The sequence below is a fragment of the Prionailurus bengalensis genome, chromosome E2, assembly GCF_016509475.1.
Source record: "Prionailurus bengalensis isolate Pbe53 chromosome E2, Fcat_Pben_1.1_paternal_pri, whole genome shotgun sequence".
In the NCBI taxonomy this organism is placed as follows: Eukaryota; Metazoa; Chordata; class Mammalia; order Carnivora; family Felidae; genus Prionailurus; species Prionailurus bengalensis.
This window is the reverse complement of record NC_057352.1, coordinates 54,967,066-55,109,359: the sequence shown is the minus strand read 5'-3', so window position 1 is coordinate 55,109,359 and position 142,294 is coordinate 54,967,066. Positions and strand designations below refer to the sequence as shown.

The following is a 142,294-nucleotide window of genomic DNA, read 5'->3' as shown; positions in this document are numbered from 1 at the left end:
TTTTTCAACGTTTATTTATTTTTGGGACAGAGAGAGACAGAGCATGAACAGGGGAGGGGCAGAGAGAGAGGGAGACACAGAATCGGAAACAGGCTCCAGGCTCTGAGCCATCAGCCCAGAGCCCGACGCGGGGCTCAAACTCATGGACCGCGAGATGGTGACCTGGCTGAAGTCGGACGCTTAACCGACTGCACCACCCAGGCGCCCCTATCTATCTATTTTTTAAATGTTTATTTTTTTAGAGAGAGAGAGAGAGAGAATCCCAAACAGGCTTTTGTCAGCACAGAGCTCGACATGGGGCTCAATTTCCTGAAATGGGAGACCATAACCTGAGCTAAAATGAAGAGTCAGATGCTTAACCGACTTAGCCATCCAGGCACTCCAGTCTATTTGTTTTAAATATGAAAAGCTCTAAGATCTGGAGAAGTTGTAAGTTATTCATCTAGTCTCCACTCATTTCCTGACTGTAAATATCAAACTTAAATAAAGAAGTAAAGAACAAGGTCACATGTCAGTCTGTGACCTGTATCACATGCCCTTCCACCAAAACATCAGTAGAGCTGGGAATAAATATTTTAGGTCATGGTTTGCATTGTGCTATATTGGCTTATAACAAAACAACAATAAAAACAGAATATTGATATGAGAAGCTAGCCAAGATCTGCAGTCTGGAGTAGACCACTGTGAGCCAGTCAGCATCCCAAAGGGAGGCAAGTGGCAGACCTTACAAGCAGTTGACCGTGAGCCCAACTAGAGGTCAAGTCCTGCTACTGCCACCTAGTAGCTGCTAAAGCTAGACATGCCTTCCCCATTCCACTCCCGGGCAAGTCAATTAACTTTTCTGAGCCTCCCGTTCCTCATCTATGCAACGAAAGTAATACGTATCAGAAAGGGGTTTGGAGAGGATTAAAAACGTGATGTTTGAACAGTCCCAGGCATATAGCAAGGAAAAGGAAACTGGAGCATGACAGCCCTTGCAAGCACTGCACAGATGTGTTAGCCAATGGGCTAACAATGCCCATTTTGTAAGTGGGGTGGAAGCTCAGTGCAACAACATGGAAGTCTCCCAAACATCCCTTCACACACTCACATATACACACGCTTTAAGGTGTGTATAATAAGGAATATGTGAAGATGACAATCTGTAATAATGATGTGGAGCTTGAGGTGTTTTTCACTCCACTGTTTCTTCACTGATTCCTGCCCACGCCATAAAATTTGTGTTGACGGTGAAGTCTTTCCCTGCACTTAATTATTTTCTGTCTCCTTGGATGGGGACAGGACTTCTGTTTTTCTGGAAAGGCTTTGGTCCCAGGGCTGGCTACTTAAGCAAAGAACTGACCATGCTGGGTTTCAACTTTGCCCTTTTATTGCTCCTCCATTAGCTAACTGGTTCCCATCCAGTCTCCACCAAGGAGACACTCCCGACCCTTGGACAAGTCTTTGCTTCTCTAGGAGCTTCTGTCTGTCCCCTGCATGGGGTACCCAGGCCTCTTGGGATCGGTAAAGTAATAAAGTGGGCTCCTGGATTGCTTCCAGTATTTCTCAAAGTCAAACAGAAACTATGTGTCAGAGCTACCTGGGCCAATACCCAACGACAGTCTCCTTTGAGAATGATTCTGTTTAGACCTGGCTATGAGTCCCGACCTAGGTGACCTTGATCCTCTCTCTGTAGAAGCACGGGAGCATACTTAACGGGAATGGGGACACTCTATCTTTCCCAGGACCTCAGAGACCCAATGGCACGAGAATGCCCGCCCTGCGAAGCCACCTCTGCCGGAACCCTTCTCACTGCCCGGGCGGGTCCCCCAGGTTAGCAAAGCCGGAGCTGCTGACCTTGCACTTTCACTGCGGGAAATTGACTCCCGGGAACTAGGCCCCGCCCGTTCCCCCCCAACCCCGCCAGCGACCCGCGGCACCGGCCGGTAGGGCTCGGCCTGCTGCAGTAGGCCCCGCCCCTGACCCTCAGCCCCGACCGCAGGCCCTCCGCCCCTCTCTAGCGTCGCCCTATCCGAGGTCGCTCCCCGCCTGGAGTCCCGCCCCCGCGCGCTGCCCTACCAGGCCCCGCCCCTCCACACCCGGGCCCCGCCCCCGCCCCTCAGACCAGCCGGCTCGCTCCGGCTAGCTCCAGTCCGGGGCGCCCCCTGCCCCGCCCCGCCCCCTTCGGCCGGGGTTCCCGAGGCGTTGCACCGCGACCCCGCACCTCTGCGAACATGGCGCTACGAGCGGTGCGGAGCATGCGGTCTGCGGCCTGCAGCCTGCGCGCCGCCTCCGCGCCCGCCGCGCCCTGCCTGCCGCGGCCCTGGGGGCTGAGGGCGGGCGCCGTCCGGACGTTGCGCACGGGCTCCGCTCTGCTGTCTGGTAAGCGCGGGCGGGCACGTGGGGTGAGCCCGGCCGCTTCGGGGGAATGGGCTGGGCGCCTCCGTTCCCTCGTCAATGCTTACCTCGACTCTCCTGTGCTGACCACCCGGGTCTAGCGAGGCGACCACTGCCCACGCTTTCTACTGCTGGGATCTCCGGTTGCGTGGCCAATGCTGCCTCCCTAAGTGGCGTGGCCGACACCGCAGCCTTTGTCCTGCGGGCTGGGGAGCCAGGAGGAGGAAGCCTGGCACACACGCGCGACCGCTCGCTGCTGGAGAACCGGGCAAGCGTCGCTTGGCTCCTTCGCGACCTTAGGTTATCTTGCATATGTGTGTATCGTGGGCCCTAAAAGTGGAGACATAGTAGGCTTTAGTTTGCTATGTGGGCTACCACTGAGAACTCTGAAGTCAAATTAAAGCAAGAGCACTTAGTGAAATTAAAGCACGGGAGCTAGATTTTTACCAGCAAAAGCGAGCATATCTTTGAAGATTTGGCCATTTCCCAAAAACAGTGAGATAGTCTTTTGGACTCATACATTCTGCTCAAGTCTGTTGAATCGTGGATGTGTTGGGACAGAAATGAGGCCTCACACGGACTTGAAACTGAAATAACCAGGAGCCCTGCCCACAAATATCTTGGTTATCTCTGATACTTTATATTTTAGCGCAATTATCGCTGCAGAAAACGTTTTCTTACTGCGTGTGCAAATGCTTGAGACACTAACTGCACCTGCAAGAACTCAGGCTCCTTACTTTAGGGTGAATAGATCTGTGATGGCTGTTGTCTCATTGACTGTTTCAGAAACCTGTTTGGAACTGGAAGAATTGATAACATTGATTTATTCCAGTCTGAAACATAAAGCTGCTACTGTCTCGTTGCTAATATATTCCTTTAGTTCTGTTGGTGACACATATCAATAATTACCGATTTGCATACAAGAGGAAAGCATATTTAAGAATTGAGTTTAAAGTCTGTTTTTTTAGTTATTCACTGTTAGATCTAGTTAAATATTGTCCAGAATATCAACACCCATGATCTGGTTGAACACCAAGGTTTTTAAAACCGAGACCCAAGTTCCAATTTTGATTCTACCTCTTATTAGCTATGTGATCTGGGGCAGTCACTTAACTTCTGAGTCTCTTATTAGAAAAGTGGAAATGATAATGCCTACCACACAAAGTTGTTGGGAGGCTGAAATGAAATGTAACCTCTCTGTACAAGTAGCCTGACAAATAGTAAGTCCTTGGTAAATGTTACTTGTTATGAAATATTATAGGATCAAATAATAAAAAATAATTGGCCAATATTAATATAGGTTATCTGGCTAGGGAATTAGAAGGGACTTTTTTGGGGGGGGGGGGAGTCTCCATGCTCAATGTGTGGCTTGAACTCGTGACCCTGAGATCAAGAGTCATGCTCTACTGAGTCAGCAAGGCACCCCACATAGTGACTTTGAAAGGAAGAAAATGCAAACACATAAATTACTGAAAACACCTCATTTTGAGGCCCAAAACGATGTTTTTAAATGCTCAGTAAGAAAGTAATTATTTACCTAATTTTTCCACTTTTTCCCTTTTGGGCCAAGGGTTAAAGGAGAATTAAACCAACTCTGGTCTTTAGCCTCAACAGCTTGGTCTACTAAAATGTTTTAGGGACTTGTAAGTTAAGTGGACATTCATGCGTTTACCTTACTAATGCTGCCTCTCCTCTAAACCTGGGGTCGCTCAATTGCTAAATCGAGTGAGGGCAGCCTTACTCCTAAGATTATCTTTACAATTAGGCAAGATGGCAAGGCCCAAATCAAGACAGTTGTCTCAGAGAAGTCATATCTGTTGTCCAGCCCTTACTTTAAAAAGGTGTATTTGGATTTGAACTGCTCATAATTGGTATTGTAATCAGCCCGTTCTACAGCTGTAACAGGGAGAAGTGAGTGTTGTAGCCAAATACCTATGTAGATATTTTGTTCAAAATCTCCTTTACTTAATAAACTAAACTAAAAAGTTATTTTACTCCCTCAAGTTCTGAGTGCTGTTTGCCAAGCACGGTGTTTAGAACTGGGAATACAAGTGAAAGTGGGATAAACCATGCTTTTGCTTGCTTTGTACTTAGTCTCCTTCCTGGGGAGAACTGACAAAGGGGCTGTATGTGTAGCTCCTCAGGTGCTCTGTGCTTGTATGGTCAGGACTCAGGGAGACTGGTGCAGTGTTGTGGGAGTAAGTTGGATGGCCCCAGAATCCAAGCTTGGAGGGCTAGAGAGGCTCCTGGCAGGAAAGAGGTTCTAAACTTGAAGTAGTCCAGAAAAGGCCGTGCCGGGAGAGAGTGGCAGTCAGAGCACCAAGTATGAACTTTACATGGAGAGATCAGATTGACCTGAAGCAGTTAACTACTTGAAGTGGAATGAAGCAAAGCAAGTTCTTTTGTGACAGATTCCGACTTCTTCCAGTGAAGAATACGAAATTGAAGTTTTTTAATGATTAGGGGAAAAAAAGAAACGAGTAGTTACATTCTGCTGCATATCAGAGCTGTGAAATCAAAGCAATTTAAGTACAACTATCTTTTGGGTAAGGGGAAGAGTGAACCAGCAAGGCTTACTCTAAAACAGAATTTGAGGGAGTGAACCATTTTCCCATTAACTTCTGATGCATTATTTTTGGGAAAATGCTTGGCCTCAGAATATGATATATATATTTAAGAAGATAGCATATGCTTTAAAAAATTTTTGTTTCTTTAAATGACAGTAGCCACTTTCTTCAAGGACAAGGTTATTTCAATTAAAATGAAATCTTAAGAATTTAGTCAAGTTATATAATTTGATCCAAGTCGTTTTCATGCCTGTAAGATTCCACCTTATAACCAAGTTGCAGTGAAGCCCTCTTAGGTCAACTCTACCCAAAGAGGCATTTTTTTTTTTTTTTTTTTAGGTTAAGTCATTTATGAGCATTTATAAGTATTATAAGCATTTATGTTCCCTCACCCACATCCGTCTATAGAGGAACAGACTACATTCTGTAACACAGATCACTAATAGATAAGTATACTTTGAAATGTGCCCCCAAATCGTTTATATGTGTGATTTAGACTAATGTCGGAATAATCAAATCTCCAAAAGATGCACCAGGTGTTCACATCGAGCCACCTTCGTCTAAATGATCCTGTTGTTGAGAAGATGTTCTGTCTTCACAAGATCTGGTTTTTCCTGTGCAGTGTACTGAAAGGCAGGGTCAGAAAGTCAAACACAAATACTGGGAAAGTCTTGCCTTTAGACAGCATTGATACGAAAAGTGCTTTTTAACAAGTGGTGCCACTGCTTTTCTGAAATACTGGTCTTCTGTTTTAGTGCGTAAATTCACAGACAAACATGAATGGATAACAACAGAAAATGGTATTGGAACAGTGGGAATCAGCAATTTTGCACAGGTACTGGATTGTCTTGAAATATTTAAAACAGTCTGCGCTTGCCTAATTTGGATTGTCTCTACCTTTTAAAAATTGTTTATTCTGCCCCTTAGTATTTTGAGTTCTTTCAAGAACGTCAATCATAGGTGAAGCAAGTAAAAATGTAATTTAGTTAGGGCAGTATATAGTGTCTTAAGAGATAATTGAAAGGTTAACACTTAAAGGTAAACATACCTTATTCAGGAAAGAGATGTTTGTTCCATTTGGGGTAGTGAAGGAGAGAGTAAGAGCAAGTAAAGGTCTAGAGTGTTGACAGTGTTTTGTAGATCCTGTGGAGCATCCATGATCCATGATCCATGTGAATACACGCTCCAGAAGGAAAACCTAAATTGGCACAGATTGGACCAAGGCGGAACCCTTTATTTAGCCAATCTTTTTCTCTTAATCTCCCACTGATCCCTTATTGAGAAATTATGCAGAAGAAAATGAGAAGGCAAGTAACAGTATGAGTCCATGATTTTTCCACTGGGTCTGTGTGTAGGGTGGGGCTGAAAGGGGAAAGGGAGCACTGAGAATCAATGGCAACTGTATCTTCACTGGCATTTCTGTGTACCTACTGAGGCCCGGTACAGCAGCGTGCTGTATACAATACTGTACAAGTGTCATCTTCCCCTCCTGGAGTTTATGAGGGGAATCTCCTACATGGAAGACAACGTACAAAGCATCACAAGATGGATGGCATGAATAGTACAGGGTTGTAACTCACTGACCTGATGGGGAGCTCACTTCTTAACAAACAGAGTCAAGGTCTTCATGGAGTACAAGGCTTGAGGACTATGATTTGCAGATCAGTAGGTAGGATTTCAGCAAATACAGGAGGGGAGATGGCCTAAGCAAAACTGCAAAGGTGAAAAAGCACAAGGTGTGTTTCTTCTCGGAGGAGCTCTAGTATATGGGGGGGTGGAGGTTGTGACCAGAGTCACTGCTGCCTGTGGGCCAGTCTAACTGGTGGCCTGTTTTTTTGCAGGTCCTGAGCTAAAAATAGTTCTGCATTTTTAAAGTTGTGAGAAAAACCAAAGAATGCGGCCCCTCAAGTGTAAAATATGCCCTATCTGAATGATAGAGTATTGGTGTTTGGCTTGTTTCTATTCACCAGGAGGTTTAATTTGATTTCTTAAAGGTTATTGTTTTGTTTGTTTTAGGAAGCTTTGGGAGATGTTGTTTACTGTAGTCTGCCTGAAGTTGGGACAAAATTGAACAAGCAAGGTATTTTTCTCATCTTTGTATATGATTCATGCCTTAAGTTTTCTTTACCTTGAATAATAATTTGTTTGCACCTAGGGTCAGTTAGAGTGCTTTTTACTCAAGTAACAGAAAACTCATCTAAAAGTAGATTTAACAGTTGAGGTTTATTGTATCTCCTTCAAGAGGTCTGGAGATAGGTGGATACAGGATTGGCTTATTGGCACAGTGAAGGTTCATCAAGAACATGACTTCTTTTCCTACTGTTTTTGCCTCTTTGTGTCAGAGGTCACAAAATGGCAGCAAAATCTTCAAGCATCACTTTCTCAAATGGCCAGATCCAAAAGTAGGATGAGAAGGTAAAATCTGTTTTTCTTTAGAGGCAGTAAAGAATATCAGGAAAGAGTGGGCTCAGGAGCCAGAACCTCATTCTAAATCCTGACCCCACAATGTATCAGCTGTATAATTTTGGTGAAATTAATTTGAGTCTCATCTTTAAGTTGGGATGATAATAATAATAGCTACCTCACAGTTGTTTAAAGATTAAGGTGAAATTAAGCATAATGTTTAACATAAGATGAATGCTTGATAATGTTAGTAGAACCAGGTACATTATTTATGGGCTCTGTGACATATAGAAGACAGCCCTACAGAATTGAAGTATCTGTTTTTCTAAATATCTTTGACAGTATTGGCCATAAGTTTTTCTGCTGAAACTTTCCCCATTATTTATCTTGCTTGAACTTTTTCTGCTTCCTGGCTCTCAGTAGTCCTATCCCTCTTTTTGAAGGTCTTTGTAGGAACCTTTTCTGATATCATAATAAGACCCTTGTGATTGATAATCTTTGTCCATTTTTCTTCGTTCAATACATGAGAGCAGTTGTTATTTTCTTTTATGGTGTTTTATTTAATGTGATCCACTCTGCTGCTCTCAAGCAGGAGATCCTGTTTCCAAACATCTCTTCCCAGCAAGTGAGCAGCATGAACTTGCTTTCTGTGCTGAAAAAACTTCTATTAACATAAGTATCCCTAAACTAATGAATGCTCTCTTTAAACTTTCTGCTAAAGGTGCTTATAAAATTAATGCACAATTTACATACAGTGAAAACGCATGATGTATGTACAATTCCATGAGTTTTGACAAACACTTTATAAACCTTGCCCGTTAAAACCCTTCTCAAGACAACCTCTTCTCTGATTTATCACCATAGATTAGTGTTGTCTATTTAACTTCATTCAAAAGGAACCACAGTTTATGTCTGGCTTCTTTTGTCCAGTATCATGATTTTGAGATTTATTTATATTGTGACCTACTGTTCATATTTTGTTGAATAGTGTACCATTGTGTAACACTTTAATCTTTCCCCTGTTGATGGATGTCTGCATTATTTTCAGTTTTTGGCTGTTAGAAATAAAGCTACTAAAACTTTTTTGTATAAGTCTTTTTTGTAGATGCCTTCATTTCTCTTGGGTAAGTATATGTAGAAGTGGAATTTCTGGCTTACACGTAGTAAGTATATGTTTAACTTTGGGAAACTGGCAGTTTCTTATAAAGTGGTTGTACCATTTGACATTCTCACTAGCAGTATGAGAGTTTGTAGGCACTGCACATCTCACTGCGGTTTTAACTTATCTTTCCCTAATGACAAATTACTGAACACCCTTCCACATGCTTTTTGCCACTCACGTTTTTTTTGTTGTTGTTTAGTCTCTAGTCAAGCCTTTATCAAATTTATTTGGGTTCTATATATTCTAGATTCAAATCCTTTTTCAGGGCTATTTTTTGTGAGTATTTTGTCATATTTTGTGATTTTGCCTTTTAATTTTCTTGTGTCTTTTTTTTGAAAAGCTTTTAATTTTTAACAAGTGCAAGTTGTAATATTTATATATAGAACATTGTATCTTCTCTAAGAAATCTTTGTTTCCATAGTTCCCATCTTATACACCCTAGTGCCATGGGGGTGCTGTGGGACATTTTAAATTTTTGACCTCTTTTGGACCCCACATAACTGATAGCTCAATGGAATTAACAGTTCCAATATGAGATCTCACTGTGTTACCTTGGGTAATGTGTCTTTGAAGCAAATACTGCATGAAAATAAGCAAGGATCATCAAATAAGGCAGTGGTTGTGTTCAGGCTGATTCTGTGGTGGCGAACTTGTATAGCATGCAGCAGCCACATATCACTAAATAGTTGTAGTTAAAAATGAAAAGTAAGTTACTCAGATACTTAGGGCACTGGGAGCCGAGAAAGTTTGAGCAACTCTGGCATGTATCAAGTTTGCAAAGGTACTCTCCGTGTGTTTTTTTTCTTGAAACTTCACAATAGTTTTTGCTTTCATTTTCAGGCCTTATTAAGTTCACTGTTTTTATAGTTTTGTAGATTCCCTTGGATCTTCTATGTAAACAATGTAATCTGTAAATAGTTTTATTTCTTATTTTTAATCTTCAGGCATTTTATTTCTTCCCCTTGCCTTATTGCACTAGACCAAGCCCTCAGTGTAATGTTGAATAGAAGTGGTAAGGTAGACATCATTGCCTTGGCCTTGTTCCTAATCTTGGGAGAATGCATTGAAGACTGCATCATTAGGCATGATAGTTTGCTGTGGGGTTTCTGATGGATGCCCATTATTAGATGAGGAGGTTCCTTTCTATCCAGTTTGCTGAGAGTTTTTATCATTTATGGATGTTGAATTTTGTCAAATTTGTTTTATCCATCTATTCACGTGATCATAGGGGTTTCTCCTTTATTCTGTTAATGTGATTAATAAGATTTGTTATTTTAGAAAGAGGGAGCACGAAAGCAGGGGAGAGGGTCAGAGGGAGGGAGAGAGAATCTTAAGTGGGCTCCATGTTCAACCTGGACCCAGATGCAGGGCTTGATCCCAAGACCCTGAGTCAGAATCAGATGTTCAACTGACTAAGCCACTTTGGCACCCCAAGATTGATTTATTTTTAAGTGTTTAATTAGCCTTGCCTTCCTGGTAGACATGATGCAAAAATTGTCTTTTAAAAATATACTACTGGGGGCGCCTGGGTGGCGCAGTCGGTTAAGCGTCCGGCTTCAGCCAGGTCACGATCTTGCGGTCCGTGAGTTCGAGCCCCGCGTCAGGCTCTGGGCTGATGGCTCAGAGCCTGGAGGCTGTTTCCAATTCTGTGTCTCCCTCTCTCTCTGCCCCTCCCCCATTCATGCTCTGTCTCTCTCTGTCCCAAAAATAAATAAACGTTAAAAAAAAAAAATTTAAAAATATACTACTGGATTTGATTTGCTAATTAATAATTTTCATATTAATGTTCATGAGAGATACTGGTCTCTTATAATGGCTTTGTCAAATTTTGGAATTAGTTATATTGTTTGGACTAAGTTTGGAAATGTTCTCACCACGTATCTTTTTTTTAAAGAATTTGCAAGATTGGTATTATTCTTTCAATGATAGAATTAACCAGTGAACTGTGAGTCAGATGATTTCATTGTCGGAAGGTTTTTGACATGTAATGTAATTTCTTTAACAGGTATAAAGGTATTCAGGGGCGTCTGAGTAGCTCAGTCAGTTAAGCTTCCACTTCAGCTCAGGTCATCATCTCACGGTGTGAGTGGGTGGCTAGTGGTTCGAGCCCCACATCGGGCTCTGTGCTGACAGCTCAGAGCCTGGATGGAGCCTACTTCTGTGACTCCCTCTCTCTCTCTGTCCCTCCCCCACTTGTGTTCTCTGCCTCTCTCTCTCAAAACAATAAACATTAAAAAAAAATAGATATAAGGCTATTCATATTTTCTACATTGTCTTACTTTGGTTTTATTATGTTTTGGGGGGAGTTTTTCCATTTCCTGTTGTGAAATTCAGTGTAAAAATGCTCATTTTTCATTTGTTATCCTTTTCTATCTGCAGGATCTACAGTTAAGAACCCCTGTTTTGTTCCTTCATATTTGTAGTAATTTGTGTTTTTTTTTCCCTTGATCATTCTTGGTAGCTATTTATCAACTGTATTAATCTTGAAAGAAGCAAATTTTCATGGTTAATTTTCTCTATAGTCCGTTTCATGCTGCTATCTTTGTTTTCTTCCTTCAACTTAGATTTAATTTGCTCTAATTTTTCTGACTTCTTACTAAGTATTTTCTACCCATATGGTAAAATGCTGTCTCCCTCGTGGTGGATAGCAGCTAAAATAGAAGTTTAATTCTTCTGGCCTCAGCTGGGACACTTGGGAGTCTGCCTCGTGCATGCATGGCTGAGGGATAGTTCAGAGACCTGGGCAGAGTTTATACACAGGCTTTTTGGTGCTCCCTTTTAGTTTCTCTCTTTTGGATTTCCCACCTCGCTTTCCAGTAGCTCTGGTGGCCTCAAACACTTGTCTTCTGATTCCTTAACGCCAATTAAGACTGAGATTTTCTTTCAGAATTTTGGCTGCCCCACATAGCACAGATTGGTGCCTCTCTTCAGGCTAAAAGCTGTTGGAAAAAAATCAGTATTCTTTCTTTCAAGTGTTGTCTACTTTCCGTAAATTAACTGCTTTTGTTCGTGTTTTTCTAGTATCTTTAGAACCCAGGTCATTTGTTTTAAGATGTTCTTTGTTTGGGGCGCCTGGGTGGCGCAGTCGGTTGAGCGTCCGACTTCAGCCAGGTCACGATCTCGCGGTCCGTGAGTTCGAGCCCCGCGTCGGGCTCTGGGCTGATGGCTCGGAGCCTGGAGCCTGTTTCTGATTCTGTGTCTCCCTCTCTCTCTGCCCCTCCCCCGTTCATGCTCTGTCTCTCTCTGTCCCAAAAATAAATAAACATTGAAAAAAAAAATTTAAAAAAAAAAAAAAAAGAAAAGAAAGATGTTCTTTGTAAATGAAACCCAAAGATATTAATTAGTTTCCAGCGCTATTAGCTATAACCCACAAATATGGGCATGTTGTATTCTTATCATTCACTTTCGATCACTTGATGTTGTCCCACACGTGACTGAGGCTGTTTTTTCAGTGCTTTAAAAATTTGTCAAAAGACTAAAATAACCAATCTAATTGGTTAATTTCAGATGCTCTTTCTTCACATTCCCTGACCCTTCTGTTACTGCCATCCAGTGAATTTTATTTTAGATATTATACTTTCCAGTTCTAGAATGTTCATTTAGATTCCATTTCTTTATAGGTGTTCCCTCATGATGAACATAAGATGAACTTTTAAAAGATCTGAACATGTTTATAACATAACATTTATAATAGCTACTTTTAGGCTCTCTGCTTATTCCAGTATGTGGGTCTATGGGTCATTTTGGGATCTGTTGACTTTTTCTCTTCACCATGGCTCTCTTCTTAAGGATCTCAACCCTCAATTTCCAGCCACCTTGGCAGGCCCACATTCTGTCCTCTGATCCCTCAAGCAATTAAGACTGGTTTTCTGTTTGTGTTCTAGTTACACTGTGCACTTTGAGGCAACGCTGTCGGCACAAATTATGCAAATCAGGATCACACCCAGTTTGGGCCCCCTTTAAGGACTGACTCCTCTTTTAGTCGCTCTACAGAGCCTTCATATCATTGTTTTATGTTTTGTTCAGAGTTTATAATTGTTATGTGCAGGAAGGCTGGTCTGATAAGATACTTCACCATTATTGGAATCTCCTAAAATTTTCTTTTCAGAGCTACAGTAAATTGAAAGAAAATTTTTACTGAACTTATTAAATACATTGGTATTCAGATACATCACCATTTGTTGTCACTCTGTCTAAAACAGATAGATCCACTTTACTGAGGATATTTATACCCTTCTCACAGCTGACAGGAGTATGACAAAAATCTGTGGTTTTATTTTGTTTTAGAGAGAGAGCTGGGGGGAGGGGTAGAGGGAGAGAGAGAATCTTAAGCAGGCTCCACACTCAGCTTGGAGCCCAATGCGGGGCTCAGTCCTACCCTGGGATCATGACTTGAGCCAGAACCAATAGACCCTCAACCGGCTGAGCCGCCTAGGCACCCCTATGGTTTTATTTTTAATTAAAGAATATTTAGGGGCACCTGGGTGGCGCAGTCGGTTAAGCATCCGACTTCAGCCAGGTCACGATCTCATGGTCCGTGAGTTCGAGCCCCGCGTCAGGCTCTGGGCTGATGGCTCAGAGCCTGGAGCCTGTTTCCTATTCTGTGTCTCCCTCTCTCTCTGCCCCTCCCCCGTTCATGCTTTGTCTCCCTCTGTCCCAAAAATAAAATAAAAAAACGTTGAAAAAAAAATTTAAAAAAAAAAAGATATTTAGAATGTTTTATCATGCCTGTATTAAAGGTGACTACTCCATATTTTATATGTTCAGGTTACTGACTTGTGATATTTGATATTTTCTTTAATTTTCTCAATTTAGAGGAGTTTGGTGCTTTGGAAAGTGTGAAAGCTGCTAGTGAACTCTATTCTCCTCTATCAGGAGAAGTAACTGAAATTAATGAAGCTCTTGCAGAAAATCCAGGACTTGTCAACAAATCTTGTTATGAAGATGGTAAGTTGTTGCTAGAACTTTTTCAAAGGATTATTGCTACAGTTAACATTTAACCTAGATTCATAAAGCAAGCTTCAGCTGATTTTAACTTCATCTTTTTGCACTTTTTGATAGTAAATAGGGATGTTTTGCTTTAAAAAAGGGAAAACAGATTAGCTCAGTATTGAAGCTTATGTTTAAGATCTCTGTCATTGAAAGCACTGCCTTATTTTCGAGTTCTTGGTATCACCGTTGGGACTCTTTATTTTCCTCTTCAGACACAAAGTACCAGTCACCCTGTGTGGTGTGGGTGGCGGCAGAGGAACACCCACTGTGCCAGGTGCCAGTTTTCTCATACGGTCATCTTCCCAGTAACCTGGGGAAGTATGGGGGGCAGCAATTTTCTCCATTTTGTACGTGAATTGAGGCTCCAAAGGTTTTATCTATTAAGTTCGCACAGCTAATAAATGGCAAAACCAGGATTAGTTGCAGTTCTCTGTTGCCTGTCACCTGCCCCCTCTAACTCAACTACTGCTTTCTGCTGCCATTCACCTCAGCAGTTAGGGTGTTTCTTCTGGGAGAGAAAGCTGTCCCTGGTCTGCGTATCTGGATCCCTCAATGTTAGTTGTTGATGGTTATGACAACTTAAAGTTTTTGTTTTTCGCTTTTCATTTAAAAAATGTTAATTCTGGTACTGTTAATATATCGTGTTATATATTATTTTCATGTGTACAATATAGCGATTCAGCAATTCTATACATTACTCAGTGCTTATCATGATAAATGTACTCCTTAATGCCCGGCTCCCAGTTCACCCATTCCCCCACCTACCTCCCCTCTGCTAACCATCAGTTCTCTATAGTTAAGAGGCTGTTTCTTGGTTTGCCTCTGTGTTTTTCCTTTGTTTGTTTGTTTGTTTTTCTTAAATTCCATGCTAATGAAGTCATACGGTATTTGTCTTTCTCTGACTTATTTCAGTTAGCGTTATACTCTCTATCTCCATCCATGTTGTTGCAAATGGCAATTTTTTTTTTTTTTTAACAGCTGAGTAATAATCCATTTTATCTATACCACAAGTTTGTCCGTTCATCTATCAGTGGACACTTGGGCTGCCTCCATAATTGGCTACTGTAAATAATGCTGCAGGAAACCTAGGGGAGTGCATGTATGCTTTCAAATTCGTGTTTTCATATTTGGATAAATACCCAGTAGTGTGATTTACTGAATCATAGGGTAGTTCTGTTTTTAATTTTTTGAGGAACCTCCATAGTGTATTCCACAGTGGCTGCATGAGTTCGCATTCCCACCAGCAGTGCATGAGGGTTTCTTTTTCTCCATATCCTTGCCAACACTTGCTGTTCCTTGTGTTTTTGATTTTAGCCATTCTGACAGGTGTGAAGTTGAGTCCTTAATCCATTATGGTAGAAACTATTCCAGCTTTAATACTTTTCAGTTGTGATATGCAAAGATATTAACTGAATTGTTAAGGCTAAAATATAACTCTCCTTGAACAAATAATGAGTGATTTATGTCAAGAATACTAAGTTTTGAGGCACTCAGAAATTTTTACATTTTGAACACATTTGACTTTGACACTTTAAAAAGATAGTTTGGAATATGATAACTGTTTTTTGGTTGCAGGTTGGCTGATCAAGATAACACTCAGTAATCCTTCAGAACTGGATGAATTGATGAGTGAAGAAGCATATGAGAAATACATAAAATCTATTGAGGAGTAAAAATGGAACCCCTAAATAAACTAGTATGAAACAACTTAATCTAGCATAGTTGTCTTAAATTAATGGTGCACAGAGGATTTAAAATGGCAACTTTTAGCAATACCAGTGCAAAAAGAAACTACTTGCAACAATGTTAATGAAAGAAAACACCCCTTAAGTTTCTAACCATTGCCTATGAACACAATGTGTATATTTTTTGCAACACCCTATGATTTTTAGGCTAGGCTCCAGTTATAATATTCAGAATCCTGAAATTATCTGTGGTTAGAAATTAGTTATAAAAACTATGTAATTCCAGGATAACAATGTCCTCTTAAACCTTTGGCAATTTTCACTTGCTTACATCTATCCCTGGATTGGGGTCAAAATACTTAAATGATCTGTCCATTGGAAATAAATGGCAGTGGAGAAAGGTCTGTTAGTTGTATAGTGTCAGATAAAGAACAATATTATCTTAATTTTGTAATATACTGTGCTTGCTGGTGCTATTTTTATATGGTGAAGCAACAGCCTTGCAGGAAGATAAATAGTTTAATAAAACATTCAACTTCATTAATCATGTATTTTGTTTTGTTGTTACTATTTCATTTAGTGACTGCTAATATTTGTGAAAATGCTAATTTTAACTTATGGAAAGTTATTTAAGGAACTTATTTATTTTTATATGTATCTTTTTTTTAAGCTTATTTATGTATTTTGAGAGAGTGTGTGAGTATGCATGTAAGCAGGGGAGGGTCAGAGAGAGGGGGACAGAGAATGCTGGCAGGCTCTGTCCTGTCAGCACAGAGCCCAACATGGGGCTGGAACCCACAAACTGAGAGATCAAGATGCTTAACTGAGCTACCCAGGTGCCCCTTGTAAAGGAAATATAGGGGCACCTGGGTGGCTCATTCTGTTGGGTGTCTAATTTCGGCTCAGAGCGTGATCCCACTGTTGGTGAGTTGGAGTCTCACATTAGGCTTTGTGCTGACAGGGCAGATCCGGCTTGGGATTCTCTCTCTCTGCCCTTCTTGTGCCCTCTCTTTTTCTCTCAAGATAAGTAAATACACTTAAACACTAAATAAAAAATAAAAGGCAACTTAAGCCATAACAATGAAGAGTTCCAGGAAAATGTTTTCTTTTAGTCACAAATAAAAAAGACCTAATTGCCTGATAGTATTAAGTACCATTTTTTGGTTATCTTTAACATAATCAAAAGGAAAGCACTGACTTATTTTGTTTTTATCCTGCTAAGTTAGAAGAGAGAAAAGGAAAACAAGGAAAGGTAAAAGTTTGATCAACATAGCACATAGCATCCTTAAGTAAGTAAACCACATTCAGGTTTCCATTTTAAGTAATGGGAACAGCAGTAGACATACTGAAACTTTACGAGCTCCGACACTGACTTAGTGAATATTCTTTGCAGCTTAAGCAAGTTTATAGTACCCAGTGATAATTTTAGGTTGCTAATATAAGTACACACAGCGAGAGCAAACACCTCTATCATTTTTCCCAGTTGGTGCAGGAAAAGGGAGGTATTCAAATACTACCACCTTCTGATGGTGAATAAACAGCAAAGGTGAAAACCTAAAGGAAATAGGTAAATCTTCCCTGCTCCTCAGTAGAAAGAAACCATCCTTTAATGGCCATGGCACTGCTGAGCTGTATCTCTGCACCTTTATCAAGAAAGTACCCAAAGTATCTTGGATGACTGTCTCCCTGTATGTATAATTGTTAGTTTTTAATTATTAAAAATTAATTTGACTCTCTGCTTAGGAAATAAGGATTGAGTAAATGAGTAATAATTACATAGATTTACTCTTTTGTTTTGAAGATATTCTCATACATTACCTGTGATGATCAAAATAATAGCCAGAGCTAAGAAGGACAGACCCGTAACTACCACCATTTCACAAAAAAAAAGGTGGTGGAGAGGATAAGACACATAAAGAGCTGGGAAGTCGTTTAAGATTTTCACCTTTTCTGGTTCATTCTTCAGTTCTTTAGTTCATGTTACTACAAAGATACTTAAATTGGAATCGGGGTGGTGGGGAGGGAAGGTCAATGTGCTAAAGGAGGGGGGAAGCAAGGAAAAATGGCAGCCCTAGAGTGAAAGTACATCAGTGAATGTAATCTCAAAGAGATGGGCAGTTTATTCTCTGTCCTGTCCTTTCCCAAAGACACACACTTGCCTTATTAGGCTCACTCTAAGTCTTCTCCAAGAGGAGAACATTATGGCAACTTACTCTTGCTATTTAGAATGCAGAACCATTTTGACCCTTGTTTCTATTACAATGCTGCCAGAAATAACAGGCATCGAATGGCCCTCCATAGAGTAAATCAACAGAATTTAACTTTTCTGATCTCCTATTCCTTTTGAATGGTTTTGGTCTTAATAGGGCAGTTTAATAAAAAGTTTTGAATAATGCTTGCTGATAATTAAAACTCAAGAAATGGAACAGGTTACCCAAGAAGTATTAAAAATTTTGTTTTTATCACCTCAAAAATTTTATTATCGCCTCTCAGAGTTTAAAGAAGTTGAAGTGTTAAGTTTTAAGAAAGAAACTGCTAGAGGGCTCTCTGTATAGGTGTGCCAGTATGAAAATGAGGCAGGTATTTCAGATAAGCTCTCAGCAAATCAGAATTCCTGAATTTTTCCAATTTTTCTGGGGCTAAAATACCAGCCCTGTTCACCTTCAGTTTTAAAAATTATGCTAATTGTAACTGTCTTCATTACTGCTTAGCAATCACTGTATTGTTTCAGACCCAGTCACACATCTGCCTTCCTCAGAGGGCCCTCACTTTACACCCAGATTAAATTTTCTTCCCTGCAAATGGCTTTCCTACTCACCACCTACCCCCATCAGTGTTTTCCCTTTCTCTGTTGTTTTTTTCCCTTTTAAATGGACTATTTTTCAGAGCAGATTTAGGTTCGCAGCAAAATTAAATAGAAAATACAGTTTTCAAAGATGTCCTGCCCCTCCATCTTTCTGTTTTTGAAACCTTCCTTTGCTGACCCCGGGATCTTACTCTACTAGAGTTTGTGATATCTTGGTTCAGTCTATATTGGCTTTTTGTAAGCATGACTAGCTAAACACACTTTTTCCTTAATGTCTCTACTGAGTCACCCTATCAGGTTTTTATCTGCTAAACTTCAACAGTGATTACTGCTAGCCTATTTCAAATGGGGATGCAGGCACTGTTGTGAAGGAAATCAGTTACCAGATCTTCCAACTTCCACGTGTTTATGAGAATGTGCTTACAGTCAAGTTTAATTAAGAGTGGGGCACCTGGGCGGCTCAGTCATTGGGCATCTGACTCCGAATCAGGTCATGATCTCATGGTTCATGAGTTTGAGCCCTGCATCAGGTTCTGTGCTGACAGCTCAGAGCCTGGAGCCTGCTTCAGATGCTGTGTCCCTCTCTAGCTCTGCGCCTCCCTCGCTCATGCGCTTTTCTCCCTCTCTCTCTCTCTCTCTCTCTCTCAAGGAAGGATAAATAAAACGTTAAAAATTAAAAAAAAAAAGTCATTTACTAAAATACTTAGTTTAAATGTTTGGTATACTTCCCAGAAACAGAAAGTAGCTTTAATGATGGGGTAACAAATCCTTCTGCTAGTCAGGTGATTTCAAATTTTGTTCAAAAGAAGTGAAGACCTAACCAAACTGTCAGCTGATCATTACATTTTTTTTGTTGGTGAATAATTATGTGATTTCTGTGTGTAAAGGAGTTAAAAAAAACTTTGGGGGAAACTGCTATAACAAAACCTCTTTCATATGCATCTTCAACGTTTATTTATTTTGGGGACAGAGAGAGACAGAGCATGAACGGGGGAGGGGCAGAGAGAGAGGGAGACACAGAATCGGAAACAGGCTCCAGGCTCTGAGCCATCAGCCCAGAGCCGGACGCGGGGCTCGAACTCACAGACCGCGAGATCGTGACCTGGCTGAAGTCGGACGCTTAACTGACTGCGCCACCCAGGCGCCCCTCATATGCATCTTCAAATGAACAAGGTATCTCAGGTTACATATATTTAAAAAGGGGGGGGGGGGATGTGGCCACTTGGGTGGCTCAGTCGGTTGAGCGTCCAACTTCAGCTCAGGTCATGGTCTCATGGTTTATGGGTTCGAGCCCCAGGTCGGACTCAGTGCTGACAGCTCAGAGCCTGGAGCTTCCTTTGGATTCTGTGTCTCCGTCTCTCTCTGCCTCTCCTCCCGTGCAGTTCTGCCTCTCTCTCTCAAAAATAAACATTAAAAAATTAAATAAAATTGGGGTTGAATCTCATTCTAGCAGTATGTGATATTTATGCACAGATACATGAATTGGGACTAGGGGAGGAACAGCCCCACCCATTTCATTCTGATACACTTCTGATACTGATAAATTTAGTATTTATCAACACGTAATACATTCCTACTGTCTGTCAGATGAGTAGGAATGGAGATAATTCTCAATCCGGAAAAACAAGGAACTGTTTCAGCCTTACGGTCTTATGAAAAAATTTAAGTTTGATCTTCAAATTATTCTTTTATTGAACAGGAAAATGACAAGACTACTCAATAAATCTTTGACCATAAATGTCAGAATAAAGTTCTGTGTAGTAAGAATAAAAATACAAATATGAATAAATGGAAAAAGGAAGAATTTACATCTTTTAATTCGTTTATATTTTTATGTATTGGTGGGTATCAAACTCATTAAATTTACATTTCTTTCAATACTTTTCAAAAAGTGGTGTAACTTTTTAATGTTTATTTTTGACAGCGAGCATGAGCGGGGGAGGGGGAGAGAGAAAGTGACAGGATCCAAGCAAACGCCACACCCCACACCGTCAAGTGCAGAGCCTGATACGGGGCTCAAACTCACCAATACCATTACCTGAGCCACCCAGGTGCCTCTGAAGTTTTGTACAATTGTTTTAGGCATACCATTTACTTCCAAGTTGTGATATACAACAAGATCCAAATATGCACATTGTAGGTAAAGAAATGATATCCAAAAAAGTCATATCTATAAAAGTATTTGTTGTAACATCCTAGAGCAATGTTACACAAGTCTTTCCATAGGCTCCCTAGACTTTCTAATACGGTATGTTCGGTGCAAAAGCAGTAATACAAAGCCATCTCTCCAAATGCCTCTTAATCACAGTGCTGTGAAAGACATTCTAATGCATTTATACAAGACAAACATTCACACTTGAAAAAACTAGAAAGCAGACGGGCTTTGGAATCAGACTTGAGCTGAGTCCAGGCACAGGTTCCCAGCCTTGGCTGCGCCTTGCGGTGCCCAAAAGTAACAGGACCAAAGGGAGAGGAGGAGGGGGTGGCTAGCCTTCCACTGTTCCAGTTCCTCATCTGACTTCGGGATGTGAGCACGGCCATTTCCCTTCGTTCGTTTACAAGATGCCCATGCCCGCCTCACAGCGCTGTACCGCGACAAGTTCAACGGGTGCTACCCTCGTGCCGCCGGTGGATTCAAACTAGCAACTACCCGTTGAGCAACTGGGGGCCAGAAAGTTAAGGATGAGGAGATTCCACTAGAAACTTGGCCCGCATCACCCTCCCGCAGTCGTTCTCCTGGAGAAGGGGCGGTCTGGGGACAGCTAGCAAAGCCGGGAACCTAAAGAGTGGAGGCCACGGCTGCTGCTGAGCATCCGACAACGCGCAGGACAGCCCCCGCCTCCCCCCAGCACCATCCCGCCCAGGCCAGCAGTGCGCGCCTGTGAGTGGAGGCCGGTCCTCGTTACTAACTCCAGCGTCCGGCGGGCGTGAAGCCGCTGCGTCTACTTCCCTGACTCGCGCTCGGGCTCACACCTTACCTCAAACGCCGCCTCGGGCGCCCACCTCGGGCCAGAGATCCTCTCTCCCGTGGAAGGTGCGCAGCCGCGCAGAGCCTGCCGGGAGCACGTGCCCAGGGCCGTCAGCCAGCAGCGCCTCCCGCGCTCAGCTTTGTTACGCCAGCGGGCTTGGCGTCACTTCCGCCACAGACCCCGCGGGCCCCGCCCACCGCCCCGCTCCGCCCCCAGCGCGTCCGTAACCCGGGGCAACTGTCGCCCTCGCCCGCTGCGGGGGTACTTGGTTGTCCCGGAGCCTTCCATCCTGTGGGCCCCACAGAAGGGTGTGAGCGGCCGCGGCCGCTTCCCCGCCTCCCGGCCAAGGCCCCGGACCACTGCACGGGCGGCGGAGCGAGAGGCCCTGCCCAGTTCGAAAGGAAGCTGCGCACCGAGGCCGGGAGGCAAAAGGGGGAGGTAGTGTGGGCCGGGGGAGGGGCTGGAATAAATAAGAGTGGGAGGGGCCCAGGGGGGCGGTGAGTATGTGGGTGGGGCGGTGGGAGGAGCCGCAGAGAGGGCGGAGCTCTGTGGGGGAGGGGCAAAGGGAGGAAGGGGAGGGGCTCGTGGGCAAGGGGGGACGTTTTGCTGGAGAGGACAACCCTTGAAAGAAGAGTAGGCATCTTTTGTGACACGGTAGGAGCTGCTGGATGCTGGAGGAAGAGAAGGAGCTACCTAAGGAACAAAGAAGGATCTTGGAAGAAGGGAAGGAGACTGGGGGAAGGGAAGGGGCTATTCTAGTAAAGAGAAGAGTCCGCTGTGAAACGCCTAGGCTTTAGGAGCTACAGGTGGATTGCGTGTATTTGATGACTTGTGCTTTCGTGTAGACTTGTAAACTGGGTGATACCCAGAAGACAGGCGTTGCTTTACTCTTTTATCCCCGGAGTTAGGCATCTAATAGGCACTGAGTGAGTGAATGGGTGGAAAGGGCGGAAAGCTGGGAGACTGGGACTGCAGTAAAAAAAGGTCTGATTTGGAGGGATGATTCCCCTAGGAATCATTCTATGCATCATCAAAGCTGCTGTGCTCTGTGGACACATAATAAGTATAAGGCACAGATAATTAACATGGAGAGATAAGATTTATACTCTTGAAAACGTGAACAAATTGTGCAAGCGGTGCATGTGCTTCGCTTTGAGGCAAAGATTCAACTCCCCGCCAAGTTGTGTTCTAAAACTGTAAATTAGATTGAAGTCTTCAAATCATTTTCCTTTAGAAACTTTATTACCAGTGATCAGCATGCCCAAGCCAATCTTCAAGACTTATTGAACCACTTCATATGCCTGAAGCTTAGCTCTGTTTTAAGAAACTTCACTTCTACCATGCCTCACAGTGTTTCTATTCATTGATTTTTTCTTTCGATACATTGTTAAGGATCCACAGAACATCCATTCAGAATTCCAGCCGAGGCTGCCAGGAAACCATCTTTCTCTCCTGGCTGAAATTCTGACATAGATTGAAAATTCCTTTAAACCTGAAACTTCCAGGAAGATGGAGGTGGGGAGTAGGGCATGGTTGTAGAGCCAAGGTGGTGGCAAGGAGTTTTGAGAGATTATAGCTTGCTTTTGACTTAACCCCCCCCCCCCCTCCCCGGGGCTTTTCACCTCCTCTCCTGGCCCATCAACATTCTCCTCACCGTTAATTGCCTGGGAATGTGTCAGCCAGGTGTAGGAATCTAGAGTAAGGATTTGGAGTCTCTTTATATAAGCCATGGCAAATAGGTGGCGCACATGCTACCTCTCTTTATTCCCTGGCTGACATCGTTAATCAATCACAGACCTCTTTCCTCCAGCGTCCAAGTCTTAACATCCTTCTCAACACAACCTTCCAGTTGTATTGGAACTGTATGGAACTGACAATCATCCCTAACATAGACAATACATTTTTTAAAAATTAATGTTTATTTTTGAGAGAGACAGAGGGTGAGCAGGGGAGAGGAAGAGAGAGAGGGAGACACAGAATCCAAAGCAGGTTCCAGGCTGAGCTGTTGGCACAGAGCCTGACTTGGGACTCACACTCATGGACTGCCAGATCATGACCTGAGCCGAAGTCAGGCACTTAACCAACCGAGCCACCCAGGCACCCCTAAATATTTTAAAAATAAATAGACATCAATGTAAATGTAAATTCCTATAATGCCTGGTAAAATTCCTTTTTTTAAGAAATGGGTGCACCTGGGTGGCTCAGTCGGTGAAGTGTCCAAGTCTTGATTTTGGCTCAGGTCATGATCTCACGGACATGAGATCGAACCCTGCATTGGGCTCCAGGCTCAGCATGGAGCCTGTTTGGGATTCTCTCTCTCCCACTCCCTCTGCCTCTCATCTGCCACCCCTCGTCACGCTCAGGCACGCGCTCTCCCTCTCTCTATAAATAAATAACCTAAAAGAAAAAAGATTGCCTAAATTGATAGATCAAGAATGCTGTAGATGAGATTTATACATGTAGGCCAGATAATTGTATAGCGAGGTGAATTTACAGCTGGTTGGTACTTAATAAACGTCCAAGTACAAGGCATATCCACATGGCATTGTCCTTTACCTTCTCCTCACCAACATTATATCAGTGACTTAAATGAAGAGGACGTATGCCCCTCAAATTAATAGAGTGTTAAAGTGCAAAGGAATGGCCAAACTGTGGGGTGTCACAGTCAGATTCACTGTTATCTAAGCAGGTTGGATTGGTGGTCCAACATGGAGAAAATTTTAGAAGGATCAGATCCATTTAGAGGTCTATATCTAGCAAAAAAAAAAAAAAAAAGAAAAGAAAAAGAAAACAATTCAAAAAGAAAATTAACAGCATGTATGTGGAGTGAAGAAGACAGGGATTATTAACAATTCATGTGGGGAAAAAAAATGTAGAAGTTATAGTTGACCCCAAGCTCAGTGTTAATCAAGGTTGTGATATAGCTTAAAAAAAATGCAGCAATCTTTGTTCAATTAGTAGGTGTAGATTTTAGAGCAAAGAGAGTCAGATTTCAAACTAGACATTTCTCGCCAGACCACATTTGAAATATTTTTCAAATACTCATTTGAAAGGTACTATATTTCCTCATTTCCAGGTACTATATTTTAAAGACATTGACAGGCAATTGGGCGTTCTTAAGATGAGGGAATTTGAGATTCCCATCTGAAGAAATAATAGCTGTCTTCAGTTATTTTCAGGATTATCAGATGTTGCTTTTGGGAGCAACACCAGGAACTGAGAGGCATAATTTTCAGGCTTGCAGATGTCTTGTTTTGAGAACATTCTAATCTTTAGAGCTACCAGTGGAATGAAAAAAGATGCTTTTAAAGTAATGAACTCTCAGTTATAGGAATGTAAAGCTCCATGGAAGTGAGGAAAGTGGAATAGCATGACCTATTGATTTACCTCACATCTGTAAACTAGCCATAATTTTACTCTCAGAAAATATGACTATTACATCCATGCAAATCTTTACATTTCAACGTCAAAGTAAGAGTGCATACAATTTGTTTTTTTTTTTTTAATTTTTTTTTTCAACGTTTATTTATTTTGGGGACAGAGAGAGACAGAGCATGAACGGGGGAGGGGCAGAGAGAGAGGGAGACACAGAATCGGAAACAGGCTCCAGGCTCTGAGCCATCAGCCCAGAGCCCGACGCGGGGCTCGAACTCCCGGACCGCGAGATCGTGACCTGGCTGAAGTCGGCCGCTTAACCGACTGCGCCACCCAGGCGCCCCTTAGAGTGCATACAATTTGTAAGAAATCACATATCCACTCTTTTAGCTGATCTTTAATTGCTTCTTGTACGTTTCTTTTCTTTTTTAAAAAAATTTTTTTGATGTGTATTTAATTTTGAGAGAGAGAGAAGAGAGACAGAGTGTAGCAGGGGAAGGGCAGAGAGAGAGGGAGACGCAGAATTCGAAGCAGGCTCCAGGCTCCGAGCTGTCATCACAGAGCCCAATGCAGGGCTCGAACTCACAAACCATGAGATCATGATGTGAGCCGAAGTTGGATGCTTAACCAACTGAGCCACCCAGGCACCCCGCCTCTTGTACATTTCTATTTGTTATCTCTTACATGAGCCGGAAGACAAGAATGGGCAATACAACTTGAAGGCACGATTATTGGAGAAAAATTTAACACTAAGACTGTTCTCTCCACTAACTGACTTTTTTTTTGTCTAATTAGAAAAGACCACCAACATTCTGTTTTAGTAGTGGGGCATCCTGACCCAGCTTGAACATCCGTGTCTCAGAGGAGCATCGCAATCTGGTATGCAGTAATCTGACCATTTGACTAAGGATACTGTGGTTACTGACTTCAGAGATGATTCTTCGCTTTTGGTCACAAGGAGCCAATATTGTTCCCATGATCCTCTATGAAAGGAGTCACGTACTCACAAAATGCGGTATTTATAACAAACATGTAAAGTGCTTACAACAACGCCTGGTGCGTAAAAAGAGCTCTGTGACCGCTTATTTTTATTATTTAATATTACCGTCACCTGGGTTTCTTTTGGCACTTTGGAATATGATGTGACTGGCACTTCTGGTACCTTCACTGGGTCCGACTTCCACTGACTCCAGAACAGGGCCTTCCCCGAGACCGCCTCTTTGGCCCCCGCTGTTCCTTTGTCTCGATATAGACATACTTAGAGATAATCTTGTCCTCCTCTCAGATTTCACAGTTGCTCATGACCTCCAACAAATAGTCGGAGGAGCTGGAGATGGTTAACCTGAGAGAAAGAAGAGTACTTGCAGCCTTTTCACAGGGCTGTTGGAAAGCTGAGGCATCGGGCAGCCTTCGGATCGATGACTCTTCAGCCTTTTGTAGCCACACACGGCTTTGTGACACTGATGCGGGCCCCTTCCTGGAAGAGTGCTTGAGCATTTTCAGAGGTGTCCTAGACCTCGTGAAGCCCACCCATGGCTGGGAAGGCTTTCCCTCACAGAGCCGTGCTCTGGAGCACAAAATGAGGACGCCAAGTGGAGGATATTGAGGGGGCAGGGCAACCAGTGCTGGTTCCCTATAAGGAAGATCTTCCTCAGAGCCCTGCTGCGTTGTACGGTCGCCCAGGGTGGTTTTTACGATAGCGATGGCCAGACTTGGCCCAGACCAATTAGAATCAGGATCTCTGTGGGCAGGATGTGGGCCTGATGATTCCAAGGTGCTGCCAACTTTGAGAACCAGTAAATTAGAGCTCTTTGCCATTGAACAGACTTTCTAAGTAGTGAGCACCTTGCCAGCAGAGATACTTCAAGCCAGAACTTTTTTTTCTTATTGATTTGAACATTCTAACGATACTTAATGTCTCCTGAACAATATCTCTCTTCTCTATTCACCTCACGTGTACAGTTATCGTTTAAATACGTGGCTTTGCTTTGGAGTCTGCTTTTTTCCTTCCGAACTGCATACTTGTTAAGTCCTTTGGGTTGTGCGGCATAAATGTATTTGTAATTCAGAAGAGAACAGGACCGAGTCCGGAGCTTCTTTGGCCTAAGCCGTGCCTGAAGTGGAATTTTACAAGATAAAAGGACCGGGCCGGTTTGCACACTCTGGCCCTTAATCATGCTTCTGTTTCTTTCTTTTTTTTTTTTTTTTAATCTTTTCTAAATTTTTTTTTAATGTTTATTTATTTTGGGGACAGAGAGAGACAGAGCATGAACGGGGGAGGGGCAGAGAGAGAGGGAGACACAGAATCGGAAACAGGCTCCAGGCTCTGAGCCATCAGCCCAGAGCCCAACGCGGGGCTCGAACTGACGGACCGCGAGATCGTGACCTGGCTGAGGTCGGACGCTTAACCGACTGCGCCACCCAGGCGCCCCCATGCTTCTGTTTCTAAAGAGAATAGCACTCCTGGTTTTCAGTCACTTCTTTTTCCCTTTTTTTCTCCCCCTTCAGATTTCACTCATTTCCTCTGATGTCTCACTAGAAAAGATTCGGATGTCCAAAGATATCTGACCTTCCATAGGTAAATGGAATTTTATTAGCATCAAAATGCCCCTTTAAGCCTATATGAAAAAGCCAAAATGGTAATTAAACAGATATCGTTATGCGAAGTTACCTCAACAGAAAATGTTACAAGTGGGCTTCTGGCGGGGATCGCGTCAGGGTGAGAGAAAGCAGCATGTGTCATCCCAGTGGCCTCTGTGTCATTATAAGCAAGGAAAGCTCAAGAAGGCGCTGGCTGTCCCTCAGCATTCAGCTGGACCATTGGAGGTCCCCAGGCTCTGAGATTCATCTCTGCCGCTTGCGGGGTCCCCAGGAGGAGCATCTGTCTGTAGGAAGGTAGTATAAGCACACCCATCTTCTAGATGAGCAAACAGACCCAGAAAGGTAATTGGCCCAAGGTCGTGCAGCTAGCAATAAGATTGGAACCCTGGCTGTTTGGCAACCAGATCTGTGCTCCTGATCAGGACGATGACTTTCCTATCTCTTTGACTGGATTATCAATGCCAAGTTCCGTTTTTCAACCTGAGAAAACATCGGTTAAGGATAGACAGCATCACCCTCAGCATCACTGCCACCGCTGCCGTTACCACCACGTGGGGTACTAGTGTGCACAGGGGCTGCCATGCCATGGCATCACCACAGACTGAGCAGCTTGAATGACAGAAATGCACTGCCTCACAGTCCCAGAAGTCCAAAATCAAGGTATCGACGGAGTTGGTTCCTTCCGAGGGCCGTGAGGGAAGGATCTGCTCCGGGACCCCCTCCGTGGCTTTCAGTCTTCAACCTGGGCCTCCTCACATGGCCTCCCTCTCTGCGTGTCTGTGTCCAGATCACCCTTTTTGTGAGAACACCAATCATCCAGGGTAGATTAGGGTAGATTAGTGAGCAGACTGACTTAGTCTAGACCACATGCTGCCTAGCCTCTGCCTGGTGTCCAGAGTTGCCAGAAAGGGAAAGAAGAGGCTGGGCTGCACGCGTGCTCAACACATTTCCCATGGTGTTAGCACAGTAGCATCTGGACTGTTTTGAAGTGGAGGGTAGGGGTGCTTGACCCTATATTCCTTGCTGTGCTCTATGCCATGATCCGGGATAGAGACTGAGCTGACATCTCCCTGTCTGCTTTTCCTCGATCCCAACTTTGGTCTTTAATTAAACCCATCAGCCTTTCAAATTGGCCATATCTTTTATAATATCGATAGCTGGCAATGGATGCTTTTGTAATATTTCTTCTCGGTCTCTTCGTGAACGTGTCTTGACGTTATTTCACACGAATTGTCGAGTTGATCTTTAAGAAACCAGTATTAAAAACTAAGTTCAGCCCTCATTTCACGCTGCAGGAAGAAGATGTTAAAAACCTTCAGCAACTATCACGGTGATGGATCTCTGTCAGGAAAATGCGGCTGAGTTAGAAAATGGTGAAAACGATGAGACTCAAGGCCCAGAAAAAACGGAATTAACCTATACGTGCTCAGATGAAAGAAGCGAGAAGAATCACGTTTGCTGTCTTCTCCACATCAGCGACATTACGCTTGAACAAGATGAAAAAGCCCGTGACTTCGTCATCGGAACTGGATGGGAAGAAGCCGTGAGTATCTTCTTCAGTGAGGTGTCTCACACGCCTGTGTTTTGGTGCAGGCCTTTCACTTTTTTCAAAAATAGTTATTACCCAAAAAATCGATAAATGATCAAGACAGGAAGTTTAGGAATAGAGGTACAATATAAATAATGATAATAGCGGCACCTTTATTGGGTGTTTGTGGCCAGTTAGTACTGGCCAGCACAGGACTCAGTGCTTTACACACATCAGTTCATTCAGCCTCTCAACAGCCCTATGAGGCAGGTATTATTGAGGCCTTAATTTTGGGACAAGGACAGTGAGGCACCCAAAATGTGAAAGAGTGTGCCGGTGGCCAAGGCAGGGCTCGAATCCAGCTCTTCTGGGCTCCAGACCCCAAGCCCTTAACTGCTGGGCTAAGCTCCCCAAGAGACAAGAGATTTCTGTCCTAGTGGTTCCACTCAGAACTCCGTGGGTTTATTCTTAAACTATTCTTAGAATCAATACTAGAATCCTAAATTTAGAACTGTAAGGATGTCACATTGGAAAACATTAGGATGTCCAAAGATATCTGACCTTCCACAGGTAAACGGAACTTTATTAGCATCAAGTTCAGTGATTCCTAGGTGATGCTTGGCAATGTCCCACAACTAGGGATGAGGGGAAGGGGGTGCTACTGGCATCTACTGGGCTGAGGCCAGGCATGCTGCATATCCTGTAGTGCCCAGGACAGCCCCTGCCACAGGGAATGGCCCGGCTCTGTGTTCGTTCAGGAGTGCCATCACAGAATACCACACACTGGGGAGCTCACGCAACAGACATTTCTTTGTCACACTTATGGACGGTGGGCATCCAGGATCCGGGTGCCAGCATGGCTGGGTTCTGGGCAGGGTGCCTCTTCCCGGTTTTGTGCTCACATGGCCCTCCTTGGTGGTGCAAGCAGAGAGGGACCCTTTATCGCCTCTTCGTCTTATAAGGGCACTAATCCCATGATGAGGGCCCCACCGTCTTGACTTCATCAACCCTAGTTACTTCCCAAAGGCCCCACCTCCAAATTCCATCACTTTGGGGACTCGGGCTTCAACACAGGAATTTGGGGAAACACAATCATGCAATCCATAACACGCCCTAAACGTCAGAAGTGCTGAGGTTGAGAGACCCTGATCTAATTATGACTATGGAAATGGAGGCCAAGACACGGCAGAGCAACTCCCCCAGCCCACTTGGCGGTTGATGGAGCCGTGTCTGCAGGACCCTTGTCTTGTGCTCTCTCTGCGGCACCACCCACCCCTGCCTTGCTCCCGCCAGATCAGTCAGTGTTACAGACAGTTCTACCTGAGGATCTGACTTTCCAAGTTTAGAAGGTTCTGTTCACCACTGGAAAGTAACGACTTTGCAATGTGTACATATCCAAAGGCTGTTCAGAATTCAAGAATCTTCTTGAAAGAAATGCACGTGCCCCGTGCTCAGAGTATGTTTGCCACTCACGGTCTGTCGAGGATGATCGAGCCACACCATCTCCTTCTGCTTAACCCCCTGCTGCCCTTCACTCTCTCCGGCCACCCAGCCCTGCCCGGCTCCTTGGGCGGCCTTATCTCAGCAGGTGTGACAGAGACCTGTCCTGCACTGGCTTGTGGCCCCTTGGTACTTCCTGTGCTGGTGCCGGGGGCCTGGCTGCCAGCACATGAATGAGGATGGAGAGCACTCTGCTGGCGGTGATTTATGAGCGGTTCCTGTGTGTAGAACCAAGGGATCTCACAGCATGGGGTGCCTCGGGACTGTTCACTTCTGGCCCAAACCGGCCCAACACAAGGGGCCTTTCCTGTCACTATGTTGGTCTCTCCCTATTGGAGCCCTGGGGGCACCCACACCACTTGGGAGCTCTGTGGGGACTCCGGAGGGAGGCACAGTCACCTTGCAATTGCAGCTTGGCTCTTGATCCTGGCAGGAATCTGGACCTTTGTGCCAACATTTAGCCTACTTGTGACAGCCTACCTGTGAAGATCAAAAGAGCCAGGTGTCATTGACCCCCATCTCTGGACTTGGATCCCCTGTCAGGCCACCTGAACACCCTGGAGATACAAATGCTTTGTACCAGCCTCAACCCTAGGCTCACATGGGGTGCTTTTTTAAAACCCCCTGCCCAAGTCCATCTTTTGAGTATGGGCTTAGTGTGTTGGGGTGAAGCTCAGGGATCTGGAGTTTATGCAGCAGCTCTGGTGACTTAGGGTCAAGGAGGTGGAGGACATTTGCTGACTCATCAGGCACACCTGTTTAGTAGATGAGACAGAACATCTGTAAACATCCGTAGAAAGATTAAAGTTCCAGATTACTCTGGGATTGTGACCTGAGCCAAAACCAAGAATTGGATGCTTAACTGACTGAGCCACCCAGGTGCCCCATAAATACAAACAGTTCTGATTTTAAGCGCTCTGGCTTTATTTTAATGTGCATCTGAAAAAGTATACAGCCAGCACATCAAGATGCCCATGTATGGTATTTTTGCCTAGTATTTTAGTATTCAACCCTATTGCTAGGGTTTCAGATTAACAAATACTCCTACAAATGCTATTACCAATACTATCACTTAGTATGAGGCTAAAATAGAGTGAAAATTTTTAAAAGATGCTGAGTCAGTTTTAAGAAAAATATCAGGTCAAATAGGATGGCCCAAATAGGGATGTGTCCAGAGCTGGGGCAGCTAGATTTGAGCAGCTCGGCCGGGAGTAACATGCTGCTGTATTTGCAGGTACAAGGCTGGGGAAGGACATCTCCAACGGCCTGCATCTGGTCCAGGAAGAAGCTTAAAAAGGCGAGGGTGAGAGAAAGTGCCAGCAGCTGCTTACTCTGTGTCAGTCTCTCCCAAGGGAGTTCTGAGGCCGGGCCTCAGCCGGAGGTGGGGAAGTTGGGGTCCGTGGGTCTGGAGAAGGCTCAAGGCAGCCCCTCCCAGACTCAGGGGACCCGCCGAGGCCCCACCACTGCCTCCAGGGAGATTAGCAAGATCTGCTTTCCCACTTCCAGTCAGGGAGAGAAAAAAAGTCTGCAAATAAAGGAGTTTATTTGGTGCAAGGAAGACTGGGCCACCCCTGAGGCTATTAGGGGCAAGGGCCCGGGCCAAGATCCCTCCATCTCAGACTCCTTGACTTCCAGGGCCCTTTTAGTCCTACCTCCCCTGAAGGCTTCACCCCCATACGGCTTGGATGTTCTGGGTAAGAAGAGTAAGAACTTTTTCTTGCAGCCAGAAGAGAAGGTGCTGAGTGTGGAAAAGGATGAGTGTGTGGCTTGTGCGTGTGGACTGAAAAGGGTTGACGGGAAAGGTGAAAAGAGACCTGTTGAGCTGGCCAAGCACCCTAAGGTCACTGACACATCGCCTTTCCCTCCCCGGGCGGCCCCCGCACCCCTGCTGGCGGATCACGAGAGGGGCTGCCTGCACTGGTCCTTCCTGCCTGAGAAACACCTGGTGTGCCCTCCCAATCCCGGCAACGTGCGCTGTCTGGCCACCGTGCGGCTTTTGCAGCAACAGGGGGCGCAAAACTACAAAGCCAAATTCAAAGCCAGGGAGCCAAGACCTGCCGTGAACACCCCAAAGCTCGTTCTCACGGAGGCCAAGCAGGAAAACAGGCCCAAAACGTTGGAGACCAAAGTGTTCCCGAAAACTCTCTTGCCCTCCCTCACAGTGAGCAGAGTTGTTATTCCTGTCTCCACTCACAGACTCCTCTGAGTTGCCACAATAGAATTCCCTGGGAATGACCACTGTTTGAAGTTCATTCATCCTCTCCCTGTCTCTCTCTCCCGCCCCGTCCCGTCCTTCTTTTCTGCCGTACTCTTTGCTCCCACCCTCCCTTCCCCTGTCCTTTTTTTGGTAGTAGAACCAAAAAGCGAGGAAATTGAACCTCACTGTATGGGTTCTGATTTATTCTCAAAGCTCCCATATGTATGTGTCACCTGCTTCTGCTGCCTAGCCACTTCCAACATGCAAACGGGTAATGCCATTCTTGCCTCTGCCTGCCTCGTCTCTCTACTCCCCGCTGGAAGCCACGCGGATGGCGGGGACTCTGAAGGGCCGTCCCTCAGTGATGCCCATGTCAGCCCTGAGCCAACTGGCAGGGGCTCTCTCCTCCCCACCCCAATGCCTTAAGCTTAGCGTAAGGGCTTGTTTAGACCAAATTATTTCCTGATCTCTTGGACCAGGCAGATACCGATTTGTTGCTTCATTTTCTCTTGCAACAAAGATCTGGAACATTGCTTTAATAGATAACTCCAGCCTATGTCCAAATGAATATCCTCGTGTCCAAGGTGTCCTAACCTTATATCCATGGATCTACCATATCCACGACATGCTGCGTGTGCCAGGGTTTCATATACTTATAGCCTCATGCTAGTCTCCACGTCTGGAAAAGTTCTAGCCACGTGAGGTCTATAAAGTCCATCTTGGGAAGCGGGTTAAGAATAATTTTTGTTTAAATGTTGCTGTGATTATTATTGCCACCCTTCAAGCTTCCCCCAGCCTTACCTTCGTCTAGTATTTGGGAACTGTACAACTCCAGACAGACACGGAATAGGGATGTTCCTTTCTCCCTTCCCCTGTCCTCCTTCCCTCATTTTACCCCAATGCATATTTTCCAAAGTTGTATATAAATTAAACATTTGTAAATGAGTTATATTTTAAGTGCCAAGTGACCACGCTATGTAGAGAAATGCTCTGAAAAACCATTTTGTAATGTGAGTAACCACTTAGCTGCTCTGTAATTACGTAGTTTGCATTTGCTTAAGATAGGTTGTACTTGGAACTCTGGACTTCCTGTCCCCCCACATGATGGGTAGACAGAACATATGACTGTGTTTGTAAACATCTGCTTTGGTCTTCGTAATGTCTCTAGTTTAGGTGTTTTTTTCTTTTTCTGTTTCGTGGTTTTTGCAGAACACTGGAAATGCAGAAATGGTTGTAGTACAGCGGTCATTAAAAGGTGTATTTTGCCTACAGAGATTGGACGCTTCTTTATACTTTAGAGGCAGTTTTTAGGTCCTGCCCACCCCTTCCCTGAGTGAAGAAACCATCTGGATTCTGCCCCCAGGAAGCCACTCTGGTTTCCCACTGTGTCTGGACCGTGGCGGTGTTGGACCCGATGCTGCGTGAGGGCCCTCCGGCTCTGGCCCCCGCCCACCTAAGTCAGTGGCTCTGCAACCCCCCTCTTTTAAAGAGCAGGATGAGGACTAAGCTCAGTACACGTAAAACAGGCGAGAGCGTCTCGGGAGGGAAGCCTCTACCAGCGCAGGTGAGGGACAGAGCCTCGCCCAGTCAGCCCAGAGGTGTTTACATTTTGAGATCTCGAGGCAGTCTGAAAACACTGATCTAAGTTAAAACAGAATATTTTTTTCCTGAGAAAAATTCTTTTGCTGAGATAAGGGTTATAAATTCTATAGATTTGGGGGTAAACATAATAATTTAAAATTAAGAGGAGGGCAGGTCTCAACAAAGGAAGGGCCCAAATTCAACGATTTGTAGTATCCTTCCTTTTAAGCAAATAATTAGTTTGGCCAACAAAATATTGACTAGGAGACTCCTCTGTGAATAGATAGGCACGTTTCAAATTTGGCATCTCTTTAGGTAATTTTTCAATTAACCTGATTAAACTCCTCTGGGACCTTATTTGCATTAGCCTGGGCTCAGCTTGTTTTCTGTGGAGAAAAATCACTCCAGGTTTTGCCTGTTTCCATTCAGATTAAATCAGGACATCCAGACTGGTCTTTGATGTCCAAGTCTAATGCTTGTTTATTTTTGAGAGAGACAGAGCGTGAGCAGGGGAGGGGCAGAGAGAGGGAGATACAGAATCCAAAGCAGGCTCCAGCCTCCCAGCTGTCAGCACAGAGCCCGACGGGGGGCTCGAATCCACAAACTGCGAGATCATGACCTGAGCCCAAGTCGGATGCTCAACTGACTGAGCCACCCAGGCGCCCCCATGTCCAAGTCTAGATAAAGGCTAAATGTTTAATAGAATGCAGTCCCGATTAGGGTCCTAGGTCACCAACAAAACTTTCAGGGGGAAATCCCACCATTTAAGGGAGTTAAGCATGTTAACGTGGGCTCAGTTGGGTTTTGGATCCTCTAGTCTTCTCTAAACCAAGCACAGAGCCGGGCTGTGTTTCATTTCTTGTTGTATTGGTTTGGGATGTGTCATTAACAAGACTTTCCAAACTCCTATTTTTCTCGAAACCTTATAAATCACCAGATGGAACTGTGGCAGCACCTGACCCAGGGCTCCTGCAGGGCCCGAGGTCACCTTCTGGATGAGGCCAGGCTGAGGCCTGGGGGTGCTGCTGAGGGTCTGGGTGAGGCAAGGGAGGGGCTTGGCGGGGTGGGAGACCTGGGCAGACAGATGTCCTGACAGAGAGATGAGGGGGTGGCACTTTTGAAGGGCGAAGGGAAGACTTCAAATCAGAAGGTCTGGCTACGTTTGGGCAAGCATGCGGGACTTTGGCTCCTCAGGGAGACTTACCCTCATTTTTAGCTTTATTCTATTTATCCTTTGTATTATTGTGAAATTTACCCGTACTTCAAGCACCATGTTATGAAACTATTTGAACCCAGAATCACATTGGTTTTCACTCTCCCTCCCTCCAAGTTCAAGAGCTTCAGGACCCAGAGAGACCACAGAAGCCCAGCGTCTCTCTCCGTGGGTACCCCCAGCTGGCTAAGAAGGCCAAGCTGCATAACTGGAGGGCTCACATCTGGGGCTCTTTGGGGTCCAGTTCTTGTGCCATCTTGGTGCTGCATTTGGGGGGTACTGAGAAACAAGGTGGGGAATAAACTGAGGGGCTCCTATGGCTGTGACCAAGGGCATATCAGGACTATCCCTGGTACCACAGGGAACACTCTCCCACCGTCTGCCAGGCTCATGGGACCCTGGGGCCAGGAGACCCTCAGTGCCAAGCTCTTGCCGTCCAGACTACTCGGCCCGGAGTTCTCTTAGCCACACAGCGCCAGAATCCCCTTGAATTTACAAGGCACTGTTCTAAGAGTTCTAAGCCCCTTCTGGGTATCCGCCTCTTTATCCTGAGCAAATGCACGGGTGTCAAGGATCATTTTCCCCCACAACCCAAGGAGAAACCAATCAACAGAGTGTGTTCAGTCAGGTCAATTCCCAGGTGTGGAATAGCTGGAGCCCTGGGTGGAAAATACCACATGAGGCAGGAAGAAGGGCTGGAGAATGCCATTCCTTCCTGTAAGCTGGAAACAATTTCAGACACAGGACGTGGTGAAGATGAAGAGGTAATGTACGTAAAACGCCAAAAGAGATTCGTGATTTTTCTGAATGTATTGATCAAATCAAATATAAATAAGTGGATCATTTCCCTTTAATGAATGACTGTCCTCTTAAAATTGCAGAGGGGTGCGTGGGTGGCTCAGGTGGTTAAGTGTTCGACTCTCGAGTTTGGCTCAGGTCATGATCTCACAGTTTGTGGGTTCGAGCCCTGCCCTGCATTGGGCTCTGTGCTGACAGCACAGAGCCTGCTTGAGATTCTCTCTATCCTGCTCTCTCTCTCAAAATAAATAAACTTAAAAAAAAAAATTAATGCCATTGTTCAGAATTCCTTACGTATAAGCAGTACTCCTAACATCCACTGCTCATGCTAAATCAGTGTGAATATTAAGAGGCTGCCAATACCGTGGATACCACTCCTTACTAGCCCCCGGCAAAACGTGGCACGTATATGTGAAAATAGTTCTTGTTCCTGATTTAGCTCAACCTACAGACATTTCTTCCCTGTGTATCTTTTCATAAGCAGAGAAACTGTTTGATTTTAAAACAATTTAAAACTTGAAAACATACTATAAGCCAGTCTATTTTCAGCACTACAGGACTATTACCAATTTTGTTTTAACGTGCATGGGTTCTGAAGAAAACTAGAAATCAGACATTTAATTTGCGATAAACACCACTAGTTCTGATACTGTTCATGACTCTGGAGGCTGTTTCTGTGCCTATTCACCCAACCCTCATGACTGATTTCTGTAATGTAACTTCCAGAAAATGGAATGTCAGAGAGCTACTTATTACGGTAGTTATTTAGAGATCACCAGGAAGGGAAGGATAAAAAGCTGTAAGCAAAAGCAGGAAGAAGATTCCAAGCTTGGAACAAGGTCTTAGTGACATTATACCATGCTAATAAGCTCAGGCCTTTATGCAAAAAAAAATAAAATAAAAAAATAAAAATAAAAATTAAAATAAAATAAAATAAAAAACCAAAACAAAAAAACCTTTGTTCACATTGAAATGACATGTATAGCTTTGAGAATGACAAAGTCACGAAGGAGATACATTTTCCTTTCAAAGATTTTCATTTTTTCAAATATTTGACCATTTCACGATAAACTAAAAAAGAGTATCACTTATTCTGTTTCGTTGTTTCTTTTTTGTAGCATCCTGACCTATAATATTAACCTGCTTTACAATCAAGTATCAAAAGTTAGTGGAAGGGGCCTTGGCAAAGTTTCTCCTATGCCAACCATCACTACTCTGTGGACTTCAAACAAAGTTACAAATGTGTGTATTTTGTTATTAGTAAGGCAATATAAAACAGAGGTTTTTTTCCTCAGGCTTGTTGAAACAAATGAATGACTATTGGTACTCTTCCAGTTCAAGTACTATAGACAATGCTTTTATTTACTCACATGGTTTGGACATTTGCTCCTTTCAAACGTGCACGTTTCTAAGTGCAGTGCAGGCGCTTGGGTGTCTCAGTCGGTTAAGGGACTGACTTGATTACGGCTCAGGTCACGATCTCATTTTTCATGAGCGTGAGCCCCACGTTGGCCTCTGTGCTGACAGTGTGGAGCCTGCTTGGAATTCCCTCTGCCCCTTCCCTGCTCGTGCTCTCTCAAAATAGTAGTGTTAGTTCGAGAACACTCATAAACTGGGAATCCCCTTCATCTTTAGCCTGCCTCTCCTAATACGTAAGCTAATACCTCAGGGTGTCTGTTGACAGTGTTCATACAACGGAAAGACCTCTTTGGATTTAAACGCTGCAAAACAAGGGTATTTAGTTGACTACCTTCTTGGCCATAAGAACATTACACTAGCCAACATCTTGCTGAAGAAACTAGAGGGAAATTCCTGTCATCTGACAGTCTTTTAGACGTTGGGAGTATGAAACCAAAAGACCGATCTGCTTTCCTAGCGACGGATCTGGTGACACTATAACGCACTTCCAATGGGAACACACACACACGTATATTGTGAAATGTAAGGAAACTAAAACTGCATAAACACTTGAGACTTCTTCATCCCTAAATCCCCAAAGGTACAAGTTCCTCCTCCTCTTTTCTTTGAAAGCCTTTGGAAGACCAGTGTGAGAAGCACTGCTTTAAATATACCGGACAGTAAAGGCTCCTTGGAGTCAATAGTAGATGGCAGGTTTTGGTGAGGTTTGGACTGGAATTAAGATAAACCACCTAAAACTGAGGACATAAAGGGTTACACGAAAGTATCACCCTGTCACTTGCCACTATTAATAAAACAATTCAACTTCACAACTAGACTGACATGCTTACATTTTCCTCTGATCAAAAGTAGCCTCAAGCCTTACTCAGCATCTTTCAGGTAAGTCCACAAAATTTTTCTATTTTCATTTCCCCTTTAGATCAAGGAATCAGAAACCTACTGATCTGGCTTTTCACAAATCAGTGACTAAGCAAAGAACCACTCATGTTGTAACCCTCTCGTTTTTGCTCTTAAGCTAGCATTACATTATTTACAAAGATAAAAGGGACCCCCATTATAAAATGGCCATGACTTGGGGGCACCTGGCTGGCTCAGTTGCTCGAGCGTCCCACTTCAGCTCAGGTCATGGTCTCGTGGTTTGTGAATTCAAGCCCCACGTCGGGCTTTCTGCTGTCAGCAAAGAGCCCGCTTCGGATCCTCTGTCCCCGCCCCCCACCCCTCCCTCATTTGCACACTCTCAAAAACAAACATTTAAAAAAAGTAAATAAAATAGTCACGAATTGGCAAATGCATGAGTTGGGGGTAATTCCCTTCAAAATTCTCCAACAAATGAAATCCTAAGGTATATAGCTTTTCTCAAATAAAAACTCTACATCATAATAGAAAGTTTGGTAATGGAGTGTCTACGAGGAAAATTAGTATATTGTCGTTAACAAAGGTAAAACAGTAATGAACATAACTAGGCACAACCATTTGATCCTGTGACTATCGGAAGCTAAGGGGTCTGTGAAATGTCAAGACAACAAAATAGGTCACATTATGAGTATGTCAAAGAATTCACACAAAAAAAGGTAGAATTCTCACTTCTCTTTAATCACAGGATTTCATTTTTTACGAATAATCATAGGACAATTCAGGTAACTAAGGTTTGGGAGGGAAACAGTTCTTACTTTACATGAAGAACTACGACATGCTCCAATTTTCTGTAAGTAACTCTACTGGCTGAATTAACAAACATTTCCACACAGACAAAAAAAAAAAAAAAAAAAAAAAAAACACATTTTTTTTTAAAGCCAAAGATCACTGCATTTGTATTTACAAAAAGCCATAAACGAACATGCATTTCTCCCTGACTAGGAGAACTTAAATAAATGTTTGAACATTAAGGCAGTGACAGTTCTAAAACATAATGAAATTCTAAGTTAAGGCTTTATGTCTGTTTTGAAACCCATATTCATAGGCCACTGTGACCACAGCAAACTTTCATCTATCAGGTTAGGTTCATCCGTCCTGGATAAGTTATTGATTCACTACCAACTATTCTATGGGATAGGAATTAATACTAATATCATCCATTTAATGAGTTATTAGTCTACTCCTTAGGTTTTATTTTGAGGGTTTAGTCTTCAGCAGCATAAGCATGTGCCACAGAAGGAACTTTTTTTTTTTTTTTAAATAAACTTAGAAAACTTAGGGGCTGCACCAATTTTTCCTTGACTGAAAGTTGGCCAACAACCAAGAATTCCTGATTTCCTGAAGAGAAAACCTCCAGAGCATATCTGGCCATGCTCCCATCTAAAAACGTGGATGTTCTTGATTACTGAAGTAGTTGGTCTTCAAATTCTTTGCAGACTGGTATTGCTGTCTAAATAAAGCAACAAAATGTGGAATCCCATAGTGCGGGTGGATCTGTTCTGTACTTCTTATCCTCAAGGCACAAATACTACCCTTGCTGGGCCAATGTCTTTCCTTACTCCAGGAAAAGATGAGAGGTGGATGAAGATTCACTTGAGAATAACTGATTGCACTCTTGCCCTATTCAAGCTTACACAAAGTACGGAGATTTAGGGGGGAATGGCCTCTTCGCTCTCCATTATTGTTTTTCTTAACATTTAGACACAACTCAGATCCAGCCTGTGGGTCCACTTTGAGAAGCAGCTCTGGAGCCCCCGCCTCGCCTACTGGGGAGAGCAGCAGGGGTGTTCACAGGGCACACTCCAGGATGAGCTAACTGGGCACGATTCCACAACGCGGCGTTTCTGCGGCTGGGATGACGGACGGTCACTTCGACCAGAAGGATCACTATTTACACTGAGGGCTGGCCACTACTCCTTGAAGCAGTAATTGTACAGAAACGCATCTTGTGAGGCAAGTACAGTACACTTACGTTGGGATCACTCCTAGTTCGTGTGGAGGAAGAATAAGCATTGGTTACCTGAAGACGGTCTCAAAAGCTAAAGCTGGCTGTAGTTTTCCTTTGTCTCCAAGTCAGAAAAAAAGGGAGAGGTCAGAGGAAGCTGCAGGCGGCAGGAGCCCCACGCCATCTAAGCACTCGTGCCCAAATCTGCTGCGTGGCGTCCGAGTTCTTTAGATTTACTCTCAGGAAACAGGAATTTCTCTCCAACACCGTCAGATATTTTAGGTGCAATTTAAGTCAAGCGAGTCACATTTCAACTGAAATGTTTTGCAGATTTGAAAAGTCTGTACCCTAGTACCTGGTAAGCTTGGCTTCAGCTAAGTGCTAGATGGGTTTTACAGGTGTGAGACACTCTTGTTCTTTTAAGATGGGACAACTAACTGTGAGAGGGCAAATGGAGGCAACATAGAAACAATCATTTTTAGATCAACATCTTACGCTTTATAATACACTCACATTTATACACAAATTTCATGTTTACAAGTACAAAAGGCAAAGAACCTCCAAGGACCCAAGTAAACGCATCAGGAACTACATTCAACGGCGTTAACACTGTCGTCCTACCCTCCATTCGCTGAACCCGGAAGGAAACTGTAAAGGCCAACCCGCGCACAGACTTCACGTTTAGAAGTTGGAGACCGTGTGTGGTTCTGCACACGTCTGGGTTTCTACAGAGCTGAACTGAGATTCCATTGTGTTCCAGGCCAAATCGGCCAGAAGAAAGTCGTCCATTGCGGTTTGCGTTTCGTTGCTGGTGAAGAACAAACTGCCCAGGGTCTCAAAGCCAGAATTCATGGTCTGTGTTTCTGTGCTGTTCAACTGAACTTTACTCTCTACGGCAGGTATGCTTTTAGCAGCGGACATTCCTTCGGTTTGGGTCTCTGTGTCAGACGAATCCGTACTCATGGAAAAGCTGGAGTGTTTCAGAATACTTCCCAGAGGCAGATGGGGGCCACTGTCTAAGAAGAAGTTTAGGTCTGTCTGTGTCTGCGTGTCAAACATTTCAAGGCCTAAGAAGTTCGAATTTCCCCTACAGCTATAGGACTGGGCAGAGGTGTCCGCAAGGAAGAAGTCAGTTTGGGTCTCTATGTCCAGAGATTCCAAGACTGGCTCAGTGGTCATGGTGTTAAGCTCACTCTCTTCAGTTTGAGTTTGGATATTTGAGGCGGAAAAGAACTCCTCGATATCAAAATCGATTGCGGGATTCTGGGCTGGGCCAGATGGGAGCTGGGTGTCCGGTCCAGTATTCGGGTCAGACAAAAGACTACGATTGTCCAGTGTCTGACCAGGCAGGTTACTTGACAAGATGTTTTCTAAATCACTTAATAAATCCATAGTCTGGGTCTGATTGTCCGTCATGTTCTGTGAAGGAAGCATACTGTGCTGTGCGCCGAAGTTTATAATCGGTGCAGATTTCTCAATATCTTGATTTAAAGTCTTAGGGTGGTTCTGAGGTAACAAACCATGAGTGACAGTCCCTGCTACTAGGCTGCTGCTTATGATATTGTCTGTGGAAACACCGTAGGACGAATGGACGCTCTCAAAAATGTCTCCACACATTACAGCTTGGTCCATCTGGACTCGGCCGTCTGTCAGACTCTGCATCCCGCTGGTCTGGGTTTCTCTGGAGATCCCACCTGGCTGGTAACAGGCATCTGCGAACGTGTCAGTCTGAGCGGCTATGGAAGAGGTTACCTTAGAACCGGGTAAGAATGTCTGAGTGTGAACACTAATGGGAAGGGAGACTTGGGAACCAAACGTCAAATCCGTTTGAGAACAGGAAGATACGGAGGAATCAGGGCCGGCCCACTGGGAGGAAGGTATGAAGTGCTGTGTGGCGTAAGACAGGTCCGTCTGCACGTTGATTGAAGAAATGCCATTCTTCTGACATGTGTTTCCCAGTTCTTGTAAAGGATTAGACAGGCTCTTACCCAAGTTCACCTGAACACCTGTACTAACTGGCTCCAGAGCAACAGGATTCACAATTTTTGAAAGAGGGAGACTCTCCTTGAGACAGCCAGCCTCTGAATCTAGGCCGAGGATCAGGGTTCCGACCGACAAGGGCAGTATGTGCACAGCGCCCGGGGCGGAACCCTGATGATCCACGCCCAACACCACGGGCTGGGCCGAGGAGTCGGCTGTAGGCACAAAGACAGGCGTGGGAGAAAACTGCAGAACAGGAAGTTTCACCAGAGCCACTCGGGGCTTGGGTAAAAGCAACTTCTGAGGGCATCTTGGAGGTGTCGTAAGAGTCTGCTTTCCGGCATTAGAGTTGCAAGAGTCTTCAAGAGTAGTGACTAGTTTTATTTCTGAAGTTTCTAGTTCTTGAGGGTCTGGTCTTGGAGCTGGCTGACTGCTCAGTGACTCAGTGGTCTTACCGGACAGCTTCTGGCTGTGCAGGCAGTTTTCCATTTTCCTTTTCTTACTGGGTGGGTCCCTGAAAGCAATGACAGAGTGAAAAGAGAAAAATGAGCGTAAGCTGCAGCGGTCTTCAACCCGGGGGCCGTCTCCTCAGCTGCTCACAAACACCGCTCCCCACACCCACGGCAGAGGCCAGACTTCACCCGGTGAAGAGGAGACCGCCCTCCGCGACTCTCTGAGAACTCGGCCTGCCGTGGTGGCGGGCAGAGAAACACGTGAGTAGGGAAGGAGAAAGCGCATCCTTTTTTGGGTACACGTCCAAGTACTAGAACTCAGCTTAGCTTAGCTCTGGAAGCATAAGGAAGCGAACAGATTATATAATGCAACCTTTACTGTTCCTAAAGTAGGAAGCTATTACTCCAAATATAAAGTTGACCTTTAAAATGAGGTACAGTTTTATGGTAAAACTGAACTCAACAATCTAACATCCCTCTGATAGAAATGCTGGAAGTTGGTATTTTTAACCGGGAAGGAATAAGGAAGAACCGGGTTAGGCGGATGCGGATCCTTTCCTAGTCCTGCCGAAAAGCTCTGCTTTCCCGAAAGTTCCCTTCGTCCACATCACGTCTTGTCTCCGTCCTTCCGCCTCTCTGCCCGCGACAGCGGCTCTCCGGAAGTTTCACCTGAAACTCTTCCCACAGCCACTGACTTGTGGACCGGCACTTCTTCCCCTTTACCTGTGCTCTGCAGGGATCTCGTGGCCAGTTCGGTAGATGTGGGACTGTAAGGCGGTCCTGCTGGCATAGGGACAGCCGCACGTGCACTGGAAGGTCTTGCCACAATCCTCGGCGTGCCTTTTCAAGTCCCACTCGGTGCCGTACGAGTTGCTGCACTTACTACACTTATGCTTCTTTTCGGCGTGCATTTTCATAAAGTGCTGGGGAGAACACAGAGGGGGGAGAGTGGGCAACCGCAAGCGCTCAAACATTTCAGACGCGACCCGCACGCCCGAATTAGCGCTGACCTCACAGGACAGATCGCAGCCGGTCTGCGCCAGGAGAACAGAGAAGCGGGAAGGCTGCGGTCTGTCACGCGCCTCTTCTCCTAGTCACTCCTGCTCTGGGAAAAGTGGGAGACAGTTGGGCAGAAACTTCCTGGGACCACCGTTTAGGGGTTCCAGACGAGTGTCGCAGGCGGTGGGGGGGGGGGGGGTGGTCCGCCACGCGTTCCTCGGGACCCTCCAGCAGACGCTGGGGGAAGGCTCGCAACCGCCAGGCTCTGCCAGTCCTAAGGCCCCTCTGTCCCCACTCGCCGGGCCCCCTCCCGAAGGTGGCTGCTGCTGGAACTCTCTGCCTGACCTCCGCAGCTACGTCTCCCTCAGGAGACCATTTCCTACGTGCCTTTGTGCCTCTGGCCTCAGAGGCACCCGGGGGGGTCACACGAGACAGCTGGACACACATTTCTCATTTGCTGAGGAAGCAGTCTTCTGGTCTCTCCTCCAAACCCACTCCCGGACATCTTCCCCTCCACAACAAGCTACGTCTCCTCCACTCGCGGTACCCCCACTCACGCCTCCCCCGCCAGGGAGACTCTTGGGCGGCCGGCTATCCCCACAAGCAGCTCTCTCCCAGAGTTCTCCAGTTACATTTGGAAAGAGATTGGATTGCACGCTAGGTTTACGTCACCTGCGCCTCGTCCTCAGAGAAGTACACTTAAGACAAGTAAAATACCTGTTTTACGAGAGAAAATTGAGAAAATGGTCTGTCAGGGCCTCTGGGGCATCCTTCAATTGGACAACAGTAGAATTTCGGTACGGTTTTCAAATCTTTTCTTATTGTTGGATTTACTATGCCATCCTGCAAAAGAAAAAGTTACTTTGAGCGCTTATTTTCAAAAAAATCCGATAGAACTGGCTGGGAGCAGAGACAAAAAATGACTTTTTCTTGGGGATCTTTTAAGGGTTAATAACGCTCTAAATTGGATCGTGGTGCTCGTGGCACAACCACGTGAATCTACTAAGTAACTAGATTATTCACTTAAAATAAGTAAACGGTGAAGAAACCGTAGCTCAATAAATCTGTTAAATTTTTTCCTTAAGTTTATTTATTTTGGGAGAGAAAGAGAGAGAATCGCAAGCAGGCTCCGAGCTGTCAGTACTAAGCCTAATGTATAGCTCGATCCCATGAACAGAACCGTGAGATCGTGACCTGAGCTGAAATCAAGATTTGGATGCTTAACCTACTGAACCACCCAGCTGCCCCTGTTAAAAATTTTGAAAACAAAAAAACCTATGTTGTTTAAAAATCTTCTATCCGTTCCTTTAGAACTCTTCCTTCTAAACTCAAAATCTCTCTCCTTAAAGCCAGGCTCTCTGTTCGTAAGTGTATATTCACCGTTTCTGAGGCTCAAGATTTTGGTATCATCCCTAATTCTTCCCTTCCCTTTCATCCCACCCTCAATTAGTGGGAGCCCCCGAAAAAACCTCCTTTGATTGTGGTCTAGGCCTTCCCAACAGCATCCTGACTTTCTCTGGTCATCACGCTGCCCCCTGAAGTAGCTGAAGATTGCTGACACAACTTTCTATACAACAGCTTGAACACAGGCACTGTACTATGTGTGAAATTTAATAACCATTTTAATCATCTGTACTATTAGAGCTTTTGTTACTGCATCAGGCACTGTTCTAAGCACTTTATATACATCATGTCGTCTTAATAATCCTTTGTTATAAGGTACGTGATTAACTTTTTGGCTGGGAGTTTAAAATAACTGGTGACTTAATTTAAATTGAAGCGTTCTGTCTCGCTCTGCCCTTGATGAGCCCACATACCGCAGGTTTAAGGTACCCATGACCTCCAGTGTAATTCCTGTCTGGCCCTAAAGGAAGGGGATGGTGGTGGCAGTGGCGGGGGTAGGGGGTGGGGAAGGACCTCTCTATAGGTCACTGGAAACAACAGGACTCACGGGTACAAGAGCACCTGGCTCTGGGGGTCCCAAAGAGATCAGGTCGGGCCACTTGCCGCTAACAAAATCCACAGGCAGAGAGCCAAGTGGTGGAGAAACCAGAAAGGGATTTATTTCAGTGAGGCCAGAACTGGGAAGACAGTGGACTAGTGTCTCAAAGACTGTCTCCAAAGTGCTGAAAATACTTCCAGGTTTATGTAAGGAAAATGTGAGACAAAGGTACGTGCAGGTGGGCAGTGAAGGTCAGGTTGATCACTGTCCTAGGGTCAGTCATGTGGGGGTCTTACTGGTGTGAAGGCGGTCCCTGTTGCTAGGGTCTTGGGATGCTATGCCTGCTGGGTCTTGTGCCCGGGTGAAGAGATAAGCTGGAAAGAAGAACTTAGTCACTTAAAAACTACAGACTGAGGTCAAAGTGGACGTGGTCGAAGTCCTCATTCACTTGGGCCTCACATGCTGCTGCAGCACACAGATACTCTGCTTATCTAGTGTTCTGATGAGAAAGGACTCATACTTGTGGAACATGTCCACTTCCTTCTCTCCCATCCACATTTCGGGAGAAGGGAGGAATGAATAACCATGTGGCTAAGACTCCTCTTTGCCTTCCCAGTGGATCCCAAGAGGAGCACGTTGATCTTGTTGAGTCTGTGTCCACTCATTTAGAGGAGAAAAGAAGCTATTTTTGTTTTATTTATCAATAACATAATTTATCTTTCCATATTAAATTCAATTCGTTCTCCATGTCCACACTGGTCCATCCTTTTATAACCCTACTGTACTGTCTAGACATTCATATGCATTTGGGTTAAATGGTCCCTTAAATAGTTTTCCTTTGTTTTCTAATTTGGTAGCAGATTTGATATTCCAAAAACTTGTTTGTATCTATCACCTGTAGGTGTGTTATACCTTCAATCTCCAATTACAGATGTATCTTTTTCTGTTCCCTTTTCATACACCACCCTACTCAGACTCATATTATTCTCACTTCCAACTGCACTTTCTATGAAGGCCCAATTTGTCCTATATCCCCCTGGCTCCCTTCAGGCAGAATGCAATGGTAGAAAAAGCCATTTGGCATTGAAAGCCCCGTATATCATTTTTACCAGCAATTAGGGGCGTGGCCTTGGACAGGGGATTTAACCTCTCTGAACCAGTTTACTCATTTTTAAGACAGACACTATAGTTAACTCTCAGGATTATCTTGTACTAGATTAGCATAAAGCCTAGGCCAGATCACATTCTCAATAAGTAACACTCCCTTGTTCTGTTTACCACCCAGATCTAGGGACCTATTTCTTGTTTGAATTCCAAGATAGTAACTAACTTAAGCTATCTTAAATACCATCCTTTTCTTCTAGAGTTCCTGTCTCCCTAACTAAATTGCTCTCTTTTTTTATAGTTTATTTTTTGAGAGACAGCAGGGGAGGGGCAGAGAGAGAGAGGGAGAGAGAGAATCCCAAGCAGGCTCCACAATGTAAACGCAGAGCCTGACTTGGGGCTCGAACTCAACAACTGTGAGATTGTGACCTGAGCAGGGATTAAGAGTCAGACGCTTAACAGACCACGTGACCCAGGCGCCCCTCCCCAACTAAATTTCTTAAGGGCAGAAACTATTTTGTACACCACCTCCTACTGCCTTAATGCTTAAAGAAGAGAGCAAGTGCATGCTAAATGCAGAGCATTTTTAGAAAGGCAGTCCAGGTTGGGACAGGTTTTCAACCCTGGGGGGCCTCTGAAAAATCACGAGATTCAAAAAAATATTTCTGCCTGGTTCCAACTCCAGGTATTCTTCTATAATTAGTTTGGGGTGCAGATTAGGGATCTATCTATCTACCTAATATTTTACTTCATTCATTCATTCATTCATTCATTCATTCATTCATTCATTCATTTATGAGACAGAGACTGTGTGCTCGCAAGTGGGGGCGGGGAAGGGGGAGGGAGGAAAAGAGAGAATTGAGCAGGCTCTGTGAGGAGCATGGAGCCTGATGTGGGGCTCGATCCTACAACCTTGGGATCATGACCTGAGCTGAAATCAAGAGTCGGACGCTCAACCGACTGAGCCACGCAGGCACCCAGGGATCCATATTTGGTTTTTAAATCTTCCCATATGATCCCAAAGTGCAACCCAGCTTAAGAACCCCGGGAGCCGTGGTTAAACCCACAGGTTCTGGAATATTGACTGCCATGGTTTGAATTCTCTACCTTGTCACTTTCCTGTGACCTTGAGAAAATGAAGGTTTCCTTATCTGTAAAGTAGGCATAATAGGGTTTAGAACAGTGCTTATCACATGATCAATTAGTTATTATTGCAGAGTTCTTTGCTGTGGAGAGTTTTGTTTCTTCTTTCGGTTTTTGCCAACTTAATGCCAATGACCTAATCTAAACCAGTACTTTACATTAAATATTGTACCTGTGAAAGTATGACTGAAAGGCTCTTTTGTTAGAACACTGGCATCTGGCAGCTTTAATGACAACTGATGTCATGTCTCATCACCAAACTCATCCCATTCACCAATTCATCTAGTGTTTTGTTTTGTGTTTTTAACGGAATACTTTCAATTAACTTATATTTTTTCCATCTAGTGTTATCAGCAAAAGAAAACGAAATGTGGGGAGAATATTAGGAAGACTCAAAAATCCTTCATTCATCCGACCATCATCGAATTCCTCTTAGTGATATGCCAGGAAGATGGTCCCTTCCTATGCTCCGGCTGTCCAACGTTCCACAAAACTGCCTGCAGGGTCACTACAAAATTCATGCTCACTTCTAATCCATACTCAATTCTGCTTAGCAATCCTTTTATTATCCCTTTTCAAACTCCCAATCATGTTCTCATATTCCTGTTCACTTTTTAAAAAATTAATGAACTTATTTTTTAGACAAGATTCAGGTTCACAGCAAAATGGAGTAGAAAGCACCACGAGTTTTCAGCTACCCCTACCTCCCCAAACACGTACAGCCTGTTCCACTATTAACTATTATTCCCCCATCAGAGTGGTACATTTATCACAATCAGTGAACCTACAATGACCTATTATTATTATTACCTAAAATCCAGAGTTTATATTAGAATTCATTCTTGCTGTTGTATATTCTACGGCTTTTGACAAATGTGTAATGACATGTATCCACTGTTACATTCTCACAGAGTATTTTCACTGCCCTAAAAATCCTCTGTGCTACACTTATTGATAACTCTCTCCCCACTTTTAAAATTTATTATTTTTTTTATTATTTTTTTTTTTAACGTTTTTTTTAAATTTATTTTTGAGACAGAGAGAGACAGAGCATGAACGGGGGAGGGGCAGAGAGAGAGGGAGACACAGAATCGGAAGCAGGCTCCAGGCTCTGAGCCATCAGCCCAGAGCCTGACGCGGGGCTCGAACTCACTGACCGCGAGATCGTGACCTGGCTGAAGTCGGACGCTTAACCGACTGCGCCACCCAGGCGCCCCTCGCGGTGTGCACTTTTATCATTGACCTCCCAACTAACTTCTAGAACCTCAATCTCTTTTTCATTCACAGTTTGCCAGATTCATTTTTCTACACTATAGCTCTGATTATGTCATTACCTCACTCTGACATTTCTAGTGACACCCAAATCTTTCCGAGTCCGAATTTCTCTCACATGAGACATTCAAAGTCCCTTACTATATAGCTTTGCATTGCCTCTCTCTTCTGTCATTTACCTCTTTCTGCTTTTTACCCATCTTATCCAGTGCGGCTACTTAAAATGTTCCAAACTTTTCAAGGGGAGGAATGTTTTTGTATGTTGTGTTGCATGTGAGAATGCTCTGAACGGAGTAAACGGTCCAGAAAAACCTGGAGCGTTATACGGACTCTGTTCAAGAGGCCATCTAAGCCAAATCTGTATCATGCACCAGGATGAAACACTACAGAGAGCCGCACCAGGATACCTGCAACCCCCAATGCCTTTTTACAGGCCCAGCAACAACGTGATACTGTTCACTTTCCTGCTCTCTGAGGGCCAATCCCTCAACCCTCCCCATCGCCACCTCTCCACCCAGCTCCTGGGCTTTCTTCCCATTCCAGCCCGAGACAGAAAGCCCGAAGGGTAGGAAGGCTGAGATGAGAATGGGGAAGATGAGAAATGGTGATGGCACAATACCACGTGAACTGCAGTGACAAAGTGACGTTTTGTTCTGGCATTCTCTATATATGTTCAAGAACAAAATTCACCAGACTCTTTGTGATTTATCTTTTTTGTGTTCTTCCTTTTTTGGGTGAATGTTACATACAAAGTATTTGAAAGCAAAAAAAAAAAATTTTTGAAAAATGTTAATGAAACACTTTACGTAAAGAATTTGAAAAAAGAAAAACTTTGAGATGAAACAATCAAAAAATAAGATGGAAAAAAGTAAACAAACAAAAGAAATGAAAAGGAGGAGGAAGGAAACACTTTAAGGAGAAAGGATAAAAGGAAAGGACTGTAAAAATAGTGGCAAAAATTGGGAAAAAGAGGCAAAAGTATTCTAGCACCTCACTGCCTTCAAAGAAAGCATCCAAGGAAACAGTTTGCTCTCTTGTCCTCCTATTGTAAACTTAAAATTGCAAGTCTTTGTACAGTATAGTCTATAGAGCAACTTGGAACCTTTCCTTCCCTTTGCTTTAAAAAAAAAAAAACAAAAAAACAAAACAAAGCAAAAAAAACCCTTCCTGACAAATCATTCAAAGCAAATCTTGCACTGAACATAATACAAAATCCTTGAAGCCATGCTTTAAAAATACAAATGCTGCTGGGTAAGAATATCTTCAAGGGCCCTCCTGTCCCCTTCACTGCTTTCAAACACAAGGAATAAAAGAATCTCTAACAATTGAGAAATGCCCATTTACTACTCTTCCTTTCCCTCAAAGCCCCAGCTTTCATTTCCCAAGGATAACCCTGTATGCAAGGCTGGACAGGGTATTTCCAATTTCTTCCAGCAGATGGAATATAGACATAGGTCATAAGAACCCACATAACACCAAAAAGCAGCACGTCCTTACATCAATCCCCATCCTTCCCCATCACCCTTCAGAAGCGCTCGTTAATTATTTACACTAAGAAGGGAGTTATTTGGTTGGGTGCAGGGTATCTTGTGAAGAAATTCTAAAAGAAAATAAGAACCATACAGCAACAGATGGGGAAGGGAATAAAAGATTATCAAAACCTAGAAAAAAAACACTGAGAAAGAACTAGAATTATGCAAGTAGCTGTAACCAAGAGAATGTGAAGGAAACTTTCCACGGACTATTATGCAAACCCACCAAGCGGATACACTCAGACCACCTTTAGGGCGGAAAGTAGGCACACCCACTTGACGGACACTGGAGTCTCTCCAAATGGCTTTCAAAACCACAGGGATCTCCCAGTCAGCTCACGTCCCCGGGCCTCCCCTCCTCCCTCCCTCCTCCCAATACTCTGACAAGTGTCAAGAGTGATGTTTGAACTGAAGAGCCTTCTTCTACTCAGGGTGCAGAGCAAGGGTGAGATTCACCACACTGGGGCTGGGGCACCCTCGTACAGATGCGGCTGTTCTGTCCTACAGGTTGCCTTCGTGAGAGAACGAACCCCTTTCCCCCAGTACAGCAGATGCTCGGGGGTTGCTGGGTGCTATGGTTAGAAAGGCGGAACAAGGCAGCAGAGTGAGTCTCTTTGATGAGGGGGCGGGGCGGGGAGAGATGGTTCTGGGTGAGATTTCCTTAATTCCTGCTGAAACAGGTGTCCCGCGTGACCTATGAAGGAAACTCAGCAGAGACCATTCTTCCCTTCAACATTTCGAGTTTGGAAAGGGATCTTGAGTTCACCGTGCTGTCTTCAGACAAGAGCCATCCGGAAAATGCCTTGAAAGTGGGAGAATGACCTCACGCAGCAGAAGCAGCAAGGGAAGATACGGCTGCTTTGACAGATGCAAGTAGAGATGTGACTATCAAAATCTGTATGTGCCTCAAACATACTCCTTAAGCCTGTTATATTTTGTATTTTGTACGTTGTGTCATACGTCACATGTGTGTTGGTATGTTTTGTGTATGTACTGGTATCTTCAGAATTCCTAAACGTCACGTGTTTTAGAAACATCATTAGAAATAAACCTGTTATATGCTATCAAACTAGTCCTGGAGAGTAAACGCTCTCTATGCTTCACCAAGTCTAGAGGAGTAGAGAGCTGCAGACAGCAATTCCAGAGAAAAGAACAATAAAACTGTTGACAAGTGCTTGTTAGAGTGATATTCAGGCCAACGCGGGAGGGTCCTGGTCGGACCGGTGGCTTCTCTTGTACTCCAGACGTAATGCGACTCGGCTGTCCATCGCTGAGGACATGACTCTAACGGCGGGTGACGGCTGTCCTATACGAGCTCAGGGAACCAAGCTGGCGCAGAATTCCTAGCAACACACAGTCCACCCACTGAAGTGAAAATACGAAGACAAGGAAGGATTTCGGTAAAATTTCGTGCGAAACAGAAAACACAGGACTGAGGACCCCTCCCAAAGGCCACTGAAGAGTCACTACACTGGGGTCCTGGAAGAAACCCCAAACTATTCTGAGGGCCTGCAGGGTCCGCCCACTTTTCCTGACGGGGCTCCCCCATCTTCCCAGGAAAACGATGGTGCTAGACGGGGATTGCCTCTCCTGGGCCAAACGTCTGCCCGACTAGGGACTACAGCCTCAAACCCGCTGCTCATTCAATTCTCATCAGAGGCCCGACTCTAAGGAAGTTTCCAAGGACGATGCACCTGAAGGACAGCCAGGGACGTGCAACACGCCAGGTAACTCAAACTTACTCCCGAGTGAATCCAGACCATCAAAAGCTACATATTCACCAAACTTTGCTTTGAGTGTCATGCTGTGTAACTATCTCGCCGTTGGCCTGGAACGAAGCGAGCGAGAGGTGGTGGGAAGAAACTTCCTACTGTAGTGACTGAGAAATTATAACTTGAAAGGCCTAGGGTGCGGCCGGACATCTGGATTTTCCGTAAATTTTCCGCAGACGTGCACTAAAGGTTAAAAGGCACTGCCCCATTTTACAGACGGTGGAGGCGATGTTCAGACTACTGTCACGGTGACTTACGGGTCCCCTCTTAAGGAAGATCTGCGGGGAGACATTTCCCTTAGGTCTCGGTGCAGAGCCAACCCGACTCTACCAATACCGTGAAACTCGTAACTGGCGGTGCCTCGAGGCAAATCTGCAGCTCCCTCCTCAACACCGGGCAGAACCCGAAGGCCCGAGGGAGGCACTGTGGGTGTGGTGGAAAGAACTCGGGCTTTCGAAGCAGAGACGGGGTTTAAACCCCAGCTCTCGTCCGGCTGCGCAACCTGTTTCTCATCAAGAGGCTGGGGATGACGGTCCGGGCCTCACGAAGTTGCGGGGAACCACGGAGGTGCAGGGGTCCAGTGGCCGGGCCGCCAAGCCCGAGGCCGGCAGTCCCGGCACGTCCGAGCCCGGCAGCGGAGCCACATGACACAGTGTTTTCCGACTGCGCGTTCCTGCGTGCTAGCTCCCACTCTGCCCCGCCGGGACTCCCTGGCCGGTTTGGCCCGTTCCGGGGCTGGATGCCCGCCGGCCGGGCTGCGCACACGCGCGCGCGCACACACACACACACACACACACACACATACCCCGCCGGCCGGGCTGCGCACACACGCGCGCGCGCGCGCGCACACACACACACACACCGCAATCCCCGCCGCCGGCCGCGCCGCCCTGCGCGCCCGAGCCCCCGAGCGCCAGGCCCTGGGAGGCGTCGTTCCGCGGCGGGCTCACCTGCAGGCGGTGGCTCTTGACCAGGTGCATGTTGAGCGCCGGGCTGTTGGGCAGGATCTTGCCGCAGCCGCGCACGGTGCACAGGATGTTGGTCCGCACGGCCCGGGACAGCTCGCTCACCGACGGCTGGATCAGCTCCCGGGCCGGAGGCGCCGGACCCGCGGGCTGCTGCCTCGCCGCCGCGGGTCGCGGCCGGCTGCCCTTCAGTCGCCCGGGAGGCCCCCACGGGCCCGAGGCGGCGGCGGCGGCTCCCCTCTCGGCCGTCGGGACGGTCGGGGCGCCCGAGGCCAGAGCCGCGGACCCCGCCGCCGCCGCCGCCTCAGAGGCCGCCATGGCTGCCGCACGGCAGAAGGGCCTCGCCAGCAGGCCCCGCCTCCCGCCGCAGCCACTTCCGGCAGGGGGCGGGGCCTCCAGCCTCATTAGCATCCGGCGGGGCCGCGACGGCCGCGGCGCCCCCTGCGGGCGGTGGAGGGCGCGTCGGCTGACGCGGGAGGGTTACAAAATTTCACCGGGGTCCCTTGCGAACGCATCGAAGGGGTTGGTCCCACTGACTGGTTCTTCACCTTCCCAAGAAACTTAACCTTGGGCAATAATTGTATGGAAGACAAATCAGTATAGTACGTTCAGGAACTTTATTTCCCAAAGATAGTATGTTAATTACATCTATTGTCTGTTGAGGACTTACCATGCGCTAGTCATTTTGTATCTCATTTTGTCCTCGCAATAGGTGTAGCGGGTATGTACTATAAGCTTTCCCCCAATTTCCAGAGAAGTAACTAGCCACAGGTCACATTATACAAATTAATTGCTAATAACTGAGTTAATCATTTTAAGAGAGGGTGGATTTATATGCCTGTATCTTAAGCGCTGAAATTTGATTACTATTTGGGAAACAGTATAGTTCAGGGCAGGATTCCAAAACCTAAGTACCTAGAAGGGCTAGCTGGACCACATAAATGAACACACATGAGACCAGGTGTAAATAGAAGAGAGGAATGAGGACTGCAGAGACATGGAAAAAAACATCCTTTGTTTAAAGGGGGCAGCTGCCACTCATGTGTGGTATCACTAGATGTATTTTTCAATGTTGTTATGTGACAACTTCCAATTTATATACCAGCTGCTGTGCTAGCTTTCTATTGCTACAGGTACAAATTGCCACAATTTTAGTGGCTTAAAACGGCACAGATTTGTTATTTTATAGTTCTGTACGTCAGAAGTCTGACATGAGTATGAGGCTAAGCTCGAGGTGTGGCCAGGGCTGCATTTCTCCTGGAGGCTCTACGGAAGAATGCGTTTCCTTGCCTTGTCCGGCTTCTCAGAGTCAGTAATGGTGAGTTGAGTCTTTATCACATCACGGACTTCTCCCTCTGCTCTCTCCTGTTCCTCTTCCACTTTTGAGGACCTTTGTGATTACAGTAGGTCCATTTAGGAAATCCAGACTAATCTCCCCTTTGCAAAGTCCCTTTGCCTTGTAAGGTGATATATATTTACAGATTCCAGGAATTAGGATGTGGACATCTTTGAGGGGAGGGCATTATTTTGCCCATCACAGAAGCTAATTCTGATTTTAAAAGTACTGTGGGACCAAAAAAAAAAAACAAAAACCCCGCATCTATGTGTGTGGGATAGCATCCACAGGCTATTGTTTCTTTTGGCATGGGGTCTCAGAGTCCAATTGCCTCGGGTTATTGTGGGTACAGCCACTTACTAGCCTAAGAGCTGGTATTCACTTCAGTAGAATTAGATTGGTAATTCTGCCTGCCATATAGGATTGTTATGAAAATAAGATAATGCATATAAAATACTTAGCAGCGACCTAGTAAATATTCCATAAACGTTAGCTATTGAATTTTGCAGACTCTACCTAAAGCAAAATAAATTCCTTTGGCTGTAGCGGTCCTTGGGTCTGCATTTACTGCTCCATCTGTTCCTAAGACTGCATTTGAATGCAGTATGTGTCTCTGGATCGTCAAGTACATAACAGAAGTTCCAGTCCAAGACAGTGACATAAGAAGAAATTGAACTCACCTCCTCCATGGAATTCGCCAAATTATACCTAAAGAATAATTCCTCCTGAAGAAGAACAGAGGGCAGACTGAACACCAAGTACACAAAAGATAGAGTTCCATGTATTCTCATTTCCTTAAGCAGGTGCCTGTGTCTGGGAGGGCTACAGGATGAGCCTCAAGTGATTCCACTGTAGGGTGGATAATACGATTAGTGTCTTTCTCATTCAGCCTCCATTTGCACATCACTGCCAAGCACCAGGGAGGGCTGTGAGCCTGTGAGAAACCATCCTGGGGAGACTGCAGGGCCTCTGTGCAGACCCGACAGAGGCATTCAGGCACGGAGCAGAAGCTCCTCCCACATGTGTGCACATAGGGACAGATGCTCTACACCATGACTATAGTCTACATGGAAATCAGTATTATTGAGCCCCAACAGACTCAGTGCCTCACTCTGAGATTACTGAAGTGTCCATGCCACTTGTAAATTAAATCTAAAAACATATTTTTTCACGTACCTATAATCTATAGACAATACCATTAAATTATAAAGCACTGTTTAGCCCTTCTCTGATTGTATTTACATTTTTGTATACTGAGCCTGTTTTTGATTTTCATCAAAAGTAACTGATGTACCAGTTTTTATTTTTTTAAGTGTTTATTTTAAGAGAGAGAGAAAGAGAGCAAGCGGGGGAGGGGCAGAGAGCGAGGGGAAGAATCCCAAACGGGCTCTTTACTGTCGGTGCAGAGGCTGATGCAGGGCTCGATCTCACGAACCGTGAGATTATGACCTGAGCTGAAACCAAGAGTTGGATGCCTAACCCACTGAGCCACCCAGGCGCCCCTGATGTACCAGTTTTTGAATATCTTCATTCACAAATGGTGTTTTATTCTCTGCTCGGACCACTGGCTAACATCGCTCCAATTTTTCAACCTTGTAACAGATGGAGGCACTCCTTTCTTGTTACATGTCAGTTTTATCTCTACCTTTATTCAGTCCTTGCTTTTTGTTTGCTTTCCCATTTGCCCAGACTGCCTCACCTTTTAATTTTATCGTAACTGTAATAAATGTCTTTATACCCCAAATCCTTTGTGGAACACAACAGGGAGTAGAGTTTGAAATGTTATTAAGAAAGGACATGCTATATTGTGATGATCACCGAAGAATTTCCATCAGAAGTGACGTGCCAGTTTTTAAATCTTTATTCACAAATCAGTATAGTATGGTGAGTCTGAATGCCATATGTAGGATAAAACAGACTATGAAAAGTATACTTACACAGGAACTATTATATTACTGAATCATCTGATATTGTACTCCCTGCAATAACTTAATAGACCCAACTGTACCCTTTGAAGGGACCAATTTTATGATTTTCCTAGAAAGTTTTGAGTTGAGGATAGTTTCTTGCTATTTCTTTCCATGATCCAAGGCTTCAGACAAAATCATTGGAAACAGCAATTAGAACTCAGTCTCTCCAGGATCGAGGAGAGACAGGAGTGAGAGAAAGGACACCTAGTCACTTTTTAAAGGCCCACAGTTGCTATGCTTTGCAGGATATGGGGGAACGGGGTGCACACTGGAGGAGGAAAGAATCAGTCCCAACAAGCATATTGAACATTTCTGGACTGTCAATATTAAGAATGAATTTCTAAAACACAAGTTCATACACAGAAGCTGCCCAGCTAGCTGTTAACTGAAATGCATATGCAATATATTCAAGGAAAAAGTGTGCTTACAAAACCACAGACATCCTATTTGTCTCTAATTTTAAAATAGTTCATTCCCTTATTGGGTATGCAAGTGAGCAACGGAGAAAGTGGTGCGTCTGCAATACCTGAAATTAAAAAAACAAAACAAAAAAAGTCAGTTTAAAAATGGCCAAGATTAGAGGGTGGGTGGATCATGGACCCCCGTGACGTACAGAAGGAGAATATACGCAAAATAGGGCACGCGGGGATAGCAGATGGGAGCCAGGAGGAAGCTCAGAGGTAATTAGCCAGCAGAGAGAGAGGATCAGATATAGTGTGTTGTGAGTTCTTCCCGCCTGTAAGATGAGCTGACTACTTACCAGCTGGTGCTAAGGATTTCAATGCTTCCAGAAGATGCGGGCTAGAGAACTTTATTAGGCACCGGAGGGGCTCTTTTCTCTCAGCCAAGATGCCTCCATGGAAGTCACTTTTGAATTTCGTTTCAAGCTGTCAACAAATTTATTTATAAATAACTACTAAATATATCAGCTGTAATGGCAAACTGTAATTAAATCAGGTGATGTGTTTCATTAATTCTTGTCCTCAAGAAATACAGGGATTGACGGGGGCGGGAGCCATTTAATTTGCTCACTGCAAACGTAGAGGGCAACCCGTGTGTCAAAAGGCATCATCCACAAAATGCCATGTATGCACAGTGCCCGCACACAGGAGACCTTGGAGGTCAATTCTACCCCCAGGTGATCTTCACCTGAGTATTTAGTTTGCATTCTTACTGGCAAATTAGCACTATCTTTTGAAATCTGTCATTTCGATGTAAAAATGTCATGTCTTTCGAGTCACTACCATGGTTGGTTTTTACCTGATTATGGAAGATTTCAAAAATACACAAAAGTAAGGAGCACAGGCAATGAGTCCCCATGTGCACGTCACCCGGCTGAAACCATTATCAGTTCATGGCTAGTCTTCTCCCAGCCCACCTCCTGTTCCATACTGACCACTGCCACGGGACTATTCTGCAGTAAACCCCAGACACGATGGTATTCCATCTGTAAACATTCAGTACCTAGAAAAGACCTAAGAAGGACTCTTTTTTAATTTTTTTTTTAATGTTTATTTATTTTTTAGAGAGACATTGTGTGAGCAGGGGAGGGGCAGAGAGAGAGGGAGACACAGGATCCAAAGCAGGCTCCAGGCTCTGAGCCATCATCACAGAGCCTGACATGGGGCTCGAACCCACAAACAGTGAGATCATGACCTCAGATGAAGTCGGTTGCTTAACTGACTGAACCACCCAGTCGCTGGTCTTTTTTTTAATATTTTTTTATTTTTTAGAGAGAAAGCATAAGTAGTAGAGAGGGGCAGAGGGAGAGGGAGAGAGAATCTTAAGCAGGTTCCACGCTCAGCGCAGAGCCCAACATGGGGCTCGATCCCACAACCCTGGGATCATGACCTGAGCCGAAATCAAGAGGTGGAGGCTCGGGGCGCCTGGGTGGCTCAGTCGGTTAAGCATCCGACTTCAGCTCAGGTCACGATCTCGCGGTTCGTGAGTTTGAGCCCCGCATCGGGCTTTGGGCTGATGGCTCAGAGCCTGGAGCCTGCTTCGGATTCTGTGTCTCCCTCTCTCTCTGCCCCTCCCCCATTCATGCTCTGTCTCTCTCTGTCCCAAAAATAAATAAACGTTAAAAAAAAAAAAAAAAAAAAAAAAAAAAAAAAAGAGGTGGAGGCTCAACCAACTGAGCCACCGAGGAGGCGCTCCAGAAGGACTCCTTTTAAAACCTTCACCTCCGTAACAGTATCAGACCTAGAAAAATTAGTAACAATCTAACAATCCTTTAATATCAAATATCCACTGGCTGCTTCAATAGGTACTGGAGTCTTAGATTCTAATTTCAAAATTCTTTTCCTTAAAGTGCCTCTTAAAATTTACAGGCAGTATTTTGAAATGTTTAGAGGGTGAGTATTGTCTGCAACTAACTCAAATGGTTCAGAAGAAATCCAGAAAAAGAAGGAAAGGAAATGTGCAAAATGTTAACAATGGGTGAACTGAAGCAAAGGGAAAATGGATGTTCATTGCAATGTCCTTGCAAGTGTTCTGAAGGTTTGACGTTTTTCAAAATAGAAAAGGTAGGGAAAATTAATAGCAGGCATGAATCGACGTGCACTCTGACTTACAGAACAGAGCGATTCTAAATTGTAGCCATGGGGGGATTTGCAGATTCTTACTTATTCTCAGTGGTTCTCTTTAGTAGGCAGAGTCAGCCAGAGAGCTTGTAAGAACAGATGGCTGGGTCCCACCTCCAGAGTCCCTGATCCAGTAGGACCACGGTGCAGTGGGCCCGATAATCTGCATTTCTTACCCGTTCTCAAGGGATGCTGATACAGTGGCTCCAGAGACCACACTATGAACCAGTATCCTAGACTATGAGTTGTTCAAAGGAACGGGGTTAAAACTGTCTTGTAGGGAGCCCAACTTGAAAGATATCAACTTTTCCCACTAAAAACAAATCAAAGAAAACAGGTGTTGGGCCTGGGTGAGCAGATCAATGGCGGATTTAAAGCACTGCCAGTAACTGTAGGGGGTGCAGAGCAGAAAGAATTTACTAGAGGGGAGGAGGGTGTTATGAGTAGGAGTGCCAGTATTAGATTGGGGCAATCGTGATACAAACCTTGAATTTTTCTAATGGTGGCAATGGGCTTGCCCCCAACCTGGCCTTCCTGGTGGGCAGTGGCACAGTGCTGGAATGAGCTAGGTTTATAGTATTGACTAGGCTACTTACTGGTTTCTCTCCGGTGATGCCAACTGGTCTAGGTATGTCACGACTTCTTTATTCACTCTTTTATTCAATGAATATTTATGAGCACCGACTACAGGCAAGTGTGGACGGGCTAGAAAGGGGATAGCTCACAACTTTTTTCCCCTCAAAAATACAGATCACAGCTGGTTACACAAAACTAAATGAGTACCTAAGATGAAATCAAAAGGCAAATTCAGAATTTCTAGAAGTCTCCTTCGCTAACATGGGAACTTATTACATACGATCAAGATGTCTATTTTAACTCTTCAATTTATCACACAGAATACAAAGTGATAGTGACGCTACTTATCATGGTGAGCACAGAATCAGGCACCATGACCATACATCTGACACTGGCCTAACCTTGTGGGTCGACACCACTTCAGTAAGAAAAAACAGAAGTTAAAAAAAGAAAACAGTGATAAAGGAAAAGAAAGTTTCTTATTATCGTTTTCCACCTAATTTTTTTTTCTTTTACAAACATATGGGTAACTCATAGTTCATGTTTATAGCAATGTCCCACCTTATATTGTGCAAATTCTAGTCTTGGTTGAGGATAGTCTCCAAAAGTTTCTTGAGTCACTCTCTGGACTCTCTCTTTTTCGATTCTGTTTTCATGAATGATCCTTGAATCCACTATACATGGAAGATTTCAAAAGAAAACAGACATTAGAAATATCTTTCATCCATAAAGTATCCTCCTTTCCTTCCTAACTTTTCAACTGGCTTGTGTCATTTAAAGATAACATTTACTGGGGTGCCTGGGTGGCTCAGTCCGTTAAGCGTCCGACTTCGGCTCAGGTCATGATCTCACAGTCTGTGGGTGGAGCCCCACGTTGGGCTCTGTGCTGACAGCTCGGAGCCTGGAGCCTGCTTCGGCTTCTGGGTCTCCCTCTCTCTCTGCCCCTCCCCTGCTCATGTGTGCATGCTCTCTCTCTCAAAATAAATAAACTTAAAAGAAAGTTTACTGTTTGTTCTCTTGATTGCAATAATTCCTTACTATAGGAAAATCTGAAAGCACATGCTGGTAAATAAAATAAAAATCCCCAATAATTCTACCAATGAAGGAAAAGCATTGTTAATGTTTTAATATATTTTGTCTAGCTCACCCCTCACTTCTTAAAATTATTTATTTATTTATTTATTTATTTATTTATTTATTTATTTATTTATCTATCTCGAGAGAGGGCGCAAATAAGTGAGGGGCAGAGAGAGGGAGAGAGAGAATCCCACAAGGGGCAGAGAGAGAGACAGAGAGAGAGAGAAGCGAGGCTCACCCAAAGTGGGGCTTGAACACACAAATCGAGATCATGAAGTCAGATGCTTAACTGACTAAGCCACCCAGGCACCCTTAGCCCCCTTTTTAGGAAATAAAAAGATATGTATTTTTAACTGGGATTATAAAATACAGAGTTTTGTATCCTGCTTTCTTTACTTAACATGACATCAACAGCGGTTCCTACGCCATCGGAAAGTCATAAATGTATTTAAATCATAATTGCTGTACTATCTCATTTTATCGCCAAATCATTGCTGAGAGACAGGAAAATGTTCATTTCCATAAATGTAGGCTGTACCCCTCCACTCTTCAGTAGTTGTTTACTCTGCTGTCCTGGGTTTTCCACGGACAGACTCGCGCCACCTGTGAGGAGCGACACAGTCACAACTGAGTATTCCAGAAGCAGTTTATCCAGCGCATTCTGAGCTGGGGCTCCAGACTCAGACAGACTTGGATTTCGTCTCTGGCTTCGGCAATTCCTAGCTGTGTTAACTTTGCCTGGCAAGTGGCTAAACCCATCTGAAACCCAGCTGCCCGATGAAGAGATTGTTTGGGCACTGCTGTGAAGATGAAGGAAATGATACCTGTAAACATCTTTGTGTGGTTCCTGGCACTAAAGAAATGCTTGACTATTAGTTAATTTTTGTTTTTAGTGTTACTACTTGCCATTCTAGTAAATTCTAGAAAGAACCTACAGGAGCTTGGTTTCCCCCTTTCAGCAGAAAGTTAATTTGCAATTTTTCGGAAAGCAGTAAATAGTTTTGAATCAGGCTCCTAGTGATTAAATGTTTTACCGAGTGATAGAACTCTAAAAAGGAATGATGAGCTTCCAAATTTCAGTTTTATCTTAAAACACACATACTGTGCATGTCCAGCTCAAGGGTTTCTTGTAGAGGCATAGTGGAGTTGTGAGTTTCAAACTTCTAAAAAAGAAAGAAAGAAAGAAAGAAAACTGAATCTTTTCCTAATGTGAACATCTTGAAATATAAATAATAAATGGCTTTAGGACACAGGTACTAAATGTATTTGCAATGTGATGTTTCTGCTTGATAGCTACGCCTTCATCACCACAAAACACCTGCTGACATTCCTTTTAGAAAAACCACTTTCCTCCTGGAAGCCAATCTCTCATTCCCGACTCATGCTGCAGCAACTGTTTTTGTGTTTGACAATGTGAATTTTCCTAGGAATGAATACAACTGTCATAGAACAGGTGGAAGGGTGGTGGGTAAGGGGGGGGGAGTTTGCTATGGGAGAAAATCATTAACTTAATGTTAGGTTTTTTTTTTTTTTCTTTAAAGAGTGGCTTGCAGAGAGCCATCACTTTTTTCTATTTAGAACAGATGAAAATACGTAAGTGTGACATATCTAAGGGCTCAGAGATATACAGAGAGCATTAACAATCCACTTACAGGGGTCTAAACATATGGGCCCGCAGTTGCCATGCAGAGCGAAAAAGAACCCTGAGTCTGTGCAAAAGGCCAGATCTACTTTTATCATTAGAGGAAACAATGCATTCAAATAATCTTAAGAAATAAATAAATTGGGGGGCTTAATAAACCGACGCTTTCTCCTTTCCTTGTAACCCCTCTATTACCTGCTTGACTGATGGGACAAAAATTAATTCTGCTTCTGTCTTGCATAATGGAGTAATAGAATTTAGCTTCAAAAGACAGTGTCAAGTTACTGTAAAGATAAAATAACTTCTAACTGGAAGAGCTCATTTGGAAGCTGGGCTCTCTCACGTAAGCTCTAATGACTGATGAGCAGTATAAAACACAATGCAATTATAACAAGATGATAGTGGGGGACCGTTGTTTCCTTTCATGTTGACTGAGAGCTTTCTCTGCTTCAGTAATATCGGAAGTGATCTCCTTCTGTTGGAGGTGGACTTTCCCACCTGCCCAGATGCTTCTAACTCAAGTGTGAAAGAGAAAATGGAGACGCACACAACTTCACAGAGTCACTGATGGGCTCACCTGATTATACTGTTTGAAAACAATAGCCTTCAGAGAGTCCAGATACCGGCTTCTGAGGTCCATTTTCACAATCTTATGGTGATTGCTAGCAACTGTCAGTGCCTGGAAGTGAAAATTAGCAAGACCATGAGGCTTACCGTGTTTATCCCGATATTTATAATATCTATGGTATTTGATTGAATTTTTGCACTAAGCACACGTTACTTCTTCCTTTTCTTATATGTAAGGTAACCATTTATTTATTTCCCAAGCAAGGAAATGACTGATGATGAAAGGTGGCAATAATAATACTTTAGAAGGCAGAATCCAAGACTCTGAGTTCGACACTGAGGTTATATCCTACATATTTTGTGATTTACTTTACAATAAGGTAATTACATGAAAATATAATTTTATGACTGTTGGTGATACAAAATAACCACAGAATTCACTCCTTCAGTGGCCGTTTTCCAGTGATTTCAGTATCACATGTCCCTTTTTAACTTAGAGAGAGAGAGAGAGAGAGAGCATGCATGCGTGAGCAGGGGAAAGGGGCAGAGAAGAGAGAGAGAGAGAGAGAGAGAGAGAGAGAGAGAGAGAATCCCAAGCAGGCTTCACACTTGGTGCAGAGCCTGACGTGCATCTCGATGCCACAACCCTGGGATCATGACCTGAGCTGAAATTAAGAGTTGGACGCTCAACTGACTGTGCCACCCAGGCATCCCTCCGTTCCCCGTATTAGCAATTAAAATTCAGCATCCATTCAGAAACCAAAATGGCACCGTGCAAACAGTGGAATCTAGCACCGCATGCCAAGGGACCCAGAAGGGTTCCTGCCCACTTATATACTGGGTAACAGGCAGACAAATCATGGTATAGGCTGTCCCTTATTAGACCTACCTTTTGCAAGTATTTTCTATCACTCTGTGGCCTATATTCTAATTCTTTTGATGTTGTCTTTTGCACAGCTGAAGTTTTAATTTTAATGAAGTTCAGCTTATCAATTATTATATATTTTTCTATAATGGATTGTGCCTTTGGTGTTACATCATTGCCACACCCAAGGCTATAGACGTTTTCTCCTATGTTACCTTCTAGGAGTTTTTTTTTTTTTACATTTTTTTTTTAACGTTTATTTATTTTTGAGACAGAGAGAGACACAGCATGAACAGGGAGGGGGCAGAGAGAGAGGGAGACACAGAATCAGAAGCAGGCCCCATGCTCTGAGCCATCAGCCCAGAGCCCGACGCGGGGCTCAAACTCACGGACCGTGAGATCATGACCTGAGCTGAAGTCAGACGCTTAACTGACTGAGCCACCCAGGCGCCCCTTTTAGTTTTTTTTTTAATGTTTGTTTATTTTTGAGAGAGAGAGAGAGAGAGAGAGAGAGAGAGAGATACAGAATTTGAAACAGACTCCAGGCTCTGAGCTGTCAGCACAGAGACTAAACACAGGGCTCGAACTCAAAGCTTGGAGATCATGACCTGAGCTGAAGTTGGACGCCCAACCTACTGAGCCACCCAGGTGCCCCACCTTCTAGGAGTTTCTGTAGTTTTAGATTTCTATAGTTTCTATAGTCTTAGATTTACTCCTATGATCCATTTTTGAGTTTATTTTTTGTAAAGGGCACAAAGCCTACACAATCTTCTTTTTTTCCTTGTGGATGTCCAGTTGCTTTACCCTCATTTGTTTCTAGTTTTTTCTTTTCAACATTTTATTTAAATTCTAGTTGGTTAACATACCATGTAGTATTCGTTTCAGGGGCAGAATTCAGGGGTTCATCACTTACATATAACACCCAGTGCTCATCACAAGTGCCCTCCTTCATACCCATCACCCATTTAGCCCATCCCCTACCCACTTCCCCCCATCAACCTGGAGTTTGTTCTCTATACTTAAGAATCTCTCATGGGGGCGCCTGGGTGGCTCAGTCGGTTGAGCGGCCGACTTCGGCTCAGGTCATGATCTCGCGGTCCGTGAGTTCAAGCCCCGCGTCGGGCTCTGTGCTGACAGCTCAGAGCCTGGAGCCCGTTTCGGATTCTGTGTCTCCCTCTCTCTGACCCTCCCCCATTCATGCTCTGTCTCTCTTTGTCTCAAAAATAAATAAACATTAAAAAAAAATTAAAAAAAAAAAAAAAGAATCTCTCATGGTTTGTTTCCCTTTCTCTTTTTCCCCCCTTTCATATGTTCATCTGTTTTGTTTCTCAAACTCCACAGATGAGTGAAATCACATGATATTTGTCTTTCTCTGACTGATTTATTTCACTTAGCATAATATACTCTAGCTCCATCCACACTGATGCAAATGACAAGATTCCATTCTTTGGATGGCTGAATAATATTCCATTGTATGTAGACACCACTTCTTCTGTATCCATTCATCAGTTGATGGACGTTTGGGCTCTTTCCATACTTTTTGGTTATTGTACACAATGCTGCTATAAACATCAGGGTGCATGTGCTCCTTCAAATCTGTATTTTTGTATCCTTTGGATAAATACCTAGTAGCACAATTGCTGAATCAAAGGGCAGTTCTATTTTTAGTTTTTAAGGAACCTCCCTACTGTTTTCCAGAGTGGCTGTACCAGTTTGCATTCCCACCAACAGGGCAAGAGGGTTCCCCTTTCTCCGCATCCTCGCCAACACCTATTGTTTCTTGCGTTGTTAATGTTAGCCATTCTGACAGGTGTGAGGTGGTATCTCATTGTGGTTTTGATTTGTATTTCCCCCGATGATAAGTGATGGTGAGCATCTTTTCACCTGTCTGTTAGCCATCTGGATGTCTTGTTTAGAAAAGTCTCTATTCATGTCTTCTGCCCATCTTTAACTGGATTATTTGTTTTCTGGGTGGTAAGTTTCATAAGTTCTTTAAAGGTTTTAGACACCAACACTTTATCGGATATGTCATCTGCAAATGTCTCCTCCCCTTCCGTAGGCTGCCTTTTAGTTCTGTTGATTGTTTCCTTCGCTGAAGCGCATATTTCTTCTAGACTGAAAGACAACAAGAGAGCTCCAAACCAATACTTGTGTTACGCTCCCACTTGTAGAACACTTTCTGCTCCTTATTTTAGGAAATCAAGGATTACATGTGGCATTTTATATAAAACGCTTATGAGCAGTTTAAACCTACATAGACCTCGGAGATAAGGGTAATAAAGATACTAAAGCTTATACTGATTGGTTCCATACCTGACTCAGAAGGGGTGTATTGCTCTTCAGGTGGCAGAAGGAAGTGAAGGCGTAGGGAGTCTGGGAATAATACACCACATAAACCGGTTTGTACTGGTTGGGCTTTCTGTACTGTGTTCCCCAGGCGATTCGAATCCATACTGCATTCTCCTCAGCGTCTCTGAAGCTGACCGTCACCTTAATAAAAAGAAGACTTAAGTTTCCTAATTAAAATCTGTGGCACCAGGGGGCCTGGCTGGCTCGGTCGGTAGAGCATGTGACTCTTGATCTTGGGGCTGTGAGTTCAAGCCTCACATTGGGCATAGAGATTACTTAAAAAAAAAAAAAGTCACATTAAAAAAAAAAAATCCATAGCACCAACAACTGGTGCTCCTTAGGGGTGAAGGATGTCTGTGTAACCTTGTACACAGGCTGAGATCTGGCAGAGTCTGTAGTTTTCAGTACAGTGTTCTGGGAATCTTTGGGAAAAGGTTTTGTGGTTGTTTGGAATTATGCATTTATGCCTTGCAAAGTCTTTTGGAAAGAAAACAAATTTTATTAAAAAAAAATATTTGTTTTTGAGAGAGAGAGAGAGGGTGAACAGGGGAGGGGCTGAGAGAGAGGGAGACAGAGGATCCAAAGTGGGCTCTGTGCTGACAGCAGAGAGCCCGATGTGGGGCTTGAACTCACGGGCCATGAGACCATGGCCTGAGCCAAAGTTGGACGCTTAACTGACCTGGCCACCCAGGCACCCCAGAAGGAAAACAAATTTTAAACCCTACAATCAGGTTATCACAATTTTTCAACAATTTCTTGGGCTTGTCCTGAAAAGCTGTTCACTGACCTGTAAGAGTTTATGAAATAAGGCAAGCTTACAAATGGCATACCTGATTTATAAACAAGACTTTTTGACATCAAGCACAGACCTAGCGTGCACTATAAAGTTTAATGGTAAGATTTCTCTGGAGTAATGGGCTCAAATATATTAATCCAAATGTTCTTACGCATTTAGCTCAGATGCTAATGATTACTCTAAAGTTACGTGGCAAGAATATAGAAAATTCTACTTGGTTTCCATTTCATGGATATAATACAGATCTTTCTAAACTTTTAAATGTAATTGCCAGTTGGGTTAGAACTTAATGGCCTCCTCCTAGACTCTTAACTGCCCCCCAATTCAGCTTCCCCTTGGAAGTCAGACCCTGGACAGGAGGCAACCGATGCAGATGCATTTGGCTTGCCCACGTCTCCTTACTTCCTCCCTCTTGGATCCCTAGAGAAAGCAGGTGGTAAGAAGGCAGTTACTCCGACTCCGCCCACTCTTCATCTGGCTGCTTTCCCACATTCCCTCCGTATATGAAACAAAGAGCCCTCCCCAGGTTGGGGTGTGGAGTGTGCGGGGCTGTCTGACCTGCCCGAGTGAGGAGCCACAGCGCTTGGCCCTGACAGGCGCCCAGTGGGCCTCTGCTGGCTTGTGTCACATTATAAAAGCGAAGCCTGTAAAATCAAGATTGAAGGCACTACATGGAGGGCTCACCTTTACCAGAGAGAGAATATCGGTTGCACTCAACATATTCAGGTAACCTCTCTACCCTACAATGAGGATAATGTAAGCAAGGGCTTTTGGAGAAGCTTAAAAGAGGTCTGTGTCCTTCCTAAATTGGATGTGTGGTTGGGCACACATGTATGCTTTCCTGGAGAGGGGTGCGGTATCATTTACCAAAATTTTCACAAGAGTCTATGATCCAAAAAAAGGTTAAAAATCAATGGGCTAAGATGTTCTATCTCACATTGTTCTAGTAAAGATGATATTCAGATACCTGAAGAGGTAAGGCCCAGATGCAGACCTTTACTATTTTCCCAAGAAACTACCTTAATAGATATCATCCTTCAATAGCAAGGATAAAGCACGCTTCACCGAGGATAGCTCAGATTAATACTGTTCAAGCTGAACTAGGAGATGAGTCCAGCCAAGTGTCCTAAGTGGTTTGGCTAACCTGGGATGGTACTGCTGGCCAGGGGTACCCTGGCCGTAAACTGGTCATAACTGGCTACTGAACATTGCAGAAAAAAGTTTAGCATGGGAAACAAATGAAGCTTACAACACACAGAATTGCTACGTACTTAACTATGTTAACATATTTAGTACAGATGACCATTATTGTACTACATGATATTTAGGTAAAAAAAGGAAAGTAAATGTGCCACCCTTTTACAATTGAAACATATTTTTTAGTTTGTCTCTTTTTCATAAGTCTTCTTTTTAATTTTTTAAATGTTTATTATTTTTGAGAGAGAGAGAGACAGAGCACAAGCGGGGGAAGAGCAGAGAGAGAGGGAGACACAAGAATCTGAAGCAGGCTCTAGGCTCTGAGCTGTCAGCACAGAGACCGTCGTGGGGCTTGAACCCATGAATCGTGAGATCATGACCTGAGTTGAAGTTGGATGCTTAACCAAATGAGCCACCTAGGTGCCACTCTTTATAAGTTTCCTAAGAACAATGTATTTTGAATAGTTTTACCCGGTAAGACATACGATTAATGACTCTGCCTCTCTCTCCGTGTCTCTCTCCCTGGCATACAGAGACCATACCCTCAAAGGCTCTGGATCAGATCCCCTGTAGCACAGTCTCCATCCATTACCCCCCAAGTTAGGCTCCCAGCTCCCTCTCGTACCAGCTTCTCTACCCCATTGGTTCAAGGGCAAGAGTTCGTAACCTGAAGGCCCTGATCAGAATCAGCATGTCTACAAACTAACTGAACTTTGGCATTTCCTTCAATCGTGAAGGTAGGCAACGAAACGGTAGAACGTTAGGAACTATTACTCTGTTGTCTGGACAAATCCCAAATATTTTCTCACCCCATTATAGCATTGCACATGCCTCAAAAATATTATTTATGCCATCACTACTTTGAAACTAGTTGTTTTTAGACCTACTATGAGATTATTTACTGTGTTATTAAAGAAGCACATGAGTACTCCAGCACGACTTCGTATTTTAATACCTTAATAATGGTATTTTCATGTATTTGGTTTTCCTTGTAATTCTCTATATTACAGCATTTAAAAACGACTTTCAAGGGGCACCTGGGTAGCTCAGTCAGTTAAGCATCCAACTTCGGCTCAGGTCATGGTCTCACAGTTTGTGGGTTTGAGCTCCACGTCGGGCTCTGTGCTGACAGCTCAGAGTCTGGAGCCTGTTTCAGATTCTGTGTCTCCCTCTCTCTCTGCCCCTCCCCCACTCACGCTCTGTCTCCCTCCGTCTCAAAAATAAATAAACATTAAAAAAAAATTTAAAAAAACGACTTTCAAGAAGTGGCCTATAAGCTTCACTAACAGCAAAAGGGGTCCTTGGCACAGAAAGGTTAAGACACCTCCTGTAGAGCAGCAGGCAAGTTACTATTCAGTCCTGGGCACCAGGAGACTCTACTTGGCATGACATCACCATCAGCAGCCTTTTGGAAAGTGGGGTTATCCAGCTGCTAGTTAAGTCAGGAGGAAGACAGTGAAGTCGGCTGGGAGTCCTCGGGTAGTTGAGAAATGGGGTTGGCACACGTGGTCCAGCTCAGGGCAGGGGAACATGGGAGACAGAGAAGACACCAGGGTGTTGGGCATTTGCCAGCCTTTTGGGCAGGAAGATCTGACCAGTAAAAATCTCCTTTGTTTACCCAGCCTTTCCCACTAGTCTGCCTGAAATTCATTCAGGAGGGAAAAGCTTTTGGAATGCAGAAGTGATGGAAGAGAAGAAATCTAATAACTGAGGGGTGTTTGGGTGGCTCAGCTGGTTAAGCATCCAACTTTGGCTCAGGTCATGATCTCATGGTTCATGAGCTCAAGCCCTGTGCCAGGCTCTGTGCTGAGAGTGCGGAGCTTGGGATTCTCTCTCTCTGCCCCTCCCTTTATTTTGAGAGAGAGAGAGAGAGAGAGAAAGAGAGAGAGCAAGCACAAAGTCCGATGCAGTGCTCAAACTCATGAAACTGTGAGGTTATGACCTGAGCTGAAATCAAGAGTCAGACGTCACCCGCCTAAGCCACCGAGGTGTCCCTAAATATTTTTAAAACTACAGCTATTAAAGGAATGAGGAGGTGGATAAGGAGGTGGCAAAGCCTGTGCCCAGTCCATTCATGCTGTCAGAGGGGAGCAGGACAGTTGGTTTCCTCTGAGGGAGACTATGGGTCCGGAGGAAGGCTGACAATTAAAGCAGGAAGTAGGAGGCATATGGTGACAGGAGCACAGGACAGAGGACCGCCTGCCAGGGGGATCAGGGACACTCCCTGAGGGGGCCAGAAGGATACGGAAGAGTGAGCTGTGCAAAGGCCGGAAGGATAGGGAAGAGCGAGCTGTGCAAAGGCCAGGTGGGGGAGGTCGTTCCAAGGAGAGGGAACAGCCTATGGCGAGCTCAAGGGCTTGAAGAAGACTGGTTCGGTTTGGGTGGAGTGTAGACTACAGGTGGTGACACCTGACAGGCAGGCAGGGGATCCAGGAGGGCACGAGGAGAAACACATCAGGAGTACGGACCCTAAGAGTGTGAATGAATCTGAAGAAGCCAACGATTATAAGCAGTGGAAAAGGCTAAATTAGTCAACAAATGGTGTTCAGACAACTGATTAGCTTCTGACAGGGAAACGACAAAGGACTCTGTCACCACCTCCCCCATCTCTCGCCGTAGCCGAAACTAACCAGGGGAGGGCTGAGTGCAGAACCTTGTGGTGATGCTCCAGTGAAGAGCAGGAGGAAAGGAAAGAGGGTGGTCACGAAGAGCAGTTTAGGATGGGCTGACGACAACCGGGAGAAGACAAGAGATTCAGGATCAAGAGGGTTTGGCTGTTCTCTGACACGTGACCTTCCCGAGCACAAGAAATGGATGCTGTGCATCTGGAACGTGGAAGGTGGAGGTGTGAGACCCTGCCAGTGTAGATGTGAAGAGTATGACCTCGAAGCCAGCTGCCCGCGTTTAAATCATGGCTCTGCCGCTCTGCCCCTGTGGGACCCACCTTGCTTCGTCAGGAGGGTGCAGTGAGTTAGTGAGTGGCAAGGACTCAGCGCAAGGCCCGACACACAGAGGTGTTGGCAATCGGCGTTACTGCTGAAAGAGAACAGGCCATGGGATTTTGTGATATCACTGGTGCCCCTGAACAGGGAGGTTCTCAAACTTGACTGGGCATTAGCAAGCACCTGGAGGGCTTTGGCCCACCCTTACAGCGTCTGAGGGAGCCCAGGTATTTGCATGTCGATGTTCCCAGGTGATGTTGATGATCACACTGTGAGAACTGCTGCCTTTAAAATTCAGATTCAATATGGCGGCAAGAGCACTGGCCAGAATGGAAAGGGCCTAAGCATGAAGCCGGTAAGGATGCATTACCCTTTTTTTTTTTTTTAAATTTTTTTTAATGTTTATTTATTTTTGAGAGAGACAGAGACAGAATGCAAGTGGGCTAGGGGCAGAGAGGGAGACACAGAATCCGAAGCAGGCTCCAAGTTCTGAGCCATCAGCACAGAGCCTGATGCAGGGCTCGAACCCACGAGCTGTGAGATCATGACCTGAGCTGAAGTCGGACGCTTAACTGACTGAGCCACCCAGGTGGCCCTGCATTACCCTTTCAAATGGTCTTTTGGGGGAGGTTTATGAAGGGGGCCACTAAATACCACCCTTCTTCCCTGTCCTTCTGGATCAACTGAGAATAAGGCAAAAGAGTTGGCAGGTGAGGCCAACACATATGTACCAAGAAATGGGGACTGGCTCATATCCACAGGCAGGCGGCCCTCCAGATAACAAAATCCAGTCCAGCAGACCTAACCACATAAGTGGTGGCATAACCACTCTGGGAAGCCTCCACTGGTAGGGGCAGAGCTGGCCCTGGACAAACAGATCAGAATGGGTGTCCCTGTGGGCACCTGCTCTCACTCAGGTTAAGTTGGCGCTCCTTCCAGAGAAAGGTGAAGGGGATGGTGGAGGGACGCCGGTGCCATTGGGCCTATGGGACCCCCTCCCTGTGAAGGACACATCGGGGGCAAGAAATAAATATTTCCTCCCAAGAGTGTTGTGATAGAAAGAACAGAGCTTGAGGACGAGCATGGAGAATGGATGTTGTTCCACCAAGACCGGAGCAAGCTTATAAGAAGTAGAGTGGGAAGCGGTAGAGAAGTGATTACAAATGGGATGGAGAACAGAGAACAAGGCAGGTGGGCCCTCTGAGGATGCGGGGGTAGGGGGGGATTCAAACGTCACACAGAAGGGTCTCCGTAAGAAAAGAAATGAGGGAAGATGCTCAGTGACGAGGGTGTGCATACAAGTATGGCAGACGTCACAAAGCGTGAGCTGAAGAGACATAAAGACCACGTCGTGGAGTCTGCATATGAAGAGGGAACACCACTCTTCTGGAGCGGGCAGCCAGAGCACGGGGACAGTGATAGGTCCTGTCTTTCCATGCAAGCAGGACTGAGGCAGATTGAGGTGGGAAGAGAATGAAGTAAGGGAGGCTGTTAAAAACACGACTGCCTCAGCCTACGAGAAGATACTTGGTGGTACCTGTGGACAGTGGAGGGGAGCTGAAGATTCTACGGGTGCTCCAGAGTAACACCGACCGATACCGTAGCCACTGGCCTGAAATTCACTACAGTTACATGAGATTAACGTAGTAGTTTCTCAGTCATGCTGGCCACATTGCAACTGCTCCATAGCCACATGTGGTTACTAGCCCGTGTACCAGTGGCGTGGACACAGAACATTTCCATCACTCCAGATAGTTCTGGTGCATGATGCTCCTCTTGAGAAAGAAGCAATTGGCCTCAAATTGACAGGTAAGGGGTAGGAAAAGTTTCTATAAGGAAGTAGGATTTATCTCTGATCTGGCCTAGAATAGTATGGGATATTACTAATTAAAATTAATTAAAATTCTTACAAATACAAAAAACAAACACAAACCAAGGTAGTAGCAAATTTTAACTGCACAGATGCCTTGAAACTGAATTTCGTGGAGATTCAGATAAATTTTATTCTTACATTTTTTAATGCTCTCCGAAGAATTTTCTCAAATGAACTTTTGAATCGTTCCATATCAAAAAGGTCAACGTCTTCACCTGTCAAGGTCAAAAGAAAGTAAAGACAAATCAATAAAGACAAATGTTCAAGAAAGACATGTGCAAGGACTCTGAAGCTAAGTATTTTGTGTAACGTCAAAGAGGGACACTGATCTAATCATACCAATGCTGCCGGTACCTTGGATACAGTGTCACTGAATATACTTCTCATTTTTCCCACAAAAGAGTAATTTTGAAATTACTCATTGTGAAAGAAGAGACATTTAAAAAAAATTTTTTTTTGTTTATTTATTTATGTGAGAGATAGAGTAAGAGAAAGAGAGAGAGAGAGAGAGCACCTGCAGGGCAGTAGCAGAGAGAGGGAGAGAGAGAGAGCCCTAAGCAGACCCCACACTGTCAGCACAGAGCCTGACTTGGGGCTCAATCCCACGAACCATGAGATCATGACCTGAGCTGAAAGCAAGAGTCAGACACTTAACCAACTGAGCCACCGAGGTGCCCCCAAAAGAAGAGACATTTCAGAGGAACATATTAGTATTCCTTTTAAAAATGCCAAAATATAAAATATAAATTTCAGTTTAAAATGGAAAACACCGGGGTGCCTGGCTGGCCTAGTTGGAAAAGCATGTGACTCTTGATCTTGGGGGTTGTGAGTTCGAGTCCCGCGTTGGGTGTAGAGATTACTAAAAATAAAATAAAGTTAAATTAAAAAAAAATGGAAAACATTACCTGGTTCTTTACTCATTTGGAAAACATCCCAAACTTTCTGGTGCTGATGAAATTGAGTATCTGAGAGAGGGGGGAAGAGCTTATTACTATCACATCACAGAACTCTCAAGTAACGTGCTTATACATACCTATTTTAAATATGTATTTAATGTAATATGATGCCAGAGAAAATAATAGTAACTTATCAACTAGGTCATACACATTTTTATTCAAATATAAATTTTACGTGGATTAAATTTCCCCCAGACAACTAAAACAAATCATAAAGCATTACTCAATATAGTAGAGGTTTCGCATCTACTCTTACTTAGACCATTTCTTCTATTCCCACACGGGTCTCCTCCATGGAACCCCTCACTCAGCCAGCAGAACAGGGATGCTGTGCTCCTCACGACTGGTGTTCGCACTGGCTGTTCCCTTTGTCGGGAGCCCTCTTCTCCGAGCTCGAGGTGCCCTTCATTCTGGTCTCTACTGGGAGGCCACCTATGCACAGCAGCCTGCCCAGATCCCCTGCCCAAAGCACCCGCCCACTGCGCCCTGTTTTCCTCCATAGCACTTACAGCTACCCGGGAGCTCACTCTGCTAGGACTGAGCTACCAGCCAAGTCCAGTCCGCTTTAACCCTTGCATTTCCTGCCCCCGCTCTCCTCTCCATCCCCCCACCCCCCCATCTCACTCAGGCTATATCCCTGTCTCGCTTGGCTGCTCCAACAGGCTGCTGTTGGGTCTCTCCCGTCCTCCCTCGTCCCTGTCTCTGCACTGAGAGTTTTGAAAAAACAAGAACCTGATTCTTTTCTTGCTCATAATCTTTGGAGGGCTTGGGTTTATTCTTAGAATAAAGAGTGCAATCCTTCGAGGGGCTTCTGAGTCTCTGAATTATCCCCCTACCTATGCCTCATTTGTTTTGACCCCCTCCTGCAGCACCGGACTCCCATCTCCCGCCTTCTCTCTGCTCCCCTACTTACCCTCCTGCTCCAAGACCTTCTGGTGCTGTGCCCTTTGCTCTCCTGCTCCTTTATGTCCCCTTTCCCCTTTGCCTAGTTAATGCCACTCATCCTTTGTGGCTCTCAGCTCACGTCTTCAAGGAAGTCTTTCCTAAACCCTTGGTGTGGCCGACCCCCCTCTGGTCTCACAGACCCCCTGCCTTTTCTCCTTCCCAGCACTTGCGACAGTCTGTGAGAATGCATTTGTGTCACTCGGTGACCTGTTTCCCCCCCGAGACTGGGGCCTCTTAAGAGAGTATGAATCAACCTGTTGGACCCAGCAGTGCCTAGCATACAGCCCACTGCGTGGTAGTAGTCAAAGAACATGTGAACAAATGCGTGAGAAAGGGGAACTATGTGGATCTACCCTTTACGGTCTAGACATCATCCAGTCACTGAAAATGAGACACACTCAACCAGAGGCAGATGCGCTAAATGAATTCAGCTATTTTGTAGTTGGAGTGGAATATAAAGATGAATGTTGTTATGCCCCAGGTCACAGGAGGCAGTTAGTATCAACTGATAATGATTAATTAGTAAATACCAGGTTTTTTTTTAAAGAATTTTTTTGTTTTTTAATGTTTACTCTTTATTTATTTTATTATTTTTTTTTTAATGTTTATTTATTTTTGAGAGAGAGAGAGACAGAGTACGAGCGGGGCAGGAGCAGAGAGGGAGACACAGAATCTGCAGCAGCCCCCGACTCTGAGTTGTCAGCACAGAGCCCAGTGTGGGGCTCGAACCTACTGCCCCAACTGTAAGATCATGAGCTGAGCCCAAGTCAGAAGCTTAACCGACTGAGCCACTCAGGCACCCCCTTGTTTACTATTTATTTTTGAGAGACAGAGTGTGAGCATGGGAGGGGCAGAGAGAGAGGGAGACACAGAATCTGAGCTGTCGGCACAGAGCCTGATGTGGGGCTCGAGTTCATGAACTGCGAGATCACGGCCTGAGCCGAAGTCAGACACTCAGCCGACTGAGCCACCCAGGCGCCCCATACCAGACTTTGTTTTAAGAACATGACATGGACTCATTTCATCCTCACTGTCACCTTATGCGACATCATCATCATTACAGAGGTTTGTCCAATGATAATACCAAGGCAGGGAGATGTCAAGGGCCTCCGCCAGGACTCACAGGGAGACAATGACAGAGCCATGAACCGAACCCGAGAAATCTGGCCCTGGAGCCCGTGTTCTTAGACTCCACAGTCTGTTGCCTCCTGATGAGGGAAGTAAACATCTTAAAGAAGAAAATACAGAGAAGAAACCTAGGGTATGAAGGGGGGAAAAAAAAAGAAATGGAAGGGGAGGAGAGGTAACAAGTCACACCGTAATAGGAACAAATTCTCGGAAATTTATTTTCAATTTCTGTTAAAGATACAGAGCCTAACAAACGTGCTTAGTGTGTGCCAGTGACCGTGCTAAAAGAGCTTTTCAAGCATTATCTTATTGAACCCTCCCAACGACCCTGTGAAGTAGGTACTATTGTTTCCCCATTTTTCTTGGGAGGAGTCTAGGCCTAGCAAAGCCATGTGACCGGGTGAAGGACTGGAGACTGGTAAGTGACAGAGGAGGGACTGAAACCAGGTCCACCTGACTGACATCCAGAACTGCCTCTCTGACAAAAGGGGATGGGGTAAGTGTGAATACAAATCACCGACACTCACAAATGATGTCTAAAAGGGCTGCGTCACGGAGACTTGCACGCTTACTCTGAAAGAGAAGATAAAATACTGAGTGAACGTGGGGTATAGTTGGGTTCGGCTACACTTACGGCACATTTTAGAGTTGCTTAGAACGAGTGTCACCCATCTCTGCTCTCCTGCCAAGTAGCAGATACACCCGACTCCTGTCTCGGTAAAGGCACTCTCCACTCCTCCCCCCACAATCTACTCCTCATTCATCACTTTCAACTTCCTGTTTTGTTTTTTAATCAGCTGTATCCCTCTAAACTTCCTCTACATCAGGGTTTCCCAACTGGGCATTACTGACATTCAGAGGCGGATAATTCTATGTGTGGAGGGCTGTCCCAGCGTGTTAAGGAACATTCTGGCCTCTGCCCAGCATGAGCCAGTAGTATTCCCACAGGTTTGACAAGCAAAAATGTCTCCAGACACTGCAGGCAAAGTTGTCCTGGTTGAGAACCAATGCCCTACACACATCCATTGACATCATGCATATTATATATCGTTTTTTGATGTTGTACATAAAGATCGAGTTTATCTTATTTAATGGCTGAAGAATATTTTGTTATGTGGACGTAACATTATTCTCCTATGTGCAACTATTTCCAATTTTTTATTTTTTAAACAAGGCTACTTAACATCTTATTTATGTATAAATACTTACATGTTTGTACCCAAGTATATGAGTATCGATTATAATACTTATACCTCTTTTTTTTTTTTTAATTTTTTAATGTTTATTTCTGGGAGAGAGAGAGAGAGCGAGCTGGGGACGGGCAGAGAGAGAGCGAGACACAGAATCCGGAGTAGGCTACAGGCTCTGAGATGTCAGCATAGCTGACGCAAGGTTTGAACCCATAAACTGCAAGATTATGACCTGAGCCAAAGTCGGTCGCTTCACTGACTGAGCCACCCAGGTGCCCCACCTCCTTGTTTTTTGTTAATTTTTCCATATAAATCTCCCACAGTCGAATTGCTGGGTCATATAGCATATCTATTTAAAAGTGAGTGAGGGGAGAATGTACAGGAATAGGGGTGTTCTTTATACTTATGCTTGCAACTTTTCTGAAAATCTGAAATTGTTTTAAAACGAAAAGTTAATCAATATACATGAAAGAGGGGGGTCTCTTCCCATACAACTTTACCAACACATCTGAGTATTAGCCTTTTCATCTTTAGGTGCAAAATCTAATAGGTAAAAAAAGAATACTTCTCATTATTTTAACTTGTATGGATTGTATTTTCCCCCATGGTGGTCACTTTCTTACTGATACGTAGGCATTCTTTGGAAGTTGAAAAAGCCAATCAAAAATTAGCTTCTTCCTCACTGTAGTAGTAGGTAGCCCACATCCTTTCACAGCTTAGCAGCTGCACTAAATTTCTTTTAGACTCAAAAAAGGAAGTGAGGCGCCTGGGTGGCTCAGTGAGTTAAGTGTCTGACTCTTGATTTCGGCTCAGGTCATGATCTCAGTTTCTGAGATCGAGCCCTGCTCTGGGTTCCATGCTGACAGAAGGAAGCCTGCCTGGGATTCTCTCTCTTCCCCTCCTCCACTCATACCCTCTCAAGATAAATAAACACTGAAAAAAGAAAGAAAACCTTTGGAGCGCCCGGGTGGCTCAGTCGGTTGAGCATCTGACTCAGGTCATGATCTCACGGTTTGTTGAGTTTGAGCCCCATACTGGGCTCACTGCTGTCAGTGCAGAGCCCACTTCAGACCCTACATCCCTCTCTCTCTCTCTCTGCACCTCCCCTGCTCATGCTTGCTCTCTCTCTCTCTCTCTCTCTCAAAAATAAACATTAAAAAAAAAACTTATTAAAAAAAATCTTATTAAAAGAAAAAACCAAAGGGGTTGCATGATGCTTAAGGTTCATCATCTTGAACACTGTTATCACCTCACAGAGCAGAACCAAGTCCTGAACGAGAGATTCCTTTCTCTGCCGGAAGTTTACTGTCTGCAGTTGATTTTCAGGCAAAAATCCCAGGCTTTGAGGATTGTCATCATTTCAGTCATTGGGATTTTCAAGATGGTCCTCTTGATAAACTCGGCAACAGTTTCATCCATTTCTTTGGCACTTCAATAAAAACAAAAACAGCACAGCAAAGTATTAATCAAATATCAAAGGTTAACTTAATGGAATTTTTCAGCATGTTTTTAGCCAGGATTTTGATTTGTAGGTCAAACACCCAAACGTTTACCTTTTTTTTCAGGCATTCTGCAAAGTGTTTCAAAAGGAGGATTTGATTCTTCTCTCCTTAAGCCACATATTTAAATGGCTTTGGAGGTTTTAAAAATTAGTGCTCCCTCTCCTTGACAGGCTAGAGTGTTTTAATCTTTTGATGGGAATGACAGGTAAATCATTCACTCATTTACTCATTCACGTAACAAAATCTGAGCACCCATGTGTGCCAGGCACTTCTGCAGGCATGGGGGAGAGATACACCTTTAACCAAAAAGACAAAAATCCCAGGGCGCCTGAGTGACTCAGTTGGTTAAACAATGGACTTTGGCTTAGGTCATGATCTCACAGTTTGTGAGTCTGAGCCCTGTATTGGGCTCTCTGCTGTTAGCATAGAGCCTGTTTCAGATCATCCACCCCCCCCCCCCCGCTCCCCCTCTGCTCCTACCCTGCTCATTCTCTAATAAATAAATAAAAACTTAAAAAAAAAAAAGACAAAACCCTGCTAGTGTGAGCATCCATTCTAGTGGGGAGAGAGAAGCAACAAGAAAATCATAAACTGTGTTAAAAGTGGTAAGTGCTGCAGAGAGAACAGAGCAGTTAGGAAACGAACCATAGTTAAAGTGGAGCAGGCTGGGAACAAGTTGGGGTGGTGGGGATGGAATGAGGAGGCCTCATACAGGTGACAGTTGAGCCCGTACTTGGAAGAAAGAGTGAGCCATGTGGCTGGCTGGTGAAAGAACTTGCTGGGCAAAGGGTACAGCAAGTGCAAAAGCCCTGGGGCTTTCAAGGAACAGTGAAGGATGTGAAGGATGCCTCTAGTGAGGCCACAGTGTAGACAGTAAGGAGGCACAGAGGAGGTAATAAGGTCAGAGAATACGGAGGGCCCAGGGGTCACTGCCATGATGATGGCTTCTACTCTGACAGACACTGGCTGCTGGAAGATCCTGAGAAGAGGTGGGATATGCTCCTGTTTAGGTTTTCTACCAGAATCAATCTGGCTACTGTCTTGGAGGGGGTGGAGGGCGGAAGCAGGAAGCCAGGTAGGAGGCTGCTGCAATGCAGATAGGAGATGATGGTGGACTGAGGGGGAGCGTTGGGAAGAGGTCAGATTCTGGATCTGCTTTTAAGAAAGAGCCCACGGGATTTCCTGATGGACTCGATGTGGGGTTATGAGAGAAAGAGGGACCAGAAGTGACACCGATGTTTGTATCAGGCAGCTGAAAGGACAGAACTGCTATCCCCTGAGTTGGGGAAGACTAGAGGTGTGGGCAGAGGCAAACTCAAGAATTCCATTTCGAACATGTACGTTTGAAGGTTGTTAGCCTCCAAGAGGAGATGCTGATAAACAGTAGGATGCAGGAGTCCAGAGGACACAGTAAGAGACAGAGGTGAAGAGGGCTGCAGTCTCTTTCTCATTTAAGGGATTACCAGCTAACATAGTGTTATTACCTCACTTTCCCTGCCTGCTGCCTGACAGGGAGAGTCTTCAACCATCCCAAAGGTCTTGAGCCCCAAATCTGGCATGGCTCCCTCAGCAACAGACAAGGGCAATGATCTTCAGGAGCATCTCTTAGTGGCTGTCTTACAGCTGTGGCACTGGGAAGGGGCGTTCTGAGCCCTTTCATTACCTTCCTCAGGGCAGAAGCTGTGGGCCAAGGGTGGCAGCTGATCTCAACTGTTACCTCATCTGGGGGCACAGATGGGCATCTTCCCCCTGCCCCCCATTTTAAAATATGGTACACAGGCGTGCCTGGGTGGCTCAATCAGTTAAGCAATGAACTCTTGCTTTTGGCTCAGGTCATGGTCTCGCCTTTTGTGAGTTTGAGCCCCACGTCGAGCCCTGCGCTGGCAGCTCGGAGCCTGCTTTGGATTCTCTCTTTCTCTCCCTCTCTCTCTGCCCTTCCCCAACATGCGTGCGGGCACGTTCTCTCTCAAAAGAAATAAACTAAAAAAAAAAAAAAAAAAAAATATATATATATATATATATATATATATGGCACATCAAAAGCAAGCATGGTTTCTCAACAAAGATGAAGCAAGGTGTCTGCCTATCTGACAAGAAAGAGCATCGAGACCTTGGTATCCAAATTTAAGAAAAGGGGCAGAAGTCAGTCTGTCTATCTCATCTACTTCCACCACGCCTAGGAGATTAGCAAAAGGACAAAGAGAGAAGTATCCCCCTATAGGAATCCAGGCTGTGACTCAATGCTACCACTTGAGTGTTTAACATCGCATACAATCTATTACCATTGCCCATTTCCAAAAAGATACTGACAGTCGACATGATTTTAAGAAGATACTGAAAACAACACTTCCAGGAAAAAAAAAAAAGGTGGGGAACTATTAGGACTTTAGAAAGAGAAAAATAATAGAGAGCAGAACAGAATCAAGATCATGAAAATGGACTCTGATTTGTTTTCTTATCCAGATACAGGACCAACCTACCTTAATGTCAACACTAAAATCCTCACCATGGTCTATAAGGCCCTGGGTTTGCTTCTTGCCTCCCTCCCCATCATCTATCACTCTCTCTCTCTCTCTCTCTCTCTCTCTCTCTCTCTGGCTTTCTGAACTCCAGCTACATTGGTGTTTAGTTCCTCTAGTACAGAAGGATACTTCCAGAGAAGGCTCATTGTACCTGCAGTTACCCCTGCCTAGAACATTCAGGTTCATCATGCACATTATTCACCGGGTAACTCTTGAATTTAGGTCTCAGCTCAGATGGCTTCTACTGAGAGAGGCTTATTCTGCCCACCCATTTTTTTTTTTTTTAATTTGTTTATTTTGAGAGAGAGATGAACAGAGTGAGCAGGGCAGGGGCAGAATTCCAAAGAGGCTCCAAGCCGTCAGCGCAGAGCCCACTCAGGGCTCGAGCCCACAAACCCTGAGATCATGACCTGAACTGAAAGCAAGGGTTGCACATTTAACCAACTGAGCCACCCAGGCACCCCTGACCACCCATTCTAAAGGTATCTCCCCACCTTCCATTGCTTACTGTCTTCACAAAACTAAAATGATCTTGCCTATTGATTACTGTCTTAAAATATTGAGCCACTCGAGTAGGAACTATGTTTGCCTTATTCATGGCTATATCCCTAAATGATAAATACATGTGGAATGAAATATTAGATATTCTCCGTAAGCAGTGTGTGAGGAGATACCCTGGGAAGAAATAGGGTCCAACAGTCACTGATATATCAAACCAACCTCTCCCACTGAAAACACTGGCGCGGGGCGGGGGGAGGGGGAAAGGGAGGGGGTAGGCTTGTAAAAATGCATTCCCAGGGCTCCATCAATTTGAACTGGGGGGAGAGGGGTGGGGGTGGAGTCGGGCACCCAGCTGCGCGAGAGCTTGCACTTTTAGAATGCTTCAGAAGATTCTTCATTTTGGGTTAAGTTTGCAAAATGCCATTCTACAGACTTCTGGTAGAGAGCATTCAGTCTCACCAATAAAGCTGGTAAACCCTTGACAAACTCCTGATTCCCTGTGACTAATTTCTTTTTACTTCTAGTTCTTAGCAGCACAGTGCCTGGCGCATATATATGTATGTGTATATATATATATATATATATATATATATATAAATATACACATACATATATATATACACACATATATATACATACACACACACGCACACACATACATACATATACATACATATATATAGCAGCTCCTCAAGACATTTGTTGAATGAATGCATGACAAGAGCCCTTTTAGGTAACTTTTCTGTAGATCTACATGGAAGGGCTGCCACTGGAGCATTAGGAAAAATACGACAGGCGCACGGACGGAAAAAAAAACGGATGCCAAGGCTGACTTAAAAAAAAACCCAAAACACCCGACTCCCAGCACACCAGCAACCCAAGGGTCGGACAGCGAAATAACCCGCCACGTGACAACTGGCGGAGGCTCCGGAACTTACGTACATCCCAGTAAGGCCCCGCCCCACTGCGGGCGGAGGTGACGTCACGGATAGTATCACCGCCCTCTCATCCCGGCCTCAACTGTAGTCCCCCACTTCTTGCCCGAGGCCCAGCGCCAATCCCGCACCTTGAGACGTGTGGCAGACGTGAAAAAGTCGCCCCACAAGCCTGAGATGTGGCTTTCTCGAGGCTCCCGCCACACTCAAGGTCCCGATTCCACGCCGCGCGCGGACCTCTTACAGTCGGTCATCTCCAGCAGTGTCTCTTCTCGGCAGCCGTTCCCGCCCGCTGCTCCTTCAAAGCCACCAATTGCAGTTCGCGTCGCCCTTCAGCCCCGCCCACCCCGGAGCGCTATCTTTGGATTGTACCCTAGGCACAGGGAGCTGCGTCGGGGAGCGGCAGAAGTGAAACTCGCCAAGTCCCCGCATCACTCTTGTTGGTAGAGACCATTAGTTAAACGCAGTTAACCTCAGCCACGAAATCTGGCTTGTTGGCTCGGTTTGCTGTTTTTAGGCCCGGCCGTGCCTCAGTGCACTCGCTCTCCCTCCCCCCAGCGCCCGCAAGTGGGCCCGTCCAGGCCGGGTGGCGCATGCGCCTCAGAGGCCGGGAGCAGCGGGGGGCTGGCCGCGCCGAGCCGGGTCAGCTGTGGAGGGCGCTGGGGACTTCGCTACCCGGAGCTGCTGCGACTCCGACGCCCAGGCCGCCGGCCTTTGGATGGGGAGTCTTCGCTGGTGACTGTCACTTCAGTCCTCCCTGTGTGGCTTCGAGTCGGGTGAGTCTCAGGAGTCCCGGTCGTTCCGAGGAGCGCTCTCTTCCTGGCCGCGGTGTCCTGGGAGGCCGCGGGACACCCACCTGTCCCTCCTCTCGTGCCCTGCTCGCGCGCGCCCCGCCGTGTCCCTTCCTGCCCCTGTCGGAGGTTGGGACCTTGAAGGTCAGGTCCCTGGTCCTCAGGGCGGCCGTGGCTCGCCCTGCTTCGAGGCAGACCACCGCGCGGGGGGCTTTGCCGTTGTAGCTGGAGGCGCGTCCGGGGCCCTCCGCCCGCAGGCAGTTGCCGAGGTAGTTTAGAGAATGCTTTGGTCTAGACCTTTCTCTCTTCGCTGCAGTCTGTCTCGCCACTCGCGAGCCTAGTGACCTGGGCGGGGGATGGGGTGGGCTCCTCCCCTCCTTGAGCCTTGGCTTCCACGCTTGTAAAACGGGTACAACCCATCGCATCGATGGTCGGAAGGGAAGCCATTCACAGCGTTTGACACTAGGAGCGGTGAGCGCTCAATGAATCGCATGATTATTATTATCATCTCGGAGTTAGAGATTGCATGTAGCTGCACCTGTCAGCTGCAGTGAAAGTTGCCACCAGTCTGTCTTGCGAAGCGAGAATCCATGGAGATCCCCATCAGTAACACTTTGCAAGGAAGGTAGACATTCGGGTCCCTTTTATTGGAATTAAAAGTTACCGTGTTTGTAGGTTCACGCAAGGTGCTTAATGAAGAGTCTTAAGTAAACCCGCGTTCTGGAAACTTTCATTTAAAACTTTAACTGCATGAAAGAGGTTGGCGCTGGCGAAGGAATTCTGTTGTGACACCCTTGTGTCTCCTTTCCTGTACATACAGGCTTCTGCACGTGTTTAGTTTATTTAAAATGAGCCTCACTCATTTCCATTCTTTTGTTGTTGTTGTTGTTAACTATGTTGAGGTGTGAACCAATTTTCAGTTCTACAATAATCCTGAATTCAACATTTGGCAAGCACTGATCAGGCATTTACTATGTGCATTTACAAGAACGGTCCCTCACTAGCGTGTGCGTTCTTTGAGGTATATGGACTGATTCTTTTTTCTCTGAAATTCAGGTGATTTGGCAGAATGCCCAGCACCTGCTGAGTACTGTTGTTTGTTCAGGGAGAGTTGCAGCTTCCATTCCTTAGGAAACTATGTGGTGGAACTTGAGAGCCTTAGGGATCTTTCCCCCAGGCAGCCCAGGGGTTCCTTTCGGTAGCAGTGGGGCATGGTCTGTGTTTGGGAGCACTAGTCACTCAATAGCAGATGTTTAGATTTGGTCCCTTTGCAACTGTGATAAGTAGAAGACTCTAGGGTAGGCGGTACCCTGCTGCGTCTGCTACTTCTCCTGAATATGGTGCATAGTTTGAAATAGTTGCAGAAATACTAATTTAACTAATTCCAGGGCTTTCTGAAAGTAGGCCTTAAAAAAAATGCATGTTTTAGAAAGCATTGTGTATTAAGTTTACAGTGTTTCCTGGAGAACAGATTTTCAAACTCTAAACAAGGGACTTTTCTGGATTTGTTTTACTTTTTTTTTTTTTTGATGTTTATTTTTGAGAGAGAGTGCGAGCAGGGGAGGGGCAGAGAGAGAGGGAGACACAGAATCCGAAGCAGGCTCCAGGCTCGGAGCTGTCAGCACCAGAGCCCGATGTGGGGCTTGAACGCACGAACCGTGAGATCATGCCCTGAGCCGAAGTCGGACGCTTAACCGACTGAGCCACTCAGGCTCCCCTGTTTTTTGTTTTAAAAAGACATTAGAAATTGCAACTGTAGAGTACATTTCTTTCTGGTGCAGCCACAAAACAGCAAAATCTTTGGAAAGAAAACACAAGTGACATTAAAATAGGGGGTTTCCTCCTCGTGATTATAGATTTGCTGAGGTGTTATTAAAATGCTTACTCCTTTTTCTTTACTAGAGGTCGTGTATTGCTTACTTCTTGGCTTATTTTTTAAAACTGTGCCACCTGGTGGTTGAAATCTATCGTGGAATACTCATTAGGAAAATTTTACCTCTGTCTTGGTAGAATCAGATGAATAAGACTGTAATCGTTATGTCTTTAGTGAGAGTACCATACTGCTTCTGTCCTCCCAGCGTACCCCCAAGTAAAGGTTAAAATTGCTCTGCAGGGGCCAATCACCCAGTTATTGTCACAACTGAACATTTTAAAGAGTTTCAGCATCTGCTTTAGTATAAACGTTTGCATTCTAGAGGCAGAGGGTGGAGTTGGGGAGGGAAGCCCTTTAACTGTGACAAGTTAACCTGGTGTTTTCTAAATGCCAGTGTAAAAGTGGGACTGAAGTTTTGTGTCTAAATCATAACAGTGTGAATGGAATTTATTCCTCTTTCTTTTTTTTTTTTTTTTTAAATTTTTTTTTTCAACGTTTATTTATTTTTGGGACAGAGAGAGACAGAGCATGAACGGGGGAGGGGCAGAGAGAGAGGGAGACACAGAATCGGAAACAGGCTCCAGGCTCCGAGCCATCAGCTCAGAGCCTGACGCGGGGCTCGAACTCACGGACCGCGAGATCGTGACCTGGCTGAAGTCGGACGCTTAACCAACTGCGCCACCCAGGCGCCCCTATTCCTCTTTCTTAGTGCACACAGACACATGTGAAGTCTTAATCACAAATGTTCCCTTCACCTTTGTTTCATCAATGCTGCTGATGTTCATAATTATTTTGGCATTACCCTTTTGAAATTTTTTTGTATTTTCCTAGTGGTGATGAGTTTTTTATCCATTGCGAATTTCATTTCTGAAAATAGGTTAAAATCGTTTAGTTGTGAACTTCGATTTGAGAAGAAAGTGAAGGATGCAGTGCAGGAATACACTCTGTGACATCCTTAATTGATGTAGCCAGTCTCTTTGGGGTACATTAAGACAGGTAACCGAGAACTTCCCATTGCAGCTTCCTTCATTGTTGGACAGCTCCAGGAAGATGACGTCTTCCACTCTTTGGTTTCCAGACCTGTCCTCAGAAATACCTTGGAAACACCATTGCAGATTCAGTTCAGCCTTTCCCGTCATGTGATGAGCATTTCACATATACAAATGCAAATGTCACACTCACTGCTTACCATTTCAGATACTCCCACATGTGTTATTTTAAACCTCATGACCCCTCAGAGATATAGGTCCAGAGCTAATACCATTTTATGGAAGAAGAGACTTAGGTCAGATTAAGTAACCAAAGTGTTATAACCTATGGACAGATAAGTCCACAACTTTTGCCTTCAGATCCATCGTTTCTCCTGCTTAACCAGGTTGTTCCTTTTATCTGTCACCTCTGATGGGGGCTTCCCTAAATTGGTAAATATTCCCAGTTTCATTAATAGCTTCTTACGGATCCTGAGAAGAAGAGTTTAAGAGTAGAGGCAAAGCCGTCTTCATCCTGAGCAGTCTCTCCAGGAACATTCACATTGTCAATATTCTGGACTTGGCTGCTCAGGACGACTACAGTATTGTTCTTTTTCTTGAGGTAGACTGACCCTCTGTTTCTAGGAATGCGGGATAATGTTACATGGTCTTCTTTGGAACCTGCAATTAGTGCTTGTTGGACTTGTAGCCAACCAGAGGCTCTTTGGGAAATGGTTTTTTCTATCTGAATGTATTTCACCCACAAACTGCTGGGAAGTTTTCTGTTTCGAACATGGGAATAATTTGTCCTGGTTTAGAGATTGCACTGGGTAGTAGTAACTCTGCCACTTGCTATGTGACCTGGGACTTATTTTTGATGTGAACATGTGAGTAATGCATACTTGAAGTACAAAAAGGCAATTTCTTACGGTTCCAATGAATTTACAGTTATTGGAAGGATTAGAAGACTTGTGCCCAGTGTGTGGTAAGTGTTCAAAAATTATTTTCTACACTAATAATGTAGATACAGTCATGGCCTTGAAGGAATGTTAAAAGTAAGAATATGGAATATACATTTAGTTTTCTTCAGCTCATAAATTACTTTGAGTTATAGTAATGTTTATTAGAATAGGCTTTTATTTTTTATTTTTCTAAATGTTTGTTGTCGAGAGAGAGAGCGAGAGCGAGAACACAAATGGGGGAGGGGCAGAGAGAGAGGAAGACACAAAATCCGAAGCAGGCTCTAGGCTCCGAGTGGGTCAGCCCAGAGCCTATCATGGGACTTGAACTCGCCAACCACGAGATAATGACCTGAGCCTCAGTCTGATGCTCACCTGCCACCCACATGCCCCAGAATAGGCTTTTAAAGATAAGATGACTGCTGGAAGATATCAGCACTCACAGCAAGTGTTGTGGGAACAGTGGCATTGTTTTATAGCTGTGCGTGTGGCAGTGTACCCGTGTAAGCACCAACGGGACGCGCAGCCAACTGGGCGCTGGAAGAGAGTGTGGGTACAGGGTGGACAGAGGGAAAGAAGAAGAGGGTACCTCATTGAAAAGGTGGGGTGGAGGAAAGGGGGGGGAATGACTGGTAAAGCAAGGAATTTGTTAGATAAGGGATTAGGTAGGTCAGTGTTTAGAGCTGTAGATTGAGAAGTAGTAGTTTAGTTTTTTACCAAGAAGAATAGGAAAAGGAAACTATATGAAACCATTCTCTTCTTTGACATAGTTACATAGGATACTAAGTAGAGAGGAAGTTATCTTATTGGTACCCTGGCTGGGTCTACAGCGCATAAACTTTTGTAACAGAGGGAGGAAAAATATACATCGTGGTATGTATGCATTTGTACTTATATACAATGTGGGCGTATTTATCTCAGCTGCAAAGTGTCTTCTAAAGTATTTAATGGGCCAAAGAGGTCATTTCAGTACATCATAAGCTTGTTTCCAAATTGTAAAAGCACAAATCTGAGGACTTGGTTGATAGAGGTGAAAATGTTTTGTCACATTTACAAAATAAAAAGACAGTTTCTAAGTGACTTAATAGTACATTAGATGACTTAAATTTCTAGACCGTATGAGGCCTCATTTTTCTGAGGGAAAAGATTATGTCATTAAGAAGACTTCGTAGTCAGCGGCAGGCAAACAAAACTTGAACTTGGCTGCATTTCCAAATGTGTTTCAGAGACTCAAGGACTTAGTTGGGCATAGCGGCCTGGTTTGGAATTCTCAGCTGTGGTTTGCGGGGGGTGTGTGTGTGTGTGTGTTCATGTGTAGTCAGTCACTCAGTGGAACAGTGATCCACTGGTCTTTTTGGAAATGGAGTTCTGAAATAGTAGGGATACTGTAATGCTCTGGAATTCTTTGTTTAGACATTTGTAAGGACTTGTTGAGAGTGGCAAGTAGATAGGCAGTTTGAAATTCTCAAACGTTTTTGTATTAGCTCTGTGAAGATATAATTTACATTTCATAAAATTCACCCACCATGAGTTCAGTGATTTTGGTAAACTGCTATTGTGCAGCCACTGCCACAATCCTGTTTTAAAATGCTTTCGTCGCGCAGATGTGTTCCTTTGTGGCCAGTGACAAATAATCCTCTCACTTTCAGGTGTAGGCAAACCATCGGCTTTTTTTCTCTACCATTTTGCCTTTTCTACACATTGCATATAAATGGAATCATATATAGTCTTTTGAATCTGGCTTCTTTCATTCAGCTTGGTGCTTTGAGGTTCATCCACGTTGGCGCCTGTGTCCGTGCATTCCTTTTAATTGCTAAATAGTGTTCCATTGTCTAGGCATACCGCATTTATTTATCCAGTTGGCAGGTTATTGGACATTTGCATTGTTTCCAGTATTGGCTATGATGAATAATGCTGTCAAAATTAGCATACATGTCTTTGTGTGGTTTTATGTTTTCATTTCTTTTGGGTATATTCTGAGGAGTGCGGTTCCCGTGGTCAGGGGTCATTTGGTAAGTATGTGTTTAACTCCTTAAGACACTGCCAAATTAAGTGTGTCCTATTTTACATTTTCATTAGCAATGCATGAGGTCTGTTTTCTCTGCATCCTAACCATTGCTTGGTATTGTCTGACTTTTTGATTATAGCTATTCGGGTGGAAATGAGTGGTATCTCATTGTGGTTTTAGTTTGAATTCCCTGTGACTAATGGTGTTCAGCCTTTTTTTTTTTTTTAATGTGCTTAATTAACCATTCTCGTACCATCTTCTGTGAAGTATTCAAATCTTTTGCCCATTTTGGGGGTCCATTTTAAACGTTGGGTTGGTTTGTAAGCATTCTTTATATGTTCTAGGTAGCAAGTCCTTTTTCAAACATGATTTGCAAATATTTTCCCCTAGTCTCCAGCTTGTAGGATATTTATTTTTTAGAGCAGTTTTAGGGTCACAGCAAAATTGAGCAGAACGTACAGAGAGACCCCATGTGCTCCCTGCCCCACACATGCACAACCTCCCCCGTGATCAGCATCCCCCGCTAGAGTTGTGTGTTTTTACAACTGAACCTACATTGACACATCATCGTCACCCAAAGTGTGGCTTATCCTTTTTTTAAAATTTATTATATACATCATGAAATGCTCACCACGAGAAGCATATTACAGTATTATTGACCGCATTCCCTGTGCTCTACTTTCCATGCCTGTGTCTTTTCATTTTCTTAATGGTATATTTTTGAAGTGAGAAAGTTTTAAGTTTGATAAGATTTTACCAATTTTTTCTTTTACGAATTGTGCTGTTGACCTAAGAACTCTTTGTCCTGCCTAAGGTCATTATTTTAGGTTGTCTTTCTTGAAACCTTTGAGAAGATTAAAGCAATCATTGGTTCTTTCTTTTGGTAATCTTTTCCAAGTTAAAAAGAATAGGTTACAAAAAAGAGTAGGTAAATAGTGCTACATAACTATAGCAAACACTTCAAAATAATGCTTTTCCTTTGACCTTGGCTGCTAATTTTCTCCTTTGTGAATGAACCAATTAAATTTAATTTCTGGGATTTCAGCATCTTGCTTTCATTGTAATAATTGCGTTTTATGGACAGATCTGCTAAACTGAAAAACTTTTTTCACATCTGCTTTTTGTTTCTCTTCATTGTTTAGTTAGATTTTCTCAGCCAGATGTTAGGAAGAAAACAGTCCATGTTAATTCACACTAATGTGAGACTGATGGGGCTTTAACCCTCTGAGAGGAGTGTACATTTTAAAAGGATTAATAAACCAGTTCTCTTGTTTTGTAGAATTTCATCTGAACAAAATGAGTTGTAATCAATTTCAGGAATGTGGGGAAAATAATTGAAATCAGGCTTATTAAGAGAGGCTGGCCGTTTCTGCTAGAGCACTTCTTTCCAGTGTTGGGCCTCTTTAGAAACTGCAGGTTCTCTGAACACCTGATAACTTGCTGAATCTGTTAAACTGCTGGATAAGGAAGCTGAGGCTCAAGGTTAATAATTTGCCTAAGGTGAGCATTCCTTTCTGATAAAGCTCACTGCAGGTTTTTACTGAAGTAGCTTTAGGTCGCATTAACAAGTACAGTCACACATATTCAAGACACTCTTGTATCCACAGGTCGCTCTGCTGCGCTCCATCCCTTCTCCTAAAGATGCATCCTGACTTATCTCCACACTTGCACACTGAAGAATGCAACGTCTTGATTAACTTGCTTAAGGAATGTCACAAAAATGTAAGAGTTCAGAAAAATGACCATAAAGCAAAGATGAAACTTAGGTACAACACAGTGATGTGAAATGTTACCTCCACTGATGGAAGGGGAATGATAATATGGCGGATCTTAGCTTACTAAAGATTAGTAATTGATGCTTGTGATTTTTCAGATACCGTTTCCATTCGTGATTACTAAAAATTAAGCATGGTAGTTTGTTAGGGAACTTTTGAAATGATATGTAACAGTCAGAACCCATGTTCTTTCAATAAAATACTTTCCTTTTTTTTAATTACAGGATGTTAGAACAATTACGTTAATCTGACTCTTCTGATCATAATGCAATTATTGTAAGAATTTTCTAAGATTTTCCTTGATGTCCATCATTCTGTGTTTAAAGGAGATTGAATTTTTTTTAATAATTAGATATTAGCTAGGTTTAAATTGTGATTGGCCTAATTTGGCAGGTTTACTTACTTGTTAGTGGAATGGAAGTAAAATTCCATGGTTAAAACCAAAATGGAAAGGAAACCCATTTTTGGAATATATTCACTTAAGCCAATATTTTTATGGATGTCAGCTATTAAGCTTTTTTCATATAATTGATGCATGAGACAGTTATAAGGAGCATTTGTGGTTTTCTTTAACTTTGCATGATGCGTTTTCCTCATGATATTCATAAACTGTAGATATATAAAATTATAATATCAGTATGTATCATTTAAATGAGTAAAATTTAAAGGCTAACAGGTAGTAAGTACTACCTCTGATCTGTGAAGTTAGATATTTTTTGTTCAAAGAACGTTGCGGGTGACAATATACTTGAGACAGACTTTTTTCAGCATACATGTAGATCCAGAATTGATATCATAAGTCTTTATTTAACGTTATCTTAACGTTATTTATACGTTATACGTTATTTTATTTGTACGTTATTTTAATGATATTTAACGTTATTTTGTGGGTGTGCAGTCGCGTCCCATTTGGTTTTAGAGTGTGTTTCCCTGATGACTGATTTTGAGCATCTTTTCATGTGCCTGTTGACCATTCATACAGTCTTTTGCCTATAGTTTATTTTTTTTTAATTTAAAAAATTTACTTATTTAATTATTATTATTTTCTTTGCCCATATTTTAAAATTGGGTTGTTTGCTTTATTGAGTTTTAAGAATTTGTTTTCATTTGACATTCAAGACCCTGTCTTGACAATTGAAGACATTGACGAGCGTGTGGTGAGTATGTTCTCAGTCTGTGGCATCCTTTTTCACTTTCTGAAGGTTGTGCTTCAAAGAGCAGTTTCTAAGTTTGATGAAGTCTAATTGCCAGTTTTTTCTTTCAGTGTTTGTGAGGGGTTTTGTTTTTGTTTTGTTTTTTTGTTTGTTTGTTTGCATTCTAAGGATCTTTGTGTGTTTCCTGCTCACAAAGATTTTCTCCTTTTTTTCTTCCAAAGGTTTCAGGCTTTTAGCTGTGACATTTAGGTTTGTGACCCATTTCAAGTTAATATTTGTGTCTGGTATGAGGTAGGAGTCAGTGTTTTCCTTTCTCTACGGGGATTGTTTTTCCCGCACTATCTGTTGCAGACACCAGCCTTTCCGTCCTAAATTAACTTGCTGCCTTTGTCAAAAATCTGTTGACCACACATGACTGGGTCTATTTCTGGGCTCTAGTCCGTTCCGCCGATTTATGTGTCTGTTCTGAACACCAGTTAATTCCAGTGTTCTCCTCGTGGGGCCAACCGGGTCCCCTGACGGGTTTGTCCTCTTCTCTACCCTCGCTCGCTTTCCACACCGAGTCAGGAGTGACTGTTCAAACTACGTTCGGGCATCGCTCCGCTCTACCGGCTCCCTTTGCTGTGGTACACGATCTCACTTTCTTCCTTCGTGTTCTTTCAGGACCTTCATGAACATGGCCCCTACTTAGCCTTGGGTTTCACACCCTCCGGCACTCTTTTTTTCCCCTCGCTCCCCAGCGACCTTTGCTGCAGTTGTGTGGAGCACACATTTCTCTCTTCTGAGGCTTTGGGCTTGCTCTGTCCTTGGCTTATCTTGGAGCCCTCCTCACGATCTCCTCTTCCCCGCATGCTATACCAGGTTTCATCTTCCTCCAGGTTTTATTCTCTGTAATCTGTCCTTGCCTCTTCATTTCCTCCTTTCCTGGCCTAGATTCTCTTGGTGTTGTCACTCTGTCCTCTGGTAACACCGTACGTAGTCCATTTCCTACTTCAAGGTACTTCTCACACGTTTTGGTCTCAGGACTCGTATACACTCTTAAAAATTCTTGAGGACCCCAAGTAACTTTTGTGCGTGTGGACTCTAGCTACCGATATTTACTGAAGTAGAAATTAAAACTGAGAAATTTAAAAAAATGTAAATGTATATAAAAATACAATAATAAATCCAGTACATGTTAACATAGTAATTTTTCACAAAAAAAGATCTTATTTTCTGAAGCAAAAGACAGAGTCAAAAGAATGACACTGCTTTTGGGGAGCCTGGGTGGCTCAGTTGGTTAAGCTTCTGACTTCAGCTCAGGTCATGATCACGGTTCGTGGGTTTGAGCCCTGCGTCAGGCTCTGTGCTGTCATGGCAGGGCCTGCTTTGGATCCACTGTCCGCCCTCCTCTCTGCTCCTCCCCTGCTTGCGTGCGCGTGTGCACTTTCTCTCTCTCTCTTAAAAATAAATAAACATTAAAAAACAGAAGAATGACATTGTTTTTGCATTTTTGCAATTCTCCTTGGTATCTGGCTTAATAGAATATAGCTGGAGTCTCCTATCTGCCTCATGTCCTGTCTTTGGTGATGTTGTCCTCTGAGCAGCCTCTGGAAAGTTCTACTGTAGCCTTGTGAGAGAATGACAATGAACAAAACAAAAAAGATCTTTGATTATCAGGAGAATAGTTTTTATCTTATACACCCCCTGGAGAGCTCCGGGGAACTCGTGGGTGCCCCTGGACTGCACTTGGAGAACAACTGTTTTATAACAGTCACTGTGTTCGTTGACTCACTCTGTTCTGTGACCGTGTTCTGTGAGAGTAGGGCCCAGGTCCAGCTTCCTCACTACTGTATCCCTAGTCCTTGTCTTCGAGATATCGATTGATCGCCCATTTATTCAATCACTGGCCCAGGTTGGTTTTCTGGAAACAGACGTCACACACTGGAGGCCTTTGCTCTGTGTGTGCACGAGAACTGCAGTCCTTGGGCGTTCCTTTTACCAAGGCCAGCGGGACACTTTGGGTTTGTTTTGCACATAATGTCACAAGAGTGTATTTCTTTGGGCTTAAATATCGGGGTGAAAGCGAAAAAAAAGTAGCTGCTGTCCTTGATTTAAACATAAGATGTATGTGTATGGGGCGATAGGAATCACTGTGAACTAAACTGTGAAATACTGCCTTGCATTCTAAACATTAATCCTTTCTTTTGTTTCTGCCTCACCAGAAAGTGTGTGAAAATGCATTGTTCCCGTTCACCTGTGGTCAGAGAAATAGTTTAGGAAAAATACACAAGAAATACTTCTTCTGAAAAGGTCATTAGGCAACCAGTAGGAGATGTCAGTTTACCTTAAATGCTTGCCAGAAAAACCAACCCATTCATTGACTGGACCAGAAGAGGACATTTAAAGTGGCGATGAAGCAGGGGGAAAGGAGTAGTGAGGGGCATAGCTTATAAATTATGTGTTGTCTGTTTCCATGAAAGCCTTAATTGGAAAGAAAAGGAGCAGGTGCCTATTATCATAACTACAAGTTCAAGTTCAGCATTTATGGCATGTCGTTTTAGGCCATCACCATGCTGTCCTGGGCACCCTTAAAAATCATGATGTGCAAACGCACTAATTATGGCCCTACTGAAAATTCGTGTTCTTGACCTCAGCCTTCATCGTGATCTGCTTTGGAGCATTTGTACTTTTTGCCATGATCATTGTCGTAGGCCTTGAAACCACTGGGAGATTTTTATTTTTGCTTTTCAAAGAAAGCAGACTTTGAACTTCAGACATAGATTTTTCTGATATTGTGGATTAGTGGCTTATTTATGTGGTCCATATAGACCGTTTAATAATAGTGTTACGTGTTTCTGATGTATTTTGATGACATTTTGAATGGAGGCCAATGAGAAAATAGTGTTGGCACTCAGCATATATTAGGTAATTCTTCAGTGGGACAGAGTGTTTGCTATTGAAGGAAGTTACGGGTCATGTTAATATGGCCACAGTGCACTTTGACATCACTCCCCGTAGTAGATGATGGATTGTGCTGTGATGTTAACATGCCCTTAAAGACAGAGGTACTTGAAAACAGAATTGTTTACACTCTGTCATTGTGAGGTTTTGGCAGTTTAATAGGCTTCCCTTTTAGTAAGGAAAAGTCTTTTGGTTTTTCATTTCTACCTACAGAGCTTTTATCTCTCCTTTAGGATGGCCAGGATAAGTCCATTTATTTGTACACCTCATACCTGTGACTTACCTATTTGCTTATTAACAATGTGCTGACACGTTAAACCCATTTCTGTAGGAATAAGTATTTAAATTCTGTGTGCTAGAGACCTTAGCATGTTGTGGGATGAAATATTTTACCCCTTTTCTTCCTTTTAGCACAGCATTCTGAAATTTTTTGGTCATTGCAATGATCTTGATCGGGAGATGAGAAAATGCTTGAAGAATGAGGTAAGAAAAGTGTTAAAGAATAAAAATGGTTGAACAGTAGAACAGAACATTTTTGAACAATATTTTACAATATTGCCATTATTAATTTTTATTCTGAATTTTAGTATAACAGAGAGAATTGACTTTAGACGTACATCCTCCCCTAAAACCAAGAGGAGAATTAAAAGCCTTTTCTGGGGACAGTTAGAACATTGCTAAGATTTTTTTTTTTTGTTTTTTGTTTTTTGTTTTTTGCATGCACGTAAATGAAAACAACTTCCTTACTGTAATCATTGTAACTCTCCTGTATGAATTGCAAGGTTTGGGAAGTTGAATTTGTTTAGCAGAAAGACTTCTGACAGTCAGCTATTACCTGTAGTGGGTAACAGATACTCTTCGGGCCTGTTCCCTCATAGAACATGGCGGGAGCCAGACATGGTCTCCTCACAGGTTTAAAATTGTGAATTTCTTTATAACCATGGCATGTACAAGCCATAGGGATCTAGTTTGACTTGATTGGAAACACTCATTTCCTAAACTCGGTGTTAGGCCATGACATGGACTTGGACATATAGTAGGGTGCTTTTGAAATCTTTGAAAAGACATGTATTTTTTAATTTTTTAAAAATGTTTATTTATTTTTGAGAGAGAAACAGAGCACGAGCAGGGGAGGGGCAGAGAGAGAGTGAGACACAGAATCTGAAGCAGGCTCCAAGCTCCGGGCTGTCAGCACAGAGCCCGACATGGGGCTCGAACTCACGAACCGTGAGATCATGACCTGAGCCAAAATCCGGCGCTTAACCGACTGAGCCACCCAGGTGCCTCGAAAAGAAATTTAATTCCCTTTCTTTTCACACATGAGTTGTGTTATGTCCAAAACCTTAAAAAATCTATAACTATTAAAACCTGCCTTCCAGTTTTTTTGCATTTTCCATATTTTTGAACTTATTTTCCTATTTGCCTCATGGTGAAAGGTATTAGTTATAATATTTGAAGCTGTCCAGCATCTATATTTTTGTTTTTTGTAGTTTCCAATCCGAGGCTTTGGGGGTTTTTTGGTTTTGTTTGTTTTTTCTCTTCCTAGAGTCCCTTTCTAGTGTCTTTACTGTTTGAAGAACTTTCTGGAGTTCTCACTTCAGGGTCATCATTTTCTTTGCACAAACATGTACATGTATAAGTGTTTTAAATTGATTTTTCGAGAGTTTTTCTTCACTGGTAAAGCTAGTTTATATGAAAGCTGAACCAAGGGCTTTGTTTGGTTTTTATAAGGATTATGGGAAAATGAAGCCCACGCGGTGGTGTTCATTGCAGCGATTTATTTCTCACATGCTTTCTGTTGTGTCTGTTCGCCTTTTCCCCTAAATTTAGATTTTTTTTTCTTCTTATGGTTCAATAATTTTTGCCATTGGTGTGGTGATTAGATCTTTATATGAAATTTTCTTCCCAGGCGGTCCTGAGACGTTAGTGACCGTTTGGTAGGATGTTGTAGATATTTTTCTTACTTTGTTTTCATATAAATTTTAGATTTTCTCCCTTGACTTATTTTCTAAGTCCTCTCTGTGGTTTTTATGTTGCTTCATTACCTGATTTATGGATGTTTTTCTGTCTGTACTTTCATGCTTCAGTCCTCTGAACCTGTGCTCATTTATTTCCTCTCTGCCTTTGATGCTTTCTGGTTTACCATTTACTGCTCTCACGTGCTCCTCTACCATTTCCTTCGTGTGCCATTTGAGTACTTTATTCCTTGAAGCTTTTAACTAGAAGGACCTGGCCAGTTTCCCTTTGCCTCTCTTTGCCACTGTGTTACTGCCCACCCCCCCCCCCCCATTCCCCATTTTATTGAAAGAATCACTAATACTACTTTTGCAGCATCCTTTTTGTCCCTCTTAATTGTTCAGTTTGGTTTAGTTTTTGGTTAACTGAGCTTCCATTCTATCTACATTGTTCAGTGAAGTTTTGTGAATAACATCACATGCATATATTTTTCTTTTCCTTCTTTTATTCAGAGGCCATCTGGACTCCCTTTGGGCATATCTTAACATATATTTTAACATAGAGTATAATTTGCTCTTTAACCTGTTTTTTTGGGGCCACCTACACAGTATTCTGAAGATTTACCCTTAAAACCCTTCTCCCAACCTGATTGCTGGTGGGCAGTCCAGCATATGTGATTAAAGATAGATATCAAATATTTTTCTCCCAGTATGTATCTCTGCATGTTCTAGAATAGTGCCTTTAAAAAAAAAAAAAACCAAAACTTGTTAAAGCAATGAAATGCCCTTTTCCCCCGAAAAATCTTTAGAAGAAAATTAATGTATGACAGATAAAAGGAATGATTTTGGTTAAAGGGACCTGGTGTTTCATCTATAATTTGAAGTGGTCCTTTGATGGGGAAGAAAAAAAATTTCGGAAACTATCATTCCAGAAGCTATGTTATAACTCTTCAATCAAAACTTTAGATCCAGAAAACTTCTTAAAGATCATCTAGCCTAGCTCCCTGTATTTGAGGTTACAGGACCCGAAGATGTACTGATCATGAACCTCCACACCATTGTCTCAGGGGTCAGAGGCGGGGGATCCAGTCAGGTCTCTAGTTAGCTCTCTATCACTGATTTCATTTCTGTGGCCTCTTCCCATATTTCTGGCTCCTAAAAGATTTTGATGTCTAGCTGTTCACAATACTTAGTTTTTTCAACTTGAATTTACTTTTATATTTTTCCCCTTTTTCATAGGGACCCTTCATTCACCTTTAAAATAATGTCTGTATTGGTGTGTATAAACCTGTACATATATCCATGTAAAAACACTTATATTCAAGTTTCTCTGCTTTAAATGAGTGCATTGTCTAAGTGCCAGGCTGTGTATTTCCTGTTATTTAATAACCTACTGATCAGAATACTAGGCTGAAAACCTCCAGGTGAAAACTGCATTTAGATCCAACTAATTACAGAAATGTAGGATTTGGGGAGAATCCGTTTGATGACTCTTTATAATGAAAAATATCCTGGGAAGTTTAGCTGACTAGAAGTTTCCACGTGAACTAATAGGATAATATGGTTGCCAAGAGCCATTTACTCTTGATAATATTTATAGAAATAACATGTCTAGGTCCTAAGAACTAGTAGGTCCACTGTAGCGACATCTATCAGACTGTGTGGAGCTCTGTATTTAATTCTGGTTGTGATATTTTTTATCAGGAATATTGATATTAAAGCGCTTTATCAAAGGTGCTTGGTAGCTATTAGAAGGCAGAAGCCATGTTCTGTGAACCTCTATGGAAGCCAGGAATGTTCAGCCTAAAAAAGAGGTAGTAAGTGGGTCATCTGTAACCAGATATTTGCCACATTATAGCAGGCAAGAAGAAATAGGCAGTAGGAGAATTTACGTGGAAACACTGGTTCAACAGTGGCCAACAGCGAAATAGGTTACCTCTCAAGGTAGTGAGCTCCTCATAACTATAAGTGTTCAAGCAGAGGTTAGATGCGTGTGATCGTGAGTTCCTAAAGAACAGGGACCATACTCACTCATCTTAAATATTTCCTGAATTCATATTTTGGGAAGAAATTTATTCAGTAAATATTTGTGCATCTATTAGGATGTAGGTGCTGTACTGTGTTTGCAATTTCAGATTCAGTGAAATAAAAGACAAATAAGAATTTTATCAGCAGAAACAACTTATTTTGCAAATATTTAAAAATATCTAACTCAGCTGATATATAAATGGTAATATAATCTGCTGTCTCTTTTCTCCCCTTTCCTTTTATTTTCCAGTACATGGAAAAGAGGACCAAGAGCAGGGAGCATGGCAATGCGATGAGAAAAAGACTTTTTAATCCCGCAGAGGAATCTGAAAAATAAATTGCAGGCATACCTCGTGTTATTGTGCTTCATTTTATTGAGCTTCGCAGCTAGTGCATTTTTTTCAAATTGAAGGTTGGTGGCAACCTCGCGTCGAGTGAGTCTATTGGTGCCATTTTTCCAACAGCATTTCTCACCTCGTGTTTCTGTATTGCATTTTGGTAATTCTTACAATATTTCAAACTTTATAATCACTATTATAATTCTTATGCTGGTCTGTGATGTTACTATTGTCATTGTTTCGGGGTATCACGAAGCGTGTCCACAGAAGACAGTGAACTTCATCAGCGTTGTGTGTGTTCTGACTGCTCACCTACCAGCCCTTCCCTCGTCTCCCCTTGTCCTCGGGCCTCCCTGTTCCCTGAGACTCAGCAGTTTTGAAATTAGGCCAGTTAGGAACCCTACGCTGGCCTCTAAGGGTGCAAGTGACAGGAAGAGTCCCTAGTCTCTCACTTTAAGTCAAAAGCTAGAAGTGATTACGCTCAGGGAGAAGGGCATGTTGAAAGCGGAGATAGGCCGGAGCCAGGCCTCTTGCGTCATTTAGCCAAGCTGTGAGTGCAAAGGGAAAGTTCCCGAAGGAGATCAAAAGGGCTCCTCCAGCGGACACGCAAATGCGAAGAGAGTGAGAGGCCTTACTGCTGATGTGGAGAAGGTTTCAGCGGTCTGGATAGAAGAGCAAACATTCTCTTAAGCCAAAGCCTAATCCAGAGCAAAGTGCTAACTCTCTCCAGTTCCATGGAGGCTGAGAGGCGAAGAAGCTGCACAAGAAAAGCTTGAAATTGGCCGATATTGGTTCGTGAGGCACAAAGGAAAGAGACTGTCGTCCTAACCTCAAAGTCCAAGGTGAAGCGGCAGGCGCTGTGGCAGAAGCTCCAGCCACGTGGAGGCAAGGCCCTTCACCAGCAAAAAGACTGACTTGCGGAAAGCTCAGGTGATATGGTTAGCACCTTATAAACAATAAAGTATTTTTTAATGAAGGCGTGTACACTGATTTTTAGACGTAATGCTATTGTATACTCACCAGACTACAGGGTAGTGTAAACATAACTTTTACATGTGCTGGGAAGCCAGCAAAGTCATTTGACTCATTTTACTGTGGTATTTGCTTTCTTGTGGTCTGGAACGAAATCTTTAAGATCTCTGAGGTTTGCCTGTATACTTCCACTAGGTGCCTTAGCTGAGAGAAGACCTAAAACCTCTTGGTGGATAACTGAAAGAATCTTACCTCATTTGGTCTCCAGAATCCTTTGGACAGAAAGTGACTCATGAGAAATCAAGCCATGGAGAAATATGGAAACCCCGATTCTGAGTATTTTGTTAGGCAGAGAGCCTTAGGTACTCTCTCCCTTCTGCCAACACACCTGACTTGTAACATGTACCCTCCCTTTGCCAACAATCAGTTAACATTTGCGTAACTTATCTCCTTCAATAAAATAATTGACTTGAATCATATGGTCTCTGTTCTCTTAGACTTTCTTGCAATTAGGGCAAAATGGTCCCATTAGACTCTCCTTTTTGACAATGTACTGATTTTGGAGCTTAAACATTGAAGACACAAGCTAGGGCAAACAGAGTTTGGGGGAGTCTCAGCTGTATTAACTATATGAAAATGGCCCAACTTTATTGTTTCCAGATTCATTTCTAGTGGTCACCCCTACCCCCCTACCCCCCCCCCCCCCCCCCCCCCCCACCAGGGCTCTTTCTGCCAGGTGTTTCTGAAACTGGTGACAGTCTAGAAGTCAGCAGCTTCCAGCCACAGCCGCAGCAGGGTCTTGATCTTCTTGTCAGTTGAGATGTTGACAGATTGTGAGCTGTGTGCACCTTCTAGTGAAGTCTGTGTATATGTCCAGAGTGAGGCCTTGTTGTTAGTAGTGTTCAATAAGTGCTTTTCTCATCATAAGAGGTGTTCAAGGGGCTGGACATTCACTGAGCAAGGTGGTTACAGAGAGTAGCAGGCATTTGCTGGAGAGACGGAGAAAGAAGTAGAATTAATTCTGAGGGCCTTTCTGAGACTGAGATTTACGAATATTTATTCAGCCCCTTCCTCCTTGTCAGTCACAACAGGTGCAGAAATGAGACATCTTGCCTTTAGATGCTTGTAGTAAACGCATGAGTTGACTATTACAGTAGCATAGTAGTGTCATGATGAGGTGGGTGTCATAGAAAACATAGAAAGGGCATCCATACCCAGCCTTCAAGGAGAAGGAGCCATTCCAAGAAAGCCACTTAGCAAGGTAATCTTTGACAAATGGAGTAAAAATGGAATGCATTCTAGGGAACTTCAAATTGTTTAACATGACTGGAGTATGAGAGCTGTTGGTGGAGGAAGATAAAAGATGTCTTTGAATTCAGTTGGAGTTTTTTTCTTTTTTTTTAAACGAATGAATTTATTATTATTATTTTTTTTTTAATTATTATTCTGAGAGAGGAAGCAAGTGTGAGCTGGGGAGATGGGCAGAGGGAGGGAGAGAATCTCAAGCAGGCTACATGCTCCTTACAGAGTCCGAAGCGGGGCTCAGTTCCACAACCCTGGGATCATGACCTGAGCTGAAATCAAGAGTCAGACGCTCAGCTGACTGAGCCAGCCAGGCGCCCCTGGAAATTTTTCTTCAATGCTCTTGTGACCAGTTGCAGATTTTAATATGGTGATTAGGGATTTATGGAGGGGCCTTAGTTGGAAAGGCGATGTGTTTCGATTTGCATTTTAGTAAGATCTTTCTGGTTACGGTTTAGGAGATAGATTGGAGAAAGAAGGTTATACCCAGGGAGTCCCGTTCGATTTTTGTCCTAATTTGGGTGGTAAGTGAAGGCCTGAAATAGCAAAGAGGCTTGGAAATTCAGACGAATGGCTGGATTTGAGGGCAGTTTGAACACAGATTCAGCATGGCTGACGAGGAGGTCTTGGGCGTTTGAGTCTGCATGCTGCTGGGGCCCTGCCCCGAGTGGGAGTGGGAGGGGGGGTAGCAGAGGTGTGGGGGAGAGTGCTGGGTTCGAGGTGTGTGCGGAAGGCCCTGGGCGGAGATGGCTCTTCGGCTTCTGAGGACGCAGGTCCGGAGCGTAGTAGTTGTCTGGATGACGACGGAATTGGGAGACAACAGCTTGTGTGTGGCCGCTGGCAGCCTGTGGGCCAGAGGTGCTAGCACGCCGCCTGAGGTGCTTTATAGATGAAACTTCGGGGTCACTTGAGTTTTTAAAATTATGTAAATACTACATTTCGGTGGAACACCGAGACAATCTAAGTTTGATAGATTTCACACCCTGATGTCCCTTGGCTCCAATAATTGACAGTTGGGTGTGTCTTCTGTGCATTTGCGTGACTATTTCAGGACAAGAAAAGGAGCCCCATATGTGGAGAAGGAGCAGGTGTAGGGAGAGAAGGCAAACCGTAGAGAATGGTGCCACTCCACAACCGTAGAGATGGGCAGGAAGGGTCCAGAGGACGGAGTGTCACTGGATTAAATAAGGGCTGAGCCGGAGGACACAAGTAATTGGACGGGCTTGGCTCTGATGGAAAGGACAATGTGAGGTCGAGAGGGGGACTCGCAAAATCGAAAGGAAATGGTGAGTGACACTTGGGAAAGGGTTGTCTCCTGAAAAGAATGCCAGAAAGGAGGGAGGTGTTGATCTGTGGAGTGACATCTTTGAGGATGCAGAAGTGAGTGAGATTCAGGGCCCATGCCGACAGGGATACTGTTTTGTTTTGGTTTTTTTTCCCCCCAGAAAACTAACTCGAAACCGAAAATGAAGCACCATAGGAAATGGAAAGTATTCCTTTCAGAGAGCAATAAGTAACCTGTTTGTATGGGATGTGCTGCTGTCACCCGGGCTCTGTTTCTGCTCTCCGGGGACCCACATCTCAGGCACACTAACATGGTTCTCCGAAACTAGTCGTGTCTGGTAAATGTTTAAAAACCCTGGAAAAGGGAAATAAAAGGCACTAACTTGTAGCGTTTGCTATTTTCTGTGGTGTCCATCCTGCCACGGCAGATTTCAGCCTGCCAAGCCGATGTCCCCGTCCCTGACGGTGGAGCTGGGAAGAGGTGCTCACAGCAGGCTCCCCGAGCTGGGACCAGCTGACTCCGGCCCCCTGTGGCGCACCGCTGCTGGGCAGAGAGAATGCAAAGAATCCTCACTGATGGCCCACCGATGGTCACCTCTCCCACTTGAAAGTACCTGTCCCCCAAAATGTACGCTAACGCAAGACCCTTGTGCCCTCTGTGACGGAGCGCCTGTAGTCCAGGGCTGCTGGAGTTCACAGGGTCTACAGTCACCGTGTGCCAGGTGGATCAGGGAGGAAATGGGACCTGCCTGTGCCTTGATGGCTGGATTTGTGCCCCAGCACCGGGCCGTCTGCTTCTCTTTCTGTTGCGACACCACCACCTTCTGGTTTGGGACATGTCGCCAGTTGCCTGCTATTCCCAGCCCTCTGCGGATCCGAGTGAAATCTCAGTTTTCTCTCTCCTTTGTGGAGCAAGTGCACTTTCCTCGTGGGGGTTTCTGGTTTATTTTTTAATTTTTTATTATTTCTTTAATTTTAAATTTTTTTACTGCCACTTGTAGTAGGAGCCTGAGAGGCTGGAGGGAGAGGGGGTGGGAAGGAGCAGACGTCCTACGTCCTCTTGCATTTATCAGGCACCTGGCACCTCATTGTGTGCTGGTACTACAGTGCTGAACGAGCTGGACACGGTCCAAGTGAGGGCAGGGCGCGCGTCACAAAGGACCACCTGAGTCCTGCTGAGGAATCTGGGTTTCCTTTCCAGGGCGGTGGGAAGACACTGTAGGGCTATGCAGGATACGGAGTGAAGTGATAGATGAACTTAGTGTGGATTTCTAGCGGCTTTGGGTCCTAAAGGACGGTCTCTCCAAGTTGAAGAGCTCAGGCCAAGGTGTTCCTGAGAAATCTAATTTTGGAGACTGCCCTGAGCCCTGATTCTCTGTTCTTGACAAATTTATTAACGTTTTACTGCAAGAAACACTGCACAGTTGTACTTAAGAGTGAGGATAGAAAGTTGAACTTTTTCTGACCCTGCACAAATGGGGTTTAAAACCACTTTAATCTCCATGGAGTTTTTGGCTTAAAGCACCAAGTTCATTTCCTGAGAGTGTTTGGGGTAAATCTATAAAGGTGATGTCATTGGCCTGCCAGGTGGACACACCAGAGATCTTTCTGTGCTTAGCAAAAGAACAAGTCCCCAAGTCCCAGGTGAGGTGGCTTTGCCACCACAGTCAGATGAAAATTGGTGCCCTTTATGTGCTCTTATATCCGGGGGTTCAGATCTGCCAAACGCTGCCCCCTGCACGGTGAGGTTCCTGGAGGAGAAAGTCCATAGTGGAGAGTGCAAGGGGAGGCCAGAGGAAGCCTTGTTACCAGCCTGCTGACTCGGTGGCATTCCAGGTGGAGCAGGTGGCCTAGGCTGGAAGCCTGGGGGGCAGTCTCCTTCCTCCGAGCGCATCTCGGCCCTCACAGCCAGCTGGTCATCTGGGAAGACGGGACGTTGAAAACGAGACTGATGATAGAGAGGCGGGGCGGGGGATCGAGCTGGCTGAGCTGCTCTCGCTTGCAGAAACCTGTGGAAGACACCCGCTCAGTGTGAATCACCTCTGACAGCATGAGGGACACACACACGTGTGTCACCTTTGTTAAGCTAGCCAACCTTGCCGTTCTCTTTGTAAAGGAAACCTCTCAGGTTCACAGAAAACTGTACATACTACATGAACACCCTCGTACCCACTATCCAGCTTTACTAATTAAAATTTTTTTTAACTTTTATTAATTTTAATGTTTCACTGTGTTTCAGGTCTTTTTTTTTTTTTTTTGATAAATAACATGTTACAGATGTGGGTGAAGCCTTCTGTGTGTCTCACCCCAATCCCATTCTCCTTCCTTTATCAAAGGTGACTATAGACTGCTCTGATATATTTCATTCCCATGTATGTTTTTATACTTGTGATATAATGTAAGTACACATGAACTGTATGATTTTGCATGTCTAAATATTTTGTTGAGAAGTTGTCATGATGTGTATAGCCTTCTGTAGCTCACTTTTTTCACAATTATGTTGCTAAATGAAACTCTTCTTTATTCACTTTAACTGCTGTGTAATATTCCATTGTATGTACCACAGTTTATGCATTTTCCTGTTGATGGTCACTTTAGACACTGGATTTTTGTTGCTTTTAAAATGCTTTAGTTAGCATTCTTACATGTCTTGTGCAGTCTGCGAGAGTGTCTCTTGAGTATAAACCTTGGATTTTGTTGAGCTGTAAGGATACATCTTCAACTGTGCTAGAAGTTTCTAAATTATACTGTAAATAGTTGCAGACATATATGAATACATCTCACTGATATTAAGTTGTTTAAATCTATAAACATGGTATACATCTCTCCATTTTTTTCTGGTCTTCTATGTTTCTAAATACATTTTTTATGATTTTTAGTTTTTTTTTAAGTTCATTTATTTTTGAGAGAGAGGCACACACATAGAGCATGAGCAGGGGAAGGGCAGAGAGACACAGAATCCAAAGCAGGCTCCAGGCTCTGAGCTGTCAGCACAGAGCCCATTGTGGGGCTTGAGCCCATGAACTGTGAGATCATGATCTGAGCTGAAGTCGGGAGCTTAACCCACTGAGCCACCCAGTCGTGCCCCCCCCCACCCCCCGCCAGCTTTTTAAATGATTTTTAAATGACAACCTTACGTGTCTTTTGCTAGATTTGTTCTTAAGTGGTACTTTAAAAATTGCATATTCTATTTTATTATTATGGGTATAATGCAGTTGCTTTCTTTATATTGATTTTATATCTAGAAAGTCTGCTGAATTTTAATTCTAATAGTTTATAGATTATTTAGGTATTTCTATGTAGACAGTCATGTCACTTGTGAATGTATTAACAGTATTGCTTCTTCCTTTCTAATGCTTACACTTTTTTGAAAAAAAAATTGCACTTAGGCATCTAGTACAGTGTTTAATAGCAGCATCAGACTAGTTTTGTTACTGACATTAAATCCGAACATTTCACTGGTTAGTGACGTGTTTGCGGTACGTTTCTTTTTTTTTTTTTAAAGATTTTTTTTTTTTAATGTTTTTATTTATTTTTGAGACAGAGAGAGACAGAGCATGAGCAGGGGAGGGGCAGAGAGAGAGAGAGGGAGACAGAATCCGAAGCAGTCTCCAGGCTCTGAGCTGTCAGCCCAGAGCCCGACGCGGGGCTCGAACTCACGCACCCAGGCGCCCCTGCAGTATGTTTCTTGAAGACACCATTGCGTGGTTAAGGAAGTCCCTGTCTGTGGTTGATGAACTTGCTCAGCGTCAGTTACGTATGCTTCCCCATACTGCTTCATCTGGAAAGCCAAGTCCCACATTTTCTCAGATTCTCTTACAGTTAGGCTTTACTGAATTGGTATCCATTAAGCAGTGAGACTTGAATCTGAAATGGACTTCAGCTGGGGAGAGGCAGGATGTCAGGTATTCGATTTGCTGGTGTGGATCATGGCGGACAGGGAGTAGCTATAGGACCAGCAATTTTTGCTGCAGTTGCCCCCCCCCATTCCCTCCCCCCCTTTTTTTTTTGCCAGGCTGCTACTGCTGCTGCTTTTTAAATGTACTTATTTATTTTTTTGAGAGAGACAACAAAAGCACGAGCTGGGGAGACTCAGGGAGAAGAGAGAGAGAATACCTCTACACCCTTGAGAGCTCTGGTATTTGCCTCTGCTTAGGTACCCCAGAGGGATTACGGAGTCAGAGCCACCTTTTGTGCTAAGTTTGTTGTTTAGGAATTCCTAGACCACTTGAGTAATGAGGTGAGGGAAGAAAACTCATGGTTATGAATTCTGGGTGAAAAAACTTTTTTCTTCTTGGAGCTCACGGTGTCAGGCTTTGGTCTCCCTATGGTAGTTACGTTTTCTTAGAGGGGTGCCTTTTGGGGGCTGGCACCACGTGGGATTCTTACCTCCGCACCACTCCTCCTACAGACCCAGTGTTCTCCATCTTTTTCCGGCCTATGTATGAAAACCTGTTTCTAGGTTTACGGGGCTGGTCTAGGATACTGCGCGTCTGTTGATGCATTTACCTGTTTGGCTTACAGTTTTCTGTTTCAGCCTCCATAGATTTTCTGTGCTTTCCTGTAAGGTCAGCTATGCCTCACACATTTCATTTGAGATGTGTTCTTTAGTATTTTCCAGTACTTTTTATCGGGAAAGCTTTCGGATGATAGAATCAGCTGCATTACCAGGAGCAGGTGTCCCGTGCATAAGATTTTAGCCCACAGAGACGTTGCTCACAAGGAATGGTTGTACTTTGAACAGTTAGAGGACTCATTCCTAGAGGATGAGTGGGTATGAAAGGAGCTGGGAGGATGTGGGGAGGCAGAAAGGGCAGAGAGGGAACATTCTCGTTTCACTAGGCCTTCATCTACATCTCGACTCCGGCTGTTCAAACTGTGGTCCGTGGACCAGCAGTGTCAGCATCACTTGGCAGCTTGTTCGAGATACAGAGTCTCGGGCCCTACCCCTCACCTACTGACTGAGCACCTGCATTTTAATAAACTCCCCAGGAGATAAGTATATTAAAAATTTGATTTAGACTATCTCTGATGTGACTACCTTCCATAAAATGACTACTTTTTTTTGTTTTGTTTTAAATGACTACATCTTTGAGGTTAAAGACCTTCCTCCACTCTCCTTGGCCACTTCTCTAGCTTAGTTCTTTTTCTCCAGTTAATTTTTAAGCACTTTTCTGAAATGGCTTTTGTACTGAAGTTTTTGAGAACAGTTCCTATTGGTGATATATTATATTGAGGGAGTGTTAATTTGACATGTTGTCATATTGACTGTGACAGCAAAATCTTACTTAACTCGAGAGCAAAACAGTTATGAAATTCTCAGGGCATTTGCTTTCTACTGTGCTCTGCCGGGTGGGGAGCTGAGTAGTTGAAGCATTCTGTATGGAGTGATTTAGACCTGGCTAAACTGGAGTGTTTGCTCTGTACCCAGAACATTCGTAATTCCCAGCATCCCCAAGAGCCAAGGGTTCCCTTTTGTCTACATCCTCCCAACACTTATTATCTTGTCTTTTTGATGAGTCATCCTCAAGAGTGTGGGGTGATATCTCATTGTGGTTTTGATTTGCATTTCTCCTATGATTAGTGATGTTGAGCATCTTTTAATGTACCTTTTGACCATTTATATGTCTTCTCTGGAGAAATGTCTAGGTCCTTGGCTCGTTTTTTAATCTTTTTGTTTGTTTTTTGGTTTATTTTGTTTTTTTGTTTTGTTTTTGCTTTTGAGTTGTATAAATTCCTTATATATTTTGGAGAGTAACCCTTTATCAGATATATATGGTTTGCAAATATTTTTTCCCATTCTGTAGATTGCCTTTTCATTTTGTTGTTTGTTTCTTTTGTTGTGCAGAATCTTATTAGTTCGATGTAGTCCCACTTGTTTATTTTTGCTTTTGTTGCTTGTGCTTTTAGTGTCCTAGGCAAAAAAGTGTTGCCCAGATCACTCACTGTCAAGGAGCTTTTTCCTAATTTAGTTTTCTAGGAGTTTTATAGTTTTCAGGTCTTATGTTTAAGTGTTTAATCCATTTCGAGTCCAGTTTTGAGGGTGGTGTAAAAATAAGAGACTCAAGAAACATAACCAAATGTGATATATATGAATCTTGCTCAGATTCTGATGGGAACAAACTAACTGCAAAAAAAAAGACATTTTGGGGAGCAGTTGGAGAAATTTAAGTATGATTGGGTTTCACATGATAAGAGATTACTGTAATTTTGTTAAGTGTGATAATGGATTGTGATTATGTTGAAAAGGTGTCTTTATCAGTTAAAGATGCATTCAAAGTTTTTGAAGTATTCACAGGGTAACTGATAGATGCCTGGGCTTTACTTTAAAATACGAGCGACAGGGGCGCCTGGGTGGCGCAGTCGGTTAAGCGTCCCACTTCAGCCAGGTCACGATCTCGCGGTCCGTGAGTTTGAGCCCCGCATCAGGCTCTGGGCTCATGGCTCAGAGCCTGGAGCCTGTTTCCGATTCTGTGTCTCCCTCTCCCTCTGCCCCTCCCCCGTTCATGCTCTGTCTCTCTCTGTCCCAAAAATAAATAAACGTTGAAAAAAATAAAAAAAAATAAAATAAAATAAAATAAAATAAAATAAAATAAAATAAAATATGAGCAAACAAAGTGAGTGTAGGGGGATTAGATGAAACAAGACTGGCCATGAGTATATAACTGTTGAAAATAAAAGGTCGATCATAGGGGTTTATTATATTTTTCTCTCTTCCTTAATGAATGTTTGAAATTTCCATAATAAAAAAAAATTTTTAAAGAGTCTTAGACTCTTAAGAGTCAAGAAGTAATTTCCTCTAGAAATATAACGTGTCATCAATATGTACTTTTCTGAGAAAAGGACTCAGTACCATTGGTTCTTCTTTTCCTAGATAACATTTATTTTTATTTTTGTGGACTCTGTTGGGTTCTGGGTTTTCCTGCTAAAGACAGAGGGAAGCCTTAAAAAAACAAACAAAAAAACAGGTGTTGACAACAGAAACACAGAGTGGAATTAGGAATATGTTCAAAATATGAGATAAGTATATATTTATCCATGTAGAAGCCTATTCATAACTATTTTCAAGAATTTTTTTCTCCTAAGGTCTTATTTTCCATGACAAATTCCTATAAATCCACAATGTCTCTTTCAGGCTTTGTTGAGAGTCAGAGTATTGCCGTGGGAAGGAGCTTAGAATAGGACAAACCTGTATTCAGATCCCAGCTCTGTCGCTGTCGAGCTGTAATGATGGAGAGCAAATTTACTTAACCTTCCTGAACCTCGGTTTCTTCAGCTGTGAAATGAGACTAATTCTAGCACCTACTTCATAGAGTTGTGGTTTAATTGACAACATTTCAGGTGTGGTGAGGTTTAAATTATATTCTTGGAACACTGTGAGTGTCCACAGATTCCGTGTGTGTGTGTGTGTGTGTTTGTGTGTTACAAAAACCTCCAGAACATGGCCACATGGGCACAAATGCCTGTTGTCTGCCCTGAAAACCCTGTCTCACTTGTGGCCCATAGCTTCTGTCAGTATGAGGAACTCACTTCTCTGAAGTTGGTGTGTGCAACAATCCTCTATTTCTGGAGTTGACTACTCAGAAGTGCACTTCCAAGTACTTACTGTACTTCCTAACCTTGGTTTGCAAGCATAACTCGTTCCAGAAACGTGCTTGCAATCCACAGCACTTGTATACCAAAGTAAATTTCAAGAACCGTTGGCTCAGTTGTGATCATGTGACGTTCGGTGTCACGTACTACTCATGTTGCAAGACGTCGCCCGTTTATCAGGTTAAAATTTACTAGAAGTGTTTGCTCGTCTTGCGGAACACTCACAGAACAAGTGACTCACAATCCAAGGTTTTACGGTACTTGACTCATTTCCCCCTTGGACTTGACTTGTCTTCTTCTACCTGGGGAGGAGAGTGAGATGTGAAAACCAAGCATAGGCATTATTTGATTGCTTGAGGAAGACCCTCCTTAGGTATCACGGGTGAGCTACACAGGTGAGTGGGCCCCCGCCTGTGCTCTCAAGAAGGCCTAGGACCCATCTCCACGTCTTAGGGGAAGAAGGAAGATGAGATGGTACGCAAGGCAAGTTTAGAGTCAGGATTTTTCGCTGGAATGTTGGCTTCTTTGTGTATCTTTGGCAAGCCGTCTCTCATTAATCTCTTTGAATCTCAGTTTTCTCAGTATTGAAAGGAGGTCTCTGCTTCCCCAGTTGTATGGATCAAAGGAGACCAGGGCATTGCTTTTGAACTATGAAGGGCCGTGCAAGTATTCATTGGTGTTGTCTAGAGACACTGTGTCATACTTCTGTTGGTATCCCAAGAGGCATCCAAAGAAATTAGGAGCAGCTCCCGAATGGCCTCTAGACTCCTGGGACATTAGCTGGGTCTTGGGAGGGTCTGACACAGTCTACCCCCTTTGTCTTATTCTTGGCCTCCCAATGCTGCTCTTGGGCTTGGACAAGGAAGCTGCCTGAGGTGCGGTCCTTGCCATATATTGCAGTGCCCCTCAAAGGAGACAAGAAAGCCCTTCTCAGTGAGGAGAGGGTGTGAGGGGGTCACAATTCCTGGTGTCACTCTGCACCTTCATAGAAGTCCTTATGGGACTCCCCAAGGCAGGCCAGCCAGTGTACTAGGTGTTGGAAATGCAAGAGGAACAAACAGACCTGGTGTTTTTAAGTTTGGTGAGAAGTTGGCAGGGCCTTCCGTGTGCCTGGTCTAGCACTGTCCAGTCCAGTAAACTTCCTCTAAATGATGGAAATGTTTGCCTGTCCTGTGTAATTCAGCAGCCACTAGCCACATGTGTGTGTAGGGATCATGGAATGTGGCTTGTGTGCCTGAGGGACTGGATGTTAAATTTCATTTCATTTTAATGAATTTAAATTTAAATAGCTACAGTGGCTAGTGGCTGCCATATTGGACGATATTGGACAGTGCTGGAAACATTCTGAGAAGGTTCAAAGGGCACCCCCCCCCCCCCCCCGAGCAGGCCAAAGGTGCGACTTCTCTTCTTTGAAGGGAGCTGTGACACTCAGAAACCTGGTCCTGGCTTCACCTCCCATTCTGTGTGGATTTACCACAGCACTTGGCCTCTTCTCTGCTTACATTCCTAGTCTGTAAGATGGGACAGAGGGAGGACTGGGTTAGGTTTTTGCCAGTGTTAAATTTTGACTCTGTTATGATTTGCTTTTTATTTTTCTAGTATATTATTATCCTGTGGCCACTGTAACAAAATGCCACAGACATAGTGGCTTAAAACAACAGAAATTTATTCTCTCCCTTTGGAAGGCCAGAATTCCAAAATTGGTTCCATTGAGCTGAAATCATGGTGTTGGCAGGACTGTGTTCCCACCTGAAGCTCTTGGGGAAAACCCATTCCTTGCCTCTATAAGCTTCTGGTGGCTGCTGGCATTCTTTGGCTGGTGGCTCCGTCACTCCAATTTCTGCCGCAGTGGCCACATGGCTTTCTCCTCTTCTGTTTGATTTCCCTCTGCCTCCTCCTTAGAAGGATTCTTGTGATGGCATTTAGGGCCCACCAGATAATCCAGGATAATCTTCCCATCTTGATATCCTTAATCATTCACAAAGACCCCTTTTCCAAATAATGTAACATTTATAGGTCTCAGGTATTGGGACCTGATCTCTTTGGGGGCCATTATTCAGCCTACTCCACATAGTAATAGTTAACGATAGTGGGTTTGCTTTAAATCTGTGTAGTTGGATGTGTGAGAGTTGCTGCCTGCCCACATACTCTCCCAGGGAGAATTTTCTCAGCTTTCTGTATAGGGACTTGAGTTTGATTAAAGAAATATATATAGCCTTCCCTGCTGCTACCTTGATCTGTTTATGCCAGAGCGTCTTCACGAAAAGATCAGTCAACGTATGAATATGCCCCAACTCATGCACCACCACTATTGAGACATCTCCCACATCATAGCCAGTCCCTAAAAGGTGTGGAAGGGGACACTGACTGGGATTTGAGTCAGGAAGATCTAAACTATTGCCTGTGAACGAGAGGAGAGAGCATATTTGTTGGATCAGCTGGGTAAGTGATGTTTCTCTAGTAGCATACTCATAAATTTGAAAATATAAAGGATTGGCCCTGACACAGCCCAAGAACAGCTTGTTACTCTGATTTGGAATGTCATGTTTGAGTGTTACTTAATCAGATCTGAGAGCCGCGGTTGGGGAAGTAGGCTTTGTAAATATTGCTCTGAAGCTTTCACATTTCAACAGAAAACAGATGCCAAATGTTTTCATTATTATCAGTGTTCAAAGTTATTGGAATAAAGCACAAATCCACTCCTTCGTACAGCAAAATGCCAGCAATGGGACCCAGTGGAGAGAAGGTGGAGGATGGGGGAAGAGAAATGTAAAGGTTGAATGAGGAATAAGTTGGCTCGAAGACCTTCTTTTTGTTTTTCTTTTTTCCAAAAGAGGCCCAATAGTGAAATATTTATCACCAGAGGGATATAGAAACACAATTATAATTTAATGTGAATCGCAGCACTGTTGGTCAACCAGGGAACAAAAGGACTTGGAGGCAGAATAAAATTACTTCATCTACGTCTTTTAAGAACAGGATGTTCTGTTGGTCTGCTCATGTCCTTGGGTTAAATGGCTGAGTGTCTATTTTATTCCGCAAGGCAGTCAGTGGCTTTATTACTGGATATTTGGGGTTGCTTTTCAAAGAATTAGTAATGATAATGTGTGTTTTCAGTGCCAGGCACTGTGCTTCCTTCTTTACTGACACTGTATCACTTAACCCTCATGTTACCCTATAAGGGTAGGTATCGTCGTTCCCATTCTATGGATGAGGGGACCGAGGCTTGGAGAAGTTCGGCAACTTACCCAGCTACTGGGCGTCACAACTGAGGATGGAACCCTTGCCTTCTGATCTAGAGCCCAGTGCTTAGTCAGGCTCTCTCCTTTCAGTAGGACGGGCTTGCGAACTCCCTTCACTTGCTCCTGAAGGCCCAGGAGCAATTGCTTTGGCAAATTTTGCTTTGCGATTTTCATTCATGGTCACTGTCATATGGTGGTGGGGTTGGGGGGAAATTGTTGTGCATAAGGTTTTGGCTGCTTTGTCATTCATGGTCACTGTCATATGGTGGTGGGGTTGGGGGGAAATTGTTGTGCATAAGGTTTTGGCTGCTTTGTAATGTCAGAACACTTACGCTTTTTTTTTTTTTTTCCTATGACTGTATCTCTTTAACGCCCTCATATTTCTAAATGGGAGAAGTGACAGGATTCCAGGTGATAGCTTTCCAGGGACAGAGAACACAATCTTCCCCACATCTGAAGATTATTTCACGCACTTCCTGGCAGAGAGGATATTTCCCCTTTAGATTCCTAGTCTGTTTCTGACTGATGAGTTAGCACTCTGGTTTCCAGTGTGTACTTGGAGCAGGCACTTGGGTTCTGTGAGCTGGTGCTACAGCATACTGGAGTCCCGAATTCTTTCGCTCGGCAAGCATTTATGGAGCCCCCACTCTGTGCCGGACTCCCCTGGGGACACGCTTGTGAACATGACAGGCCTCGCCCTCAGCCTCCCAGAGCCCACGGCAATTTCAGTGGGGGCAGTATTGGCATTTTAGGCTAGACAGTTCCTCACCGTGCGGGTCTGACCTATTCATTGTGGGCATTGTTGGCCGTGACCACTAACTAAATTCCCAAGCAGGGAGACGGCTAAAAATGCCACCACGCATTTTCCATGTGCCTCCAGAGGGCGCTGCTGCCCCTGGTTGAGAACCACTGCAGGGAAGCTGGATTTGGAACAAAAAGTTTGGATGCGGTCCCCACTGTCTTGGGTGTGGTGCACGCTTGCCTTTTTCTAGGAATTTGGCCCATACTAAATTAGGACAGTAGAAGGAGGTATTTGAAAAAGCACAGAGAAAACCAAGTGCATTTATGAGCTCAGCAATTGATGTGTTCATATGCTCCCCACCAAGGTGGGACCAGGAAGGCTGCTTTTCTTCCCTTTTCTTTATCCCTTCTTTCCTGCTCACCCACCCATTTCTCAACCCCCATCGCCATTAAGGGGTGAACGAGATGGACCTGAACAACTGAACCCGAGCCAGAGGCTGAGGAAGATGCCGGCCAGGTGTCTAGTGTGGGGTTAGGTACCCAGAGCACCGGGGGGTACGGAGAGAAGGGAGGCAGAGTCCTGACTGACAGGCAACTTGAGGCCAAAGGTAGAGACATCTTTTCTCCACACTCTGGATCCCATGTGTGTGCTGATTCAGTTAATAGCAAGATTTTCCCAGTAACCGGACCATGCCTACCTTCCCTTCCTACTGTTAACAGCATACTGAAGGATTTATGCGGAGAAGAATGAGGCTGGGAACCTGCCCTAAAAACACTGAGCATCGGCCCCATCTCTTTGGCATGAAGTCTACCAAGTGCTAAGCATTGTCGGGGGTCTGCGAGTGAATGAGGTAACCACAGTGGTTGTCCGAGTGGAATTTGGAGACCGGTGAGAATGACAGACCATTTAAAGAAGATTTACACGACTAACAGATTTTAAAGTTGGGTCCGGCATGTGTTGGCAAGGGTGTGGAGGGGCAGAATCCTCATTTGCAGCCAATGGGATATAATTTGGTACAGCTTCTATTGAGAACAGCCAAAGTTAAAGATACACGTACCTGATAACTCGATGATGTTCCTTCTGTCACGTGCTCCAAAGAAACCCTCCTAGGACTGCACAGAGGCATGTGCTGAGAATGTTCACGGCGGCTTTCTTTGTAGTAAAGAAAAAAGTGTCAACCTAAATGTTCACAGACAGGAGGATTAATGAATCCATTCATTGGAATGCATCCATGAAAATGTGTGAAGTAGAACTTCATATATTCTGTGTGGACGTGTCTCACAAATCGGTGTTGGGACAATAAAAGCAAGTTGCAGAATAGTACATACACATCCCATTTATATTAAGTTTAAAGACACACAAGAGAATGAAACCGGCTTTGGCATACAGACATACAGTAAGAATAGATGAATAGTAAGAATGAAATACGTGGCACTGATAAGCTCCAAGTTTAAAATAGCAGGTAACTAAGGAGGATGAAGGGATGTAATTGTGCAGGGGAATGCAGATGCCCTCAACCATGGATGTATTTTATATTTTAAGGTGGATGGGATGGTTGGCACATTGGGATTGTTGCACTGTTGTTTATATACAATATCTGCCCATCAGCTCATTCAATCCTTGCCCTTCCGGACAGACCTCCATTTTGTTTAAGTAACTACTCTCCATTTGAATGCATTCTGGGGAGGCCGTGGGGAAACCAAACCTACCTCAACAAGTTCAGGGTGTAGGGCCTCATTAGTTTGGGGATGACGCATCATTCTTATCAGCAATTGGTTCAAAAGAGGGCATGTGTTTTGCTGAAGTCTTCTGGGAAGTACCTTCTCTAAGGAGAGAGCTACAGAAAGCGTCTGTCTCTGTCTTTGTCTCTCATTCTCTGACTCTCTTCCTGGACCTAAAGGAGGAAGCATGTCGCCCTGCTTACCTGTGACAGCCTTCCTCCAGCAGTGAGAGGAACAGCTTTAAAAAGTCACCAATGCTGTAAATGGCAGGGTGGAGAGATGACTACATCTGCCGACTTTACCAGCCGGGCACTGAAGTCCATCCCAGGTTTGCTGGTCCAGAATGTGACCAGTAAGTGTTCTTGAGGTTAAGCCACTTTGGTTTGGGTTTTCCATCGTCTTGTGGCTGAAAGTATTCTGACTGCACCACCTAGGTTGCTGCAGAAGCACGCAGCAATCACTTCCTAATCAGCAGGAAAATTAACTGTTTCTTAATTTTTCAGTTTTAAGTTTTTTCTCCTATTTTGACTTAAATGTTTGTAGCCTGCTCTGATGGTTGGCCATCAGCACTGGCAAGAAGTAGCCACTGAAGAAATCCACAAACAAGAAGGAAACCAACTATTACTGGAAAAGATCTTGCAAAGTCCAGGGTGGTTAATGTGTCAAATTGCCTTTTAATGTGAACATGTGTATTAGTTTCGTGTGTCCGCTGTAGCATATTACTACAAACTAGGGGTCTTAAAACAACAAAAATTTATTCTCCCACAGTTCTGGAGCCCAGAGATCTGAAATCAAGGTGTGGGTGGGGCCGTGCTCCCCCTGAAGGCTCTAGAGGGGATTCTTTTCCTTGACCCTTCCAGCTTCTCATGGCCATTGGTATTGCTTCAATCTCAAACTCCGTCTTCCTGTGGTCTCCTCCTGGGGTTTCTGTGTCTCTCCTCTTTAGCATCCTATATGGACACTTGTCACTGGATTTAGGGCCACCTGGATGCCCAGGGTGATCTCATCTCAAAATCTTTAATTTCACCTACAAAGACCAGTTTCCCAAATAAAGTCACACTCAGAGGTTTTGGGGGTTAGAATATATATATATATATATATATATATATATATATATATATATTTTTTTTTTTTTTCCATTCAACCCACTACAACGTAGTCACTCTTTGTTGTGATTCTGTAGTGCAAAGAGATAATGTGGTTCTGTTTTCAACCTAAAAAGTCATTCCCGATTCATAAAAATAGGAATAAATAGATCAGTATTCACTGATTCTCTATAGGAAGCATTCAGTTTTCTCTTACCCAAGTTGGATAACTGCTTAGTTAACAATTGAGAGGTTTTTGTTTTGTTTTGTTTTGTTTTGTTTTGTTTTTGTTTTTAAGATTTTAACACAGGAGGGGTGCCTACCTGGCTAGGTTGGTGGAGCATGCAACTCTTGATCTTGGGGTTGTGAGTTTGATCCCCAGGTTCAGTGTAAAGATTACTTAAAAATAAAAAAAAATCTTCATGTGCCTTGGTGGCTCAGTCGGCTGAGCCTTCCTCTTGATTTCGGCTCAGGTCATCACCCCAGGATCGTGGTATCGAGCCCCACATCGGGCTCCACACTCATTGTGGAGCCTGCTTAAGATTTTGTCTCTCTCCCTTTGCCCCTTCCCCTACTTGAACGTGCATGCACACTCTCTCTCTCTCAAAAAATCAATTAAAATTAAACAGTAAAAAAAGATTTTAACAGAGGAAATGAAACTGTGTGATGTAAATATTGGAAAACATTTTCTTGACCACGTAAGTTCCTGGATCCTTGAGAGAGAGGTGTTCAGCCTCAGATATGTCCCGGGACAAACGTGGACAAAGAGGCCAAGCACCAAATAAGGGTTTGCCAGAAAAGGAAAGTATGAATGAAATTAGCAGAGAACAGATCGGTGTGAGAAGGGAAAAACCAGTCACGTTATGAGGCCATTTTATCTCCTCTGAGAGATGGTGGATAGATCCCAGAAAAAACAGCTGTGCATGCTGGAAAGGAAAGAAAAGACACTGGACTTGGAATCAGACCGATTCATGTTCTGATGTGTTTCTATATGTTCCCTGAATCTGTTTTATCTCCCCTAAACTTTAGGAAAATTGCACTTCCTGACGCAAGTTTATTTCATATAAAATGGCAATGGCAATGGTAATGCATACCTCAGGTTTATATGGATAAACTGAGTGAACCTTGTCCATGAGAGGGCCCCATTCATGTCTGTTGAATGAGACTCCGAACTAGAAATTTCTTCGGTGAGTGGCTCGTTGGGAAAACTTACGGTTCGTGTGTGTTTTTACAATTCTTCAGGTTCATCAGTTTCTGTAAGGTTTCAGTTAGAACTAGAAAGGCCAAGATAAACACACTATACTTCAGTTTGTAGCCACCACGGAGTAGCTCTAGGGATTAGCCCTCTCACCACAAACAACTAGACCTGATGAACTGTGTGGGGCAACTTTGCCAGCAAGACTGATCACTGAGAGGTGGGAATCTTGAATTGAGTCCTGTCATCATTCAGCTCCCTGCTTGGGGACAGTATTCTTACTGTGGCATGAAGAACTGGAATTTGGGCAGAACGCAATGGTCCCACTGACTGAAGGAGGCATAGATCAGAGTTTGGGGCAACTGAAGAGACTAGAATCCATGGGACAGGAGGGGGCTCCATTTCTCAACCTTGGTTCGATTGCCATTTTGGACAAGAGAGTTCTTTGTTGTGGGGGGACTGTCCTGTGCATTGTAGGATATTTGGCATCCTGACCTCCACCTACCAGATCCAGTAGTGCTGCACCACGAACTTGTGACGGGCAAAAATGTCTCCAGACGTTGTCAAGTGTCCCCTCTGGGCAGAATCACCCCAGTTGAGAACCACTGCCCTAAGGTAAAACCTCATTTTTACCTCCCCTAAGGCAACCCCCAAAACAAAGTCATGATAAGATTTGCAGTAGAAGCAGAGTTTGCCACACTCTTGGTTAAGTCCTCCCAAGCTGGTGGAGCTTGGGAAACACCGCGTTCCACAGATCCGCACTAAGAAATCATAAAACGGAACCTGCGCCCGTTCAAGATGACTCACTGGTAGCTGAGCTGCGGAAGCAATACCTCTGAGGAGAAGATGACAAAATCCAGATATGCAGACAGTCATACATACCCTATTACATATTTATCACAGTGCCTAGTGTTCAATCAAGAGACACTAGAGATACAAGCAAACAGAAAAACATGATGTTTAGTCAAGAAAAACCAATAACAACTAAACCCAAGGTGGCCCAGATATTGGACCTAGAAGAATGAAAGCTTTAGTCTATGGCCATACCACCCCGGACGCGCCCAGTATCGTCTGATCTCGGAAGCTAAGCAGCGTCAGGCCTGGATAGTACTTGGATGGGAGAAACATGAAAGCTTTAAGGCAGCTGTTATAAACGCATTCAGAGAATTAAAGGAGTAAAGAAGTAATCTCTGCAAACAAATGAAGACCACAGAAAAGAACAAATGGAGGTGCTATAAATGAAAGTAAAAACTGAAATGAATAGGGGTGTCTGGATGGCTCAGTCGGTTGAGTGTCTGACTCTTGATTTTAGCTCAGGTCATGATCTCCCAGTTTGTGAGTTCAAGCCCTGCGTCAGGCTCTGCACTGACAGAGTGGAGCCTGCTTGGGATTCTCTCTCTTTTTCTCTCTCTCTGCCCTTCCCTTGCTCTCTCTCCAAAAAAAAAAAAAAAAAAAAAAAAAACCAAACACCAAACAAACAAAAAAAACAACTTAAAAAAAGCCCTGAAATAAATAACAGCCGACTTTAGTAGCAGATTTGAGATAGCAGAAGACAAGATCCGGGAACTTGAAGGCAGATGAGTAATAATGACCTAGTCTGAAGAACAAAGAGGGAAAAGATTTTAAAAAGTGAACTGAGCCTCAGGGAATTGGGAGACAATATCAAATCATCTTTTCTAGGTGTAATTAGAGTCCCAGAACCAGAAAGAGGCTGAGAGAACTCACCTGCAGCAGACCTGAACTGCAAGAAATGCTAAGGGGTGTCATTCAGGCACAAGGGAAATGATACTGAAATATACAGACCAATCTCGGACCACGTCGTGGTGAAGCCACAACAAAAAGTTTTATGGTCAAGGCAAAAATATTCCCAAGCTTCTCATGCAGTTCCCCAATAATATTCAAGGGACTCAAAGTCACAGTCCACAGCGACACGCCCCTAAATCCTTTCAGTGGTTTTAAAATATGTCCACAAATTCTTCTACGTTTCCCCCCTACCCCTGTTCAGAAAATGGAGGCCAGTTCCCTTCCCCAAGAGTGTGGGCTGGACTTCGTGACTCACTGCTAGTGAACAGATAAGGAGAAGGGACCCTGGGGGATTTCCAAAGCTGGGTCACAAAAGGCCTTGCAGCTTCCCCCTGTTCCCTCGCCTGGATCACTCGCTCTGGGGAAGCCAGCTGCCACATTGGGAAGACACCCCACAGCCCTCTGGAGAGCCCTGCCCTGAGGGGCGGAGGCCTCCTGCCATGGCCGCCGTCAGGGGGTCTTCCAGCCAGCTGGTCTTGAGGTGGCGTCCTCCCTGCGTGACATGGTAACTGCACCCACACGGGAGGCCTTGAGCCAGAATGCCGGTCTCCCAAGTTCCTGGCCCACAGAGACTGCGAGATGATACGTCTTTATTGCTGTGAGCTGCCACCTTTGGGGATAACTGGTTATACAGCAGTCGATACCTAATTCATTCTCTTCCCTTGGTGTATCTCCGTTACCCCCTCTCTCACACTATCCAAACAGCTCCAGAGTCTCTCCTCCTGTTTCTTATTTTCCTCTCTTCGAAACCATCATAGATACCCTCACTGTTCAGGCCTGCTTCTCTGTCTGTCTCTCGTTTATTATTTGCTTGTTTTTGTTCTGTTTAGCCTTTTCCACTGCAAATCCCTCTTCCCATTTCTCTCATTTTTCTCCCACCAATGAGCCAGATGTCCCCAGTAAGACCCCAAAGTGGAGGGGAGCGTGGGAGAAGGGGCAGAAGGGGGAAATGGTACTGATGTAGCCCCAGCTTTTCTTTTTAATTTTTTTTTTTTTTTTTTTTAAATTTTTTTTTTTTCAACATTTATTTATTTTTGGGACAGAGAGAGACAGAGCATGAACGGGGGAGGGGCAGAGAGAGAAGGAGACACAGAATCGGAAACAGGCTCCAGGCTCTGAGCCATCAGCCCAGAGCCTGACGCGGGGCTCGAACTCACGGACCGCGAGATCGTGACCTGGCTGAAGTCGGACGCTTAACCGACTGCGCCACCCAGGCGCCCCTTTTTTAATTTTTTTTAATGTTTATTTACTTTTGAGAGAGAGAGAGAGAGAGAGAGAGAGAGTGTGTGTGAGCAGGAGAGGGTCACACAGAGAGAGAGAGGGAGACACAGAATCTGAAGCGGGCTCCAGGCTCTGAGCTATCAGCACAGAGCCCGATGCGGGGCTCGAGCTCACGAACACTGAGATCAGACCTGAGCTGAAGTCAGACGCTTAACTGACTGAGCCACCCAGGTGCCCCAGCCCCAGCTTTTCTTGAATAGGAGACGGAGAAAGGCTGCAAATACACATACGTCAATCATTTTTGTCCCTATTACATTAGTATTTCTAATTGAAATCTGTTATTCGCCTGCTGTATGTCAGGTACAATGCTAGGAGTTTTAGATGTATGTATTTTATCCCCAAAGCATCCCAGTGAGGTAGATGTTGTTATTATCCCATTTTCTTTCAAGGAGAAAACTGAGGCACAAAGAAATTACTCACCCACAGTCACAGAGCTGTCATGCAACAGGGCCAGGGTTCAAAGATCTGTGTAACTCAGAAGCCTACGGCTGAAGTCTTTGTACACGTGACACCAAACTGGGCTCAAATCGGCTTAAACTCATGGTTAGTTTCCACAAAACCCACAGCTGACTGTCTCACACACTCAGTGTGAACTGAGACCTTTTAAGCCCATATTACCTAGTCTCCTTGGGCCAGAAAGGAATCCAGGATTTCCACCTCATACTGAACTCATGGTGGCCTTTGTTTTTCTTCAGCCCCAGATGGGATCTGAGCTGAAACTTCCTGGAATGTCTAAGTTGGGGCAAAACACACACACACACACACACACACACACACACACACACCCCAAGGAAAAAGTTTTCCTGACCACTCTCTTTCCATTTGTCAGTCATCAGGGTAGGTGGCAGGACCATTTACCCCACAGGATTGAAATGACACCCTCTTGGTGCATCACCCAACATGCAAACCTTCCTCAACACCATGAGGCTTGGCCTTGGAAAGTAACTGCCTCTGTTCTTCTTGTTCTTTTAGGCTTCAAGAAAGGCACATGTCTTTAAAAAATTGCTCATTTTTATAATTAAGAAAGCATAATAACACAACAGAAAACAGATGGAGAAATTACTCAAAACCCAAGGCCCTGAGATAATGATTATTCTTATGACACACTCATCAGGCATGCTGTTGGGCCACTGTATTCTGGTGTTGTGTGAGTTCTGTCTTTGGGATCCAGATGTTGAAAGCTTTAGCTCTCAGGACTTGGTGTTTTTGCCACTGAAAGCTGGCCTTTCTGCAGCTGGGACTCTGTCCTTGTTCAGTGTGTGTTGTCTTCCCAGCAGCCCTGCTGGAGGGCCCCCTCCGATGAAAGGTAGATTTGTCATATGTTCTGTTGTTCCAGCCCATGCTTATTTCCTGCTGTAGTTGATTATGTTATTGTTTGCAACCATCTTCTTCCTCCCTGTGAGGGTTTTATATATCCACACTCTTTGCCACATGACTTTCAGGAGTGATTCCAGTGAGTGGAATACATTTCTTCCAGAAGTTATTCCAGTAGGTGGAATATGTTGTCAGGCTTGGCCATGTGACTTGCTTTGGCCAGTGTGATGTGAGGGGGTGTCATTTTTCTGCCATGTCAGAGCAGAAGCTTTCAGAGATACCGCATCGTTTGGCTTGGCCCCTTGCCTTCCTGCTTTCTGCAGCATGATGGCCATGTCCCGGATGGTGGCTGCTCCTTCAGCCTCACCGCTGGTGTGAGAAGACACGTGGAGCAGAGTGGGGCACCGATATAGCCGAGCTGCAAACTTGAGTGCAACGAATAAAGCTTATTGTTGGAAGCCACTGAGATTTTTGGAGGTTTTTTGGGTTTTTTTGTTTGTCTGTTTGTTTTTTTGCTACAGCAAAATACTAATACATTGGTTCTGTAGGTAAGCTAGGAAGTGTTTCCATCTTCTGAGGCAAACTTTCTCCATGGGAGGCATCTCAACTACTTCCAGCTCCCTCTCCAGACTGAGGCATGACATCACTCTGCTTTTACTGATGGGATGCACTTTTATCGTGTTGATGCAAAGTGACATAACATGGTGGTTGGGTTGGAGCCCTGTGTCCTCTCTTCCTCTCTGCACCCGCCTCTGTGTGACCTCGGCCAGTCTGCTGAACCACTTTTGTTCCTTATTTGTCTCATCTCGGCAAAAAGGATAGAACCTACCTTAAAGCTCTGATGTGAAGAATAAATGCAATGAAAGGTAGCCATGAAGTTTGCTGTTACCCCCTTCCTGTTGACTGACTCTTTCTGTCCAGGCTGTTATGAGAGGAATTCACAGAATGCAAACAAGACCTTCTAGAACCTGGACCTCCAGCTGCTGGGGCTCCTGCGGCCCATCTCTCATCTTTTCTGGTTTCTGATTAACTTTATTCTTTTCTCTGGAAGATTAGTTTTCCCCAAGACCCAAAAGGCAAAGGGCCTTCCCTACTATCTCCATTTACAAAGCCCCTGGAAAATGGCCTGGACCTGGGTCATATTTCTATCCCTAAATCAACCTCTCTGTCCAAAGGATGTCCCAGGGGGATGTTCTTGGGTTCACATTCCCTGTGGCTTGGGGTAAAGGCAGGGGTCCACTGCTAGAAGCATGTCGCAGGGGGATCTAGACGGTAGCGCCACAACCAGAGTGACCCCAAAGACCAATGTGCGATTACCAGAACCTGGATATGCTTTGTAGTAGTTGTTGGTAGGATGGTCTTGGAAGTCAGGCAGCCATGGACGTTTTTTAACCTGTATAAACCTTGATCCCATATAAAACGGGGGTATAGTAATTTCTGTCTCACAGGTTTGTTAGGATTAGATGAGATAACATAGGCAAGTGCTGGGAACACAAGCTCAACGGATCCTAGTTCTTGCTCCCCAAATCTTGCTCTACTTGCATCTGAGCTGCCTCAGATAACACAGCCCCCTCCCCCAGTAGCCCCGTTTCTTGCTTTGTAGTGAGAAACAGCTCTCGAGTGGAGCCAAGGGCCCCCATCAGTGGCTTCACTGCATTCTCTCCCTGGACGCAAGCCACATGGGAAGCTGATTATTAGAGGATGGTGTCCTGAGAAACAGACTGGAATGTACAAAGGAATTTGGTGGTTTTAAGAAGAGTTTCTTAGAGTGCCTGGAACACTCTTCACTTGCTACATTAGCAATTCTTAATCTACACGGTGTAATGAACCCCCACGACTATCTGATTGAGACCATGGACATTGTTCTGTGGAAGATGTACAATTGTACATACAATTTCAAGAGGCTGCAAAAGTCCAGGAAGCCCAGACACGGGACCCCAGTTTCAGAGCCCCTGCACTAGATGGTAAATCTTGCCAAGGAAACTCTGATACCCGTTGGCCTGTATGGCGCTTGGATGGGCATGGCCACATCTTCCTCCCCAACCCCACCTTGTCCACGTATGCATGTCTCACCAACCCTCCTCTGCTAGATGTTTTCAATATCAGGTAACTTAGAGTCTAGGCACAACATATGTTGTGTTTGTTCAGTAGGTTGCAGTCAAGTCTTGCCAGCCACAGGACCATTCTGTCTCTTCAGGTTGATCCCAGACTTCTGTTTTGTGGATTTTGATGTTTTTCTCTCAAGGGGTATTCTTATTTTCACTGTTCTTTAGGGATATCAGGATTCTTGTTTGCAATAGGTGGAGAATCCACGTTTAAAATGGCTCAGGCAAAAAGAGGGCATGGCTTACACAACCAAAAAGTTCAAGAGTCATGTCTGATTTCAGGCACAGATGCATCTAGGGGCTCGAATGCCACCAAGGGAACTTGGTCTCATGGGCAAACTCTCTTCTTTTGGCTCCATTCCCAAGCAGTGTTTTCCTCGTAGCAACAGCACGGCTGCCCGTGGTTCCAGGCTTAACGTCTTAGTCACTCTCAGAAACGTAAACCAGCTTCCCGCAATCTGCCTGGGAAGAAAGCAAACGCGAGACTATCTCCTTTCCCCATCTCCAACCCAAATGTACTCATTCACTCATCCTACTCTGTTTGAGTTGATGTGGTCCTTAGAGGGGAAAGTTTGAGACATGACTTCTAGGATAAAGGCAATGCCAGAGTAGAAATGGTGTAAAAGCAAAAAAAAAAAAAAAAAAAGCAAAGAATGTCCTGAACTCTGTGGAAACTTTCATGTGGGTCGAGGAAGGTACCTGGGGAGGGATGTTGAGAGATGACAAGAAAGGGGATAGAGTGGCCAGGGATTCAAGACCTTGTTTACCATGATAAGGAGACTGGGCTCTACAGAGAGGCAAAGGGCGGAGTGTCAAAGAGTTCCCAGCTCCCGACACAACCATGTGGAACCTTTCAGAAAGACTGCCCTGACTGCAGCGTGGAAGATGAGTTAGGAGTAGAAAGGCCCGACGTAGGGAACATCTTCTCGGAGAAGCTATTGCCATCTTCCTGGAGAGAAAGGTTGAAGTCCTGAACTGAGGCAGATGAAGGAAGAATGGGGTTCCAAGCTTTTAGGGGCAGAATTGATAGATGCAGAAACCAGATGAATGGGGGATGAGAAAGGAACGGTCTAGGATAATTCCCCCTGGGAAGCTGGAAGGGTGGTAGTGACCTGCACTGAGGTAGGGAACTTGGGAGAGGAGCAGGCTTAGGGGTGAGGGGAGATGATGAGGTCACTCTTAAACCTGGTAATGGCCTCGGGACATAAGGTTGCAGCTGTCCAGATGTTAGCTGAGTTCCTGCATCCCGAGCTCTGGATGGGCACACACGAGGCTTATGGGCTGTGGGTGGTGGTGATGGTAGCATTGATAACCTAGGTAGGGCATCACCACCAGAAAGAAAATGCCCCTGTTGTCTTGTTTTACTGTTTAAAAAAAGTTTTTTTTTTAATGTTTATGTTATGTTTTTTAAATGTTTAAATGTTTTAAATGTTTTTGAGAGAGCGCGCGCACACACACACACACACACACACACACACACACACACACACGAGAGGGGGAGGGGCAGAAAGGGAGACACAGAATCGGAAGCAGGCTCCAGGCTCTGGGCTGTCAGCACAGAGCCCGACGCGGGGCTCAAACCCCCAAACCGTGAGATCATGACCTGAACTGAAGTCGGATGCTTCACCCACTGAGCCACCCAGGTGCCCCTGTTTTACTGTTTTTATTGGTGTTTTCTTCTGTCCTTGTATGGGCCCTGCATGATTCCAAGTCCTGGGGGAGGGAGAGTCCAGTTGGCCAAGCTGGCTCACAGGCTCACTCCTTGGTTTGGGGAGCGCAGGAGACTTTGATTTTCATCTACGCAAAATGGCTCAGTGCAGGTGGGGCAATTTCCCCCGGAAGAAATCAAGATATTAACCATAAAAAAGGGAGGAATGGGTGCCATGTGACCCCCAAAGGACAAATGTCCACTGCTTATTTCACCCGATTTTCCCCCTGGTGGTTGCTGCTGAGAGGCAAAGAGAGTTATTTCACCCTCCATCTGCCTCATAGCAATTGCTTTTTAAGTGTTTATTATTATTTTTTATATCAGTGACCCAAAACATAATTCTTTAGGTAGTGGGCTTAGGGCCAAAGTATTTCATAGGAAATATTTCAGAAAGGACGCATTGCATCAAGCACTTAGTTACTTAATGTCTCACAGCATAAGTAACTATGATGACATAAATCACCCCTGATCAGGAGTGGACAGAGGTGGCTGGCGCCTGAAGCCATCAATCGTGCCCCCTACAAAGCATCTTCCCAATGAGTGGATAAGCTAACATTTTATACTGAGCACAGGGCAGGGGCCCGCTGCCACTCCAGGCACCATGACCCCCGTCTTTCTACTTACTCCTCACCCTGCCTCTGGGATGTAAATGGCATCTTCTGCCCTAAATACAAGAGAGATGAGACTCTGAGGGATCTAGTGACTTGCCCAAGGACAAGGGGTGGGAAGTGGCAGGGCTGAGTTGACAACTTGAGCCCGTCCCAGCCTGCAAGTTCTGGGCAGGTGCTGGCATGTCGTCTGGAGCAGGAGGAAGCGTGCGCGATCGCCACGTGGGACTCCCTGCAGCCTGGAGTGGGGACATCAGCTGGAAAGGCGAGGCTCTAGTCCTAGTCCTCTCCCAGGGAGAAGGGCGCCTGCTCTCAGGCCAGAGGTCCCACCGGACGACTCGGGTTCAATAGACGAGCCGGCTGACCTCTTCCAAGAAGCCTGGCCCCAGGGTCTGCTCGGGGATTCCTCTCCACCCCCGCTTTCCGGGGAACGCCGGCGCCGTTGAATCTGACAGCTCTGGGCGCAGAGGAAGAGGCAGAGGCTGTCCGGGTTGGCCTCCTCCCGAGCTGTGCGCGTCTCCGAGGCTCCAGGCTGTTTTAGCAGAGCTTTGGCCGCAGACCGATGGGCCCGCGGAAACTAGGTCAGCGTGCTGCCAGGAGGCGCTTCCTGCAGGCGCCAACGCGCTCCGCGGGGCGCCGCCTCTTCGAGTGCGCTCCGCTCCTCCGCCGCCTCTGTTCCCCCTGCGGCCTCTGCTCGTGGTCCTGCCCTCTCTTTCCGGTCCTCCCCTCCTCCCTCTGTCCACCTGACACCCTGCCCCTCCCTCTCTCCTCCTCCACCACCTTCTGCTCTCTGAGCTTATTAATACAACCCGCCTACAGTCATTTAAACAGGTAACGTGCTTGTTTTAAAGGGATCGAATGTTGCACAGAAGTTAACGCGGGAGCAAATCCCACCACTCGGAAATAACCATCGCAAACACTGTGTGGACAATTGCTCTAGATATGTTTTTAGGGATATAAATAAGCACATATTTTAATGTATTATGTGTACAGTTAAAAGTATAGATATAAATATTTTATAAAAGGGAAATGCTATTTTTATTAAAAGCATTCAATTTAATACTTTACTTTTATTTGAATTCAATACTAGAAAAGAAATGATATAGGGAGCGAATTGTTGGAAAAAAAATTTTTAATGTGTCTTTACCACAAGAGATATAATAAAGTATTCCCTTAAGAGGGAGGAAAGGAGATGGGGGGGGGGACAGAGGTGGGGCATGGAGAGAATGAAAATTAAGAGGTTGGAGATTTTAAACAGCGATGTGTTTCAGTTTTTAGCGAGTATGATTAATCTTGCTAAGAAAGATGAGAGCATTAACATGTGAGTTTCCTCCTATCACTTCTTTTGTTTCCTGATTTTTAAAACTTACGCTATGATTATTTTTAATTTTCCAGGTTTATAATGTTGACATTCAGTCATTTAAATATACTTCCCCAGAGTTATTTAGTATTAGTTCTATGTTTAAATGGATTCAGTACTCATCACCAGCCCTGTTCATGTGTCTTTTGCATTCCTGCATTATTTCCTTAAGGTCATCTCTCAATTACCTGGATTTCATTCAAAGCCATTGTCTCAAGAATGCCTTATAAGTCCTTTATTGCTTGAACAGCATCCTGGGCTGTGTATAAAATTCTTAAGATACATTTTCTGTCATTTAAAACTTTGTAGACATTATTCCATTGTCTTCTGGCGTTGAGTGCTGCTGTGGAACTGAGGATACCTAGGATTTTTTTTCTTCTTTGTAGGTAATTTATTTTTGTTCCTGAGTATTGGAGGCATTCTTTCTGATTCTTTATAATCCCAGCTTAACTGGGATATATTCAGTATTGAGGATTTTCAATAAAATTTTCCTACAATGGATTGTACCCTTTAGAGTTGAAAAGTCATTACTCTTTTTATATCAGGACAGTTTTCTGGGTTTTTTTTCTTGTGGGTTTTGTTTGTTTGTTTGTTTGTTTTGTATTATATCTTTAAGCACATCTTCGTAAATCTTTGTTGGATTAGCAGTTTAAGGAATCAAATATGCATATGTTGGATAATTTTTGTCTTCCATATCTGTTAGCTTCTCTCATACAGTTTTCAGGTGTTTGTCATTTTAATTATAATGCAAGACTTTTGTTCCATTAATTCATTTTCCACACAAGATTGATTCTTTCTTTGCTGTCCTGAATTATTTAATAGTTCCATAATACTGTTTTGGTTTTTAATTTGTTTCCTTGGTTCTTTCAGTCTCCATTCAGAAAATCTCATTCTGAGATTTTTGTTCTCTTGTTTGGAGTTCTTGTTTTATTGAGATTTATGTTCTCATTTGTTGCTGGTATGAAGTAGTATGTAAGGGATTTCCTTCTCTCTTTTGAATCCATGTTTTCTTCTTGCTTGAGTTCTTTGTTTTATACTTGTATATCCCTTCCTCCCTTTGTCACTTCTTCCTTTCTTTTCTCTTTCCCTTTTCTTTTCTTTTGCATAGTTTCTATGACATTTCTTTTCATCTTTCTTTTTAATTTTTTTAATGTTTTCTTATTTTTGAAAGAGAAAGAGAGAGAACAGGGGAGGGAGAGAGAGAGGGAGACACAGAGTCTGAAGCAGGCTCCAGGCTCTGAACCTTGAACCCATGAACTGTGAGATCAAGACCTGAGCCGAAGTTGGACGCTTAACTGACTGAGCCACCCAGGGGCCCCTTCATCTTTCTTATGCTTGGGCAGCTCTGACTAGACATTCTATTTGCAAGTACATAGTGTGGATAACTTCTTGACTCTCTTCCTACCCTGTCTGAAACAAGACTGTTTCCTCTCCAAGCTGCATTTCGAGGGCTAGGTATTTTGTGCTCCATCTACTCATCTGTGGCCTGGGGGGATGGTGGAGGGAGGGAGAGATCCAGGGGGAAGGGTTAGGTTGCTTTAGCCTGCAAGGGTAAAAATGCTTTGTTACAATTGGCTGGGCTTTATTCTGTCTTCTAAATTATGCCAAATAGTCTGGATCAAGGTTCACTCCACACAGTTGGCAGGGGGTGGGGGTATGCCCATCTCCCTGGGGGTTGAGGTTTCCTTGTGTTTTGTTTTCCACTTCAGCACATAGTTTTGGAGACTTTCTGTGTGTTTACTTTTCTCTGTTGTTTTGTGCCTCTCCCTATTTCTTCCTAACAGCCCGTTCCCTTATTTCTACAGCAGAAGAAAAAAGGGCAAGAATTGGGAGATTAAGCAAAACTTCTCTGGATTTTGTTGATTTAAAGGGACAGCTTCTGTGGTATGAGGGTGGCTTGAGCACCTTGCCTCGTTGTACTTTTTGCTTTGCTCCAGAATTTTTTGTTCCTTCCCTTAGTTGATCTTTGATTAGTTTACCCTTTTGGTTATTGATTGCTTTTGATGACTGTTTTTTTGTTTTTGTTTTTGTTTTACTGGTTTAGCTGTTTTGCTGATTGTGTTAGGTGTTGGAACTGGGGAGTTTTGAGATGGAATTTCAATCACTATCTTAAACCTCTTAACCTAGAATTTCTGCAGTTTTGTTCTGCACATGACAACCTGTTACTCACAGGCCCACACTTTGATTGAAAAAAAACCTGTCCTTGGCCCTTATCCATCTTCATTCAACTGATCATTCATTCCACAATATTTATGTTTAAGATGCTGTGGTAATTATATCGTTTCTTCACTGTTGCTTCCAAATTGTACATGTTGTACATCCCCCCATCACATGGATCCAAACAGCTTAACTGAATCGAGAGCATTTTCACATCATGTAAGAACTGCCGAGAGGAATGAGGAGGAGGAAGAGGAGAAGGAGAAGGAGGAGAAGGAGAAGGAGAAGGAGAAGGAGAAGGAGAAGGAGAAGGAGAAGGAGAAGAAGAAGGAGAGGGGGAGGAGGAGGAGGGACAGGAGGAAGAGGAAGAGAAAGAGGAGGAAGAGGAGGGGGAGAAAGGGGGTAAGGGAGGAAGAAAGGAAGAAGGAAGAAAAAGGAAGAAGAAAGAAAAAAAGGAAAATTTAAGAAGCTTTTTTTTCCAAGTTATCAAAAGATAGCTTAATTTTTAAACAATATCCTTTTCAATTTTAAAAATTCTTCTGGCAATGTTCTTTGTAGAACCAGCCCATGAACGTACACACACCTCAAAAAATCAAACCTAACCAAACCAAAAAAACAAAACAAAACAAAACAAAAACAAAAACAAAACAACAACAACTGCCTGGAGTTGTTTAAAACTTTATGTAATTAACCCTGCTATTTATTAGTCTTCCAACTTCCTGTTGAACCATTGCCTTAAGTTTTTACTATTTCCTGATATTTTTGCAACATTTTGTTTATATGGCACAGTATACTTTAGAAAGTATTTTCCCCTCCTTTTTTTTTTTTAATTTGACATTCATTATTTTCTAAATTTACAAATGAAGGAACCAAGGCTTAGAAGATGGGATTTTCCAACACTGCTGGTAAGGGAGAAGGAAGAGAAATGGAATTTGACATAATCCCTGTCCTTGTTTTCCCAATAGTCCTGGCTCCTGCTGTCTTGAAATATATGGGATGTTTTTCCTTACAGGGAATAAAATTTAGAACTTGCTTATGGTGAGAAACCATTACACATACAGTTTTGTACTTTTTTTTTTTCACCAAGACTACATCATTAGCATTTTTAAATTCTCCTCAGTGTTCCAAACATTTTTAGTGGATATGTCACGATTTACAACACAATATTCTACTGTTGGACATTTAGTTTCTAGTTGTTATTTTTCTGTAATAGCTGAGAAAGTAATCAACATACTTGTGACATACAGCTTTTTGCTTTTGTTGAGTTATTTCTGTAGTGTAAGTTTCCAGGAATGAAATTATTGGGAATGTGTTATATAATACTGCTCTCCAAAGAGGCCATCCCGATTTATAACAGCGCCTGTAATGAATAAGGTTCTCATTTCGTTCCAGCTTGGCCCGCATTACATGTTGTTTATTTTGTGAAATTTTGCCAAATTGGGTAGGTTGAAAATAATAGGTCAAGGTTGCTTTAGCCTGCGTTAAAATTTAACATCATGTATTTTTCCCCCCATGCTTATTTTATGATTTGTACTGGCCCATACACATGATCTATTTATATTCTTTACCTATCTCTCTATTGGGTCTTGGAGTGTGCATATAAATGTGAATTACCTAAGGGTTTGACATGCTTATTCTAAATATTTCTCCCCTGTTTTTTTCCCCCACACTTCAATTTAAAATTTGGGGCACAATTTGCATATAGCAAAATCCATCCTTCTTTGGGGTTTTGAGAAATTCACATAGTTGTGTTGCCACCATAACACTGGAGAAGAATTCCATCACCCCCCACATCCCCTTGTGCCCCTTCATAGCGAACCTCTCCATCCTTCCCCAGGTCCTGGTGACCATTGATCTGCTTCTTGCCCCACCATTTTGTCTTTTGCACAATGTCATATAGATGGAAACATGCACTGTGTGGCCTTTTGAATTGTCCCCTGAGTTGTCTGTGCACTTCCTCGTTGCTGAGCCCTACTCCATTCTGTGGCCATAGCAGTTCATCCCCCTTTCTGCTTTAGCCCTTCTGTTTTTAGTTATGTGACATCTCCCTTTCTGAAATGTTTGACTTTTAAACACTTCTCTGTCAGCTAGTCCTTTCCTTTGCAATCACTTCTGTTGAGATTTTGCTTAAGCAATTTCTTTGGCAAGTAGGAGAAATCTAGAAAGCATAATCCATACATTTGTCCATTGTCCTTTCATGGAGTAGCTGACGTTTGTGGGTGCCTTAGCTTCTTCCACGATGAAAGTTCATCTTGGATAAAGTGGCACCATCCTGAGGCTCCACTGCTGAGAGCTCTCAATTTCAGCGGAATTTTAATCGTTTGTGGCAGAGATGAAAATGCCAAAAATTAAAACAGTGTTCTCCTGGAGGCAAGGGTGGATGCCTGGCAGAGCAGAGATGCAGCTGCCCTGGGTGTGAAGGAGTGAGGTGGTATCTCACCTGGTCGGGATGCCTTGGCATGCTGAGAGTAAACGTTGCTTTAATTCAAGGAAGTGGTTTGTTTTTTATGTTAGTTGAATGCTCAAGCAATCAAACATTTTCCTTGGCACCTTTTTTTTTTTTTTAATGCTTATTCATTTTTGAGAGAAAGAGCATGTGCCTGGGAGGGACAGAGAAGGGGACAGAGGATATGAAGTGGGTTCCAGGCTGACAGCAGACAGCATGATGCAGGGCTTGAACTCAGGAGCCATGAGCTCTTGACCTGAGCTGAAGTTGGACACTTAACTGACTGAGACATCCAGGCACCCCTTTTCTTGGCAACTTCTTTTCTTTTCTTTTTTTAAAAAAATCTTTATTTGTTTTTGAGGGGGGTAGTAGGGGCAGAAAAAGAGGGAGACACAGAATCCAAAGCAGGCTCCAGGCTCCAAGTTGTTAGCACAAACCCGACACAGGGCTCGAACCCACAAACTGTGAGATCGTGACCTGAACTGAAGTCAGATGCTCAACTGACTGAGCCACCCAGGCGCCCCTCTTGGTAGCTTCTTAAAGCAGCTGATAGGTTGTCTCCAGTTCCTTATCTAGGCCATTGTTAGGAATGCAAGCTTGCGTAGCTTCCTTGCAGATACATAGAAGTAGAAAGCTTAAGGGACCCGATGAACACGTGGATTCTTGTACCCTATGGGAGGGGGAGCATGTGACAAAGAATCTGGGGTTTTTCCAGGTCTCTGGTCATGGCCAGAGATGCATGAGACACCCTCCTGTTCCCCTTGGCAGGCAGCCTTGCTGAATAGGAGTAGTTGTTTTGAGCCCCAGGATTAATGCCTGTTGCCACCATTGGACTATAACCTCCATGAGGGCAGGGGCCAGGTGTGTTTTTGTTGCTCTTGCGTCCTGAAGACATAGTGCTCGATAAACATTTTATTACATGGATGGATGGGTGAATGGACAAACTAATAACCTGAAAACTTTTTGGCCCATTTCCTGAAGCTACAAAGGCATGTATCACGTAAATCCATTCAGGGAGCTGACCGTGTTCCCTGCTGGTGCAGTGGGAAATGAGTTAGGAAGGCAAACCTCGAGATGGGGCCGGAGGAGCCATTTAAAAGGCTTTGGGCTGTAGCATCTGAGACTCCGGAGATCCGAATGAAAAGTGAACCGAAGCGGGTGCTGTGGTGGCTCAGAAATGTCCAGATTCTCCATGAGGAGTGAACGCAGCCAGCTATGGTTCACTCTGACAGTCAAGGCTAGGAAAGTAGGGCTCAGCTTGATGGGGGGCGTCTCTTCCAGTTGTGGGGGGCAGGGGAGGGAGAGTCAAAGGAGTGAACATAAGAAGGTGCCAACGCTGGGCTATGATTTGAGTAAAACACTGTCAGATCTTCCGAGTGGCTTCTTTTCACATCCTTAGTCTTCCTTTCTTCCTTGTAAGATGCCTTGTAGCCACTGCCAAGAGACAAGTCTTCAGCCAGCTGTGGGATCGAGGGGTCGTCCTCACCGATCGTTGTTCTCAGCCTGAGTGGCACTACCTCCGCAGTGTGATCTTGAGCCCCAACGGCATGCAGACCTGGTGACATGGGTCCCTTGGATAAGGACTGGAACATGTCCTTGGGCCTGCAGATGCCGTGGGTGGAGACTCTACATGCCCACACACTTATGTAAATCCACTACTTGCTTTCTACTTGTTTGTGTGTTTGATTTGAATGTTGCTACTCTATAGACAAAACGAGTTGTTTAGCCTTTTCTTTTTGTAACCATTTGCTTCAGAATTAGGTAAGGAGCAGAGTCTGAAACCCGGTATCCAAGTAGAGAAACTGCTAATTACCAATGTAATGCATTTTTTAAAATGTTTATTTATTTTTTGAGAGAGAGACCGCATGCACACGTGATGGAGGGAGGGGCAGAGAGAGAGAGTGGGGGACAGAGGATCCGAAGCAGGCTCCTCACTGACAGCAGAGAACCCAGTGCAGGGCTCGAGCTCACGAACCATGAGATCATGACCTGGGTCAAAGTTGGACACTCAACCTGCTGAGCCACCCAGGCGCCCCACCAATGTGAGAAGTTTGATAGAGACAGATGTTACTCAGGGAAGCTGAAAAACAGTCACAAGTGACAAACACAAACTTCATTCACCTCCCCACTGTTCAGCTCCAGCTGGACGTCCCATAGAAACCTAGAGCTCCCTATGTCAGAAACTGCACACATCCCATGCGTTGGGTCCTCTCTTGGTGACAATACCATGAAGATATCTACTTATTAATTGTGGAAACCCACAAGTCACTTTTGACTTCCATCTTCCCTTCACCCCCATATCTGGCCACCCACCAAGTCCTGATGATTCTACCCTCCTACGTGTCTCTTTAGTACGTGCTCTCCTCTTCTTCTCCACCATCCTCTAGCATTTCCAGCCAGGGCTACTGGAGAAGAGCCTCCTAACCGGTCCCCCTGACTTCATTGTCACCCCTCCTCAAATCCTAGTGTCCCACAGGCCACAGAGATTCCACCTTCTCCTCCCATAAAGTACCTTCATGATCTCACATCTGTGAGTTAGCCTGGCTTTATGCCCTTCCTTGGAATCCAGACTCCAGCGTACAAACCTCTCCTGGGTCCTGCAATGTGTGAGCCACTCTCTCCACTTCCCCTTCAACCTGGCCCCCAAAACTTATTCCTGCTGCCTGGCTGATTCCTACCCATTTGTTAAGCCTCGTTAGACATCTCTCCCTGGTGCCCCAACCTGGCAGAGTTGGGGGGCCTTCCCATGTGTCCCTCTAGTGCCCTTTATTTTCCCACAATAGCAGGTATCTGGCTGTGTCATAGTTGTCTGGTCATCATTGTAGCTTCATTGCCTGTGACAGACCCTGTACATAGTAGGTGCTTTGTAAAGTTCGTGCGGTGAATGAATGAACGAAAACAAGAGAGAGATTGGCATGGCACAAAATGAGCATAGTAAGACCTAATAGGGGTGCCTGGGTGGCTCAGTCAGTTAAGTGTTCAACTTCAGCTCAGGTCATGACCTTGCGGTTCTTGAGTTCGAGCCCTGCATTGGGCTCGCTGGTGTCAGTGCAGAGCCTGCTTTGGACTCTCTGTCCCCTCTCTCTGCCCCTCCCCTGCTCACACTCTTTCTCTCAACAATGAATAAACATTAAAAAAAAAAAAAAGGCCGAGTAGGTTACCAGGATGTACTAATGAGAAATTATGACTTTATGGGTAACGATAGTGGTTGTTTGTAATTTCCTTCTTCCCTCTCCTTCTATTCTCCTCCTCCTCCTTTTAGCTATACATTTTCTAAAATTTCTGCAATCAACATGTATTTCTTTTCTAGTAATATAAGAAAAAAAATGATTCATTCATTTTATTGCCCCAAAGAATGAATTTTGCATTCTGGATTTTGAATTTTGCATCAGAAGATGAGGCATTGAACCCTGGGCACCGAACCTCGAAGGCCAGCAGCAGCCCTTTACTCTGGATGCATTTTTCTCATTTAGTTACATTTCAGCATTTCAAGGATTTTCAGCCAATTAAGATAGATGTGCTTGGATGAAATGGCTTAAAAAAAAAGTCTTTAAAATACTAAAATAGGCAAAATAGCAAACCACATTTAAAAGGAAGCAGAAACACTGAAGGGATGAAATGCTACATATCATGGAAAAAGGAATTAGTTTTGACACATGCTTGTTACAAATATAAAATTAAGGTGGACGTGTTCTTGGATGAATGAGCTGACTGGACTCAAGAATAGAAGCAGGGAGGGGCGCCTGGGTGGCTCAGTCGGTTGAGCATCTGACTTCAGCCCAGGTTATGATCTTATAGTTCGTGAGTTTGAGCCCCGCATCGGGCTCTATGCTGTCAGCACAGAGTCTGCTTTAGATCCTCGGTCTCCCTCTCTCTCTCTGCCCCTCCCCTGCTCGCTCTCTCTCTCTCTCTCTCTCTCTCTCTCTCTCTCAAAAATAAATATTGAAAAAAAGAGTGGAAGCAGGGAAATGACTCCCTGGTGTGTGCACTATGTGGGGCCATCTGGGTGACTGTACCATGTTCTGTTTATTCTATGTGGTCCTTAACCGTGAGGCCCTGTCCATCCCACCTGTGGGGCCCTTGGCTGGATGGAAACATTCTTTCCCAGGTCGGTCGCCTGGGTGTGCAGCGTTCCTCAGACAGGAAAAGGGGGCTGGAGGTTTTATCTCAAGTCAGGGAGAAGGAGGGATCTTGTTCTTTGGATCTAGCCTGCAGGGAATGGAAATGTCTAGGGAAGTGCTTCCACTGGGTGCCTGTGTCCGGGCCAGTCCCCTCCCCAGGGAGCCATTGTATTTCTTCGAGTTCCCCAGCACTGCCTAGAGCATCCTCCACAACACGGGGGTGTCAGACAAACAAGGTCTGCATTTATGGATTCTGTGGGGTAAGAAGTCAAACAGGGCACAGCAGGGGTGGCTTGTCTGTCTTCCAGTGTTTGGGACCTCGGCTGGGACTGCTCAGCAAGACTGGTGGTTGGAGTCATCTGAAGGCTTCTTGACTCATCAGTCTGGCGGTTGCTATCAGCTATTGTCTGGGAGCCTCGGTTTTTCTCCACGTCTCTCCCTCCATGTAAGCTTCTACCTGGGCTTCCTTGGCCTTCCTCACAGCATGATGTGGCCTTCCACACAGCAAGTGTCCCAAAAGGGATGAGCTGGGCAGAAGCTGTATCCTTTGGACGACCTGTCTTCTGGAGTCACATGGCACCACCTCCACTGGGGATGGCAGTCCCAGCTCCTGTCCTCACTGAGAGGTGGGAACACAGACCCTACCTCTCCATGAGGATGTGGCCAGGTCACGCTGGAAGAGCATGTGGCCTAGCAGAGCTTGTTGTGGGTTGTTGTGTGGTCATACAGGAAATACCTTGCTTCAACACCTTCAGGAGCATCCATTACAAGCCTAGGACAAAGGCTCGTCTATGTGTCACCTAGACACTGCATCCCCCTGCCCCTTCCACTGCCCACCGGGCAGCCTCTTGGGGCTACTTCCTGGTTCTCTAACATCTCAAGGTCCTGGTCCACTAAGGACCTTCACACGGGTTCTCCCCACGCCTGGTACCGTCTCCCTTCCACCTGTGCAAGGCTGGCTGCTTCTCTTCAAGTCTTAGATTACAGGTCACCCCTTCCAAGAGGTCTTCCTTGGCCACCCCAAATCAGCTCCAGTATTCTTTATCACCACACCCTCTTCATTTCCTTCACTGGCCTATTCCACTTTGGGATTATGTATCGATTTCTTGGTTGAGTGTAAGATCTATGCCTCTTTTATTCATATTCTCACTGTCTAGCACAGTGCTGAGCACACAGTAGTCACCCAATGGGGATGTGTTAAATAAATAAATGCTACAAGGTGCCTACCTCAGAGAGGCTGGTTGGGAGCTGGAATCTAGGTCTGGCTTAGATCCCCAGGTGATCATATTTCCATAAGTCCCTGTGTTAGTTCCCCTTTGCTCTCCTCTTGTATTTGCAAACCCTGATTACGTGGTCAGTCTTGACCCCGCTGCTGTGCTATGGTTCCTCATGAAGGCTAGAGAGGGCGTTAAGTGGGGAGCAGCGCCCCCTAGTGGCCAGAACGCTGGTGGCGGTGACAGATCTCCAAAGGAAGGCAGGTGTCTGGGCACAAGAGCCGGGATCCAGCTGCCCCTACGCACATGGGGATTCACTGAGATTCATTTCCCGGTTCTATCCTTGGGGAATCTGGGTTTTGTTGGTATTAGTGAAGGTCACTTTTGATTACAATTGGAAAGACCCCATCACACAATGTGCTTACCGAGGGCTGCTGTGTCATGTATAAAGCATCACAATTATTTAAAACGACTTTAGTAGCTGTCGCCAGGCGAACTGACTTAGAGCAGCTGTGACTTACCTTTGGCTTATAGCTTCCATTAATAAAAAGCCAAATAATTATGCCTTGGCCTCATCGCTAATCTTCCTCCCTTTGCACACTCTGCCCTGGCCCAGTGGCCTCTTTGCTTATCTTCAAACTCATGCCGAATGCCCCATCTCAGACAGAGTGTTTGTGCCTGCTGTCTTCTCTGCCCCAAGTTCTCTGGTCCCAGGATACATGGCTCACCCCTCATCTCCTTCAAGTCTTTGCTCAAGGAACATCTTCTCCACGAGGCCTTCTCTGACCATCCTATGGACAATTGCAAACTTCCTGCCAAGATGGACCCTATCTCCCCTCCAAAAACTTAGCTCCTTGTAATGTCATGTAATAACACAAATTGTTGGACTGTTCCCACCAGACTTCCCAGGTCAAGTAGGGCAGAAAGTTTTGTGTGTGTGTTTTTTTTAAATGTTTACTTATTTTTGAGAGAGAGAGAGACAAAGTATGAGTGGGGGAGGGGCAGAGAGAGAGGGAGACACAGAATCTGAAGCAGGCTTCAGGCTCTGAGCTGTCAGCACAGAGACTGACGAGCCTCGAACCCACGAGCTGACATGCCCGGAGCTGAAGTCAGACGCTTAACTGACTAAGCCACCCAGGCGCCCCAGAAAGTTTTGTTTCCTTTCTTCACTGCTGTATCCCCTGTGGTCTCCTAGCACAGAGCCTGGAATGTTGTAGTCCGTGCTCAGTAGATACTTGTTACATGAATGATTAAACAACTCTGTTAATAACATTCTTTATTCTGGGCATTTGACAAATAGTTTTGATGATCCACTCCAGCAGCCTATTTGATATTTCTTTTTTGTCTCTGTTTCATAGAGGAAGAAACAGGCTCAGGGAGTCAAGTAGTTTGCTGGGGGTGGGGGTGGGGGAACACAGCTACTCCCTGGCTGATTGGAAGAGAATTCGCATATGTCCAACTTCAAGGTCAATGCTCTGTTCAGTCCTGCTTTCTCCCCTATTGATGCAGACTCCCAAAAGAGACCCAGCCCTACTCTGTGGCTGAGAGGAAAGGCAGGGTCAGAGAAGAGCAGACATACAATTCTAGGGTTGGGAACTAAGGTCTGGGTAGAAAGTGTTGGGGGCAGGGGCCTGGGTGGCTCAATTGATTAAGCGTCCGACTTCGGCTCAGGTCCTGATCTCACAATTCATGGTTCGAGCCCTGCATTGGGCTCTGTGCTGACAGCTCAGAGCCTGGAAACTGCTTTGGATCCTGTGTCTTCCTCTCTCTCTGCCCCTCCCATGCTTGTGCTCGCTCTCTCTCTCTTTCCCTCTCTCTCTCTCTCTCTCTCAAAAGTCAATGACCATTAAAAAAATTCTAGAAAGTGTCGGGGATGTGGGTTGTTCAGCCCAAGGGGCCTGTGCAAGGTTTTCACGAGGCTCAAATGGGTTGTTTTCCATGTCATCCCACAGAGGCTGCCCACCAGAGGAAATTTCTGGATAGTGCTGTTTGTAGCAGCCTGACCTGAAGCCACCGGAGAGAACTATTCCCCCTCATTACACTCTGATCAAACTTCCCAAAGAAAGTTTCTGAAATAGTGGAATTCAGAGAATTCTATGTCTTACATTGATAATTATGATTATGAGTGATTATAAGCTATGTGATGATAAATATGGAGCGTCTTACAATGCAAGGCTTTTTTCTTTAGCACAAGACATTTTTAAAATAATTTTTTATTTTTTATTTTATATATACAGAGAGAGTACATAAGTGGGGGAGAGGGGCAGAGGGAGAGAGAGAGAATTTCAAACAGGCTCCACACTCTGCACCAAGCCTGACACGGGGCTCAATTCCACGACCCTGGGATCATGCCCTGAGCCACAACTAAGAGTCGGACACTCAACCCATTGAGTCACCCAGGTGCCCTTTAATACAGGACATTTTAAACTAAGTGCCTTCTATATGACCTCCCAATGCCAGGGGTCAGCTCTCAAAGGAAGAGCCTGAAGGAGTCCAATCTAGTGCTGTGAGGTTCCCTCTAGTAGCTTGGAAATAAGGTGGATGGAGAGATCTGAGTTCCGAATGGGGCTCTTCAGGCACCCTGAGTCTGAGCAAGGGAGTGTGATGGTACGAATCCGTGGTCCTCAAAGTGTGGTCCTCGGACCAGCAGTGTCAATAGCGTGTGGAACCCGTTAGAAATGCAGACTCTCCCCTCCCTGCCACCCAGTGCTGATCTGGGGCCCAGCAACCTGGTTTTAACAAGCCCTCCAGGTGGTTCTGAAGTTTGAGAACCACGGTGCATTTCTGAATATAAAAGTAGGGCCTCAGTGACTCTCTGGTTTCTTCAGTAGTATTTGTCCCTGACCTAGTGATGCTATAGGATCTGGAGTCTGATCTGGGTTTGAATGCCACTTTGAATGCAAGGGCATTTCATTTCTCTGGGCCTCAGTTTCTTTCTCATTAAAATGAGGATAATGAACACCTGCTTTATAGGGTTATTATATATAGTTAAAATGAAATGAGACCATATGTGTGAAGTTCCTGGCATGTTAGGTATATTCAGTATCTTCCTTTGGTGTTTGCCTCCTGTCTACCTCCTCCATTAGTCTGGCCATGTGTGGTTATGGGCAACAGAAAGCAGTTCACAGTAGCTTAAGGAAAAATTAATACTTGATGGGTTCAAGGAATTCCTTGAATAATTGTCCATACTTGCTGCTTCCATTTTCTCTCATCTGATTCATTTTGAACCCACCCTCATCGGGGTTTTGTCCCTCTGCCCCACTGAAAATGCACTTCAGGTTTCCAGGGACGGCCTTGAGGCTAAGTCCAATGGTCCTTTCTGAGCCCTTATCTGATGTGCCCTATCAGGAGTACGGGACACAGTTGGTCATGTTCTCCTTGATATGCTTTCTTCTCTGGCTTTGGGGACAATTCCTCTCCGGATCCTCCTCCCGCAGCTGGGTAGCCAGTCTCCTTTGCTGAGTGTCCATCATTCCTTAGCTCTCTAAAGACTGAAGTCCCGCAGAGCTGGGGCTTTGAACCTCGTCTCTTCTCTACCCATCCTCTCTGCCTAGGTGACCTCATCCAGCTTCATAATTCTGATCCTGACCACATGCGGCTGCTTC

At 44.4% G+C, this 142,294-nt stretch overlaps 5 protein-coding genes across 12 annotated transcripts; 3 read left to right on the top strand and 2 right to left on the bottom strand.

Annotated features, from left to right (window-relative positions):
- Positions 1-2,081: 2,081 nt before the first annotated feature.
- Positions 2,082-15,729, top strand: GCSH (glycine cleavage system protein H). Its single transcript, XM_043599747.1, has 5 exons — positions 2,082-2,361; positions 5,699-5,778; positions 6,960-7,023; positions 13,324-13,455; positions 15,076-15,729. The coding sequence occupies exons 1-5, from the start codon at positions 2,214-2,216 to the stop codon at positions 15,171-15,173; spliced, it is 522 nt and encodes a 173-aa protein (XP_043455682.1). The 5' UTR covers positions 2,082-2,213; the 3' UTR covers positions 15,174-15,729.
- Positions 15,730-20,973: 5,244 nt separating this feature from the next.
- On the top strand, positions 20,974-33,432 carry CE2H16orf46 (chromosome E2 C16orf46 homolog). Of its 4 annotated transcripts, XM_043599742.1 has the most exons (5): positions 20,974-21,398; positions 25,131-25,214; positions 26,844-26,913; positions 28,232-28,479; positions 31,199-33,432. In XM_043599742.1, exons 4-5 carry the CDS (start codon positions 28,270-28,272, stop codon positions 32,168-32,170), a joined length of 1,182 nt encoding a protein of 393 aa, XP_043455677.1. In that variant the 5' UTR covers positions 20,974-21,398; positions 25,131-25,214; positions 26,844-26,913; positions 28,232-28,269; the 3' UTR covers positions 32,171-33,432. The 4 variants fall into 4 exon arrangements, with proteins under 4 accessions (XP_043455677.1, XP_043455679.1, XP_043455678.1 ...); XM_043599744.1 differs by lacking the exon at positions 25,131-25,214; XM_043599743.1 differs by lacking the exons at positions 25,131-25,214; positions 26,844-26,913.
- Positions 33,433-38,744: 5,312 nt separating this feature from the next.
- Positions 38,745-53,535, bottom strand: ATMIN (ATM interactor). The gene is made up of 4 exons (XM_043599741.1): positions 53,179-53,535; positions 44,181-44,306; positions 43,188-43,387; positions 38,745-42,526 (listed from the first exon to the last, which is right to left on the bottom strand). Exons 1-4 carry the CDS (start codon positions 53,509-53,511, stop codon positions 40,714-40,716), a joined length of 2,472 nt encoding a protein of 823 aa, XP_043455676.1. The 5' UTR covers positions 53,512-53,535; the 3' UTR covers positions 38,745-40,713.
- Positions 53,536-56,374: 2,839 nt separating this feature from the next.
- On the bottom strand, positions 56,375-78,613 carry CENPN (centromere protein N). Its single transcript, XM_043599736.1, is given in 11 exon segments — positions 56,375-57,025; positions 57,260-57,386; positions 60,219-60,331; positions 61,837-61,897; positions 62,954-63,055; positions 66,122-66,298; positions 73,104-73,180; positions 73,871-73,930; positions 76,522-76,567; positions 78,434-78,513; positions 78,516-78,613. Coding segments are annotated over 11 exon segments (1,014 nt in total). The 5' UTR covers positions 78,604-78,613; the 3' UTR covers positions 56,375-56,942.
- Positions 78,614-82,798: 4,185 nt separating this feature from the next.
- On the top strand, positions 82,799-100,882 carry CMC2 (C-X9-C motif containing 2). Of its 5 annotated transcripts, none has more exons than XM_043599739.1 (5): positions 82,799-83,420; positions 89,217-89,247; positions 90,851-90,965; positions 95,527-95,598; positions 99,349-100,882. In XM_043599739.1, the coding sequence occupies exons 3-5, from the start codon at positions 90,885-90,887 to the stop codon at positions 99,433-99,435; spliced, it is 240 nt and encodes a 79-aa protein (XP_043455674.1). In that variant the 5' UTR covers positions 82,799-83,420; positions 89,217-89,247; positions 90,851-90,884; the 3' UTR covers positions 99,436-100,882. The 5 variants fall into 5 exon arrangements, 4 of the variants coding, with proteins under 4 accessions (XP_043455674.1, XP_043455672.1, XP_043455675.1 ...); XR_006300182.1 differs by lacking the exon at positions 89,217-89,247 and having other exon boundaries at positions 82,814-83,420; positions 99,349-100,366; positions 100,604-100,882; XM_043599737.1 differs by lacking the exon at positions 89,217-89,247 and having other exon boundaries at positions 82,814-83,420.
- The last annotated feature ends 41,412 nt before the right edge of the window (positions 100,883-142,294 follow it).

Coding starts and splice junctions, on each gene's coding strand:
- GCSH (XM_043599747.1), top strand. CDS start 2,214: ATGGCGCTACGAGCGGTGCGGAGCATGCGGTCTGCGGCCTGCAGCCTG. Junction 2,362..5,698: donor GGGCTCCGCTCTGCTGTCTG/GTAAGCGCGGGC, acceptor CTTCTGTTTTAG/TGCGTAAATTCACAGACAAA. Junction 13,456..15,075: donor CAAATCTTGTTATGAAGATG/GTAAGTTGTTGC, acceptor TTTTGGTTGCAG/GTTGGCTGATCAAGATAACA.
- CE2H16orf46 (XM_043599743.1), top strand. CDS start 28,270: ATGGATCTCTGTCAGGAAAATGCGGCTGAGTTAGAAAATGGTGAAAAC. Junction 28,480..31,198: donor GAACTGGATGGGAAGAAGCC/GTGAGTATCTTC, acceptor CTGTATTTGCAG/GTACAAGGCTGGGGAAGGAC.
- ATMIN (XM_043599741.1), bottom strand. CDS start 53,511: ATGGCGGCCTCTGAGGCGGCGGCGGCGGCGGGGTCCGCGGCTCTGGCC. Junction 43,388..44,180: donor AATTTTCTCTCGTAAAACAG/GTATTTTACTTG, acceptor TGTTCTCCCCAG/CACTTTATGAAAATGCACGC. Junction 42,527..43,187: donor GAGATCCCTGCAGAGCACAG/GTAAAGGGGAAG, acceptor CATTGCTTTCAG/GGACCCACCCAGTAAGAAAA.
- CMC2 (XM_043599739.1), top strand. CDS start 90,885: ATGCATCCTGACTTATCTCCACACTTGCACACTGAAGAATGCAACGTC. Junction 90,966..95,526: donor TTAAGGAATGTCACAAAAAT/GTAAGAGTTCAG, acceptor TCTTCCTTTTAG/CACAGCATTCTGAAATTTTT. Junction 95,599..99,348: donor GAAAATGCTTGAAGAATGAG/GTAAGAAAAGTG, acceptor TTTATTTTCCAG/TACATGGAAAAGAGGACCAA.